The following is a 144,179-nucleotide window of genomic DNA, read 5'->3' on the forward strand; positions in this document are numbered from 1 at the left end:
GTCTCTCTGTCCCACTCTGTGTATTTGTGTGTGTCTCTCCCTCTCTGTGTATTTTTGTGTGTGTCTCTCTCTGTCCCTCTCTGTGTATTTGTGTGTGTCTCTCTCTCTGTCCCTCTCTGTGTATTTGTGTGTGTCTCTCTCTCTGTCCCTCTCTGTGTATTTGTGTGTGTCTCTCCCTCTCTGTGTATTTGTGTGTGTCTCTCTCTGTCTCTCTCTGTGTATTTGTGTGTCTCTCTCTCTGTCCCACTCTGTGTATTTGTGTGTGTCTCTCTCTCTGACCCTCTCTGTGTATTTGTGTGTGTGTCTCTCTCTCTGTCTCTCTCTGTGTATTTGTGTGTGTCTCTCTCTCTGTCCCTCTCTGTGTATTTGTGTGTGTCTCTCTCTCTGACCCTCTCTGTGTATTTGTGTGTGTGTCTCTCTCTCTGTCTCTCTCTGTGTATTTGTGTGTGTGTCTCTCTCTCTGACCCTCTCTGTGTATTTGTGTGTGTGTCTCTCTCTCTGTCTCTCTCTGTGTATTTGTGTGTGTGTCTCTCTCTCTGTCCCTCTCTGTGTATTTGTGTGTGTCTCTCTCTGTCTCTCTCTGTGTATTTGTGTGTGTGTGTCTCTCTCTGTCCCACTCTGTGTATTTGTGTGTGTCTCTCTCTCTGTCCCTCTCTGTGTATTTGTGTGTGTGTCTCTCTCTGTCCCACTCTGTGTATTTGTGTGTGTCTCTCTCTCTGTCTCTCTCTGTGTATTTGTGTGTGTGTCTCTCTCTGTCCCTCTCTGTGTATTTGTGTGGGTCTCTCTCTCTGTCTCTCTCTGTGTATTTGTGTGTGTGTCTCTCTGTCCCTCTCTGTATTTGTGTGTGTGTCTCTCTCTCTGTCCCTCTCTGTGTATTTGTGTGTGTCTCTCTCTGTGTATTTGTGTGTGTGTGTCTCTCTCTGTCCCTCTCTGTGTATTTGTGTGTGTGTCTCTCTCTGTCCCTCTCTGTGTATTTGTGTGTGTGTGTGTCTCTCTCTGTCCCTCTCTGTGTATTTGTGTGTGTGTGTGTCTCTCTCTCTGTCCCTCTCTGTGTATTTGTGTGTGTGTGTGTCTCTCTCTGTCTCTCTCTGTGTATTTGTGTGTGTCTCTCTCTGTCCCTCTCTGTGTATTTGTGTGTGTGTGTCTCTCTCTCTGTCCCTCTCTGTGTATTTGTGTGTGTCTCTCTCTCCCTCTCTGTGTATTTGTGTGTGTGTCTCTCTCTGTCCCTCTCTGTGTATTTGTGCGTGTCTCTCTCTCCCTCTCTGTGTATTTGGTGTGTGTGTCTCTCTCTCTCTCCCTCTCTGTGTATTTGTGTGTGTGTCTCTCTCTCCCTCTCTGTGTATTTGTGTGTGTGTCTCTCTCTGTCCCTCTCTGTGTATTTGTGTGTGTCTTTCTGCCCTCTCTGTGTATTTGTGTGTGTGTCTCTCTGTCCCTCTCTGTGTATTTGTGTGTGTCTCTCTCTCTCTCTGTCCCTCTCTGTGTATTTGTGTGTGTCTCTCTCTCTGTCCCTCTCTGTGTATTTGTGTGTGTCTCTCCCTCTCTGTGTATTTGTGTGTGTCGCTCTCTCTGTCCCTCTCTGTGTATTTGTGTGTCTCTCTCTCTGTGTATTTGTCTGTGTGTCTCTCTCTCTGTCCCTCTCTGTGTATTTGTGTGTGTCTCTCTCTCTGTCCCTCTCTGTGTATTTGTGTGTGTCTCTCTCTCTCTGTCCCTCTCTGTGTATTTGTGTGTGTCTCTCTCTCTGTCCCTCTCTGTGTATTTGTGTGTGTCTCTCTCTCTCTGTCCCTCTCTGTGTATTTGTGTGTGTGTCTCTCTGTCCCACTCTGTGTATTTGTGTGTGTGTCTCTCTCTCGCCCTCTCTGTGTATTTGTGTGTGCCTCTCTCTCTGTCCCTCTCTGTGTATTTGTGTGTGTCTCTCCCTCTCTGTGTATTTGTGTGTGTCTCTCTCTCTGTCCCACTCTGTGTATTTGTGTGTGGGTCTCTCTCTCTGTCCCTCTCTGTGTATTTGTGTGTGTGTCTCTCTCTGTCACTCTCTGTGTATTTGTGTGTGTCTCTCTCTCTCTCTCTCTCTGTGTATTTGTGTGTGGGTCTCTCTCTCTGTCCCTCTCTGTGTATTTGTGTGTGTGTCTCTCTGTCCCACTCTGTGTATTTGTGTGTGTCTCTCTCTCTGTCCCTCTATGTGTATTTGTGTGTGTCTCTCCCTCTGTCCCTCTCTGTGTATTTGTGTGTGTCTCTCTCTCTGACCCTCTCTGTGTATTTGTGTGTGTCTCTCTCTCTGTCCCTCTCTGTGTATTTGTGTGTGTCTCTCTCTCTGACCCTCTCTGTGTATTTGTGTGTGTCCCTCTCTCTGACCCTCTCTGTGTATTTGTGTGTGTGTCTCTCTCTGTCCCACTCTGTGTATTTGTGTGTGTGTCTCTCTCTGTCTCTCTCTGTGTATTTGTGTGTGTGTGTCTCTCTGTCCCTCTCTGTATTTGTGTGTGTGTCTCTCTCTCTGTCCCTCTCTGTGTATTTGTGTGTGTGTGTCTCTCTGTCCCTCTCTGTATTTGTGTGTGTGTCTCTCTCTCTGTCCCTCTCTGTGTATTTGTGTGTGTCTCTCTCTGTCTCTCTCTGTGTATTTGTGTGTGTGTCTCTCTCTGTCCCTCTCTGTATATTTGTGTGTGTCTCTCTCTCTCTCTGTCCCTCTCTGTGTATTTGTGTGTGTGTGTCTCTCTGTCCCTCTCTGTATTTGTGTGTGTGTCTCTCTCTCTGTCCCTCTCTGTGTATTTGTGTGTGTGTGTCTCTCTGTCCCTCTCTGTATTTGTGTGTGTGTCTCTCTCTCTGTCCCTCTCTGTGTATTTGTGTGTCTCTCTCTCTGTCTCTCTCTGTGTATTTGTGTGTGTGTCTCTCTCTGTCCCTCTCTGTGTATTTGTGTGTGTGTGTCTCTCTGTCCCTCTCTGTATTTGTGTGTGTGTCTCTCTCTCTGTCCCTCTCTGTGTATTTGTGTGTGTCTCTCTCTGTGTATTTGTGTGTGTGTGTGTGTCTCTCTCTGTCCCTCTCTGTGTATTTGTGTGTGTGTCTCTCTCTGTCCCTCTCTGTGTATTTGTGTGTGTCTCTCTCTGTGTATTTGTGTGTGTCTCTCTCTGTCCCTCTCTGTGTATTTGTGTGTGTCTCTCTCTGTGTATTTGTGTGTGTGTTTGTGTCTCTCTCTGTCCCTCTCTGTGTATTTGTGTGTGTGTGTCTCTCTCTCTGTCCCTCTCTGTGTATTTGTGTGTGTGTGTGTGTCTCTCTCTCTGTCCCTCTCTGTGTATTTGTGTGTGTGTCTCTCTCTGTCCCTCTCTGTGTATTTGTGCGTGTCTCTCTCTCTCTCTGTCCCTCTCTGTGTATTTGTGCGTGTCTCTCTCTCTCTCTGTCCCTCTCTGTGTATTTGTGTGTGTGTCTCTCTCTCTGTCCCTCTCTGTGTATTTGTGTGTGTGTGTCTCTCTCTCTGACCCTCTCTGTGTATTTGTGTGTGTGTGTCCCTCTCTCTGACCCTCTCTGTGTATTTGTGTGTGTGTCTCTCTCTGACCCTCTCTGTGTATTTGTGTGTGTGTCTCTCTCTGTCTCTCTCTGTGTATTTGTGTGTGTCTCTCTCTCTGTCCCTCTCTGTGTATTTGTGTGTCTCTCTCTCTGTGTATTTGTGTGTGTGTCTCTCTCTCTGTCCCTCTCTGTTTATTTGTGTGTGTGTCTCTCTCTCTGTCCCTCTCTGTGTATTTGTGTGTGTGTCTCTCTCTCTGTCCCTCTCTGTGTATTTGTGTGTGTGTCTCTCTCTGTCCCTCTCTGTGTATTTGTGTGTGTGTCTCTCTGTCCCACTCTGTGTATTTGTGTGTGTCTCTCTCTCTGTCCCTCTCTGTGTATTTGTGTGTGTCTCTCCCTCTTTCCCTCTCTGTGTATTTGTGTGTGTGTCTCTCTCTCTGTCCCTCTCTGTGTATTTGTGTGTGTGTCTCTCTCTGTCCCTCTCTGTGTATTTGTGTGTGTCTCTCTCTCTGTCCCTCTCTGTGTATTTGTGTGTGTCTCTCCCTCTTTCCCTCTCTGTGTATTTGTGTGTGTGTCTCTCTCTCTGTCCCTCTCTGTGTATTTGTGTGTGTGTCTCTCTCTGTCCCTCTCTGTGTATTTGTGTGTGTGTCTCTCTGTCCCACTCTGTGTATTTGTGTGTGTCTCTCTCTCCGTCCCTCTCTGTGTATTTGTGTGTCTCTCTCTCTGTCCCTCTCTGTGTATTTGTGTGTGTCTCTCTCTCTGTCCCTCTCTGTGTATTTGTGTGTGTCTCTCTCTCTGTCCCACTCTGTGTATTTGTGTGTGTCTCTCTCTGTCCCTCTCTGTATATTTGTGTGTGTGTCTCTCTCTGTCCCACTCTGTGTATTTGTGTGTGTGTCTCTCTCTGTCTCTCTCTGTGTATTTGTGTGTGTGTCTCTCTCTGTCCCTCTCTGTGTATTTGTGTGTGTGTGTATCTCTGTCCCTCTCTGTATTTGTGTGTGTGTCTCTCTCTCTGTCCCTCTCTGTGTATTTGTGTGTGTCTCTCTCTGTGTATTTGTGTGTGTGTGTGTGTCTCTCTCTGTCCCTCTCTGTGTATTTGTGTGTGTGTGTGTGTCTCTCTCTCTGTCCCTCTCTGTGTATTTGTGTGTGTCTCTCTCTCTGTCCCTCTCTGTGTATTTGTGTGTGTCTCTCTCTGTGTATTTGTGTGTGTCTCTCTCTGTCCCTCTCTGTGTATTTGTGTGTGTCTCTCTCTGTGTATTTGTGTGTGTGTTTGTGTCTCTCTCTGTCCCTCTCTGTGTATTTGTGTGTGTGTGTCTCTCTCTCTGTCCCTCTCTGTGTATTTGTGTGTGTGTGTGTGTCTCTCTCTCTGTCCCTCTCTGTGTATTTGTGTGTGTGTCTCTCTCTGTCCCTCTCTGTGTATTTGTGCGTGTCTCTCTCTCTCTCTGTCCCTCTCTGTGTATTTGTGCGTGTCTCTCTCTCTCTCTGTCCCTCTCTGTGTATTTGTGCGTGTCTCTCTCTCTCTCTGTCCCTCTCTGTGTATTTGTGTGTGTGTCTCTCTCTCTGTCCCTCTCTGTGTATTTGTGTGTGTGTGTCTCTCTCTCTGACCCTCTCTGTGTATTTGTGTGTGTGTGTCCCTCTCTCTGACCCTCTCTGTGTATTTGTGTGTGTGTCTCTCTCTGTCCCTCTCTGTGTATTTGTGTGTGTCTCTCTCTGTGTATTTGTGTGTGTGTTTGTGTCTCTCTCTGTCCCTCTCTGTGTATTTGTGTGTGTGTGTCTCTCTCTCTGTCCCTCTCTGTGTATTTGTGTGTGTGTGTGTGTCTCTCTCTCTGTCCCTCTCTGTGTATTTGTGTGTGTGTCTCTCTCTGTCCCTCTCTGTGTATTTGTGCGTGTCTCTCTCTCTCTCTGTCCCTCTCTGTGTATTTGTGCGTGTCTCTCTCTCTCTCTGTCCCTCTCTGTGTATTTGTGCGTGTCTCTCTCTCTCTCTGTCCCTCTCTGTGTATTTGTGTGTGTGTCTCTCTCTCTGTCCCTCTCTGTGTATTTGTGTGTGTGTGTCTCTCTCTCTGACCCTCTCTGTGTATTTGTGTGTGTGTGTCCCTCTCTCTGACCCTCTCTGTGTATTTGTGTGTGTGTCTCTCTCTGACCCTCTCTGTGTATTTGTGTGTGTTTCTCCCTCTCTGTGTATTTGTGTATCTATCTCTCTCTCTGTCCCTCTCTCTCTTTATCTCTCTCTATCCTTCTTTCTTCAGGGAATGAAATGTTGACGTAATTTATTATTTATTATTGCTTTGTGGTTTTAAGTATTGATGCCATATGGATGAATTTAACAATTTTAACCACACTTGTTAATAATCTTGATGAATCCCAAAAATAATGTCATAAATTTGCAGAGCAATAACAGTTTTGCTCTCTGCCAGGGAAAATATGACAGCAGTTTACACTAAAAGATTCAAATCAAACCCCTGTTCGGCCAAGACTTCAGAGAGAGTGGAATGCACCCCTGAAAATAGCACCAAGATAGACATCGGGTCGGAGAGGGGTTTCAGGACATCTTCGCCTGTATATTTGTACTCTTTTTTTTTTTGGGCACAAACCGGCCGACTAGGAAGTTATTGCTGAACCTTTATAAAACACTGGTTAGGCCTCAGCTGGAGTATTGTGTTCAATTCTGGGCACCACACTTTAGGAAGGATGTCAAGGCCTTAGAGAGGGTGCAGAAGAGATTTACTAGAATGGTACCAGGGATGAGGGACTTCAGTTACGTGGAGAGACTGGAGAAGCTGGGATTGTTCTCCTTAGAACAGAGAAGGTTAAGGGGAGATTTAATTATGTTCAAACTTATGAAGGCTTTTGATGGAGTAAATAGGGAGAAACTGTTTCCAGTGGCAGGAGGATCAGTAATCAAGAACACAGATTTAAGGTAAGAACATAAGAAATAGGAGCAGGAGTAGGCCACATGGCCCCTCGAGCCTGCTCCGCCATTCAATCAGATCATGGCTGATCTTCGACCTCAACTCCACTTTCCTGCCCGATCCCCATATCCCTTGATTGCCCTCGAGTCCAAAAATTTATCCATCTCAGCCTTGAATATATTTAATGACTCAGCACCCACAGCCCTCTGGGGTAGAGAATTCCAAAAATTCACAACCCTCTGAGTGAAGAAATTCCTCCTCATCTCAGTCTTAAATGGCCACCCCTTACCCTGAGACTATGCCCCCTAGTTCTAGACTCTCCAGCCAGGGGAAACAACCTCTCAGCATCTACCCTGTCAAGTCCCCTCAGAATCTTACATGTTTCAATGAGATCACCTCTCATTCTTCTAAACTCCAGAGTATAGGCCCATTCTACTCAATCTCTCTTCATAGGACAACCCTCTCATCCCAGGAATTAATCTAGTGAACCTTTGTTGCAATGCCTCTAAGGCAAGTATATCCTTCCTTAAATAAGGAGACCAAAACTGTACACAGTACTCCAGGTGAGGTCTCACCAAAGCCCTGTACAATTGTAGTAAGACTTCCTTACTCTTGTATTCCAAACCCCTTGCAATAAAGGCCAACATGCCATTTGCCTTCCTGCATTGCCTGCTGTACATGCATGCTAACTTTCTGTGTTTCTTGTACGAAGATACGCAAGTCTCTCTGAACATCAACATTTAATAGTTTCTCATCATTTAAAAAATATTCTGTTTTTCTATTCTTCCTACCAAAGTGAATAACCTCACATTTCCCCACATTATACTCCATCTGCCCCCTTTTTGCCCACTCATTTAACCTGTCTGTATCCCTTTGCAGACTCTTTGTGTCCTCCTCACAGCTTACTTTCCCACCTAGCTTTGTATCATCAGCAAACTTGGATACATTACACTCGGTCCCTTCATCTAAGTCATTAATAAATAGCTGAGGCCCAAGCACCGATCTTTGTGGTACCCCACTAGTTACAGCCTGCCAACCTGAGAATGACCCGTTTATCCCTACTCTCTGTTTTCTGTCCATTAACCAATCCTCTATCCAGTCTAATATATTACCCCCAATCCCATGAGCCCGATCTTGTGTAACAACCTTTTCTGTGGCATCTTATCGAATGCCTTTTGAAAATCCAAATATACGACATCCATTGGTTCCCCTTTATTTACCCTGCTAGTTACATCCTCAAAAAACTCTCATAGATTTGTCAAACACGATTTCCCTTTCATAAAACCATGTTGACTCTGTCTAATCATATTATGATTTTCTAAGTGCCTTGTTACAATTTCCTCAATAATGGATTCTAGCATTTTCCCAACGACTGATATCAGGTTAACTGGCCTGTAGTTCCCTGTTTTCTCTCTCCCTCCTTTCTTGAATAGCGGGGTTACATTTGCTACCTTCCAATCCACAGGGATTTTGGAAGATCCAAATGCATCCACAATCTCTGCAGCCACCTGTTTTAGAACCCTTGGATGTCGGTCATCAGGTCCAGGGGATTTATCAGCTTTTAGTCCCATTAGTTTCTCCAGTACTTTTTCTCTACTGATATTAATTACTTTAAGTTCCTCACTCTCATTAGCCCCTTGGTTCCCCACTATCTCTGGTATGTTTTTTGTGTCTTCTACTGTTTAACGTCTCTGCCATTTCCTGATTCCCCATTATAATTTCTCCAGTCTCAGGCTCGAAGTGACCAGAGGCAAAAGAGCCAGAGGGGAGATGAGGAAATATTTTTTTTACACAGCGAGTTGTGATGATCTGGAATGCGCTGCCTGAAAGGGCGGTGGAAGCAGATTCAATAGTAACTTTCAAAAGGGATTTGGATAAACACTTGAAGGAAAATATTTGCAGGACTATGGGGAAAGAGCAGGGGGAGTGGGACTAATTGGACAATCTTTCAAAGAGCCGGCACAGACACAATGGGCCAAATGGCCTCCTTCTGTGCTGTATGATTTTACAATTCTCCTAACCCCCCCCCCCCACCCCGCCATTCTGTGGGCACGAAGCAGGTGACATTTCCGGCCAGAAGTGGAGAGAAATGAACAGCCGTAGGTGTCCATGCTTGAAACAGGTCTTCCGCCATTTTCACTTTCAAATAAGGGGCCGAGCACCTGTTTGAGGCACCCACTGCGAGAATGGTTCATCTGGAATCTAATCGAGGGGCTCGGGGGGTTTATATATAGAATAACAGATACCTAGGAGTGAGTTACAGGCTGGAATCTAATCGAGGGGTTCGGGGGGGTTTATATATAGAATAACAGATACCCAGGAGTGAGTTACAGACTGGAATCTAATCGAGGGGTTCGGGTGATTTATATATAGAATAACAGATACCTAGGAGTGAGTTACAGGCTGGAATCTAATCGAGGGGTTCGGGGGGTTTATATATAGAATAACAGATACCCGGGAGTGAGTTACAGACTGGAATCTAATCGAGGGGTTCGAGGGGTTTATATATAGAATAATGGATACCCAGGAGTGAGTTACAGGCTGGAATCTAATCGAGGGGTTCGGGGGGTTTATATATAGAATAACAGATACCTGGGAGTGAGTTACAGGCTGGAATCTAATCGAGGGGTTCGGGGGGTTTATATATAGAATAACAGATACCCGGGAGTGAGTTACAGGCTGGAATCTAATCGAGGGGTTCGGGGGGTTTATATATAGAATAACAGATACCCGGGAGTGAGTTACAGGCTGGAATCTAATCGAGGGGTTCGGGTGGTTTATATATAGAATAACAGATACCTGGGAGTGAGTTACAGGCTGGAATCTAATCGAGGGGTTCGGGGGGGTTTATATATAGAATAACAGATACCTGGGAGTGAGTTACAGGCTGGAGTCTAATCGAGAGGTTCGGGGGGTTTATATATAGAATAACAGATACCCGGGAGTGAGTTACAGGCTGGAGTCTAATCGAGGGGTTCGGGGGGTTTATATATAGAATAACAGATACCTGGGAGTGAGTTACAGACTGGAATCTAATCGAGGGGTTCGGGGGGTTTATAGAATAACAGATACCCGGGAGTGAGTTACAGGCTGGAATCTAATCGAGGGGTTCGGGGGGTTTATATATAGAATAACAGATACCTAGGAGTGAGTTACAGGCTGGAATCTAATCGAGGGGTTCGGGGGGTTTATATATAGAATAACAGATACCCGGGAGTGAGTTACAGGCTGGAATCTAATCAAGGGGTTCGGGGGGTTTATATATAGAATAACAGATACCTGGGAGTGAGTTACAGGCTGGAATCTAATCGAGGGGTTCGGGGGGTTTATATATAGAATAACAGATACCCGGGAGTGAGCTACAGGCTGGAATCTAATCGAGGGGTTCGGGGGGTTTATATATAGAATAACAGATACCCAGGAGTGAGTTACAGGCTGGAATCTAATCGAGGGGTTCGGGGGGTTTATATATAGAATAACAGATACCTGGGAGTGAGTTACAGGCTGGAATCTAATCGAGGGGTTCGGGGGGTTTATATATAGAATAACAGATACCTAGGAGTGAGTTACAGGCTGGAATCTAATCGAGGGGTTCGGGGGGTTTATATATAGAATAACAGATACCTGGGAGTGAGTTACAGACTGGAATCTAATCGAGGGGTTCGGGGGGTTTATAGAATAACAGATACCCGGGAGTGAGTTACAGGCTGGAATCTAATCGAGGGGTTCGGGGGGTTTATATATAGAATAACAGATACCCAGGAGTGAGTTACAGGCTGGAATCTAATCGAGGGGTTCGGGGGGTTTATATATAGAATAACAGATACCCAGGAGTGAGTTACAGGCTGGAATCTAATCGAGGGGTTCGGGGGGTTTATATATAGAATAACAGATACCCGGGAGTGAGTTACAGGCTGGAATCTAAAAGAGGAGTTCGGGGGGTTTATATATAGAATAGCAGATACCCAGGAGTGAGTTACAGACTGGAATCTAATCGAGGGGTTCGGGGGGTTTATATATAGAATAACAGATATCCAGGAGTGAGTTACAGACTGGAATCTAATCGAGGGGTTCGGGGGGTTTATATATAGAATAGCAGATACCCAGGAGTGAGTTACAGGCTGGAATCTAATCGAGGGGTTCGGGGGGTTTATATATAGAATAACAGATAGCCAGGAGTGAGTTACAGGCTGGAATCTAATCGAGGGGTTCGGGGGGTTTATAGAATAACAGATACCTGGGAGTGAGTTACAGGCTGGAATCTAATCGAGGGGTTCGGGGGGTTTATATATAGAATAACAGATACCTGGGAGTGAGTTACAGCCTGGAATCTAATCGAGGGGTTCGGGGGGTTTATATATAGAATAACAAATACCCGGGAGTGAGTTACAGGCTGGAATCTAATCGAGGGGTTCGGATGGTTTATATATAGAATAACAGATACCCGGGAGTGAGTTACAGGCTGGAATCTAATCGAGGGGTTCGGGGGGTTTATATATAGAATAACAGATAACCGGGAGTGAGTTACAGGCTGGAATCTAATCGAGCGGTTCGGATGTTTTATACATAGAATAACAGATACCTGGGAGTGAGTTACAGGCTGGAATCTAATCGAGGGGTCCGTGGGGTTTGTATATGGAATAACAGATACCCGGGAGTGAGTTACAGACTGGAATCTAATCAAGGGGTTCGTGGGGTTTGTATACAGAATAACAGATACCCGGGAGTGAGTTACAGGCTGGAATCTAATCGAGGGGTTCGGGGGGTTTATATATAGAATAACAGATACCCGAGAGTGAGTTACAGACTGGAATCTAATCGAGGGGTTCAGGGGGGTTTATGTATAGAATAACAGATACCCGGGAGTGAGTTACAGGCTGGAATCTAATCGAGGGGTTCGTGGGGTTTATATATAGAATAACAGATACCCGAGAGTGAGTTACAGACTGGAATCTAATCGAGGGGTTCTGGGGGTTTATATATAGAATAACAGATACCCGGGAGTGAGTTACAGACTGGAATCTAATCGAGGGGTTCGGGTGGTTTATATATAGAATAGCAGATACCTGGGAGTGAGTTGCAGACTGGAATCTAATCGAGGGGTTCGGGGGGTTTATATATAGAATAACAGATACCCAGGAGTGTGTTACAGGCTGGAATCTAATCGAGGGGTTCGGGGGGTTTATATATAGAATAACAGATACCCGGGAGTGAGATACAGGCTGGAATCAATTCGAGGGGTTCGGGGAGTTTATATATAGAATAACAGATACCCAGGAGTGAGTTACAGGCTGGAATCTAATCGAGGGGTTCGGGGGGTTTATATATAGAATAACAGATACCTGGGAGTGACTTACAGGCTGGAATCTAATCGAGGGGTTCGGGGGGTTTATATATAGAATAACAGATACCCAGGAGTGAGTTACAGGCTGGAATCTAATCGAGGGGTTCGGGGGGTTTATATATAGAATAACAGATATCCAGGAGTGAGTTACAGGCTGGAATCTAATCGAGGGGTTCGGGGAGTTTATATATAGAATAACAGATACCCAGGAGTGAGTTAGAGGCTGGAATCTAATCGAGGGGTTCGGGGGGTTTATAGAATAACAGATACCTGGGAGTGAGTTCCAGGCTGGAATCTAATCGAGGGGTTCGGGGGGTTTATAGAATAACAGATACCTGGGAGTGAGTTACAGGCTGGAATCAAATCGAGGGGTTCGGGGGGTTTATATATAGAATAACAGATACCTGGGAGTGAGTTACAGGCTGGAATCTAATCGAGGGGTTCGGGGGGTTTATATATAGAATAACAGATACCCGGGAGTGAGTTACAGGCTGGAATCTAATCGAGGGGTTCGGGTGGTTTATATATAGAATAACAGATACCCGGGAGTGAGTTACAGGCTGGAATCTAATCGAGCGGTTCGGATGTTTTATACATAGAATAACAGATACCCAGGAGTGAGTTACAGGCTGGAATCTAATCGAGCCGTTCGGGTGGTTTATTTATAGAATAACAGATACCCGAGAGTGAGTTACAGGCTGGAATCTAATCGAGGGGTTCTGGGGGTTTATATATCGAATAACAGATACCCGGGAGTGAGTTACAGACTGGAATCTAATCGAGGGGTTTGGGGGTTTATATATAGAATAACAGATACCCGGGAGTGAGTTACAGGCTGGAATCTAATCGAGGGGTTCGGGGATTTATATATAGAATAACAGATACCCAGGAGTGAGTTACAGGCTGGAATCTAATCGAGGGGTTCAGGGGGGTTTATATATAGAATAACAGATACCTGGGAGTGAGTTACAGGCTGGAATCTAATCGAGGGGTTCGGGGGTTTATATATAGAATAACAGATAGCCAGGAGTGAGTTACAGGCTGGAATCTAATCGAGGGGTTCGAGGGGTTTATATATAGAATAACAGATACCTGGGAGTGAGTTACAGGCTGGAATCTAATCGAGGGGTTCGGGGGGTTTATATATAGAATAACAGATACCCGGGAGTGAGTTACAGGCTGGAATCTAATCGAGGGGTTCGGATGGTTTATATATAGAATAACAGATACCCGGGAGTGAGTTACAGGCTGGAATCTAATCGAGGGGTTCGGGGGGTTTATATATAGAATAACAGATACCCGGGAGTGAGTTACAGGCTGGAATCTAATCGAGCGGTTCGGATGTTTTATACATAGAATAACAGATACCCAGGAGTGAGTTACAGGCTGGAATCTAATCGAGGGGTTCGTGGGGTTTGTATATAGAATAACAGATACCCGGGAGTGAGTTACAGACTGGAATCTAATCAAGGGGTTCGTGGGGTTTATGTATAGAATAACAAATACCCGGGAGTGAGTTACAGACTGGAATCTAATCGAGGGGTTCCTGGGGTTTATATATAGAATAACAGATACCCGAGAGTGAGTTACAGACTGGAATCTAATCGAGGGGTTCTGGGGGTTTATATATCGAATAACAGATACCCGGGAGTGAGTTACAGACTGGAATCTAATCGAGGGGTTCGTGGGGTTTATATATAGAATAGCAGATACCTGGGAGTGAGATACAGGCTGGAATCTAATCGAGGGGTTCGGATGGTTTATATATAGAATAACAGATACCCGGGAGTGAGTTACAGGCTGGAATCTAATCGAGGGGTTCGGGTGGTTTATATATAGAATAGCAGATACCTGGGAGTGAGTTGCAGACTGGAATCTAATCGAGGGGTTCGGGGGGTTTATATATAGAATAACAGATACCCAGGAGTGAGTTACAGGCTGGAATCTAATCGAGGGGTTCGGGGGGTTTATATATAGAATAACAGATACCCGGGAGTGAGATACAGGCTGGAATCTATTCGAGGGGTTCGGGGAGTTTATATATAGAATAACAGATACCCAGGAGTGAGTTACAGGCTGGAATCTAATCGAGGGGTTCGGGGGGTTTATATATAGAATAACAGATACCTGGGAGTGACTTACAGGCTGGAATCTAATCGAGGGGTTCGGGGGGTTTATATATAGAATAACAGATACCCAGGAGTGAGTTACAGGCTGGAATCTAATCGAGGGGTTCGGGGGGTTTATATATAGAATAACAGATATCCAGGAGTGAGTTACAGGCTGGAATCTAATCGAGGGGTTCGGGGGGTTTATATATAGAATAACAGATACCCGGGAGTGAGTTATAGGCTGGAATCTAATCGAGGGGTTCGAGTGGTTTATATATAGAATAACAGATACCCGGGAGTGAGTTACAGACTGGAATCTAATCGAGGGGTTCGGGGGGTTTATATATAGAATAACGGATACCCGGGAGTGAGTTACAGGCTGGAATCTAATCGAGGGGTTCAGGGGGGTTTATATATAGAATAACAGATACCCAGGAGTGAGTTACAGGCTGGAATCTAATCGAGGGATTCGGGGGGTTTATATATAGAATAACAGATATCCAGGAGTGAGTTACAGGCTGGAATCTGATCGAGGGGTTCAGGGGGTTTATATATAGAATAACAGATACCCAGGAGTGAGTTACAGGCTGGAATCTGATCGAGGGGTTCGGGGGGGTTTATATATAGAATAACAGATACCTGGGAGTGAGTTACAGGCTGGAATCTAATCGAGGGGTTCGGGGGGTTTATATATAGAATAACAGATAGCCAGGAGTGAGTTACAGGCTGGAATCTAATCGAGGGGTTCGGGGGGTTTATAGAATAACAGATACCTGGGAGTGAGTTTCAGGCTGGAATCTAATCGAGGGGTTCGGGGGGTTTATATATAGAATAACAGATACCTGGGAGTGAGTTACAGGCTGGAATCAAATCGAGGGGTTCGGGGGGTTTATATATAGAATAACAGATACCTGGGAGTGAGTTACAGGCTGGAATCTAATCGAGGGGTTCGGGGGGTTTATATATGGAATAACAGATACCCGGGAGTGAGTTACAGGCTGGAATCTAATCGAGGGGTTCGGGTGGTTTATATATAGAATAACAGATACCCGGGAGTGAGTTACAGGCTGGAATCTAATCGAGCGGTTCGGATGTTTTATACATAGAATAACAGATACCCAGGAGTGAGTTGCAGGCTGGAATCTAATCGAGCCGTTCGGGTGGTTTATTTATAGAATAACAGATACCCGAGAGTGAGTTACAGGCTGGAATCTAATCGAGGGGTTCTGGGGGTTTATATATAGAATAACAGATACCCGGGAGTGAGTTACAGACTGGAATCTAATCGAGGGGTTTGGGGGTTTATGTATAGAATAACAGATACCCGGTAGTGAGTTACAGGCTGGAATCTAATCGAGGGGTTCGGGGGGTTTAGATATAGAATAACAGATACCCAGGAGTGAGTTACAGGCTGGAATCTAATCGAGGGGTTCGAGGGGTTTATATATAGAATAACAGATACCCGGGAGTGAGCTGCAGGCTGGAATCTAATCGAGGGGTTCGGGTGGTTTATATATAGAATAGCAGATACCTGGGAGTGAGTTACAGACTGGAATCTAATCGAGGGGTTCGGGGGGTTTATGTGTAGAATAACAGATACCTGGGAGTGAGTTACAGGCTGGAATCTAATCGAGGGGTTCGGGGGGTTTATATATAGAATAACAGATATCCAGGAGTGAGTTACAGGCTGGAATCTAATCGAGGGGTTCGGGGGGTTTATATATAGAATAACAGATACCCAGGAGTGAGTTGCAGGCTGGAATCTCATCGAGGGGTTTGGGGGTTTATATATAGAATAACAGATACCCGGGAGTGAGTTACAGGCTGGAATCTAATCGAGGGGTTCTGGGAGTTTATATATAGAATAACAGATACCCAGGAGTGAGTTACAGGCTGGAATCTAATCAAGGGGTTCGGGGTGTTTATATATAGAATAACAGGTACCCGGGAGTGAGTTAAAGGCTGGAATCTAATCGAGGGGTTCAGGGGGGTTTATATATAGAATAACAGATACCCAGGAGTGAGTTACAGGCTGGAATCTAATCGAGGGGTTCGGGGGGTTTATATATAGAATAACAGATATCCAGGAGTGAGTTGCAGGCTGGAATCTGATCGAGGGGTTCAGGGGGTTTATATATAGAATAACAGATACCCGGGAGTGAGTTACAGGCTGGAATCTAATCGAGGGGTTCGGGGGGGTTTATATATAGAATAACAGATACCTGGGAGTGAGTTCCAGGCTGGAATCTAATCGAGGGGTTCGGGGGGTTTATAGAATAACAGATACCTGGGAGTGAGTTTCAGGCTGGAATCTAATCGAGGGGTTCGGGGGGTTTATATATAGAATAACAGATACCTGGGAGTGAGTTACAGGCTGGAATCAAATCGAGGGGTTCGGGGGGTTTATATATAGAATAACAGATACCTGGGAGTGAGTTACAGGCTGGAATCTAATCGAGGGGTTCGGGGGGTTTATATATAGAATAACAGATACCCGGGAGTGAGTTACAGGCTGGAATCTAATCGAGGGGTTCGGGTGGTTTATATATAGAATAACAGATACCCGGGAGTGAGTTACAGGCTGGAATCTAATCGAGCGGTTCGGATGTTTTATACATAGAATAACAGATACCCAGGAGTGAGTTACAGGCTGGAATCTAATCGAGCCGTTCGGGTGGTTTATTTATAGAATAACAGATACCCGAGAGTGAGTTACAGGCTGGAATCTAATCGAGGGGTTCTGGGGGTTTATATATAGAATAACAGATACCCGGGAGTGAGTTACAGACTGGAATCTAATCGAGGGGTTTGGGGGTTTATATATAGAATAACAGATACCCGGGAGTGAGTTACAGGCTGGAATCTAATCGAGGGGTTCGGGGGGTTTAGATATAGAATAACAGATACCCAGGAGTGAGTTACAGGCTGGAATCTAATCGAGGGGTTCGAGGGGTTTATATATAGAATAACAGATACCCGGGAGTGAGCTACAGGCTGGAATCTAATCGAGGGGTTCGGGTGGTTTATATATAGAATAGCAGATACCTGGGAGTGAGTTACAGACTGGAATCTAATCGAGGGGTTCGGGGGGTTTATGTATAGAATAACAGATACCTGGGAGTGAGTTACAGGCTGGAATCTAATCGAGGGGTTCGGGGGGTTTATATATAGAATAACAGATATCCAGGAGTGAGTTACAGGCTGGAATCTAATCGAGGGGTTCGGGGGGTTTATATATAGAATAACAGATACCCAGGAGTGAGTTACATGCTGGAATCTCATCGAGGGGTTTGGGGGTTTATATATAGAATAACAGATACCCGGGAGTGAGTTACAGGCTGGAATCTAATCGAGGGGTTCTGGGAGTTTATATATAGAATAACAGATACCCAGGAGTGAGTTACAGGCTGGAATCTAATCAAGGGGTTCGGGGTGTTTATATATCGAATAACAGATATCCGGGAGTGAGTTACAGGCTGGAATCTAATCAAGGGGTTCGGGTGGTTTGTGCATCGAATAACAGATACCCGGGAGTGAGATACAGGCTGGAATCTATTCGAGGGGTTCGGGGAGTTTATATATAGAATAACAGATACCCGGGAGTGAGTTACAGGCTGGAATCTAATCGAGGGGTTCGGGGTGTTTATATATAGAATAACAGATATCCGGGAGTGAGTTACAGGCTGGAATCTAATCAAGGGGTTCGGGTGGTTTGTACATAGAATAACAGATACCCGGGAGTGAGCTACAGGCTGGAATCTAATCGAGGGGTTCGGATGTTTCATACATAGAATAACAGATACCTGGGACTGTGTTACAGGCTGGAATCTAATCGAGGGGTTCGGGTGGTTTTTTATAGAATAGCAGATACCTGGGAGTGAGTTACAGACTGGAATCTAATCGAGGGGTTCGGGTGGTTTATATATAGAATAACAGATACCCGGGAGTGAGTTACAGACTGGAATCTAATCGAGGGGTTCGGGGGGTTTATATATAGAATAACAGATACCTGGGAGTGAGTTACAGGCTGGAATCTAATCGAGCCGTTCGGGTGGTTTATTTATAGAATAACAGATACCCGAGAGTGAGTTACAGGCTGGAATCTAATCGAGGGGTTCTGGGGGTTTATGTATAGAATAACAGATACCCGGGAGTGTGTTACAGGCTGGAATCTAATCGAGGGGTTCGGGTGGTTTATATATAGAATAGCAGATACCTGGGAGTGAGTTACAGACTGGAATCTAATCGAGGGGTTCGGGTGGTTTATTTATAGAATAACAGATACCCGAGAGTGAGTTACAGACTGGAATCTAATCGAGCGGTTCGGGTGGTTTTTTGTAGAATAACAGATACCTGGGAGTGACTTACAGGCTGGAATCTAATCGAGGGGTTCGGGTGATTTATATATAGAATAACGGATACCCGGGAGTGAGTTACAGGCTGGAATCTAATCGGGCGGTTTGGGGGGTTTATATATGGAATAACAGATACCCGGGAGTGAGTTACAGGCTGGAATCTAATCGAGGGGATTGGGTGGTTTATATATAGAATAACAGATACCCGGGAGTGAGTTACAGACTGGAACCATCGAGATTTATTTGAAGTTCAGGAGGCTGGCCCATACATGCATGTTCCTCGCTAAAATTGAATTGAGTCAGAGCGAAAAAGAGGTCAATGGGAAAATTAGAGATTAGACAACTCTCAGCTCAGTTTTGCAGAGTCTGCAGATAGTGAGGGACGACCAAGGGAGGTGAGGAGTTTTACAGCTTTGAGGTCTGAGCCGCAGTGAGCGATGGTGCGGCCTTTGACCTGCAGTTACCGTAAAGGACGGGACGCCATCCATTGCACAGTGTCACCCCACGGGGGGGGTAGGAGGGCTCCTTTGTGTACGGTCTGTGCACAATGTTAAGTGAGACCACAAAAAAAAACTCACTGCTTGTTATTTCCCCGTGATGGGTCCAACAGATGCTGAGGAGCGTGACCTACTTCCATGGCAGCAGAGGAAGGGACGTGCAGGGGTGCTGTACTGCAGATGTGACACGGAGAACAGCCCCTGGTGGCTGCTCAGCTCAGCTTGGTGAATGTCCCCCAAAGGCACCATCCATTCTTGGTGTAGAAAAGGCAGGACGTGCGAGAGATCCCATCTGTACTTTCACGGTCAGATGAACTAGTTGAGGCAAAGACTGTCGTGCTTTTTAAGGGCCTTTGTTACGTCCAGGCCCAACTATTCCAATGCTCCCCTGGTCGGCCTCCCATCTTCCACCCTCTGTGAACTTGAGCTCATCCAAAACTCTGCTGCCCGTATCCTAACTCGCACCAAGTCCCGTTCACCCATCACCCCCTGTGCTCGCTGACCTACATTGGCTCCCGGTCCAGCAACACCTCGAATTTTAAACTTCTCACCCTTGTTTTCAAATCCCTCCATGGCCTCGCCCCTCCCTATCTCTGTAACCTCCTCCAGCCCTATAAACCCACTGAGATCTCTGCGCTCCTCCAATTCTGGCCTCTTGCGCATCCCCGATTTTAATCGCTCCACCATTGGCGGCCGTGCCTTCAGCTGCCTAGGCCCGAAGCTCTGGAATCCCCTCCCTAAACCTCTCCGCCTCTCTACCTCTCTCTCTCGTCCTTTAAGACGCTGCTTAAAACCTACCTCTTTGACCAAGCTTTTGGTCACCTGTCCTAATATCTCCATGTGGGGCTCGGTGTCAAATTCTATTTGATAATCGCTCCTGTGAAGCGCCTTGGGATGTTTTTATGACGTTAAAGGCACTATATAAGTGCAAGTTGTTGTTGTACCAGTGACTGTGTAGGGTAAGGTAGCCTGTTAGTTATCGTAAGCAGTGGACTAAGAGCCCAGAGGTTGTGTAGTTAAATGCTGCTATGGCAAGATGTAACATTGAATTCAATGGGGGAGATTTGGAGGTCTCCTACCTGGCTGCTCCCCGATAATCGTGGGGGAATGACTTACCACCCTGTTTCCACCGTCACTATGGTTACCGCAGTTTTTCCCCGGGGCCTAACCCTGGCCACCTGAGTAAGACATCTTTTTAATTCATTTCTCGGAATGTTGACTTCCCAAAGCACGTTACAGCCAATTCAGTACCTTTTGAAGTGTAGTCACCGTTGTAATGTAGGAAACGAGGCAGCCAGTTTGCTCACAGCAAGATCCCGCAAACAGCAGTGAGGTAAATGGCCAGATAATCTGATTGAGGGATAAATATTGGCCCCAGGGAGAACTCCTCTGCTCTCCCACGAAATAGTGCTGTTTATGTCCACCTGATGGGGCAAACGGGGCCTCGGTTTAATGTCTCATCTGAAAGACGGCGCCCCTGACAGTGCAGCACTCCCTCAGTACTGCACCGAAGTGTCAGCCTGGATTATGGGGCTCAAGTTTCTGGAGTGGGACTTGCACCCATGGACCTGCTGCCTTCAGAGGGGCGAATGCTACCACTGAGCCACAGCTGGTCATTTGTTGAGTCCTCTGCCCGAACACATCTCCGCCTATGATAACGGCCCCGCCCCCCCGCACCTTACAGACGAATTTCCTGCAAATTCGCTTGCTCAGATTCTCCCTTCAAATTACGACCAGATTTTCAGGCGCAGCAGGAAACAGTCGTTTCTATTGCAGTATTGTGAGTGTTTTACAAAAATTTATCCTGACTGAGACTTGCTCTACATTTTCTGTTTCTTTGCATTTTTATGGCATCAGTAGAAGTCACGTTAAAAATTGAAAAGCTTCCCCGATTGCAGGTTCTTAAAAATGCTGCATCTAGTGTGCATAAATGATGGTTAAATGAGTTGCAACTTTAATTTTCATACTTAAAGAAGAAATATAAAATGTGAGTTTGATGCTTTCCTCAGGCCCCAATTGTTTACGCTGATTTCCTCCTATTTTACATTCGGGTGAATTCTGATGAGGCCCGCAGGAAATTTGAGAGAATTTGACATTGATGGAATGGCTGCATTTTCAGGTCGAACTTCTGGGTTGCGCCCAAAGAGGAAATTCCAGACCGTTATACCAGTGATCACTGATTTTTAGTAAATTTACTGGGGTTTCTTTTTTTTAATCTCTCTTGTTTTATTTCATTAGAGATTTCAATGTAAAAACCTTTATCTTCTGAATCACTTTTTTTTTTAAATGGGCCGGATTTTGCCGTGAGCAGGGAACGATCTGTGCCAGCCGCTCACTGGGCCTGCACTCGCCCACAGACTCTCGATGGGATTTTGCAGGGCAAGTTGCTGTGAGTTACAGATCCAAACAGGGCATCTGGGACCTGTGTGAACAGGGCAGGCAACTGTGTATCTCCTGAAACGATCAGATTGAAGTATCGTTAATGAGCAGTGCAAGGACTGAACCAGGAAGTGTAAGTTAGAACAGTGAATTCAATATCAAATCAGGTACAGTGAGCGAAATAAAGAGAGGGAAAGAAAGATTGGATTGAGAGAGAGAGAGAGAGAAAAAAGGGACAGAAAGGAAAAGTAAGAAAAAAAATGTTATTTCATTTTTTTTAATGTAAATGTCCAACAATAATTAAAACCTGAAGGCATGAGACTCCACACTAGTTAAAGTTAATTTTCAGTACCAGAGAAAGTGGCAGTAATTAAGAATTACCACGCCGTTAAACGGGTACTTACACTGGAATGGACAAGCCCTAACTTTCTGTGGCAAGTTTAGTCCGTATCTACGATGACAGTACAGGAACTTCACGCCGTTCACTACACTTGAGCGGTGAGCCGGACGGCGAGATGCCGTTTTCCCACAGTTTATGGAGGAGCAGGGCACCTCAGGCAGCAACTCCCACGTTTCCGCATTTAACTGCACACGTGCAGTTGCCGGAAGTTCCTGTCCGATTTGCGCAGGGATGAGGGTGAGCCCTCTCAGCCTCACTGTTACTTTCACAGCAAAATCCGGCCCATTCTAAAAACTTGGAAACTTGTGAGCCTTTTATGTGGTGATTTTGATTTGTTAGTGGAAACTTATGTTTTTTAATGATTGCATAAATGAGCAAACTCGCTAATAGTGCACTAAGATTACCGATTCTATACTTCTGGGTCTTCCGGGAGCGCATATCAAGAAATTGTGCATCCCAGCTGCCCATTAACTTTAATAGATGAAAAACCAAGGGTTGGAAAGGTGAAATTCCCCATGATGCTGTCCGAGAGTGCAGAACACTTACCCTTAAATGCTTTAAGGCAGGAACCACTGACAATAGGCAAAGCAGTGAGGTGGGGATGGAGCCCAAGGTTGCACAAAGGCCTGCAGATCATAGTATCATAGAATCTTACAGTACAGAAGGAGGCCATTTGGCCCATTGTGCCTGTGCCGGCTCTTTGAAAGAGTTGTCCAATCAGTCCCACTCGCCCACTCTTTCCCCATAACACTGCAAATTTTGTCCTTTTCAAGTATTTATCCAATTCCTTTTTGAAAGTTATTATTGAATCTGCTTCCACCGCCCTTTCAGGCAGCGCATTCCAGATCATAACAACTCGCTGCGTAAAAAAATCTCCTCCCCGCCCCCCCCTCCCCCCGGTTCTTTTGTCAATTACCTTAAATCTGTGTCCTCTGGTTACCGACCCTCCTGCCACTGGAAACGGTTTCTCCCTATTTACTCTATCAAAACCCACATAGTTTTGAACACCTCTATTAAATCTCCCCTTAACCTTTTCTGCTCTTGGGAGACCAATCCCAGCTTCTCCAGTCTCTCCACAGAACTGAAGTCCCTCATCCCTGACACCATTCCAGTAAATCTCCTCTGCACCCTCTCTAAGACCTTGACATCCTTCCTAAAGTGTGGTGCCCAGAATTGAACACAATACTCCAGCTGGGTTCTAACCAGTGACTTACATAATCGAGCAAATTGAAATATGGATTCCAAAATGGCCACCGTGGGAGAAAAGCAGTTCTTTAAAATTAATTTGTAAAGCAGATCGTTGAGTCACGGTCTGGAATCAACATTACAAAAAGCTTCGGCTCACAGTGTTGGACTCCTTAAACACTCGACAGATATCGGATATGCACAGCGGTGGTGACTGAACTGTTGTTGAGTTGTGAGGGAGCCTCCGAGCAGGTTTACGGTGGCTGAATTACTTGCAGGAGTGCAACAGCTGCTCCCGACTCTTTTCTTACTGTTTTATTATACCTTTTCCCACCCAAGGGGGAGGCGGGAATGATCGGACTGACTTCTCAACCTGACAGGCTGCGCTCGTGTTTACTTGAGTGCCTGCCTAAATTTACAGCCTCTAGAGTTTGCTGGGGCCCTGTTGGGTTTTGGAATCTCTCGGCCTTTCCTCCTCCAAGCTGCACCCCCCCCCCCCCGACCACCAAACTCCCCCATGTCCTTGTCTGTTTACTTGGCCTCTGAATCGCAGGCCTGACCTCAGGTGAGGAAATCTTGTACAAGCTCCTCTGGGACCCGATGTTTTATTATCATATTTTGAATGAAAGTAAATTCTCAGACTCTGGGGCCTACCATAATGACTGGTAGGAATCCAGCCCAGTAGAAAAACCGAACAGCTCCGCTGAGTGGCTTAAATCTGTGCTGTTCAAGTGACCCCTTTTTTTTTATTATCATTATTTGGGGAAACGTTGGAAGATTGTCAAAAATATTCTTGAACGTTATGGACTTAAAGGCAATCTTGACTTGCTACTGGGGCGTTTTTAAAAATTAATTCTTAGACATGGGTGTCGCTGGCAAGGCCATCATTTATTGCCCATTCCCTAATTGCCCTTGAGAAGGTGGTGGTGAGCCGCCATCTTGAACCGCTGCAGTCCGTGTGGTGAAGGTTCTCCCACAGTGCTGTTAGGAAGGGAGTTCCAGGATTTTGACCCAGCGACGATGAAGGAACGGCGATATATTTCCAAGTCGGGATGGTGTGTGACTTGGAGGGGAACGGGCAGGTGGTGTTGTTCCCATGTGCCTGCTGCCCTTGTCCTTCTAGGTGGTAGAGGTCACGGGTTTGGGAGGTGCTGTCGAAGAAGCCTTGGCGAGTTGCTGCAGTGCGTCCTGTGGTAGGGCCTGTCCATTTCAGTCTAAGTAGCCTTTTAATGATGTGATAAGTGTTAATTACTGCCAGTCAACATCTCTGGCACTGGAAATTAACGATTTACAAGTGTGGACTTTCATTCCTTCAGGTTTTAAATGTTGGTGAACATTTGTTTTTATTACTTCTCCTTTCTGTCCTTTTTTTCTCTCTCTTAATCCAATCTTTCTTTCCCTCTCTTTATTTTATATAGATAGGGGGGAACCAGTGGGTGTGGTGTATTTGGATTTTCAGAAGGCTTTTGATAAGGTCCCACACAAGAGGTTAGTGTGCAAAATTAAAGCACATGGGATTGGGGGGAATATACTGGCATGGATTGAGAATTGGTTGAGGGAACGGAATGTAACATTTCCAAGTTTGCAGATGACACAAAGCCGGGGTGGAATGTGAGCTGTGAGGAGGATGCAAAGAGGCTCCAATGTGATTTAGACAAGTTGGGTGAGTGGGCAAGAACATGGCAGATGCAGTATAATGTGGATAAATGTGAGGTTATTCACTTTGGTTGTAAAAACAGAAAGGCAGATTATTATCTGAATGATGATAGATCAGGAAAAGGGGAGGTGCAACGAGACCTGGGTGTCCTTGTACACCAGTCGCTGAAAGCGAGCATTCAGGTGCAGCAAGCAGTTAGGAAGGCGAATGGTATGTTGGCCTTCATTGCAAGAGGATTTGAGTACAGGAGCAGGGATGTCTTACTGCAGTTGTACAGGGCCTTGGTGAGACCACATCTGGAGTATTGTGTGCAGTTTTGGTCTCCTTATCTGAGGAAGGATGTCCTTGCCTTGGAGGGAGTGCAACGAAGGTTTACCAGACTGATTCCTGGGATGGCAGGACTGACGTATGAGGAGAGATTGGATCGATTAGGCCTATATTCACTAGAGTTTAGAAGAATGAGAGGTGATCTCATCAAAACATATAAAGTTCTAACAGGACTAGACAGACTAGATGCAGGGAGGATGTTCCTGATGGCTGGGGAGTCCAGAACCAGGGGTCACAGTCTCAGGATACGGGGTATGCAATTTAGAACCGAGATGAGGAGAAATTTCTTCACTCAGAGGGTGGTGAGTCTATGGAATTCTCTACCCCAGAGGCCTGTGGAGGCTCAGTCATTGAGTACATTCAAAACAGAGATTGATAGATTTCTAGATATTAAAGGCATCGAGGGATATGGGGATGGTGCAGGAAAATGGTGTTGAGGTAGAAGATCAGCCCCGACCTTGTTGAATGGCGGAGCAGGCTCGAGGGGCCGGATGGCCTACTCCTGCTCCTATTTCTTATGTTCTTATGTTCTAATCTTTAGAAGTGGCAAAGAAAGAGCTCGCAGAGCCCAGAACATTCCGCAGGAAGCAGGAGGCGATTAATTACCGTTTTCTTCTTCGGACTCTGTAACTATCCTCAGTAGTCACATTTTGTCCCTCCTTTGGTTTTGGCTCCAGTTGGTTTCATAGCGTGAAGTAACTGGAAGCTCGTTCATCGCTTCTGGCTTCTGGAATCGTGCAGTCAGATTGGAGCTCCTAGTTTTGTGTTTGTCAGCGTCATGTACCTTGGCACTCTGGGTCCATTCCTTCACCTCTGGGTCTCCCGGGTCTGTAACCCCAACTCAGACGGATGGGTTTCTTCCCATGGGCTGGCTGTGAGGCACAGCCGCAAGATTGAGTTAGGAGTGGTGACAACATAATAGGTGCAAATCCACAACACTGGATTTTTGCCGATTGGTTAAGATTGGCAATAAATTAGTAAGTACACTTAGAAGGGCCACAAGATGAGACAGTCGAGTGAGAGCTTTACTCTGTATCTAACCCGTACTGTACCTGACCCTGGGAGTGTTTGATGGGACAGTGGAGAGGGAGCTTTACTCTGTATCTAACCCGTGCTGTACCTGCTCTGGGAGTGTTTGATGGGACAGTGGAGAGGGAGCTTTACTCTGTATCTAACCCGTGCTGTACCTGCCCTGGGAGTGTTTGATGGGACAGTGTTGAGGGAGCTTTACTCTGTATCTAACCCGCGCTGTACTTGCCCTGGGAGAGTTTGAAGGGACAGTGTAGAGGGAGCTTTACTCTGTATGTAACCCGTGCTGTACCTGCCCTGGGAGTGTTTGATGGGACAGTGTAGAGGGAGCTTTACTCTGTATCTAATCCGTGCTGTACCTGCCCTGGGAGTGTTTGATGGGTCAGTGTAGAGGGAGATTTACTCTGTATCTAACCCGTGCTGTACCTGCCCTAGGAGTGTTTGATGGGACAGTGTAGAGGGAGCTTTACTCTGTATCTAACCCGCGCTGTACCTGACCCTGGGAGTGTTTGATGGGACAGTGTAGAGGGAGCTTTACTCTGTATCTAATCCGTGCTGTACCTGCCCTGGGAGTGTTTGATGGGTCAGTGTAGAGGGAGATTTACTCTGTATGTAATCCGTGCTGTACCTGCCCTGGGAGTGTTTGATGGGACACTGTAGAGGGAGATTTACTCTGTATCCAGACCATGTTTTATGTAGCGGGAATTATTTGAAGCCAACTCTGGTTATATAAAGTAGTTTACTCCATTTCCCAGACCCGACATTTCTTACCTTGAAAGCAAAGACTCAACAATCCAGGAATATGTTAACAGAGGAGAAAGGGAAGGAAACTGTCTTTGTGATAGTGAGAGATAAAACTAGCGTTGTAGAGGGGACGAAGGATATCAAAAAGGTTAAAGAGAAAATTAGGCAAAAGAAGAGAGGTTAATGTTCCAAAAATTGAAGTCATGGTTGAATTCACAAAGCATTCAAACCAAAATTAGAAAGTTCGAAGCATTAACTATGGAGGGATATGATGTAGTAGCTATAATGGAGACATGTCTTGGGTTTGGACTGGGAACTTATTCCTGATTATAACATTTTTTGGAGAGCGAGAGAGGGATAAAGTGAGTTGGGTGGCCTTGTTTGTAAACGATCCTATCACGGAGCTGGCTCAGTGTTGTCAAATTGAAATCTCTAACGAACCACAGATGTTCCTACGTTGACACCATTAATGGTGCATTAATTTTAGTAGAAAACACCTTACACACAACACAGGTGAAGCTGAACAAACATCTCCCACCATTCAGTCACCGAGGGAGTAAAACACTCACAACGATCAAAAAACACTCCCTCACTCTCCTTTCCATTTTACCATTTTACCCACAAATGTTCACATGGTTACGCTGTGTGATTATGAGTATTGAGATCACAAGTCCAAGGACGGAGTCTATTATTCATTTTATATTTACTAATCAGAAATGCAATTCGGCACATCTGGATTCAAAGTTGGCCACATGTGGCTGCGGTATTGGACAACACTGCACTGGAACGTAAGGATGTTCCAGGGATTGTGTTATGATAGATTCCATGTAGAAAGAATTGAACAGTAGGAAGGGAATTAGTACATTTATTAGTGTACATTTTAGGCCACCAATGCGATCTTGCTAGGTGGGAGCATGGATCGCAGAATGGGCCCTATGGTGTTGCAACAACAACTTGCATTTATATAGCGCCTGTAACCTTGTAAAACATCCCCAAGGCGCTTCACAGGAGTGATTATCAAACAAAAATTTGACACTGAGCCACATAAGGAGATATTAGGACAGATGACCAAAAGCTTGGTCAAAGAGATAGGTTTGAAGGAGCGACTTCAAGGAGGAGAGAGAGAGAGAGGTGGAGAGGCCGAGAGGTTTAGGGAGGGAATTCCAGAGCTTAGGGCATCGGCAGCTGAAGGCACGGCCGCCAACGGTGGAGCGATGAAAATCCGGGATCCGCATGAGGCCAGAATTGGAGGAGCGCAGAGATCTTGGAGGACGACTGAGAGTTAGTGATGAAGGAGGATCATAGCGGGAGAAAGAGGAGGCTACGTACTCAGTGTCAGCCTTGGCTCAGTGGGTAGCACTCTCACTCTGAGTCACAAGGTTGTGCGTTTAAATCTCACTCCAGAGACTTGAGTATAAAATCTGGGCTGACACTTCAGTGCAGTACTGAGAGAGTGCTGCACTGTCGGAGGTACCGTCTATTGGATGAGATGTTAAACCAAGGCCCTGTCTGCCCTTTGAGATAGACATATAAGATCCCACAGAATTTTCAAAGAAGAGCAGGGGAGTTCTCCCCAGTGTTCTGGCTAATATTTATCCCTCAGTCAGTTTCTCGGTGTTGGGGAAGCTTTTAGAAACGATAATGTGGGACAAATTAATAGTCACTTGGTTAAGTGTGGATTAATAAAGGAAAGCCAGCACGGATTTGTTAAAGGCAAATCGTGTTTAAGTAATTTGATTGAGTTTTTTGAAGAGGTAACAGAGAGGGTGGATGAGGGTAGTACGGTTGATGTGTATATGGACTTTCAAAAGGCGTTTGATAAAGTGCCGCATAATAGGTTTGTCAGCAAAATTGAAGCCCATGGAAAAAAAGGGGCAGTGGCAGCAGGGATACAAAATTGGCTAAGGGACAGGAAACAGAGAGTAGTGGTGAATGGTTGTTTTTCAGACTGGAGGGAGGTGTACAGTGGTGTTCCCCAGGGGTCGGTGCTGGGACCACTGCTTTTAAGAACATAAGAACATAAGAAATTGGAGCAGGAGTAGGCCAATCGGCCCCTCGAGCCTGCTCCGCCATTCAATAAGATCATGGCTGATCTGATCCCAACCACAAATCTAAAGAACACAAGAAGTAGGAGCAGGACCCGGCCACACAGCCCCTGTGCCCTCTGCGCCACCCACAGGGCATTGACCGATCCGAACTCAGCTTCATGTCCAATTTCCTGCCCGCTCCCCATAACCCCTAATTCCCTTTACTTCTAGAAAACTGTCTATTTCTGTTTTAAATTTATCTAATGATGTAGCTTCCACAGCTTCCTGGGGCAGCAAATTCCACAGACCTACCACCCTCTGAGTGAAGAAGTTTCTCCTCATCTCAGTTTTGAAAGAGCAGCCCCTTATTCTAAGATTATGCCCCCTAGTTCTAGTTTCACCCATCTTTGGGAACATCCTTACTGCATCCACCCGATCAAGCCCCTTCACAATCTTATATGTTTCAATAAGATCGCCTCTCATTCTTCTGAACTCCAATGAGTAGAGTCCCAATCTACTCAACCTCTCCTCATATGTCCGCCCCCTCATCCCCGGGATTAACCGAGTGAACTTTCTTTGTACTGCCTCGAGAGCAAGTATGTCTTTTCTTAAGTATGGAGACCAAAACTGTATGCAGTATTCCAGGTGCGGTCTCACCAATACCTTATATAACTGCAGCAATACCTCCCTGTTTTTCTTGATATATATTAATGACTTGGACTTGGGTGTACAGGGCACAATCTCAAAATTTGCAGATGACACAAAACTTGGAAGGGTAGTAAACAGTGAGGGGGATAGTGATAGACTTCAAGAGGATATGGACAGGCTGGTGGCATGGGCGGACACGTGGCAGATGAAATTTAACGCAGAGAAGTGCAAGGTGATACATTTTGGTAGGAAGAATGAAGAGAGGAATATCAACTAAAGGATACAACTCTAAAAGGGGTTCAGGAACAGAGAGATCTGGGGGTATATGTGCACAAATCATTGAAGGTGGCAGGGCAGGTTGAGAAAGTGGTTAAAAAAGCATACGGGATCCTGGGCTTTATAAATAGAGGCATAGAGTACAAAAGCAAGGAAGTTATGTTGAACCTTTATAAAACACTGGTTCGGTCACAGCTGGAGTATTGTGTCCAGTTCCGGGCACCACACTTTAGGAAAGATGTGAAGGCCTTAGAGAGGGAGGAGAGGAGATGTACTGGAATGATACCAGGGATGAGGGACTTTAGTTATGTGGAGAGACTGGAGAAGCTGGAGTTGTTCGCCATAGAGCAGAGAAGGTTGAGAGGAGATTTGATAGAGGTGTTCAAAATCATGAAGGGGCTAGACAAAGTAAATAAAGAGAAACTGTTCCCATTAGCGGAAGGATCGAGAATCAGAGGACATTGATTTAAGGTGATTTGGCAAAAAAATCAAAGGGAACATGAGGAAAAACCTTCTTACACAGCGAGTGGTTATGATCTGGAATGCACTGCCTGAGGGGGTGGCGGAGGCAGAGTCAATCATGGCTTTCAAAAAGGAATTGAATAAATACTTGAAGGGAAAACATTTGCAGGGCTACAAAGAAAGAGCGGGAAATGGGACTAACGGGATTGATCTTACAAAGAGCCAGCACAGGCTCGATGGGCCGAATGGCCTCCTTCTGTGCTGTAACCATTCTATGATTCTGTGATTGAACCAACATCACTAAATAACAGATTATCTGGCCATTATCTCATCTCTGTTTGTGGGATCTTGCTGTGCGCAAAATGGCTGCCAAGTTTCCCTACATTACAACAGTGACTGCGCTACAAAAAGTTCTTTATTGGCTGTGATGCGCTTTGGGTCGTCCCGAGGTCACTAAAGGCGCTGTATAAATGCAAGTCTTTTCTTTTCAGTGATCACTCAACAAAAAAAAAATCACTTTCCGATAATTAAAATCTGATGGGGAAGAAACTCCGTCATCGCAGTCGGCGATGAATCGGAGTCCCAAAGAGTCTTTGGGTATTACAGCAGCTCGAGCCTGCGAGGAAATCCTCACACTGGTGGGCAGGTGCCTGTAGAGACCCCGAACATGTTTTTCCAATTATTTCCCAGCACATGTACTCAACGCTGAATTATTATGATTGCATTTTCCCAGGAACTGTACAACACACTGCGCGCACACACACACAAAAAAAAAATGAGAAGGGGTTTTATGTATTGGGCGTGCCAGTGACCCTGGGCTGAACTTGGAACAGAAACCTTGCCCGACAGAGCAATCAGAGGCTGGAAAGCTTGATGGGGAATGTTTTCTTTTTTTCCATTTCTGCCGTTGAAGATTCGGAGGAACTGAAGCATGGGTCTCTTTGCATGAGAACAACAACTGGAACTCCTCCAGAGCAAGGCAAGTCCCTGTAGCATTCTCTCCCTCTTTAAATTTGCGAGCGTTTACTGGAATTCTTCAAAAAAAAGAAGGAAGGTTCCTTACTTTTAATTGCTGGGTAGTTCAGTAGATTCTGGATACCAGGGAGAGTCATAAGTTCAGATCCCAGGCTTTCTCTGAGATTCTGTCTCTGTGTCGCCTCTTTGTCTCTGCTATCCACTTGGCTCATTTCGGCAGCACTCTCGACCTCGAGGTCAGAAGGTCATGGGTTCAAAGTCCCACTCCGCGACCTGAGCGCATAAGCTCGGCTGACGCTCCCGGTGCAGTACTGGGCGAGTGCTGTCCTCTGGGTAATGTGTTAAATCAATGTCTTCTCTCCCTGTTCAGGTGGATGGAAAAGAAAGAACTTGCATTTATATAGCGCCTTTCCTGACCTCAGGATGTCACAAAGAACTTTACAGCCAAATAACTACACTGTTGTAATGTGGGAAAGGCAACAGCCAATCTGTGCACAGCAAGATCCCACAAACAGCAGTGTGCTAATGATCAAATCATCTGTTTTTAGTGACGGTGATTAAGGGATAAATATTGACCAGGACACTGGGGAAAACTCCCCAGCTGTTCTTCGAAATAGCACCATGGGATCTTTTACATCTACCTGAGAGAGCAGATGGGATTGCGGTTTAATATTTCAACCGAAGGACGGCCCCTCCGACAGTGCAGCATTGCCTCAGTACTGCACTGGGAGTGTCAGCCTAGATTATGTGCTGAAGTCTCTGCAGTTTTTTTTAATTCATTCATGGGATGTGGGTGTCGCTGGCGAGGCCGGCATTTATTGCCCATCCCTAATTGCCCTTGAGAAGGTGGTGGTGAGCCGCCTTCTTGAACCGCTGCAGTCCGTGTGGTGAAGGTTCTCCCACAGTGCTGTTAGGAAGGGAGTTCCAGGATTTTGACCCAGCGACAATGAAGGAACGGCGATATATTTCCAAGTCGGGATGGTGTGTGACTTGGAGGGGAACGTGCAGGTGGTGTTGTTCCCATGTTCCTGCTGCTCTTGTCCTTCTAGGTGGTAGAGGTCGGGGGTTTGGGAGGTGCTGTCGAAGAAGCCTTGGCGAGTTGCTGCAGTGCATCCTGTGGATGGTACACACTGCAGCCACAGTGCGCCGGTGGTGAAGGGAGTGAATGTTTAGGGTGGTGGATGGGGTGCCAATCTAACGGGCTGCTTTGTCCTGGATGGTATCGAACTTCTTGAGTGTTGTTGGAGCTGCACTCATCCAGGCAAGTGGAGAGTATTCCATCACACTCCTGACTTGTGCCTTGTAGATGGTGGAAAGGCTTTGGGGAGTCAGGAGGTGAGTCACTCGCCGCAGAATACCCAGCCTCTGACCTGCTCTTGTAGCCACAGTATTTATGTGGCTGGTCCAGTTAAGTTTCTGGTCAATGGTGACCCCCAGGATGTTGATGGTGGGGGTGTTGGTGATGGTAATCGAACCCATGACCTTCTGACTCCGAGGTGATAGTGCTACATACTGACCCGTATGTGTTGATGGGACACTCTGCGGCCACGGTGCGCCGGTGGTGGAGGGAGTGGATGTTTAAGCTGTGAGATCACATATGCTTAAAGAAAAAGCAAGAGAGAAAGGGAGAGACCAGACTGTGTGGAAGAGAATTACTCAGGGGATTCTCAAATACTATTTTCCATGCTAGAAATGGACTTGCCAATGGCTGAGGCTCCATCACAACTGCAGAGAAGCTACAACATGGGATTGAATTGTAGCAGGAGTCTGCACCTACAGGAGAGGATTACATTGAATTAGAATCATAGAATCAGAGAATGATACAGCACTGAAGGAGGACATTCGGCCCATCGTGCCTGTGCCGGCTCTTTGGTAGAGCTATCCAATTAGTCCCACTCCCCTGCTCTTTCCCCATAGCCCTGCAGTTTTTTTGCCCTTTGAGTATTTATATAATTCCCTTTTGAAAGTTATTATTGAATCTGCTTCCACCGCCCTTTCAGGCAGTGAATTCCAGATCATCACAACTCACTGCGTAACGATGTTTTTTCCTCATGTTGCATCTCGTTCTTTTGCCGATCACCTTAAATCTGTGTCCTCTGGTTACCGACCCTTCTGCCACTGGAAACAGTTTCTCCTTATTTACTCTATCAAAACCAGTCATGATTTTGAACACCTCTATCAAACCTCCCCTTAACCTTCTCTGCTCTAAGGAGAACAATCCCAGCTTCTCCAGTCTCTCCACATAACTGAAGTCCCTCATCCCTGGTACCATTCTAGTAAATCTCTTCTGCATCCTCTCTAAGGCCTTGACATCCTTCCTAAAGTGTGGTGCCCAGAATTGAACACAATACTCCAGCTGAGGCCTAATTGGTAACGGGGCACTTAGAAAATCATGATATGATTAGGCAGAGTCAACATGGTTTTATGAAAGGGAAATCGTGTTTGACAAATTTATTAGAGTTTTCTGAGGATGTAACAAGCAGGGTAGATAAAGGAGAACCAGTGGGTGTAGTATATTTGGATTTTCGATAAGGTGCCACATAAAAGGTTGTTACGCAAGGTAAGGGCTCATGGGATTGGGAGTAATATATTAGCATGGATAGAGGATTGGTTAAAGGACAGAAAACAGAGAGTAGGAATAAACGGGTCATTTTCAGGTTGGCAGGCTGTAACTAGTGGGATGCCGCAAGGATCAGTGCTTGGGCCTCAGCTATTTACAATCTATATTAATGACTTGAATGAAGGGACCGAGTGTAATGTATCCAAGTTTGCTGACGATATAAAGCTAGGTGGGAAAGTAAGCTGTGCGGAGGATACAAAGAGTCTGCAAAGGGATATAGACAGATTAAGTGAGTGGGCAAGAAGGTGGCAGATGGAGCGTAATGTGATGAAATGTGAGATTATTCACTTTGGTAGGAAGAATAGAAAAACAGAATATTTTTTAAATGGTGAGAAACTATTAAACGTTAGTGTCCAGAGAGACAATTTCAGAAAGACAGGAAGCGAGGAAAAGGTGGAGAGGTAGCTCTGTTAATCAAGGCTGACATGAGTATAATAGAGAGAAATGACCTTAGATCTAAAGACCAAGATGTAGAATCAGTTTGGGTAGAGATAAGAAATAGTAAAGGCAAGAAGTCACTTGTGGGAGTAGTTTATAGGCCCCCTAACAGTGACCACACTATAGCACAGGGTATACAGGAAGAAATAATTGGGGCTTGTGAGAAAGGAACAGCGATCATCATGGGTGATTTTAATCTATATATAGATTGGAAGAATCTGATTGGCAAAGGTAGCCTGGAAGATGAGTTCATAGAGTGCTTTCAGGACAGTTTCTTAGAGCAGCACGTTCTAGAGCCAACCAGAGAGCAGGCTATTCTAGACCTGGTAATGTGTAATGAGACAGGATTAATTAATGACCTCACTGTAAAGGAGCCTCGAGGTAGCAGTGATCACAATATGATTGAATTTCGCATTCAGTTTGAGGGAGAGAAGAGTAAGTCTAAGACTTGTGTTTTAAACTTAAATAAGGGCAATTATGAGGGCATGAAGACAGAGCTGCTAAAGTGAACTGGGAAGTTAGGTTAAGGGATAGGTCAGTAGAGATGCAGTGGAAGACAATTAATGAGATATTTCACAGCACTCAGCAAAGATACATTCCAGTGAGAGAGAAAGACTCGAGGGGAAGGACGTACCATCCATAGCTAACTAAGGAAGTTAAAGATAGTATCAAATTGAAAGAAAAAGCATACAATTCTACAAAGATCAGTGGCAGGTCAGAAGATTGGACAAAATATAAAAAACAGCAAAGAATGACTAAAAGAATAATAAGGAGGGAGAAATTAGAGTACGAGAGAAAGCTAGCTAGAAATATAAAAACAGATAGTAAGAGTTTCTACAGGTATTTAAAAAGGAAAAGAGTAAGTAAAGTAAGCGTTGGTCCTCCAGAGAGTGAGTCTGGGGAATTAATAATGGGGAATAAGGAAATGGCGGATGAACTGAACAGATATTTTGCGTCCGTCTTCACTGTAGAGGATACAAATAACATGCCAGAAATAATTGTGATTCAAGAGGTGAAAGGGAGGGAGGAGCTTAAAACATTTACAATCACCAGGGAAAGGGTTCTGAAAAGATTATTAGAACTAAAAGCTGACAAGTCCCCAGGTCCTGACGGACTTCATCCGAGGGTCTTAAAAGAAGTGGCTGCAGGGATAGTAGATGCATTGGTATTAATTTTCCAAAATTCCCTAGATTCTGGAAGGGTCCCATCAGATTGGAAAATAGTGTATGTAACTCCTCTATTCAAGAAAGGAGGGAGACAGAAAGCAGGAAACTACAGGCCAGTTAGCTTAACATCTGTCATAGGGAAAATGCTAGAATCTATTATTAAGGAGATTATAACAGGGCACTTAGAAAATCTCAATGCAATCAGGCAGAGTCAACACGGCTTTGTGAAAGGGAAATCGTGTTTGACTAATTTATTAGAGTTCTTTGAGGAAGTAACAAGCAACGCGGATAAAGGGGATCCTGTGGATGTTGTGTACTTGGATTTCCAGAAGGCTTTTGACAAGGTGCCACGTCAAAGGCTACTACACAAAATAAGAACTCATGTAGGGGGTAACATATTAGCATGGATAAAGGATTGGTTAACTAACAGGAAACAGAGAGTAGGCATAAATGGGTCATTTTCAGTTCGGCAAGATGTAACGAGTGGAGTGCCACAGGGATCAGTGCTGGGGCCTCAACGATTTACAATCTATATCAATGACTTGGATGAAGGGACTGAATGTATGGTTGCTAAATTTGCTGATGACACAAAGGTAGGTAGGAAAGTAAGTTGTGAAGAGGACATAAGGAGTCTGCAAAGGGATATAGATAGGTTAAGTGAGTGGGCAAAAATTTGGCAGATGGAGTATAATGTGGGAAAATGTGAACTTGTCCACTTTGGCAGGAGGAATAGAAAAGCAGTATATTATTTAAATGGAGAGAGAGTATAGAACTCTGAGGTATGGAGGGATTTGGGTGTCCTAGTACATGAATCACAAAAAGTTAGTATGCAGGTACAGCAAGTGATTAGGAAGGCAAATGGAATGTTGTCATTTATTGCAAGGGGAATGGAATATAGAGTCATAGAGTCATAGAGTTATAAAGGGCATTGGTGAGACCACATCTAGAATACTGTGTGCAGTTTTGGTCTCCTTATTTAAGAAATAATATAATTGCTTTGGAGGCGGTTTCGGAGAAGGTTCACTCGACTGATTCCTGGGATGAGGGGGTTATCTTATGAGGAAAGGTTGGACAATGGGTACGGTAGCATAGTGGTTATGTTACTGGGCTAGTAATCCAGAGGCCTGGACTAAAATCCAGAGTCATGAGTTCAAATCCCGCCACGGCAGCTGGCGAATTTAAATTCAATTAATTAATTAAATTCAATTAAATAAAAAAAATCTGGAATTAAAATACTAGTATCAGTAATAATGGCCATGAAACTATCGGATTGTCGTAAAAACCCATCTGGTTCACTGATGTCCTTTAGGGATGGAAACCTGCCATCCTTACCCGGTCTGGCCGATATGTGACTCCAGACCCACAGCAATGTGGTTGATTCTTAATTGCCCTCTGAAATGGCCTAGCAAGCCACTCAGTTGTAAAATCTCGCTACGAAAAGTCATAATAAGAATAAAACCGGACGGACCACGAGGCACCAGACACGACAACGGCAAAACACCAAGCCCAATAGACCCTGCAAGGTCCTCCTGACTAACATCTGGGGACTTGTGCCAAAATTGGGAGAGCTGTCCCACAAACTAGTCAAGCAACAGCCTGACATAGCCATACTCACAGAATCATATCTTTCAGCCAACGTCCCAGACTCTTCCATCACCATCCCTGGGTATGTCCTGTCCCACCGGAAGGACAGACCCACCAGAGGTGGCGGTACAGTGATATACAGTCAGGAGGGAGTGGCCCTGGGAGTCCTCAACATTGACTCTGGACCCCATGAAATCTCATGGCATCAGGTCAAACATGGGCACGGAAACCTCCTGCTGATGAATCAGTCCTCCTCCATGTTGAGCACCACTTGGAGGAAGCACTGAGGGTATCAAGGGCACAGAATGTACTCTGGGTGGGGGACTTCAATGTCTATCACCAAGAGTGGCTCGGCAGCACCACTACTGGCCGAGTCCTGAAGGACATAGCTGCAAGAGGGGGCCTGCGGCAGATGGTGAGCGAACCAACACGAGGGAAAAACTTACTTGACCTCGTCCTCACCAATCTACCTGTCGCAAATACATCTGTCCATGACAGTATTGGTAAGAGTGACCACCGCACAGTCCTCGTGGAGATGAAGTCCCGTCTTCACACTGAGGACACCATCCAACGTGTTGTGTGGCACTACCACCGTGCTAAATGGGATAGATTCAGAAAGGATCTAGCAGCTCAAAACTGGGCATCCATGAGGCGCTGTGGGCCATCAGCAGCAGCAGAATTGTATTCCAGCACAATCTGTAACCTCATGGCCCGGCATATTCCTCACTCTACCATTACCAACAAGCCAGGGGATCAACACTGGTTCAATGAGGAGTGTAGAAGAGCATAAGAACATAAGAAATTGGAGCAGGAGTAGGCCAATCGGCCCCTCGAGCCTGCTCCGCCATTCAATAAGATCATGGCTGATCTGATCCCAACCACAAATCTAAAGAACACAAGAAGTCGGAGCAGGACCCGGCCACATAGCCCCTGGGCCCTCTCCGCCACCCACAGGGCATTGACCGATCCGAACTCAGCTTCATGTCCAATTTCCTGCCCGCTCCCCATAACCCCTAATTCCCTTTACTTCTAGGAAACTGTCTATTTACTGTTTTAAATTTATCTAATGATGTAGCTTCCACAGCTTCCTGGGGCAGCAAATTCCACAGACCGACCACCCTCTGAGTGAAGAAGTTTCTCCTCATCTCAGTTTTGAAAGAGCAGCCCCTTATTCTAAGATTATGCCCCCTAGTTCTAGTTTCACCCATCTTTGGGAACATCCTTACTGCATCCACCCGATCAAGACCCTTCACAATCTTATATGTTTCAATAAGATCGCCTCTCATTCTTCTGAACTCCAATGAGTAGAGTCCCAATCTACTCAACCTCTCCTCATATGTCCGCCCCCTCATCCCCGGGATTAACCGAGTGAACCTTCTTTGTACTGCCTCGAGAGCAAGTATGTCTTTTCTTAAGTATGGAGACCAAAACTGTATGCAGTATTCCAGGTGCGGTCTCACCAATACCTTATATAACTGCAGCAATACCTCCTTGTTTTTATATTCTATCCCCCTAGCAATAAAAGCCAACATTCCGTTGGCTTTCTTGATCACCTGCTGCACCTGCATACCAACTTTTTGATTTTCTTGCACTAGGACCCCCAGATCCCTTTGTACTGCAGTACTTTCCAGTCTCTCGCCATTAAGAAAATAACTTGCTCTCTGATTTTTCCTGCCAGGAGCAGCACCAGGCGTACCTAAAAATGAGGTGCCAACCTGGTGAAGCTACAACTCAGGACTACATGCATGCTAAACAGCGGAAGCAACATGCTATAGACAGAGCTAAGCGATTCCACAACCAACGGATCAGATCAAAGCTCTGCAGTCCTGCCACATCCAGTCGTGAATGGTGGTGGACAATTAAACAACTAACTGGGAGGAGGAGGCTCTGCAAACATCCCCATTCTCAATGATGGCGGAGTCCAGCACGTGAGTGCAAAAGACAAGGCTGAAGCAGTTTGCAACCATCTTCAGCCAGAAGTGCCGAGTGGATGATCCATCTCAGCCTCCTCCCGATATCCCCACCATCACGGAAGCCAGTCTTCGGCCAATTCGATTCACTCCACGTGATATCAAGAAACGGCTGAGTGCACTGGATACAGCAAAGGCTATGGGCCCCGACAACATCCCAGCTGTAGTGCTGAAGACTTGTGCTCCAGAACTAGCTGCGCCTCCAGCCAAGCTGTTCCAGTACAGCTACAACACTGGCATCTACCCGACAATGTGGAAAATTGCCCAGGTATGTCCTGTCCACAAAAAACAGGACAAATCCAATCCGGCCAATTACCGCCCCATCAGTCTACTCTCAATCATCAGCAAAGTGATGGAAGGTGTCGTCGACAGTGCTATCAAGCGGCACTTACTCACCAATAACCTGCTCACCGATGCTCAGTTTGGGTTCCGCCAGGACCACTCGGCTCCAGACCTCATTACAGCCTTGGTCCAAACATGGACAAAAGAGCTGAATTCCAGAGGTGAGGTGAGAGTGACTGCCCTTGACATCAAGGCAGCATTTGACCGAGTGTGGCACCAAGGAGCCCTCGTAAAATTGAAGTCAATGGGAATCAGGGGGAAAACTCTCCAGTGGCTGGAGTCATACCTAGCACAAAGGAAGATGGTAGTGGTTGTTGGAGGCCAATCATCTCAGCCCCAGGGCATTGCTGCAGGAGTTCCTCAGGGCAGTGTCCTAGGCCCAACCATCTTCAGCTGCTTCATCAATGACCTGCCCTCCATCAAAAAGTCAGAAATGGGGATGTTCGCTGATGACTGCACAGTGTTCAGTTCTATTCGCAGCCCCTCAGATAATGAAGCAGTCCGAGCCCGCATGCAGCAAGACCTGGACAACATCCAGGCTTGGGCTGACAAGTGGCAAGTAACATTCGCGCCAGATAAGTGCCAGGCGATGACCATCTCCAACAAGAGAGAGTCTAACCACCTCCCCTTGACATTCAACGGCATTACCATCGCCGAATCCCCCACCATCAACATCCTGGGGGTCACCATTGACCAGAAACTTAACTGGACCAGCCATATAAATACTGTGGCTACGAAAGCAGGCCAGAGGCTGGGTATTCTGCGGTGAGTGACTCACCTCCTGACTCCCCAAAGCCTTTCCACCATCTACAAGGCACAAGTCAGGAGTGTGATGGAATACAATACTCTCCACTTGCCTGGATGAGTGCAGCTCCAACAACACTCAAGAAGCTCGACACCATCCAAGATAAAGCAGCCCACTTGATTGGCACCCCATCCACCACCCTAAACATTCACTCCCTTCACCACCGGCGCACTGTGGCTGCAGTGTGTACCATCCACAGGATGCACTGCAGCAACTCGCCAAGGCTTCTTCGACAGCACCTCCCAAACCCGCGACCTCTACCACCTAGAAGGACAAGAGCAGCAGGTACATGGGAACAACACCACCTGCACGTTCCCCTCCAAGTCACACACCATCCCGACTTGGAAATATATCGCCGTTCCTTCATTGTCGCTGGGTCAAAATCCTGGAACTCCCTTCCTAACAGCACGGTGGGAGAACCGTCACCACACGGACTGCAGCGGTTCAAGAAGGCGGCTCACCACCACCTTCTCGAGGGCAATTAGGGATGGGCAATAAATGCCGGCCTCGCCAGCGGCGCCCACATCCCGTGAACGAATAAAAAAAAAACAAGTTGGGCCTGTATACACGGGAGTTTAGAAGAATGAGAGGTGATCTTATTGAAACATATAAGATCCTGAGGGGACTTGAAGGGGTAGATTCTGAAGGGATGTTTCCCCTTGTGGGAGAGACTAGAACTAGAGGCCACAGTTGAAAAATAAGGGGTCTCCCATTTAAGACGGAGATGAGGAGAATTTTTTTCTCTCAGAGGGTCGTGAGTCTGTGGAACTCCCTTCCCCAGAGAGCGGTGGAGGCAGGGTCATTGAATATTTTTAAGGCTGAGTTCGATAGATTCCTGATTAACAAGGGAGTCAAAGGTTATCGTAGGTAGACGGGAAAGTAGGGTTGAGGTCACAATCAGATCAGCCATGATCTTATCAAATGGCAGAGCAGGGTCGAGGGGCCGAATGGCCTACTCCTGCTCTTAATTCGTATGTTTGTATGTTCGTTCGTATGTTCGTATGACTTGGATGTCCTGGTACATGAAACTCAAAAAGTTAGCATGCAGGCAATTAGGAAAGCAAATGGTACGTTGGCCTTTATTGCAAGGGGGTTGGAGTACAAGAGTAAAGAAATCTTACTGCAATTGTACAGGGCTTTGGTGAGACCTTACCTGGAGTACTGTGTACAGTTTTGGTCTCCTTATCGAAGGAAGGATATACTTGCCTTAGAGGCGGTGCAATGGAGGTTCACTGGATTAATTCCTGGGATGAGAGGGTTGTCCTATGAGGAGAGTTTGAGTAGAATGGGTCTATACTCTCTGGAGTTTAGAAGAATGAGAGGTGATCTCATTGAAACATCTAAGATTCTGAGGAGGCTTGAGAGGGTAGATGCTGAGAGGTTGTTTCCCCTGGCTGGAGAGTCTAGAACTGGAGGGGACATAGTCACAGGATAAGGGGTCGGCCATTTAAAACTGAGATGAGGAGGAATTTCTTCATTCAGAAGGTTGTGAATCTTTGGACTTCTCTACCCCAGAGGGCTGTGGATGCTCAGTTGTTGAGTATATACAAGACTGAGATCGATAGATTTTTGGACTCTAGGGGAATCAAGGGATATGGGGATTGGGCAGGAAAGTGGAGTTGAGGTTGAAGATCAGCCATGATCTGATTGAATGGTGGAGCAGGCTCGAGGGGCCATATGGCCTACTCCTGCTCCTATTTCTTATGTAAACAGTGTTTTCTAAAGATAGAATTTACAGCACAGAAACATGCCAACTGGTCGATGCCGGTATTTATGCTCCACACGAGCCTCCTCCCACTCTCTTCATCTCACCGTATCAGTATATCCTTCTATTCCTTTCTCCCTCATGTGTTTGTCTAGCTTCCGCTTAAATGTATCTATGCTATTCACCTCAACTACTCCTTGTGGTAGTGAGTTCCACATTCTCACCACTCTCTGAGTGAGGAAGTTTCTCCTGAATTCCCTATTGGATTTATTAGTGACTATCTTATATTTATGGCCCCTAGTTTTGGACTCTCCCATAAGTGGAAACATCTTCTCCACATCAACTCTACCGAACCCTTTCATTATTTAAAGGCCTAGATTTACATAATTAAAGCAACAATAATGAAGAAAATAATAGCACTAAAGAGTGACAAATCCCCAGGACCAGATGGTTTCCATCCCAGAGTTTTAAAGGAAGTAGGTGAGCACATTGCAGATGCCCTAACTATAATCTTTCAAAGTTCTCTAGATTCAGGAACTGTCCCTCTAGATGGGAAAATTGCACATGTCACTCTGCTTTTTAAGAAAGGGGAGAGAGGGAAACCGGGGAATTATAGACCAGTTAGCCTGACATCTGTTGTGGGGAAAATGCTGGTGTCGAAAATTAAGGATAGGGTGACTGAACACCTTGAGAATTTTCAGTTAATCAGAGAGAGCCAGCATGGATTTGTGAAAGGTAGGTCGTGCCTGACAAACCTGATTGAATTTTTTGAAGAGGTGACTAAAGAAGTGGACGGGGCATGTCAATGGATGTTATTTATATGGACATCCAGAAGGCATTTGATAAGGTCTCACATAAGAGACTGTCAGCTAAGATAGAAGCCCATGGAATCGAGGGAAAAGTACGGACTTGGTTAGGAAATTGGCTGAGCGAAAGGCGACAGAGAGTAGGGATAATGGGATAATGGCAGGATGTGACTAGTGGAGTCCCGCAGGGATCTGTCTTGGGGCTTCAATTATTCACAATATTTATTAATGACTTAGATGAAGGCATAGAAAGTCTCATATCTAAGTTTGCCGATGACACAATGATTGGTGGCATTGTAAGCAGTGTAGATGAAAACATAAAATTACAAAGCGATATTGATAGATTAGGTGAATGGGCAAAACAGTGGCAAATGGAATTCAATGTAGACAAATGTGAGGTCATCCACTTTGGATCAAAAAAGGATAGAACAGGGTACTTTCTGAATGGTAAAAAGTTAAAAACAGTGGATGTTCAAAGGGACTTCGGGGTTCAGGTACATAGACCATTGAAGTGTCATGAACAGGTGCAGAAAATAATCAATAAGGCTAATGGAATGCTGGCCTTTATATCTAAAGGATTAGAGTACAAGGGGGCAGAAGTTATGCTGCAGCTATACAAAACCCTGGTTAGACCGCACCTGGAGTACTGTGAGCAGTTCTGGGCACCGCACCTTCGGAAGGACATATTGGCCTTGGAGGGAGTGCAGCATAGGTTTACTAGAATGATACCCGGACTTCAAGGGTTAAGTTACGAGGAGAGATTACACAAATTGGGGTTGTATTCTCTGGAGTTTCGAAGGTTAAGGGGTGATCTGATCGAAGTTTATAAGATATTAAGGGGAACAGATAGGGTGGATAGAGAGAAACTATTTCCGCTGGTTGGGGATTCTAGGAGTAGGGGGCACAGTCTAAAAATTAGAGCCAGACCTTTCAGGAGCGAGATTAGAAAACATTTCTACACACAAAGGGCAGTAGAAGTTTGGAACTCTCTTCCGCAAATGGCAATTGATACTAGCTCAATTGCTAAATTTAAATCTGAGATAGATAGCTTTTTGGCAACCAAAGGTATTAAGGGATATGGGCCAAAGGCAGGTATATGGAGTTAGATCACAGATCAGCCATGATCTTATCAAATGGCGGAGCAGGCATGAGGGGCTGAATGGCCTCCTCCTGTTCCTATGTTCCTATGGTCACCATTCAGCCTTTCATCTTCTGAAGAAAAGAGTCCCAGCCTGTTCAGTCTTTCCTGAAGACTGTGAGGGAGGATGGGATCAGATTTTTTTCGAACAGATCTCTTCCATATTCACCTGGAATGCTGCGGATTATTTTTAAAGAGAATTCAAGTTCAGTTTTTAAAAAATCTGGAGCAGCTGAACTGAGGATGCCCTGTGCGCTGCCTTGTGGACATAAATGAAGGCAGACCCACATCGAATCATGGAATCATAGAATCAAACAGCGCAGGAGGCCATTTGGCCCATCGTGCCTGTGCCGGCTCTTTGAAAGAGCTGTCCAATTCGTCCCACTCCCCAGCTCTTTCCCCATAGCGCTGCAAATTTCTCCTTTTCAAGCATTTATCCAATTCCCTTTTGAGAGTTCCTATTTCATCTGCTTCCACCGCCCTTTCAGGCAGTGCATTCCAGATCATAAACTGGGATCAGTTTCTCCATGTTTCCACCAGGAGATGGCTCTAATCCTTTAAAATAGGTGGTTTAAATACCGTCGCTGACCCTTGTCAATCTGCCCCTTGCCACAGCCCCAAACCCACCCTTATATTTCACATGGTCCGGAGCAAGCTCGGGGGGGGCTGGGTTGGCCTACTCCTTGCAGGGAAGCCTGCCATCTCTTGCAAACGCCGATGGGGCTGTTTCGTGATCTCTCCCATCTGGCGGAAATCGGAACTCCCACTCTCAGTGGAAAGGAGGGGCTTCAGGAACTTCAACACGTTTACTGACCTCTTTTCCCAGTAAACAACTTCAGGCCCTGTCAGCCACTCAGGAAGAAATTTCAGCTGGGAACCCTCAGGGGTTTCCACAAATTCCTTTGAATCAGGCGTTCCATTCAGACCAAGGCCGCCGTTGCCAAGCTCTCCCGCCCCCTCACCATCTCCGAGACCTTCCTGAGTAAATATAGACCACACCACAACATAAATCTACTTCTCCAATGATATTTGTGTTGGCCCGTGCGCGGAGGTCACCCGTTTTCGACTGAGAGAGCATCGTGGGAGGGTAACCAACAGCATACGTTCAACTGATGACCTTGGGCAGCTACTCAAACAGGCCATTATCAACAGCAGATGGAAATAGGGTCAATATTAGATCTCGAACAGCTCCTCTCTATAAACCCATGCCAGCTGTTGGAAGCTCAAGCCCAATTTCCGTCAAGCCTTGTTGGAGGTATTGTGACGACCCTACGCCATCGCTCATGAACACAGGAATGTCCAGGACTGATGAAGGCTATTGGCTTCCATCCGGGCAGCCCCTGTGTCCAGGAAATCTTTCCCTCTGATACCTCAGTGCTTCTCTATCAAATTCATCTCAGGCTTCTTATTCAACTCTCTCCTATCCACAGTTCACTAATGGTTCACTAAGTCCTGCAATAAGAAAAGAACGAAAGTCCTGCATGGGACTGTCGGTGCTACGCTGTCTCCAAATTTGAACGCAAGTTGCTCAAAATTGTCAGTGCTGCTCCTTTTTCTCTAATTAGTTCCTCGGGTGTGGGTGAGGCTGGAAACGCCGCATTTATTGCCCGTCTCCTGTGGCACAGTCTTAAAATTAGAACTAGGCCGTTCAGGAGAGCGATCGGGAAGCACTTTTTCGCCCATAGAGTAGTGGAAATCTGGAACCCTCTCCCCCAAAATGGCTGCGAACGCTGGGGGTCAATTGAAACTTTCATGACTGGAATCGATCGAGTTTTGTTGGGTAAGGTTATCAAGGGATATGGAGCAAAGGCGGGTAAAGATCAGTCATGATTTAATTGAATGGCGGAGCAGGCTCAATGGGCTGAGTGGCCTACTCCTGTTTCTATGTTATCTGGAGAGCCTTCATGAGTACTGATTGTTCTACAATTGCGTTGCTGTCTGGGTCACTTGAGAGGGCATTGAGGGGGCACACGGTGTGAAACTGGAGTCACGAGTAGCGCAGATCAGGTAGAGGAGGCCAGTTCCCTTTCCTGAAGGACATTAGTGAACCAGTTGGGATATTACAACAATCCGGAAGTTTCTCATGGTCGTTGTTCTGGTGCTGACCCTCCAAAATGAGAAATTTATTGAATTCACTTTTATACTTTACCCTGGTGGGTTTTAAACTCATTCGGCTTGGAAATTTCTCAAGAAATAACGGCGATACTAACAGGGCTCGCCGTTATTGCGGGGCAAATGGAAGAGCAGGTTCCGGTGAGCACACACGCGCAGTCAAACGCGGAAAACTGGAACTTGCTCATCCTGGTTCCCTGCTGATCTGACAGCTTCGCGTTAAAGAGATCTCACCGGCTGGAATCAATGGACCAGTGGGAACATGCTCTCCTGTCCAGCTGGAAACCAACCAATCTCGCCAGAAAAAATGGTACGCTGAGTTATATCAGGTCTCAACTAAGTTTTAACGGCATGGCAAGTATTAATAACAGCCCAACAACCTTTCCAGCACTGAAAATTAACTTTTAAAAATGTGACGTCTTGATACGCCCGAATTTTTTAAAAAAAATTTTAATTCAAAAATTTTTAAATGATTAATTTTCTCACTTTTTCTTTCTGTCTCTTTTATCTCAGTCTTTCAATCTTACTCTCGCTCTATTTCACTTTTTCTATCTGATTTTATAGTACATTTACTGATCTTACCTGACACTTCCTGGTTCTTAGTCCGCGCGGTTTGGGAATGAGTTTCACTTCCTGGTTCTCACAGCGTGGTTTGCTTCAAGCTGATAGGTGGAGGGGACGGAGCGAGATCCTTTCCCCGCTCTCACCGCTCGGAGAAGCCCCGGGGAGCGACCGCTCCTCTCCCTGCAGCTCTCAATTTAAGCAAGTTGGCGGCCGGAAGCACGCGAGAGGTTTGCGAGTGAGTTAGTTACTAACGAGCGGCGGGCGACATTCAGTCGCAGCTCAGTGCAATTTCTGACCCATAACCTTCGAGTGCCCGGTCCAATACCGTAACCGTTACTTTACCGTGCCTCTGTACACTTCAGGAAAAATTTGCAGGGCTATGGGGAAAGGCAGTGGAACTCATTGGTTAGCTCTTTCAAAGAGCTGGCACAGGCACGATGGGCCGAATGGCCTCCGTCCCTGCTGTAAGCTTCTATGATTACAGGATAGTTTCTCGCAAACCGTTAGTTCAGTGATTTTAAAACCTTGAAAGGGTTAACACCCGTTTTGTACACTTAAATATAGTTCTGCTGCCAAGCTAGTTTAGGATGAAAGGTTTCTTTTCCGTCGTGCGACAGGTTCAGGTTGGCCTCGGGATGTGGTCCCTCCTCACCGTGTAAGGTTACCTAGAGTCGAAACAAACAGAAACAATGGCTTGCCTGTGCGTGTCTGCTGACCCACCAGCCGGAGCATAAAACAAACACGGTAACTTTGCAAAAATCGCCTCAGCTTAAAGATGTAGGGCAGGGCAACCGACGGCATCGGGCTAGTCCATCGCGCGAGACTGACTCGTGTTTAATCTTGAGAGGCTTTTCCTCCTCTGCGACGGCAGCCACGCGATTCCATGTGAGTTCCCGTGTACGTCAACGTGCTGATTGATTGCGCAGGCCAGGAATAGCGAGGGAAGTGGGATAGATTTTTTGGCTGTTGCCTGTCACGGCCTAGGTGAATAGCAACAGCTGGTCCTGATCGAGGGAGGAAGTTCTTCAGGCCAGGTGTTTGAACACCAAGAGCAGCTGCGCCGAGATACACATCTGGGGTTTAGCATTGCAGGCCCACGCAGTGCAAGAGATAATCCAGGGGTAGAAAGCCTGCTCCAGCACTCCGGGGGGGAGGAGGTGGTAAGAGATTACACGTAAAAAAAGTGCTACATGTAAAGACTACAGGTAAAGAAGATGCAACAGGTAAAGAAGGTGCTACATGTAAAGGAGTTACATGTACAGAAGGAGTGACATGTAAAGATTACATGTAAAGAGGGTGTTATATGTAAAGATTACATGTAAAGAGGGTGTTATGTGTAAAGAAGAATCTACTTGCAAAGATTACATGTAAAGAATATGTTACATGTAAATATTACATATAACTGTGTTACAGGTAAGATTACATGTAAAGAATCTGTTACATGGAAATAAGGTATTACAGGTAAAGATCACACGTAAATATGGTGTTACATGTAAAGATGTTACATGTAAAGGATGTGTTACATGTCAAGAAAGAGCTGCATGCAAAGATTACATGTAAAGAAGGTGTTACATGTAAAGATTACATGTAAAGAAGGTGTTACATGTAAAGATTACATGTAAAGAAGGTGTTACATGTAAAGATTACATGTAAAGAAGGTGTTACATGAAAACATTATATGCAAAGGAAGTGTTACATTTAAATATTACATGTAATGAAAGAGTTACATGCCAAGATTACATGTAAAGAAGGTGTTACATGTAAATGTTGCATATAAGGAAGGTGTTACATGTAAAGATTCCATGCACTGAAGTTGTTACATGTAAAGAAAGAGTTACATGCAAAGATCACAGGTAAAGATTACTTGTAAAGAAGGTGTAAAGATTGCTTTGGCCCAACTATCTTCAGCTGCTTCATTAATGACCTTCCCTCCAGGTCAGATGTGGGGTGATCTGCTGATGATTGCACAGTGTTCAGTTCCATTCGCAACCCCTCAGATAATGAAGCAGTCCGAGCCCGCACGCAGCAAGACCTGGACAACACCCAGGATTGGGCTGATAAGTGGCAAGTAACATTCGCGCCAGACAAGTGCCAGGCGCCCTGCTGCTCCTCCTGCCTCACAGAGGAAAGTTTGAAACTTGCCTGGCAAGGTCTCTCCAGTCGGCTGACCGGGTTACAGCTGCCGGGTCTGCCACTGCAGGCACCTGACTCCTGGGTTCTTATTGATGTCATTGGACCCCGCTTTGCCTTACATGTATGAGGCTTTCCACCGACTCATGTGGGCTCGCCATATGCCTGAAACGTCTGCTAGGTAAAAATTCCAGCCGGGTGGGAACAGATTTCACCCACTCCATTTTTTTTACTCATTCTCAGCGTTCACTGGCATTTATTGCCCAACCCTACTACAGCTGAGTGTCTTGCTAGGTCACTTCAGAGAGTAGTTAAGAGTCAACCACATCGCTGTGGGACTGGCGTCACGTATAGGCCCAGATCGGGTAAGGACGGCAGGGTTTCCTCCCCTAAAGGGACATTAGTGACATTAAAGATGTCCGTCAGCGGCAGTATTGACATAGCTGGGGAGGGAGCACCCGCTTGGTGGGCGGGGGGAGGGGGGCACGGAGGGCGCTGGAGGAACTTGTGACGCTGGTCAGAAGCTGAGGCCAAGTGTCGTCAGCCTCAACCCAGCCAAAGAACCTCTGGGAGGGGCAGAGTCGGCCCATTTAGGAGCAGGCCTCTCTCCTCTGGGCGTCTGATCATCGCGGTGAGCTGACCTCAACAGGTCCCGGGCCCCATTGCCGATGCCGCTAACTCCCCCACCCCCAACCTCCCCCCACTGCGGCTTGAAGCCGGAGGAAATTCGCGGAGGGAATGGCTCGCAATGGAACGCAACCAATGGCTCGCCATGCAACAGCGTCTCGAAAGTAGCAGGGCATTGTGAGGAGCTTCTCAGAGTAAAGGAGAAGAGGGGGCAACAGGGAAACAAGTAAGGGTTGGGAGAAAGCTAAGGGGAGGAGACATAGGAACAGGAGGAGGCCATTCAGCCCCTCGAGCCTGTTCCGCCATTCAATTAGATCACGGCTGATCTGTACCTCAACTCCATTTACCCGCCTTTGCTCCATATCCCTCGATACCCTTACCTAACAAAAATCTATCCATCTCAGTTGAAGAGAGAGGTTCCAAAGGAGGCTTTTGAAGGCAGAGAAGAACAGGGAGAGAGTTTCAGAGAGCCAGGACTGGAGACGTAAGATTTTCTGGTTTGGAAATTTTGTGTCAAGCCAGTCTGGTCTCAAAACCAGCTGATGAGCGACAATCCCAAGTCCATCAAGTCCTCATAATTAATTGCTGTTGTTGCAGCAAGCACATAAAGACTTAAAGAAGCTCAGAGATGAGTGCTGGGTCTATGAAGCCCACTCTGTCAGCCTTCACGCAGTGGGTAGCACTCTCTCACCTCTGAGTCAGAAGGTCGTGGGTTCAAGACCCACTCCAGAGACTTGAGCACATAATCCAGGCCGACACTCCCAATGCACTACTGAGGGAGTGCTGCACTGTCAGAGATGCCGTCCTTTTGGATGAGATGTTAAACCGAGGCTCCGTCTGCCTTCTCAGATGGACGTAAAAGTTCCCACGGCACTATTTCAGGATAAAGCAGCCTGCTTGATTGGCACCCCATCCACCACCCGAAACATTCACTCCCTTCACCACCGGCGCACCGTGGCTGCAGTGTGTACCATCCACAGGATGCACTGCAGCAACTCGCCAAGGCTTCTTCGACAGCACCTCCCAAACCCACGACCTCTGCCACCTAGAAGGACAAGAGCAGCAGGCGTAATGGGAACAACACCACCTGCACGTTCCCCTCCAAGTCACACACCATCCCGACTTGGAAATATATCGCCGTTCCTTCATCGTCGCTGGGTCAAAATCCTGGAACTCCCTTCCTAACAGCACTGTGGGAGAACCTTCACCACACGGACTGCAGCGGTTCAAGAAGGCGGCTCACCACCACCTTCTCAAGGGCAATTAGGGATGGGCAATAAATGCCGGCCTCGCCAGCGACGCCCACATCCCATGAACGAATTTTTAAAAAAGAGCAGGGGAGTTCTCCCTGGTGTCCTGGCCAAATAATTATCTCTCAACCAACAACTTTAAAAAAACAGGTTATCTGCTCATTGTCACGTTGCTGTTTGTGGGACCTTGCTGTGCACAAATTGGCTGCTGCGTTTCCTACATTAGTGACTAGGCTTCAAAAAGTACTTCATTTGCTGTAAAACGCTTCGGGCCGCTCTGAGGTCATGAAAGGCGATGTGTAAACGCAAGTCTCTTTTTCATTCGTGAGGTCGAAGGTCACTCGCTGGTAAATGTGTGACAATAACAGTGTGTACCAAATGTGTGCAAAGAGTCAAAAGGTCTCCGAAAACAAAGAGAAGGGGAGGGGGTGGGGGGAGATTGGAAGAGAAGATCTCTGTGTTAAAACACAATCTCTGAACAGCTCCTCATGGACCAGTGTTACCTTTGGGCTGGTGCCAAGGTTGAAGGATATGGAAAACCAGACTTGGCTGCTGCCATATTTAGCAACAGTCACATGATACCCTTCGCCATTCGATTCCATAAAAGGTTTTTTTTTTCTTGTCGACAGGGGATTCCTACTGATCTTAAATTTGCGCTTCCATTATAGGAAGAGAAAACAGAAAATGCTGGGGATTTTTGCAGTTTGCCAGTAGGCCAGAGACAGTGGGGCCTAACAGAAAGTCCTCAAGTTCTTGGCAGCTTCTGATCCCACAGAGGTTGTCTTTGGCAAGCTGCGTGATGCTAAGAAGGTTATGACTTAGGGTTCGCACACAACAGTGTCTGCACGTCAACTTGGAGAAATCCAACCCTTGCTTTTTTGGGGGGGCTTAGTTGGTTTTATTGGTCCAGGGGGTCTCAGGGATGAATCTCCCCTCACGACATGTCCTTTTCATTCGTACCGCCTTTATACCTTGATATATGGTTGTAAGCGGTTTCGTTGTTGTTCTTGGATTAAACCTGAGAAGATTTGTTCCATTAACGTGTCAGATGGAGCTGGGGGAAAGCACAGTGGTGGGGAGGAGGAGGAGGGAGAGGCTGAACCAGACCGTTCACAACCTCGGCGTCCTTTTTGACCCCGAGATGAGATTCCGACCCCATGTCCGCTCCATCACCGAGACCGCCTACTTCCACCTCTGTAATATTACCCGTCTCCGCCCCTGCCTCCGCTCATCTGTTGCTGAAACCCTCATCCGTGCCTTTGTTACTTCCAGACTCGACTATTCCAATGCTCCCCTGGCCGGTCTCCCATCTTCCACCCTCCGTAAACTTCAGCTCATCCAAAACTCCGCTGCCCGTATCCTAACTCGCACCAACTCCCGTTCACCCATCACAACCTGTGCTCGCTGACCTACATTGGCTCCCGGTCCGGGAACGCCTCGATTTTAAAATTCTCATCCTTGTGTTCAAATCCCTCCATGCCCTCGCCCCCCTCCCTATCTCTGTAACCTCCTCCAGCCCTACAACCCCCCGAGATCTCTGCGCTCCTTCAATTCTGGCCTCTTGCGCATCCCCGATTTTAATGGCTCCACCATTGGCGGCCGTGCCTTCGGCTGCCTAGGTCTTAAGCTCTGGAATTCCCTCCCTAAGCTTCTCTGCCTCGCTCCCTCTCTCTCCTCCTTTAAGATGCTCCTAAAAACCTATCTCTTTGACCAAGCTTTTGGTCACCTGTCCTAATATCTCTTTATGTGGCTCGTTGTCAAATTTTGTTTAATGACACTCCTTGGGACATTTTACTACGTTAAAGGTGCTATATAAATGCAAGTTGTGTTGTTGTTCTGTGGTTCGCTTTTTAAAATTCTTTCTCGGGATGTGGGCATCGCCGGAATTTATTGCCCAGTCCTAGTCGCCCTGAGAAGGTGGTGGTGAGCCTTCTTCTTGAACCTACTGCAGTGTGGCCATAGCTAGGCCACTTCAGAGGGCGGTTAAGAGTCAACCACGTTGGTGTGTGGACTGGAGTCACATATAGGCCCAAACCGGGTAAGGACGGCAGGTTTCCTTCCCTAAAGGACAGTAGCGAGCCAGTTGGGTTTTTACGACAATCCGACAGCTTCAGGGTCACTTTTATTGACACCGGGTTTTTATTTCCAGTTTTTTTTCTCTATTGAATTCAAACTCTCAAACTGCCATGGTGGGATTTGAACTCGTGTTCTCTGGATTATTAGTCCAGACCTCTGGATTAGTACAACCACTTGCATTTATATAGCAGCTTTAACATAGAAAAACGTCCCAAGGCGCTTCACAGGAGTGAAATCAGACAAAATTTGACACCGAGCCACATAAGGAGATATTAGGACAGGTGACCAAAAGCTTGGTCAAATGTTTTAAGGAGCATCTTAAAGGAGGAGAGAGAGGTAGAGAGATTTAGGGAGGGAATTCCAGAGCTTCGAGCCTAGGCAGCTGAAGGCACGGCCGCCAATGGTGGGGCGATTAAAATTGCTAGTCCAGTAACGACAACCACTGCACTAAATTTGTGTGCTAGCTGCAGAACTATTGTAAAAACCCAACTGATTCACTAACGTCCTTTAGGGAGAGAAACCTGCCATCCTTACCCAGTCTGGGTCTATATACGTTTCCCAGCGCGGTTTGTACGAAACCTTCTCCTGGAAGAAAGAAGGGATGAGTTGCTGAAAATTGAATTGATACAATCGGGAGGTGAGGTGGCTGTAAGTGAATCCTGTTTGTCTTTAGCTATGGTTTATGTTCCTTTCTCCGAGCTGGGGTTCCCAAGCCTCCCGCGTTCGGCGGGAGTTTCCCGGAATGGGCGACTGCCTCCCGAGGGAAGCTGCTGGCGACCCGGAAGGAACGGGCCTTCTGCGCGCAGTTGACGTATACGCAGTACGCTGGCTGTCGAGGCTTGCAGCCGATCCGCGCTGTCCAATAACATTTGCAAACGGTGGACAAAGGTCATGTGATCAAACGTCACGTGATTAGGCATCACAGGAACGGTGTCACGTGATTGAATGTCACATGATCAAAACTCCAGGAATACATCAAACCGGAGTTGGCAACCCACTCTGAGCGCACAATATAGTGTTAACATGAACTAACAGAGACCGAATACAGCAGCAGTGAAGAGTCTGGAAAAATGTCTATTTGTGTGCTTGGCGTTACCTTCTTTCCATTTCTCTTTAGACTAAATTGGTTCCATTACAACCCTTGATCACAATCCCCAGCACAGTGTCTGCTTACTCTAACAAGGCTTATTTGGCCAATACCCTTGTCAATGGGAATGAAAATATTGCAGACAATTTTGCTAAAAGGGAACGATTCACTCCCGTCTGGTACTGTACGGCCCATGTGTGTCTCAGTGTCAGCTCCTGTACATGTACAGTACACAGAGGGTGAAAGGGAACGATTCACTCCTGTCTGGTACTGTACGGCCCATGTGTGTCTCAGTGCCAGCTCCTATACACATACAGTACACAGAGGGTGAAAGGGAACGATTCACTCCCGTCTGGTACTGTACGGCCCGTGTGTGTCTCAGTGTCAGCTCCTATACATGTACAGTACACAGAGGGTAAAAGGGGAACGATTCACACCCGTCTGGTACTGTACGGCCCGTGTGTGTCTCAGTGCCAGCTCCTATACACATACAGTACACAGAGGGTGAAAGGGAACGATTCACTCCCGTCTGGTACTGTACGGCCCGTGTGTGTCTCAGTGTCAGCTCCTATACATGTACAGTACACAGAGGGTGAAAGGGAACGATTCACTCCTGTCTGGTACTGTACGGCCCATGTGTGCCTCAATGTCAGCTCCTGTACATGTACAGTACACAGAGGGTGAAAGGGAACGATTCACTCCTGTCTGGTACTGTACGGCCCGTGTGTGTCTCAGTGTCAGCTCCTATACATGTACAGTACACAGAGGGTGAAAGGGAACGATTCACTCCCGTCTGGTACTATACGGCCCGTGTGTGTCTCAGTGCCAGCTCCTGTACACGTACAGTACACAATGGGTAAAAGGGAACGATTCACTCCCGTCTGGTACTGTACGGCCCGTGTGTGTCTCAGTGTCAGCTCCTGTACACGTCCAGTACACAGCAGGTGAAAGGGGACAATTCACTCCTGTCTGATACTGTACGGCCCGTGTGTGTCTCAGTGCCAGCTCTTGTGTATACAGCACATACCGGGTTAAAGGCAATGATTCACTCCTGTCTGTTACTGTACAGCTCGTGTGTGTCTCAGTGCCAGCTTGTGTATACAGCACATACTGGGTTAAAGGGAATGATTCACTCTCGTCTGGTACTGTACGGCCCGTGTGTCAGAAGGTTATGGATTCAAGCGTATAATCCAGCCTGATACTGCAGTGCAGTCCTTTGGAAAGGACATTAAACTGAAGCACCTATCAGGTGGATTTAGATGATCCCATGGCATTACCACCATCACACGAGAGGACACCACCCACCAGGTGCATGGTTCATACTCCTGTGACTCGGCCAACGTTGTCTACCTCATACGTTGCAGGAAAGGATGCCCCAGAGCATGGTACATTGGCGAGACCATGCAGACGCTGCGACAACGGATGAACGGACACCGCGCAACAATCGCCAAACAGGAGGGTTCCCTCCCAGTCGGGGAACACTTCAGCAGTCATGGACATTCATCCACCGACCTTCGGGTAAGCGTACTCCAAGGCGGCCTTCGAGACACACGACAACGCAAAATCGTCGAGCAGAAATTGATAGCCAAGTTCCGCACCCATGAGGACGGCCTCAACCGGGATCTTGGGTTCATGTCACGCTACACGTTACCCCACCAGCGAACAAATGTTATCTGTTTTTAATATAATGGGTCATTTGCTGGCTTTCTCTGCCTTCCGGATGTTTCTGCCTCTCTCTGTTATTTTTTTTTTGTTTTTTTTTTTGTTTTTTTTTCCTGTTTGTTTTTTTGTTGAATGTGTATTCGGGGGTTCTGCAGGTGACACCTCTCTGTCTGAACACGGTGATTGCCTTGGCAACGGGCAGTTGCAGGGGCAGTCTGTAAACACCATGTATTGTTCTGTGATGTATAAATGCGTAGGCTTCAAGGAGCTCCTGAACATTTACCTGACGAAGGAGGAAGCCTCCGAAAGCTTGTGAATTTAAAATAAAATTGCTGGACTATAACTTGGTGTTGTAAAATTGTTTACAATTGTCAACCCCAGTCCATCACCGGCATCTCCACATCATTATTGGAAGCAGAGCAGGGGAGTTCTCCCGGTGTCCTGGGCCAGCATTCCTTGCTCAACCAACACCACGAAATACAGATTAACTGGTCATTCATTCATCGGCTGTTTGTGGGAGCTTGCTGTGTACAAATTGGTTTGCCCACCTAACAACAGTGGCTGTATTTGAAAATAATTCATTGGCTGTGAAGCACTTTCGGATGTCCTGAGGAGGTAAAACCAAGAGAATCGCAGGAGGCCCATGAGAGAATGTCATTGGGTCTATGAGAGAATGTCATTGGGTCTAAGAGGGAAAGGCATTGGGTCTATGAGGGAATGGCATTGGGTCTATGAGGGAAAGGCATTGGGTCTAAGAGGGAAAGGCATTGGGTCTATGAGGGAATGGCATTGGGTCTATGAGGGAATGTCATTGGGTCTAAGAGAGAATGTCATTGGGTCTATGAGGGAAAGGCATTGGGTCTAAGAGGGAATGGCATTGGGTCTATGAGGGAAAGGCATTGGGTCTAAGAGGGAATGGCATTGGGTCTATGAGGGAAAGGCATTGGGTCTATGAGGGAAAGGCATTGGGTCTATGAGGGAAAGGCATTGGGTCTATGAGGGAATGGCATTGGGTCTATGAGGGAAAGGCATTGGGTCTATGAGGGAAAGGCATTGGGTCTATGAGGGAAAGGCATTGGGTCTATGAGGGAAAGGCATTGGGTCTATGAGGGAAAGGCATTGGGTCTATGAGGGAAAGGCATTGGGTCTATGAGGGAAAGGCATTGGGTCTATGAGGGAAAGGCATTGGGTCTATGAGGGAATGGCATTGGGTCTATGAGGGAAAGGCATTGGGTCTATGAGGGAATGGCATTGGGTCTATGAGGGAAAGGCATTGGGTCTATGAGGGAAAGGCATTGGGTCTATGAGGGAAAGGCATTGGGTCTATGAGGGAAAGGCATTGGGTCTATGAGGGAATGGCATTGGGTCTAAGAGGGAAAGGCATTGGGTCTATGAGGGAATGTCATTGGGTCTATGAGAGAATGTCATTGGGTCTAAGAGGGAAAGGCATTGGGTCTATGAGGGAATGTCATTGGGTCTAAGAGGGAAAGGCATTGGGTCTATGAGGGAATGTCATTGGGTCTATGAAGGAATGGCATTGGGTCTATGAGGGAAAGGCATTGGGTCTATGAGGGAAAGGCATTGGGTCTATGAGGGAATAGCATTGGGTCTATGAGGGAATCCCAGGATGAGTCTGAGGGAATCCCAGGATGAGTCTGAGGGAATCCCAGGATGACCCTGAGGGAATCCCAGGGGGTGTCCGAGGGTATTCAGATTTCTGTCGGTCCCTGATCAGATTGTTGAACTGGTCTGTGTTTCTTCCTTGCTCATGACTTTTGTTGCTGCAGATTTTTTTTTTTAATTCTCCCTACAGAGACACATTTTCTTTCTCTTTGGCTCACTGACACTATCTTCCAGAATTTACCACAGATCCCACGGCACGATTTCGAAGAAGAGCAGGGGAGTTCTCCCCGGTGTCCTGGGCCAATATTTTTCCGTCCACCAACTTCACTAAAAAAAACAGATGATCTGTTCACTATCTCATTGCTGTTTGTGGGATCTTGCTGTGCGCAAATTGGCTGCCGCGTTTCCTAAATTGCAACAGTGACTACATTTCAAAAAGTACTTCATTGGCTGTAAAGTGCTTGGGGAGGTTGTGGGGTCGTGAAAGACGCTGTAGAAATGTAACTTCTTTCTCTCCTTTGATATTGGAAGGAATATGGAAGCTATTACAGCAGTGAGAGCGAGCAGAAGGGGAGAGGCGAAAGATCGGAAAAAAAGTCACTGTTTAATTCTCCTCGTTGAATCGTAGAATCATAGAATGGTTACAGCACAGAAGGAGGCCGTTCAGCCCTTCGAGTCTGCGTCGGCTCTCTGCAAAAGCAATCCAGCTAGTCCCACTCCCCCGCTCTTTCCCCATAGCCCTGCAAATTTTTCTCCTTCAGGTACCTATCTAATTCCTTTTTGAAAGCCACAATTAACCCTGCTTCCACCATCCTATCAGGCAGCGCATTCCAGAGCTTCACCACTCGCTGGGTAAAGAAGCTCTTCCTCATGTCGCCTTTGGTTCTTTTGCCAATCACCTTAAACCTGTGACCTCTGGCTCGCGACCCTTCCGCCAGTGAGAACAATTTCTCTTTATTTACTTTGTCTAGACCCTTCATGATATTGAAGAGAGTCAGAGCTTGTGACCAACATCTTCCCTGGGCTGGGTTGGAGAGAGCAAGTCGGGGGGACTTGCTGCCTTCTCACCTCTCGCGGTTAATTAGCGAGGCACTCGGGTGATAATAATTCCCCCTGGAACAGGGGGTCAGCGGGGGTGAGTAAAATGCAGAAGCTGTCAAGCCTTCCAGCAAAGGTTTCTTGCTGTAACAGTCGGGGGCGGGGGGAGTGGGGGGGGGGGTTAGCCACTCTGACAAGGGAAGAGATTAAAATTGATGTTCCCTCCGAAACCCTCGGGAGCAGTTACTAGGAGAGCGATGCCAGGAGCTGCTTGCACGTGAAGTTCACAATCGGGCCAGAGTGCAAAAGGCTGTAGGCTCCCGACAAGGAGGGAGGCGCAGAGCCACCCCTCCTCCCAAACCCTCCCAAACCCACCCCCGGAGCAAAGCAAACACAAGAGGCAGGCGAGCAAAACCATCTCAACTTCGAGCACCTGCAACCAGTTCCCCGATGTCTCGCTGACACAACCCAGTGACTCACACACACACACACACACACACACACAAAGAAACACATTCGGGGTGAAACATAAAACCAGGAAGCAGGTTGGTACCTTCTTCGATTGTGTTCTCGATGTCCCCGGACAAGCCTGCGAGCTGATCAGACCTGTGTCACCCAAGGCTCAGTGGGTAGCACTCTCTCACCTCTGAGTCAAAAGGTCATGGTTTCAAGTCCTCAATCTAGAGAATTGAGCACATAATCCAGGCCGATACTCCCAGTGCAGTACTGAGGGAGTGCTGCACTGTCAGAGGGGCCGCCTTTTGGATGAGACGTCAAACCGAGGCCCCCGTCTGCTCGCTCAGGTGGACAATAAAGGGATAGAAGGTTATGCTGATTGGTTTAGATGAAGAGGGGTGGGAGGAGGCTCATGTGGAGCCTGCATAGACCAACTGGGCCGAATGGCCTGTTTCGCTGCTATAGACTCGATGTAATTCTATGTAATAAAGATCCCACGGCACTCAATTGAAGAAGAGCAGGGGAGTTCTCCCCACTGTCCTGGCCAATGTTTATCCCTCAACCAACATCTAAAATGGATTACGTGGTCATTAACAAGTTGCTGTTTGTGGGATCTTGCTGTGCGCAAATCAGTTGCCACATTTCCTACATTACAACAGCGACGACACTTCAAAAAGCACTTCATTGGCTGTAAATCGCTTTGGGACATCGTGAGGTCGTGAAAGGTGCTATATAAATGCAAGTCAGCCTTCCTTCCTTTTCTTTGACTCCAGAGTCTGGGGTAAAGCTGGTTAAGGGAGGGGAACCTCATCGAGATTATTTAAAATGCTGACTGGGGTAGTTAAGTAAGGGACTGCTATTGCAAATTCAACCAGGAAATTAAGACCAGAGGAAATAAACGCAAAGTAAATTTAGAACTGATCTGAGGCAGAGTTTCTTCATCGTCGCTGGGTCAAAATCCTGGAACTCCCAACCTAACAGCGCTGTGAGAGAACCGTCACCACACGGACTGCAGCGATCCGAGAAGAAGGCGGCTCACCACCACCTTCTCAAGGGCAACTAGGGATGGGCAATAAATGCCGGCCTCGCCAGTGACTCTCGTATCCCCAGAATGGCGTTTTAAAAAAATCCAAGTTCCTATGTTTTTAAACTGGGCTGCCTTTTGTTCCAAGCAATGAAATGTAACACATTACACACACGCACAGGCATAATCATAGAATCATAGAAGGTTACAGCGCAGAAGGAGGCCATTCGGCCCATCATGTCCATGCCGGTCGTAAAGGAGCTATCCAGCTTAACCCCACTTTCCAGCACTTGGTCCGTAGCCCTGTTGGTTACAGCAGTTCAGGTGCACATCCAAGTACTTTTTAAATGAGTTGAGGGTTTCTGCCTCTACCACCCTCTCAGGCAGTGAGTTCCAGACCCCCACCACCCTCTGGGTGAAAACATTTCTCCTCAGTTCCCCTCTAATCCTTCTACCAATTATTTTAAATCTATGCGCCCTGGTTATTGACCTCTCTGCTAAGGGAAATAGGCCCTTCCTATCCACTCTATCTAGGCCCCTTATAATTTTATACACCTCAATTAAATCTCCCCTCAGCCTCCTCTGTTCCAAAGAAAACAACCCCAGCCTATCCAATCTTTCCTCATAGGTAAAATTCTCCAGTCCTGGCAACATCTTCATAAACCTCCTCTGCACCCTCTCCAGTGCAATCACATCTTTCCTGTAATGTGGTGACCAGAACTGTACCCAGTACTCAAGCTGTGGCCTAACCATTGTTTTATACAGTTCTAGCATAACATCCCTGCTCTTATATTCTTTCCTCGGCTAATAAAGGAAAATATCCCGTATGCCTTTTTAACCACCTTATCTACCTGTCCTGCTACCTTCAGGGATCTGTGGACATGCACTCCAAGGTCCCTCACTTCCTCTACACCTCTCACTATCCTTCCATTTATTGTTGTAAACAATTTTACAACACCAAGTTATAGTCCAGCAATTTTATTTTAAATTCACAAGCTTTCGGAGGCTTCCTCCTTCCTCAGGTAAAGAGGAAGGAGGAAGCCTCCGGTAAAGAGGAAGGAGGAAGCCTCCGAAAGCTTGTGAATTTAAAATAAAATTGCTGGACTATAACTTGGTGTTGTAAAATTGTTTACAATTGTCAACCCCAGTCCATCACCGGCATCTCCACATCATGACTTCCATTTATTGTTTACTCCCTTGCATTGTTTGCCCTCCCCAAGTGCATTACCTCACACTTCTCTGGATTGAATTCCATTTGCCACTTTTCTGCCCACCTGACCAATCCATTGATATCTTCCTGCAGTCTACAGCTTTCCTCCTCACTATCAACCACACGGCCAATTTTTGTATCATCTGCAAACTTCTTAATCATGCCTCTTACAATTAGGTCTAAATTATTAATATATACCATAAAAAGCAAGGGACCTAGTACCGAGCCCTGCGGAACCCCACTGGAAACAGCCTTCCAGTCACAAAAACACCCGTCGACCATTACCCTTTGCTTCCTACCACTGAGCCAATTTTTGGATCCAACTTGCCACTTTCTCTTGTACTTTTCTGACCAGTCTGCCATTTGGGACATTGTCAAAAGCCTTGCTAAATAATGTTTGACAAACTGGGACAGCTTTTTAAAGTCACAGGTAACCTGCGGGATGTCCTACCTGATTCTGCCCAAGGCTTCTTCAGCAACACCTCCCAAAACCCCTGCCCTCCACCACCCAGAAGGACAGGGTCAGCAGGTGCGTGCGAACATCATCACCTCCAAGTGCCGCTCCATGTCACACGCCCACCCCCACCCCCCTTGGAAATATATCGCCATTCCTTCATTGTCGCTGGGTCAAAATCCGAGAAGTCCCTACCTAACAGCACTGTGGGAGAATGGAAGATGGGTGTCCAACCAGAAGAGCATTGGAATAGTCGAGTCTGGAGGTAACATAAGCATGGATGAGGGTTTTGGCAGCAGATGGACTGAGGCAGGGGCGGAGACGGGCTATGTTACGGAGGTGGAAGTAGGCGGTCTTGGTGATGGAGAGGATATGGGGTCGGAAGCTCATCTCGGGGTCAGATAGGACGCCGAGATCGCAAACAGGTTGGTTCAGCCTCAGACAGTGGCCAGGGAGAGCGATGGAGTCGGTGGTGAGGGAACGGAGTTTGTGGCGGGGACCAAAGACAATGGTCTTCCCAATATTTAATTGGAGGAAATTTCTGCTCATCCCGTACTGGATGTCGGACAAGCAGTGTGACAAATGAGAGACAGTGGAGGGGGCGAGGGAGGTGGTGGTGAGGTAGAGCTGGGTGTCGTCAGTGTACATGTGGAATCTGACATTGTGTTTTCGGATGATGTCGCTGAGGGGCAGCATGTAGATGGGAAATAGGAGGGGGACAAGGATAGATCCTTGGGGAACTCCAGAGGTTACGGTGCGGGAGCGGGAAGAGAAGCCATTGCAGGAGATTCTCTGGCTACAACTGGATAGATAAGAATGGAACCAGGTGAGCGCAGTCCCACCCAGCTGGACAACGGAGGAGAGGCGATGGAGGAGGATGGTGTGGTCAACATGTCAAAGGCTGGAGACAGGTGGAGGAGGATGAGGAGGGAGAGTTTACCACGGTCACAGTCACAGAGGGTGTCATTTGTGACTTTGATAAGGGCCGTTTCAGTACTGTGGCAGGGGCAGAAACATGATTGGAGGAACTCAAACACGGAGTTACGGGAAAGGTGGGCACGGATTTGGGAGGTGACAAAATGTTCAAGGACTTTGGAGAGGAAAGGGAGGGTGGAGATGGTAGTTCGTAAAGACAGAGGGGTCAACGTGGGTTTTTTGAGGAGGGGGGTGATGACAGCAGATTTGAAAGGGAGGGGGGAACAGTATCCGAGGAGAGGGAACCGTTAACAATATCAGCTAACACGGGGGCCAGGAATTTAGTGGGAATAGGGTCAAGGGAGCAGGAGGTGGGTCTCATGGACAAGATGAACTGGGAGAGGGCATGAGGGGAGGTAGGAGAATCTGTGGTGGGTAAAATTTTGGAGTCTATTATTAAGGAGACAGTAGCGGAACATTTGGATAAACATAATTTAATAGGACAAAGTCAGCATGGCTTTACGAAGGGGAAGTCATGTCTGACAAATTTGCTTGAGTTCTTTGAGGGAAGCAGCAGAGGCAGCTGAACGGATGGTCTCAATCTTAGTGACAAAGAATTCCATGAGCTCCTCGCACTTGTAGGTGAAAGTGGAGGTGGCAGGGGTGAGTGGTTTAAGAAGATGGTTTGCAGTGGAGAAGAGAAGCCGGGGGTTATCTTTGCATTCCAGGATGATCCTGGAATAGTGAGCAGTTTTAGCAGAGGAGAGCAGGACCCGATAGTGCTTTATGTGGTCCAGCCAGATCTGGCGATGAATGGCTAAACAGGTTGTCTGCCATAAACATTCAAGTCTGTGTCCCATGAATTTAAGGGAGTGGGGATGCAGCCTGCACCAGGGAGAATGGCCAGGGTAAGAGAGGATCATAGTATCATAGTAGTAAACTGCACAGAGGGAGGCCATTCAGCCCATTGTGCCTGTGTCAGCTCTTTGGTAGAGCTGTCCAATTAGTCCCACTCCCCCTGCTCTTTCCCCATAGCCCTGCAAATTTTTTCCCTTCAAGTATTTATCTAATTCCCTTTTGAAAGTTATTATTGAATCTACTTCCACTGCCCTTTCAGGCAGTGCATTCCAGATGATAGAAACTCGTTGCATAAAAAAGTGTTTCCTCATGTCGCCTCTGGTTCTTTTGCCAATTACCTTAAATCTGTGTCCTCTGGTTACCGACCCTTCTACCACTGGAAACAATTTCTCCTTATTTACTCTATCAAAACCGTACATGATTTCGAACACTTCTATCAAATTTCCTCTTAATCTTCTCTGTTCTAAGGAGAACAACCGCAGATTTTCCAGTCTTTCCAAGTAACTGAAGTCGCTCATCTCTGGCACCATTCTAGTAAATCTCTTCTGCACCCTCTCTAAGGCCTTGACATCCTTCCTAAAGTGTGGTGCCCAGAATTGAACTCAATACTCCAGCTGAGGCCCAACCAGTGTTTTATAAAGGTTTAGTATAACTTCCTTGCTTTTATACTCTCAGCTTCTATTAATAAAGCTAAAGATCCCATAGGCTTTCTCTCTCTTAGCCAATTTTGTATCCACACTGCCATTGTCCATTTAATCCCATGAGCTTTAATTTTGCTAACAGGTCTATTATGTGGCACTTTATCAAATGCCTTTTGAAAGTCCATATACACAACATCAACCACACTACCCTCATCAACCCTCTCTGTTACTTCATCAAAGAACTCAATCAAGTTAGTCAAACACGATTTTCTTTAACAAATTCGTGATGAATTTCATTTATTAGCCCATACTTTTCCAAGTGCCAATTTATTTTCTCCAGGATTATTGTCTCTAAGTTTCCCCACCACCAACGTTGGGCTGATTGGCCTGTAATTGCTGGGTTTATCCCTCTCCCCTTTTTTGAACAGGGGTGTAACATTTACAATCCTCCAGTCCTCCGGCACCATCCCCATATCTAAGGAGGATTGGAAGATTGTGTCCAGAGCCTCCGTAATTTCCACCCTTACTTCCCTCAGTAACCTCGGATGCATCCCATCTGGACCGGGTGACTTTTCTACTTTGAGTACTGTCAATCTTTTAAGTACCTCCTCTTTATCTATTTTTATCCTATCCAATATCACTACTCCCCCCTCCTTTACTGCTACAATGGCAGCATCCTCTTCTCTAGTGAAGACCGATATGAAATATTCATTTAGTGACCTCAGCCGTGCCCTCTGCCTCCACAAGGCGATCTCCTTTTTTGTCCCTAATCGGTCCCACCCTTCCTTTAAGTACGCTTTTACTATTTATATGTTTGTAAAAGACTTTCCGGTTCCCTTTTATGTTAGCTGCTAATCTATTCTCATACTCTCTCTCTTTGTCCCTCTTATTTCCTGTTTTAGATCTCCTCTGCTCCCCCACATGCTCCACCTGTCCCACTTCATTCCCCAGAACTAGATCCAGCACTGCTTCCTTCCTGGTTGGGCTGGAAACACACTGTTCCAGAAAGTTCTCTTGTACACATTTCAGGAATTCCTCCCCCTCTTTGCCCTTTACACTGTTAATATTTGAGTCTATATTGGGATAATTTAAGTCCCTTGTTATCACTACTCTATAGTTCTTGCATCTTGCTGTAATTTGCCTGTAAATATTCTCCTCTATCTCCTTCCCACTATTTGTTTACCTATAGTATACACCCAGTAATGTAATAGCTCCTCTACTGTTCCTTAATTCTAACCAAATAGAGTAAGGCTTTTACTGGGAACAAGGGCATTAAAGTTAGAGGTGAGGGTGTGATTGAGCAGATTAATAGTTGCATTTAACAGCATTTTCTGGACCTTGCATAACTTTGTAATACTGAGAGGGGAAGGAATCAGAATATTGGAAGCAGACGATATGGCCAAGGCTGACACGCAGCAGAAAGAGGGTGTTTCAGTCACTGAACAGCTGCAGTAACAGTCCTGTGGTCCTCTCTGTACTACCCTGGCCCCATTGGCAACATACAGAGCCTAACTCCCACTGCCGTCACTACTATCGCAGCCTGAATCCCACCACCCGTAGCATTGATGTCTCCCTTCTGACACTAAAACTACACAGTGCATTCCAAACAAGGAGCAATCAGTTTATTCGCCTACTGGCGGTCTGTGTCCTTGCTCTGAGGTTTAATGCCTCAGAGCTTGCCCTTATTGCTAGTGTACGGTGAGTGTTATCTACTCACTGCTCTTTTAATCCCTTTAAGTCCTGTCTGAGTGGGAGCAGAAAGTCAGATGTCAGGATGCTGCTCATCATTTGGGGACACAGTTGACACATACTGCCATCCAGTGGAATGATTGTGGACTAGACTGTTCATCAGTGCAGTGAATGGGGACCATGTTACAGACTGAGACCCAGTGAATGGGGACTGGGTTAGAGACTGAGACCCAGTGAATGGGGACTGGGTTACAGACTGAGACCCAGTGAATGGGGACTGGGTTAGAGACTGAGACCCAGTGAATGGGGACCATGTTACAGACTGAGACCCAGTGAATGGGGACCATGTTACAGACTGAGACCCAGTGAATGGGGACCATGTTACAGACTGAGACCCAGTGAATGGGGACCATGTTACAGACTGAGACCCAGTGAATGGGGACTGGGTTACAGACTGAGACCCGGTGAATGGGGACTGGGTTACAGACTGAGACCCAGTGAATGGGGACCATGTTACAGACTGAGACCCGGTGAATGGGGACTGGGTTACAGACTGAGACCCAGTGAATGGGGACTGGATTACAGACTGAGACCCAGTGAATGGGGACTGGGTTACAGACTGAGACCCAGTGAATGGGGACCATGTTACAGACTGAGACCCGGTGAATGGGGACTGGGTTACAGACTGAGACCCAGTGAATGGGGACTGGGTTACAGACTGAGACCCGGTGAATGGGGACTGGGTTACAGACTGAGACCCAGTGAATGGGGACCATGTTACAGACTGAGACCCGGTGAATGGGGACTGGGTTACAGACTGAGACCCAGTGAATGGGGACCATGTTACAGACTGAGACCCGGTGAATGGGGACTGGGTTACAGACTGAGACCCAGTGAATGGGGACCATGTTACAGACTGAGACCCAGTGAATGGGGACTGGGTTACAGACTGAGACCCAGTGAATGGGGACCATGTTACAGACTGAGACCCAGTGAATGGGGACTGGATTACAGACTGAGACCCAGTGAATGGGGACCATGTTACAGACTGAGACCCGGTGAATGGGGACTGGGTTACAGACTGAGACCCAGTGAATGGGGACCATGTTACAGACTGAGACCCAGTGAATGGGGACTGGGTTACAGACTGAGACCCAGTGAATGGGGACCATGTTACAGACTGAGACCCAGTGAATGGGGACTGGATTACAGACTGAGACCCAGTGAATGGGGACCATGTTACAGACTGAGACCCGGTGAATGGGGACTGGGTTACAGACTGAGACCCAGTGAATGGGGACCATGTTACAGACTGAGACCCGGTGAATGGGGACTGGGTTACAGACTGAGACCCAGTGAATGGGGACTGGGTTACAGACTGAGACCCAGTGAATGGGGACTGGGTTACAGACTGAGACCCGATGAATGGGGACTGGGTTACAGACTGAGACCCAGTGAATGGGGACTGGGTTACAGACTGAGACCCGGTGAATGGGGACTGGATTACAGACTGACACCCAGTGAATGGGGACCATGTTACAGACTGAGACCCGGTGAATGGGGACTGGGTTACAGACTGAGACCCGGTGAATGGGGACTGGATTACAGACTGAGACCCAGTGAATGGGGACTGGGTTACAGACTGAGACCCAGTGAATGGGGACTGGGTTACAGACTGAGACCCGGTGAATGGGGACTGGATTACAGACTGACACCCAGTGAATGGGGACCATGTTACAGACTGAGACCCGGTGAATGGGGACTGGGTTACAGACTGAGACCCGGTGAATGGGGACTGGATTACAGACTGACACCCAGTGAATGGGGACCATGTTACAGACTGAGACCCAGTGAATGGGGACTGGGTTACAGACTGAGACCCAGTGAATGGGGACTGGGTTACAGACTGAGACCCAGTGAATGGGGACTGGGTTACAGACTGAGACCCAGTGAATGGGGACTGGGTTACAGACTGACACCCAGTGAATGGGGATTGGATTACAGACTGAGACCCAGTGAATGGGGACCATGTTACAGACTGAGACCCAGTGAATGGGGACTGGGTTACAGACTGAGACCCAGTGAATGGGGACTGGGTTACAGACTGAGACCCAGTGAATGGGGACTGGGTTACAGACTGAGACCCAGTGAATGGGGACTGGATTACAGACTGAGACCCAGTGAATGGGGACTGGGTTACAGACTGAGACCCAGTGAATGGGGACTGGATTACAGACTGAGACCCAGTGAATGGGGACTGGGTTACAGACTGAGACCCAGTGAATGGGGACTGGGTTACAGACTGAGACCCAGTGAATGGGGACCATGTTACAGACTGACACCCAGTGAATGGGGACTGGGTTACAGACTGAGACCCAGTGAATGGGGACCATGTTACAGACTGAGACCCAGTGAATGGGGACTGGATTACAGACTGAGACCCAGTGAATGGGGACTGGATTACAGACTGAGACCCAGTGAATGGGGACTGGGTTACAGACTGAGACCCAGTGAATGGGGACTGGATTACAGACTGAGACCCAGTGAATGGGGACCATGTTACAGACTGAGACCCAGTGAATGGGGACTGGGTTACAGACTGAGACCCAGTGAATGGGGACTGGGTTACAGACTGAGACCCGGTGAATGGGGACTGGGTTACAGACTGAGACCCAGTGAATGGGGACCATGTTACAGACTGACACCCAGTGAATGGGGACCATGTTACAGACTGAGACCCAGTGAATGGGGACTGGGTTACAGACTGAGACCCAGTGAATGGGGACTGGGTTACAGACTGACACCCAGTGAATGGGGACTGGGTTACAGACTGAGACCCAGTGAATGGGGACTGGGTTACAGATTGACACCCAGTGAATGGGGACTGGGTTACAGACTGAGACCCAGTGAATGGGGACTGGGTTACAGACTGAGACCCAGTGAATGGGGACTGGGTTACAGACTGAGACCCAGTGAATGGGGACTGGATTACAGACTGAGACCCAGTGAATGGGGACTGGATTACAGACTGACACCCAGTGAATGGGGACTGGGTTACAGACTGAGACCCAGTGAATGGGGACTGGGTTACAGACTGAGACCCAGTGAATGGGGACTGGGTTACAGACTGAGACCCAGTGAATGGGGACCATGTTACAGACTGAGACCCAGTGAATGGGGACTGGGTTACAGACTGAGACCCGGTGAATGGGGACTGGGTTACAGACTGAGACCCAGTGAATGGGGACTGGGTTACAGACTGAGACCCAGTGAATGGGGACTGGGTTACAGACTGAGACCCAGTGAATGGGGACTGGGTTACAGACAGTTCCTCAGTGCAGTGAAGGTGCAAGATGTTTTTTGCGGGTTTGGGAGGTGCTGTCGAAGAAGCCTTGGCGAGTTGCTGCAGTGCATCCTGTGGATGGTACACACTGCAGCCATGGTGCGCCGGTGGTGGAGGGAGTGAATGTTTAAGGAAGTGGATGGGGTGCCAATCAAGCGGGCTGCTATGTCCTGGATGGTGTCGAGCTTCTTGAGTGTTGTTGGAGCTGCACTCATCCAGGCAAGTGGAGAGTATTCCATCACACACCTGACTTGTGCCTTGTAGGTGGCGGAAAGTCTTTGGGAGTCAGGAGGTGAGTCACTCACCGCAGAATACCCAGCCTCTGACCTGCTCTTGTAGCCACAGTATTTATGTGGCTGAAGATGAGGGAGGGTGTATGGTAAATCTGCCCTGTTTAAAGTGCAGACTTGCAACTGATGAGTTTAGACCACAGGGACATTGATACTGGAGGGATAGCCACACAGCAAGGATATTAGTACTGCAGGGATATTAGTGCTGGGGGATATTAATACTGGGGTTATTAATACTGGAGGGATAGTAATTCTGGAGGGATAGTAGTACTAGTGGATATTTGTACCGGAGCACTATTAGTACTGGGGATATTAAAACTGGAGAGATATTAGTACTGGGGATATTAGTACCAGAGGAATATTAGTACTTGGGGATATTAAAACTGGGAGCATTAATATTGAGGAATGTTAATACTGGAGGGATATTAGTACTAGAGATATATTAGTACTGGAGGGATATTGGTATTGATGGAATATTAGTACGGGGGATATTAGTGCTGGAGGAATATTAGTATCGGGTGATATTATTACTGGGGGATAGTAGTACTGTGGGATATTAGTACTGGAGAGATGGTGTCACTGGAAGGACATTAGTGCTGGAGGGGTAGTGATACTGGTGAGTAGTGGTACAGGAGGACTATTAGTACTAGAAGAATATTATTGCTAGAGGAATAGTGGTATTGGAGGTAGATTAGTACTGGTAGGATATTAGTACTGGTGGGATATTAGTACTGGTGGGATATTCGTACTGGAGAGATATTAGTGTTGGAAGGACAGTCGTACAGAGGAATAGTTCTAAGTAGGATGGACGTACGGAGGGATAATGGGTAGGTACTCACATTGGTAGGATGTGACTGGTAGTATGGAGAGATAAGTTATACGGAGAGATAGTCCAACGGAGAGATAGTCCTACAGAGGGATCATAGAATCATAGAATGGTTACAGCACAGAAGGAGACCATTCGGCCCATCGAGCTCATGCCAGCTCTTTGTAAGAGCAATCCAGTTAGTCTCATTCCCCTGCTCTTTCCCTGTAACCCGGCAAATTTTTTCCCTTCAAGACAATGGGGAAGTCGTGGACATGTTGAACAATTACTTTGCGTCAGTATTTACAGTAGAAAAAGAGGATAGCATGCCTGAAATCCCAAGAAAACTAATATTGAATCGGGGACAGGGACTCGATAAAATTAACATAAGTAAAGCAACAGTAATGAAGAAAATAATAGCAATAAAGAGTGACAAATCCCCAGGACCAGATGGTTTCCATCCCAGGGTTTTAAAGGAAGTAGGTGAGCACATTGCAGATGCCCTAACTATAATCATTCAAAGTTCTCTAGATTCAGGAACCGTCTCTCTAGATTGAAAAATTGAACATGTCAATCCGCTTTTTGAGAAAGGAGAGAGAGGGAAACCAGGGAATTATAGACCAGTTAGCCTAACATCTGTTGTGGGGAAAATGCTGGAGTCTATAATTAAGGATAGGGTGACTGAACACCTCGAGAATTTTCAGTTAATCAGAGATTTGTGAAAGGTAGGTCGTGCCTGACAAACCTGATTGAATTTTTTGAAGAGGTGACTAAGGTAGTGGACAGGGGAATGTCAATGGATGTTATTTATATGGACTTCCAGAAGGCATTTGATAAGGTCCCACATAAGAGACTGTTAGCAAAGATAGAAGCCCATGGAATCGAGGGAAATTACAGACTTGGTTAGGGAAGTTGGCTGAGCGAAAGGCGACAGAGAGTAGGGATAATGGGTAAGTTCTCACATTGGCAGGATGTGACTAGTGGAGTCCCGCAGGGATCTGTCTTGGGGCCTCAATTATTCACAATATTTATTAACAACTTAGATGAAGGCATAGAAAGTCTCATATCTAAGTTTGCCGATGACACAAAGATTGGTGGCATTGTAAGCAGTATAGAAGAAAACATAAAATTACAAAGCGATATTGATAGATTAGGTGAATGGACAAAACTGTGGCAAATGGAATTCAATGTAGACAAATGTGAGGTCATTCACTTTGGATCAAAAAAGGATAGAACAGGGTACTTTCTAAATGGTAAGAAGTTAAAAACAGTGGATGTCCAAAGAGACTTAGGGGTTCAGGTACATAGATCATTGAAGTGTCATGAACAGGTGCAGAAAATAATCAATAAGGCTAATGGAATGCTGGCCTTTATATCTAGAGGACTGGAGTACAAGGGGGCAGAAATTATGCTGCAGCTATACAAAAGCCTGGTTAGACCGCACTTGGAGTACTGTGAGCAGTTCTGGGCACCGCACCTTCGGAAGGACATATTGGCCTTGGAGGGAGTGCAGCGTAGGTTTACTAGAATGATACCCGGACTTCAAGGGTTAAATTACGAGGAGAGATTACACAAATTGGGGTTGTATTCTCTGGAGTTTCAAAGGTTAAGGGGTGATCTGATCGAAGTTTATAAGATATTAAGGGGAACGGATAGGGTGGATAGAGAGAAACTATTTCCGCTGGTTGGGGATTCTCGGACTAGGGGGCACAGTCTAAAAATTAGAGCCAGACCTTTCAGGACCGAGATTAGAAAACATTTCTACACACAAAGGGTGGTAGAAGTTTGGAACTCTCTTCCGCAAACGGCAATTGATACTAGCTCAATTGCTAAATTTAAATCTGAGATAGATAGCTTTTTGGCAACCAAAGTTATTAAGGGATATGGGCCAAAGGCAGGTATATGGAGTAAGATCACAGATCAGCCATGATCTTATCAAATGGCGGAGCAGGCACGAGGGGCTGAATGGCCTAATCCTGTTCCTATGTTCCTATTTATCCAATTCTTTTTTGAAAGCCACGATTGAATCTGCCTCCACCACCCATTCAGGCAGCACATTCGAGATCATAACTACTCGCTGCATAAAAAAGCTTTTCCTTATGTTGCCTTTGGTTCTCTTGCCGATCACTTAAATCTATGTCCTCTGGTTTTTGGCCCTTCCACCAACAGTTTCCCTTTATTTACTTTATCTAAATCATTCATGATTTTGAACACTTCGGTCAAATCTCCTCTTAACCTTCACTGCTCTAAGAAGAACCAGCTTCTCCAGTCTATCCACGTAACTGAAGTCCCTCATTCTAGTAAATCTCTTCTGCTCCCTCTCTGAGGCCTTCACATCCTTCCTAAAGTGCGGTGCCCAGAACTGGACACAATACTCCAGCTGTGGCCGAACCAGTGTTTTATAAAGGTTCAACAATACTTCCTTGCTTTTCATAGAATCATAGAAGGTTACAGTTCAGAAGGATGCCATTCGGCCCATCGTGTCTGTGCTGGCCAAAAAAAGAGCTATCCAGCTTAATCCCACTTTCCAGCACTTGGTCCATAGCCCTGTAGGTTACAGCACTTCAAGTGCACATCCAGGTATTTTTTAAATGAGTTGAGGGTTTCTGCCTCTACCACCCTTTCAGGCAGAGAGTTCCAGACCCCCGCCACCCTCTGGGTGAAAAAAATTCTCCTCAGCTCCCCTCTAATCCTTCTACCAATTATTTTAAATCTATGCCCCCGGTCACTGACCCATCTGCTAAGGGAAATAGATCCTTCCTATCCACTCTATCTCGGCCCCTCATAATTTTATATACCTCAATTAAATCTCCCCTCAGCCTCCTCTGTTCCAAAGAAAACAACCCCAGCCTATCCAATCTTTTCTCGTAGCTAAAATTCTCCAGCCCTGGCCACATCCTCGTAAATCTCCTCTGTACCCTCTCTAGTGCAATCACATCTTTCCTGTAATGTGGTGACCAGAACTGTACGCAGTACTCAAGCTGTGGCCTAACCAGTGTTTTATACAGTTCCAGCATAACCCCCCTGCTCTTATATTCTATGCCTCGGCTAATAAAGGAAAGTATCCCGTATGCCTTTTTAACCACCTTATCTACCTGTCCTGCTACCTTCAGGGATCTGTGGTCATGCACTCCAAGGTCCCTCTCTTCCTGTACACCTCTCAGTATCCTCCCATTTATTGTGTACTCCCTTGCCTTGTTTGCCCTCTCCAAATGCATTACCTCATACTTCTCCGGATTGAATTCCATTTGCCATTTTTCTGCCCACCTGACCAGTCCATTGATATCTTCCTGCAGTCTACAGCTTTCCTCCTCACTCCACATGGCCAATTTTTGTATCATCCGCAAACTTCATGATCATGCCCCCCACATTCAAGTCCAAATCATTAATATATACCACAAAAAGCAAGGGACCCATTACTGAACCCTGTGGAACCCCACTGGAAACAGCCTTCCAGTCGCAAAAACACCCGTCAACCATTATCCTTTGCTTCCTGCCACTGAGCTAATTTTGGATCCAATTAGCCACTTTCCCTTGGATCCCATGGGCTTTTACTTTTTTGACCAGTCTGCTATTTGGGACCTTGTTAAAAGCCTTGCTAAAATCCATGTAGACTACATCAAACGCATTACCCTCATCGACCCTCCTTGTTACCTCCTCAGAAAATTCAATCAAGTGAGTCAGACACGACCTCCCCTTAACAAATCCTCGCTGACTGTCCTTGATTAACCCGTGCCTTTCTAAATGACGATTTATGCTGTCCCTCAGAATCGATTCCAATAATTTGCCCACCACCAAGGTTAGACTGACTGGCCTGTAATTACTCGGTCTATCTCTTTCTCCCTTTTTAATTAACGGTACAACGTTAGCAGTCCTCCAATCCTCCGGCACCACACCTGTATCCAGAGAGGATTGGAAAATTATAGTCAGAGCCTCCGCTATTTCCTCCCTTGCTTCCCTTAACAGCCTGGGATATATTTCATCCATGCCTGGTGAATTATCTACTTTCAAAGATGTTAAACCCTTTAATATTTCCTCTCTCACTATGTTTAGCCCATCCAATATTTCACACTCCTCCTCCTTAACTACAATGTCCGATTCGTCCCTCTTTTGTGAAGACAGATGCAAAATATTCATTAAGAACCAGACCCACATCTTCCACCTCCACACACAGGTTACCTTTTTGGTCTCTAATAGGCCCTAATCTTTCCTTAGTTATCCTCTTGCTCTTTATGTATTTATAAAACATCTTTGGGTTTTCCTTAATTTTACTTGCCAATATTTTTTCATGCCCTCTCTTTGCTTTCCTAATTTCCTTTTTAATTTCACCCCTGCACTTTCTATACTCCTCTCGGCTTTCTGCAGTATTGAGCTCTCGGTATCTAACGTGAGCTTCCCTTTTTTGCCTTATCTTACCCTGTATGCTTCTTGTCATCCAGGGAGCTCTTGATTTGGCAGTCCCACTCTTCTTCTTTGTGGGGACATGTTTGTTCTGGACCCTCACAATCTCTCCCTTGAATGCCTCCCACAGCTCTGACACTGATTTACCTTCAAGTAATTGTTTCCAGTCCACTTTTGCTAAATCATTTCTCAGCTCAGTAAAGTACTCTGTGCCTCTATTTATAAATCCCAGGATCCTGTATGCTTTTTTAGCCGCTTTCTCAACCAGTCCTACCACCTTCAAAGATTTGTGCAAATATACCCCCAGATCTCTCTGTTCCTGTACCCCTTTTAGAGTTGTGCCCTCTAGTTTATATTGCCTCTCCTCATTCTTCCTACCGAAATGTATCACTTCGCATTTTTCTGCGTTAAATTTCATCTGTCATGTGTCCGCCCATGCCACCAACCTGTCCACATCTTCTTAAAGTCTATCACTATCCTCCTCACTGTTTACTACCCTTCCAAGTTCAGTGTCATCTGCAAATTTTGAAATTGTGCCCTGTACACCCAAGTCCAAGTCATTAATATATATCAAGAAAAGAGGTGGTCCCAGCACTGACCCCTGGGAAACACCATTGTGTACTTTCCTCTAGTCTGAAAAACAACCGTTCACCACTACTCTCTGTTTCCTGTCCCTTAGCCAATTTCGTATCCATGCTGCCACTGCACCTTTTATTCCATGTGCTTCAATTTTGATGACAAGCCTATTATGTGGCACATTATCAAACACTTTTTGAAAGTCCATATACGTCACATCAACCACATTGCCCTCATCGACACTCTCTGTTACCTCATCAATAAACTCTATCAGGTTAGTTAAACCATGATTTGCCTTTAATATATTCGTGCTGGCTTTCCTTTATTAATCCAAACTTGTCCAAGTGACTATTAATTTTGTCCCAGATTATCGTTTCTAAAAGCTTCCCCAAACGTACAGAGGGATAGTCGTACGAAGGGATAGTCGTACGGAGGGATAATCATAAAGAAGGATAGTCATACGGAGGGATAGTCGTACAGGGAGATAGGCATACGGAGGGATAGCCATATGGAGGGCTGTTGCTCCCAGAACATGAGACAGGAACAGGGAGTGAAAGTGGAGTAAGAAGCTGCCTTGACGGCAGGACCCATGAGCTGATGTAATTTGATGCTTGCAGCATTCATGTACTTGAGCTGGAAGATCAGCAACCGGTTCCCACGGCAACATCGCAGATTTACATGTCCACCCCAGGTGCTGCCACTTGACGTTAAGCCATTACCGAGTTAATTCTTCCCCTCTCTCCCCGGACAAATAAAATCTGCCTTTGCTGTTTGGCAAATGCTTCCTCTGCTGGGGAGGGGGAAAAAACACTTTCCAACCTGTCGCCTAACAATATACAGGAATTAAATCTCACTCCTTGGGGATCGATCTGCACTGAGGCAACTGTGTGTGAAAACAGATCCTGTGTTTCTCACAACTCTTTTTACAATTAATTAATGGAACAGAATTGATTAAGTGCAGATGACGGGAAGCAGCTTATACTTGAATTTAGAGCCTCAATGACATTACTTGGAATCTGGCCTCCTGAACCAATAACTTAACTCACGTAGGAAGGCGATTACTTTTGCTTTCTATTTTCCTCGCTTCCTTCTCCCTTGGAGCTTCCTGAAGTAAATGGGCCCAAAAGTGAGTGCTTCCCTGCGAGGGGCCGCAGTCCCTGATCTGGGTCAGTGAATTCAGAAGGCTATTCCACCGCAGATGAAATCGCAATCGTGCCAGCCGACAACCAGACAGTCGCAGCTTCCATTAATGGGGTGAGTGGAGTGAGAATTCTTCCTGCTTCTCGCTTCGCTAGCCCAGGGACACTGAGGGCAGTTGAAAGACCCCCCCCCAATATGGAGTCACTGCCGTGATACGCTCAGTGAGAACATAAATACATAGCAGGCACACTTTAAATGTCCGGGTGCCCTCCCTCGCCATCCCAAGGACCTCTGCCACTGACCTTCATCAATTGTATTCAGGTCTTGGAATAATTTTTGGCCTTCTGGAGTTGCTGGACAAAAAAAGACCAAGATCCATCCAGTTCGCCTTCTACCATCCTGGTAGTTGCATGAAACATCGATAATGGAGTTGTTGACTAATCATAGCAATCAATCTCCATCAATTAGTCTACAACAGACATGAGGTGAGGTCTGGAGAGCTTTGGGAACCATACGTCCAAAGTCACCTGTTCCTCACAAGCCTGTTACACTCACCACCGGTCATGTCTCAAATTACTGTATCCCCTAAATGTTCATTTCTGAACTAAATCTACCTCATCTGCATTTGGATGAATCAATACGAACTCCTTCCACCATCTCCCCAGGGAGCCTGTTCCATAGATTGACCACTCGCTCACTGAAATATTGTTTCCGCAGATTAGTTTTGAGTTTACCCCCCGCTTCGAGCGCAGGCCGTGTCCTCTGTTTCTACTGTTCTGGACAAGGTGAACCAGCCTGTCACGGTCGACATTATCCCGACCCTTTAGAATCCCAAAAACAGCAATCAGATCACCTCTCAGCCTTCGCTTTTCCAGTGAGAAGATGCCCAATTTATGGAATCACTCCTTCATAATCCAATCCCTCCATCAGCTGAGTCTTTCTGGGTGCTCTCTCCTGTATCCTTTCAATAGCTGCACTACCCTTTCTGTACTGCGGTGACCAGAACTCCACATGGTATTCTAAGTGCGGTCGCACCAATGCTTTATAAAGTGGAAGGATTACCTCACTATTTCGGCTCAATATTGACCTAATAATTCACCCGGTGGGATTTCACAGAGGGAGGGCACCAAGAGGGCTGCCGATTTTGGGCCCCAATATATTTTAGATTGGGTTCTGTAGGACTGTTACATAGAATTACATTGCATTGCACAGAAAATTACAGCACAGAGACAGGCCATTCGGCCCAACTGATCTATGCCGGTGTTTATGCTCCTCACGAGCCTCCTCCCTCCCTACTTCATCTCACCCGATCAGCATAGCCTTCCATTCCTTTCTCCCTCATGGTGTTTGTCTAGCTTCTCCTTGAATACATCCATGCTATTTGCCTCAACCACTCCAGTGGTGGTGAGTTCCACATTCTAACCACTTTCTAGGTAAAGAAGTTTCTCCTGAAATCCTTATTGGATTTATTAGTGACTATCTTATATTTAGGCATCTTCTGTAAAACGTAGTAGAAATGTGGAATTCTCTCCCCGAAAAGGCTGTGGATGCTGGGACATATCCAGCACGAGGGGTCACAGTCTCAGGATACGGGGTAGGACATTTAGGACTGAGATGAGGAGAAATTTCTTCACTCAGAGGGTGGTGAACCTGTGGAATTCTCTACCACAGAAGGCTGTGGAGGCCAAGTCACTGAATATATTTAAGAAGGAGCTAGATAGATTTCTAGACACAAAAGGCATCAAGGGGTATGGGGAGAGAGCGGGAATATGGTATTGAGATAGAGGATCAGCCATGATCACATTGAATGGCAGAGCAGGCTCGAAGGGCCGAATGGCCTACTCCTGCTCCTATTTTCTATGTTTCTATGACAACTCGAGCCTTCAAGACTGAGATCGGTAGATTTTTGTTAGGTAAGGGTATCAAGGGATATGGAACAAATGGAGTTGAGGTACAGATCAGCCATGATCTAACTGAATGGCTCGAGGGGCAAGATGGCCTCCTCCTATTCGTAAGCCGACGTGGACACGATGGGCCGAATGGCCCCCTTCTGTGCTATATCTTTTCTATGATTCTATGGTTCTATTCCCATGTCCCTAAAGTAGCCTATCTTTAATGAAACTGCACCAGCAACCCTAAAGCTGTGGGTTCAAATCTCGCCATAGAAAACTCTGAAATTGCCAGTGTCACCCACATCCCAACTCCAAATGTAAAACAAAGGTAAGAAACCTTGGATGTAGATGTAAATTTCCAGTGCTGGTGAAAGGGTGGACGATCTGATATCCTTCAACTGACACACGTACATTTCAGAGTTTTCCAATGCAATATTTCTCACACATTGTGCAGGATATTTAGTGTTCATAATTCCTACACACTTGGGATCCCTGAACTGTTCTTTGGATTATGATCTTACCGGGTGTGTTTCACACTGACTATTTTCAAGATCAACTAAGAGAATTTGGAATGTTACTGAGGAGCTGAGGAAAGAAAGAAAGATAGATGGATGGATGGATGGATGGACAGACAGACGGAAAGACAGACGGAAGGGCAGACGTAAAAGATCCCACAGCACTATTTGAAGAAAAGTAGGGGAGTTCTCCTCAGTGTCCTGGCCCATATTTACCCCTCAACCAACACTTAAAACAGATGATCTGGTCATTATCTCATTGTGGGACCTTACTGTTGGCAGAAATTTGCTGCTGTGTTTCTCTACATTACAACAGTGACTAGGAAGGATGGTTCAGGAGGGAGGGCTTTAGATTCCTGGAGCACTGGGGCCAGTTCTGGGGGAGGTGGGACCTGTACAGGCTGAATGGGTTGCACCTCATCGGAGCTGGGACCAATGTCCGCGTAGGGAGGTTAAGCCACCAACATCAAAGTGATGTGAAGGCAAACTTTTGGCAAGGATTAAGGGAATTAAAATATGGACCAGTAACAAGGTCAGTCCAGCTTTCTCATTGGAAAGGAGAAACAAGGTGCACAAAGGATTGGGAGAGAAAGATAGCACTCGAGTAAGAAATAGTAGGGTATTAGGTGGGATCAGACTAAGAGAGAGTGCAAGAGAGTCTAAGACTGGTTTGCAGTGCATGTGTGTAAACGCACGAAGTGTGGTAAACAAGGTTGGTGAGCTGCAGGCGCAAATAGCCACATGGGAATATGATGCCGTGGCGATAACAGAGACCTGGCTCAAAAAAGGGCAGGATTGGGTACTAAATATTCCTGGTGTTCAGGAAAGATAGGGAAAGAAAGGAGTGTGGAGGTGGGGGTGGCAGTATTGATTAAGGAGAATATTGGAGTACTGGAGAGAGAGGATGTCCTGGAGGGGACAAGGACAGAATCTATTTGATTTGAGTTAAGAAGCAACAGACGTGCCATTACACTACTGGGCGTATTCTTTCGGCCACCAACTAGTGGGAAGAATGTAGAGGAACAAATTTGCAGAGAAATTACAGGGAGGTGCAAAAGCCATCGAGTAGTGATAATGGGAGACTTCAACTATCCTAATCTAGACTGGGATAACAATAATAATATAAGGGGCACAGAGGGGGAGGAATTTTTGAAGTGTGTTGAGGAGAACTTTCTTAACCAGTATGTTTCCAGCCCAACGAGGAAGGAGGCATTGCTCGATTTGGTTCTGGGGAATGAGGCGGGCCAAGTGTCAGTGGGAGAGCATTTAGGGAGCAGCGATCATAGTATCTTAAGGTTTGGAATAGCTATGGAAAAGGACATGGACCACTCTAAATTAAAAATACTCAATTGGAGGAGGGCCAATTTCAATGGGACGAGAACAGATCTGGCCCGGGTAAATTGGAATCAAAGATTGGCAGGCAAAACTGTAATTGAACAATGGGTGGCCTTTAAGGAGGAGATGGTTCGAGTACAGTCCAAGTACATTCCCAAGAGAGGGAAAGGTAGGGCAACTAAAGCTAGAGCTCCCTGGATGACAAAAGAGAGAGAGAGAGAGTAAGATGAAGTGGAAAAAAGGGGCGTATGACAGACGTCAGATTGATAACACAAGTGAGAACCAGACTAAAAATAGAAAGTTCAGAGGGGAAGTGAAAAAGGAAATAAGAGGGGCAAAGAGAGAGTCTGAGAATAGACTGACAACCAACATAAAAGGGAATCCAAAAGTCTTCGAAAGGCACGTAAACAGTAAACGAGTAGTAAGAGGAGGGGTGGGACAGATTAGGGACCAAAAAGGAGATCTACTCATGGAGGCAGAGGGCATGGCCGAGGTAATAAATGAGTACTTTACATCTGTCTTTATCAAGGAAGAAGATGCTGCCAGAGTCTCAGTAAAGGAAGATATAGTTGAGATACTGGATGGGCTAAAAATTGATAAAGAAGAGGTACTAGAAAGGCTGACTGTACTTAAAGTAGATAAGTCACCCAGTCCGGATGGGATGCATCCTAGGTTGCTGAGGGAAGTAAGGATGGAATTTGCAGAGGTACTGGCCATAATCTTCCAAACATCCTTAGATAGGGGGGGAGTGGTGCCAGAGGACTGGAGAATTGCAAATGTTACACCCTTGTTCAAAAAAGGGTGTAAGGATAAACCCAGCAACTATAGGCCATTCAGTTTAACCTGGGGGGTGGGGAAACTTTTAGAAATGATAATCCAGAACAGAATTAGCAGTCACTTGGACAAGTGTGGATTAATTAGGGAAAGCCAGCACGGATTTGTTAAAGGCAAATCGTGTTTAACTATCTTGATAGAGATTTTTGATGAGGTAACAACAAAGAGCAGATGAGAGCAATGCAGTTGATGTGGTGTACATGGACTTTCAAAAGGCAAATGGTATGTTGGCCTTCATTGCAAGAGGATTTGAGTACAGGAGCAAGGATGACTTACTGTAGTTATACAGGGCCTTGGTGGGACCACACCTGGAGTATTGTGTGCAGTTTTGATCTCCTTACCTAAGAAAGGATATACTTGCCATAGAGGGAGTGCAGCGAAGGTTCACCAGACTGATTCCTGGGATGTCACGATTATCGTATGAGGAGAGATTTGGTCGACCCGGCCTGTATTCGTATTTTACACAGCGAGTGGTTATGATCTGGAATGCACAGCCCGAGGGGATGGTGGACGCAGATACAATCATGGCCTTCAAAAAAGAACTGGATAAGTATTTGAAAGGAAAAAATTTGCAGGGCTACGGGGATAGGGCGGGGGAGTGGGACTAGCTGGATTGCTCTTGTATAGAGCCGGCACGGACTCGATGGGCTGAATGGCCTCCTTCCGTGCTGTAACCTTTCTATGATTCTATGACTACACTTTAGAAGTTCTTCACTGGCTGTTGGATGCCCTGAGGCTGTGAAAGGCGCTATATAAATGCAAGTTCTTTCTTTTTCTTTTTAACACTGAAAGACAGGCAATGAGTGCCCTAACAATAGTGATTGAAGGAGAGTCTAAATTATAGAAGGTATTCAGTCCCATGTCTGAGTTTTAATTCAGGTTTCCCTCCCTTTTTAAAGTCATACCCTGGGGACAGGCTCCAGCCCTTTTAAATATCCATGTTTCTCATTAATCAATACCTGTTCCCCGGGACCCTCCGTAAAAGCGTAGCCAGACTCCTGTGGATGGAACAACAACAACAACTTGCATTTATATAGCGCCTTTAACACAGTAAAACGTCCCAAGGCGCTTCACAGGAGCGAAATCGGACAAAATCTGACTCCGAGCCACATACTATTAGGACAGGTGGCCAAAAGCTTGGGAAAAGAGGTAGGTTTTCAGGACCGTCTTAAAGGAGGAGAGAGAGGTAGAGAGGCGGAGAGGTTTAGGGAGGGAATTCCAGAGCTTAGGGCCTCGGCAGCTGAAGGCACGGCCGCCAATGGTGGAGCGATTAAAATCAGGGATGCGCAAGAGGCCAGAATTGGAGGAGCGCAGAGATCTCGGAGGGTTGTCGGGCTGGAGGAGGTCACAGAGATAAGGATTCATGGGATGTCGCAGGCGAGGCCGGCATTTATTGCCCATCCCTAATTGCCCCTTGAGAAGGTGGTGGTGAGCTGCTTTCTTGAACCGCTGCAGTCTGTGTGGCTTTTTTGTAGCAGGATTGTATAACTGAGTGGTTTGCTAGGCTATTTCAGAGGCCAGAACTAGCTGCGCCTCTAGCCAAGCTGTTCCAGTACAGCTACAACACTGGCATCTACCCGACAATGTGGAAAATTGCCCAGGTATGTCCTGTCCACAAAAAGCAGGACAAATCCAATCCGGCCAATTACCGCCCCATCAGTCCACTCTCAATCATCAACAAAGTGATGGAAGGTGTCGTCGACAGTGCTATCAAGCGGCACTTACTCACCAATAACCTGCTCACCGATGCTCAGTTTGGGTTCCACCAGGACCACTCGGCTCCAGACCTCATTACAGCCTTGGTCCAAACATGGACAAAAGAGCTGAATTCCAGAGGTGAGGTGAGAGTGACTGCCCTTGACATCAAGGCAGCATTTGACCGAGTGTGGCACCAAGGACTCCTAGTAAAATTGAAGTCAATGGGAATCAGGGGGAAAACTCTCCAGTGGCTGGAGTCATACCGAGCACAAAGGAAGATGGTAGTGGTTGTTGGAGGCCAATCATCTCAGCCCCAGGGCATTGCTGCAGGAGTTCCTCAGGGCAGTGTCCTAGGCCCAACCATCTTCAGCTGCTTCATCAATGACCTTCCCTCCATCATAAGGTCAGAAATGGGCATGTTCGCTGATGATTGCACAGTGTTCAGTTCCATTCACAACCCCTCAGATAATGAAGCAGTCCGAGCCCGCATGCAGCAAGACCTGGACAACATCCAGGCTTGGGCTCATAAGTGGCAAGTAACATTCGCGCCAGACAAGTGCCAGGCAATGACCATCTCCAACAAGAGAGAGTCTAACCACCTCCCCTTGACATTCAACGGCATTACCATCGCCAAATCCCCCACCATCAACATCCTGGGGGTCACCATTGACCAGAAACTTAACTGGACCAGCCATATAAATACTGTGGCTAAAAGAGCAGGTCAGAGGCTGGGTATTCTGCGGCGAGTGACTCACCTCCTGACTCCCCAAAGCCTTTCCACCATCTACAAGGCACAAGTCAGGAGTGTGATGGAATACTCTCCACTTGCCTGGATGAGTGCAGCTCCAACAACACTCAAGAAGCTCAACACCATCCAGGACAAAGCAGCCCGCTTGATTGGCGCCCCATCCACCACCCTAAACATTCACTCCCTTCACCACTGGCGCACTGTGGCTGCAGTGTGTACCATCCACAGGATGCACTGCAGCAACTCGCCAAGGCTTCTTCGACAGCACCTCCCAAACCCGCAACCTCTACCACCTAGAAGGACAAGAGCAGCAGGAACATGGGAACAACACCACCTGCACGTTCCCCTCCAAATCACACACCATCCCGACATGGAAATATATCGCCGTTCCTTCATCATCGCTGGGTCAAAATCCTGGAACTCCCTTCCTAACAGCACTGTGGGAGAACCGTCACCACACGGACTGCAGCGGTTCAAGAAGGCGGCTCACCACCACCTTCTCAAGGGCAATTAGGGATGGGCAATAAATGCCGGCCTCGCCAGCGACGCCCACATCCCATGAACGAATAAAAAAAATGTTAAGAATCAACCACATTGCTGTGGGTCTGGAGTCACATATCGGCCAGACCGGGTAAGGACGGCAGGTTTCCTTCCCTAAAGGGCATTCATGAACCAGATGGGTTTTTACAACAATCCAGTAGTTTCATGGCCACCATTACTGAACCTAGTATTTTAATTCCAGATTTTATTTAATTAACTGAATTTAAGTTCCCAGCTGCCAGTCGCAGGATTGGAACTCATATCTCCAGATTATCAGTCCAGGCCTCTAGATTACTAGTCTAGTAACATAACGATTATGCTACCGTCCCCAACTAGGTATAACTTGAAAACAAGGACGAGAATTTTAAAATCAAGGCATTCCCGGACCGGGAACCAAGGTAGGTCAGCGAGCACGGGGATAATGGGAGAACAGGACTTGGTGCGAGTTTGGATACGGGCAGCAAAGTTTTGGATGAGCTCAAGGTTACGGAGGGTGGAAGAAGGGGAGGCCGGCCTGGCGAACTTTGGAATCGTCGAGTCTGGAGATAACAAAGGAACAGGTGGAGAATCTGTGAGATAGAAACTGACAGGACTTCACTGAAAAGAAATTCAACTTTTTCTGATTGTCTGTCTCCCGACTTTAATTACATCCACAGACATGTCTTACCTTGAACTCGGAACGCTCATGGCTGGAGAGACAAGCTCTTTGTTCAGTTTCATTGGGTGATCTACCCACTGGCAGAGAGAACAGTTAACCCTTTACTGTCTGGGAGACAGCAACCACTCAGGCACCACAGCAAACAGATTCATGAATGGAGAGAGAGGCACTGAGGGGCACATACTTGGGCACATCATTAATGCGCGTGCAAATCTGGGCGCCAGCTCCTATGTCCAAATGGCCGTTCATTCAAATTGGTTCCCAGTGAGTGAGAGAGTGACAGTCGGCTGTTCGACTGCGGGGGGCATCACGGTTCTGTCCAATTCAGTGCAAAATCTGCTGGAGTTGCGATCTGGCATTCTGCTCTTCCCCCCTCTGTGGCTCTAGCTGAGATGAGTTAACACAGCGCAACCCAGGGGATTGAACTCAGGACTACCTTGGCGTGCGCGGCTCAGTTGGGCCTCTGATGCCTTCCGTGGAACGAGCCCAGGCGCCATTAGTTCTTGGCATGTGGGCGACACCAGCAATGCAGCTCTTGTTGTCCATCTCTAGACGCCCCAAAGGCATTAAGAGTTGCGTGTAGGCCAGGCGATGGATTATGATAATGTAGTGGTTGTGTTACTGGACTCATAATCCAGAGAACGTGAGTACAAATCCAACCAGGGGCAGTTTGAGAATTTGAACTCAGTTTTTTAAAAATCTGGAAATAAAAAGCTGCCATCAGTAAAAGTGACCGTAAAGCTGAAATTGGATTATTGCAAAAACCCAACTGGTTCTCCAATGCCCTTTAGGGAAGGAAACCTGCCGTCCTTACCCGGTCTGGGCCTATATGTAACTCCAGTCCCACACCAACGTGGTTGACTCTTAACTGCCCTCTGGAGTGGCCTGGCAAGTTACTCTAGTTGTATCAAATCACTACAAAGAGTGTAGAATGCAGCGATTCAAAAAGGTCCACCCTCAAAATCCTGGAACTCCCTCCCTAACAGCACTGTGGGAGAACCGTCACCACACGGACTGCAGCGGTTCAAGAAGGCGGCTCACCACCACCTTCTCAAGGGCAATTAGGGATGGGCAATAAATGCCGGCCTCGCCAGCGACGCCCACATCCCGAGAAATACTATTTTTTAAAAGACCAGGTAAGGGTGTTAGGTTCCCTTCCCAGAAGGACGTTAGCAAATAAGTTGGATTCTTACGACAGTCTGGAAGCTTCTATGATGATTTTTCTGGTGCAAGGCCACAATTTCAATTTGATAATTTGCCATGAGTGGGATTTGAACTCACAACCCCGTACCACAACCACTGGGCTACCGCACTCCTAAACGCGGGGTGGACGCGGCAGCCAATTTGCGCACAGCAAGATCCCACAAACAGCAAGTGAGATGAATAACCAGCAAACGATGCTTTTCTTCTTCTTCTGACGTTGGATGAGGGAGAAATGTTGGCCAGGACACCAGGAGGACTTCCTTGAACTTTCACAAGCACCTGAAGAGGGCAGACAGGGCCCGGGTTTAACTGGTCTCCTCCAACAGACAGTGCCCCAATCCCCTCAGTAGCGGCGCTGGAGTCTCGGCATGGAGTATGTAAAGGGGGTGGAATCAAAGGCTAAAACAACGGGAGACAGAAAGATTGGATGTGAGAAAAAATAGGCTGAACAGGCTGGGGCTCTTTTCTCTAGAAAAGAGAAGACTGAGGGGTGACCTGATAGAGGTCTTTAAGATTATGAAAGGGTTTGATTGGGTAGATGTGGAGAAGATGTTTCCACTTGTGGGGGAGACCAGAACTAGAGGCCATAAATATAAGATAGTCACTAATAAATCCAATGGGGAATTCAGGAGAAACTTTGCTACCTCATGGGGTGGTTGAGGTGAATAACATAGATGCATTTAAGGGGAAGCTGGATAAACACATGAGGGAGAAAGGAATAGAAGGACATGCTGATAGGGTGAGATGAAGTAGGGAGGGAGGAGGCTCGAGTGGAGCATAGACCTGTTGGGCCGAATGGCCTGTTTCTGTGCTGTACATTCTATGTAAATCTATACTAAAGCACCAGGGATATATTTGCAGAGTGCGGGCTGCCTGTCTCTGGGGAACTAAAGGTATATCACCTCTGCCTTTATCCTTTAATATGATCAATAATTCGTCCTTTCCGCCACCTCCTCTTATGTTACATCCTAAAGATACCTTAAGAAGCACAGATAAATATCCACAGTCCTTGTTATCTGATGAAATCTGTTCAAACTGCCCTTTCACTGATCCCTTGGAGAAATGGGAGGAAACAGGCAATTGCCAGCTTCTCTGGTTTAATTTCTCTCTCTCCTTTTTTTGTTGCTAATGTGTTTGTAATCCTGCAGCTATGCATTCACAAGGCAGAGCTGGCCTCACGTATACACTCGGGGGAATCAGAGATGGCGAGAGAAGGTTATCTTTCTTCGAATGATTCGAATGAAACAGTGCTTCAGCAAACAGGATGAAAGCTCCCTCTTACAATGAAGTGGAGATGCCGGTGATGGACTGGGGTTGACAATTGTAAACTATTTTACAACACCAAGTTATAGTCCAGCAATTTTATTTTAAATTCACAAGCCTCCAAAAGCTTGTGAATTTAAAATAAAATTGCTGGACTATAACTTGTAAAATAGTTTACAATCTTACAATGAAGCTCAACGTAAGCTCGAGGAACAGCACCTCATCTTTCGTTTAGGCACTTCACAACCTTCTGGACTTAACACTGATTTTTCAGTCAGCGCGTGCTGGTAATAGTTCTGCTGCTGCCATTTACAGCTACTCCTGATCAATCTTCTGTTTCTTAACCTGTCCCATTACCACCTTCCTTGCCTTGCACTATCATCCCTTTTGTCATTTAATCACTCGTGCCCTCCACCCTATCACAGACCGTCCCTTTTGTTCTTTCCTCCCCCCTCCCCCCTTTCCCTGGCTCTGTACTTGCTCAAAAACTTTAACTCTTCTAACATTTTCCAATTCTGACAAAAGGTCTTCGACCTGAAACGTTAACTCTGTTTCTATCTCCACAGATTCTGCCTCACTTGCTGAGCTTCTCCAGCATTTTCTGTTTTTATCTCCTCCTTACACTCTTGACTCTTCCTGCCTTTCAAGGCATCAGTCTGCCCGGTAGTTACTCCCTGCAGTCTCCAGTGAATCTGTCTGTTCGTTGTGTTGTGTTCTGCCCCAGGGCAGGTCCTAACTCAAGTCTCGCACGTAGAGTACAAATGCAAGGAAGTTATGCTAAACCTTTATATATCACTGGTTAGGCCTCAGCTGGAGTATCGTGTCCAATTCTGGGAACCACACTTTCAGAAGGATGTCAAGGCCTTAGAGAGGGTGTAGAGGAGATTTACTAGAATGGTACCAGGGATGAGGGACTTCAGTTATGTGGAGAGACTGGAGAAGCTGGGATTGTTCTCCTTAGAGCAGAGAAGGTTAAGGGGAGATTTAATAGAGGTGTTCAAAATCATGAACAGTTTTGACAGAGTCAATAAGAGAAACTGTTTCCAGTGGCAGAAGGGTCGGTAATCAGAGGACACAGATTTAAGTTAAGAGGCAAAAGAACCAGAGGGGAGATGAGGAAACATTTTTTTACGCAGCGAGTTGTTATGATCTGGAATGCGCTGCCTGAAAGGGTGGTGGAAGCAGATTCAATAATAACTTACAAAAGGGAATTGAATGTATACTAATCACACCCATCGGGCACAATTCCCCCACTCAGCTAAGCATTTAGAGACCATATTCTAGTCTCTACTTGGTGGGATTAGCTGGAGTGGGGTTTGAACCCTTCACTTTCTGCTACAAAGGCAGGAATGCTACCACTAAGCCTAAGGCTCATTCTGTGTGGACAAGAGCTTTCCGCTGGATATCAACCCAGTATCTCAGGTGAATAAGGGAACTGATATACACCTCCAAAGCTTTGATTTTCTGCTTCGTTTGGAAAGCTGAGCTCCTTGTCAGGATCCAGAGGAGAGAGGATTCAAGGAGAATCAGCCAGCACGAACACTGAGATAATCCCATAGGGGGAAGAGTCACCATTGTGCTCCAATGTGTCACTGCAGCTCGATAATCCTCCACTAGCTTCCCTTATCTTGGACTTAACACGTTTTATAAACATTAAATTTTATCTACACAGCATTAAAACTCTAATGCGAAGCGCACCCTTCCTGTCCACAAACCTTACTTCCTGCTGTCACAAGTTTTGTTCACACTTAGGTGCCAACGTTCCCCATTGTAAATTTCTATGTCAACATTTACCAGTCGATATTGTCACATCACCTGTAGTTGCAAGCTCTGGCCACTAAGTGGAATGAGTTTTATATTCATCAGCTGACTATGAGCAACACCACGTGTAACATTCTAAACATATAAATATAAAAAAATGATTAGTGAGCACACCAATAAAAACCATCTGGTCTTTCTAAGTGCTACATTCGAACTTAGAGCTTAAGTATATCTGTGTGGCGGCTTGTGTGGATTGGTCAGGTTTGTTGCCATTCCCCCTCCTTTCCTAAAGGCTCCGTCTTTTATTGGGGTACAACTCCAGAATCTCACGTGACAATGTTATTCTTCAAATCAGCTGCCGCGTTTCCTACATCACAACAGTGACTACACTTCAAAAATACTTCATTGGCTGTAAAGCGCTTTGGGATGTCCTGAGATGAAAAGTGCTATATCAATGCAAGTTCGTTCTTTCTCCCTCCCCCCCTTTCCTTCTTTTCTTTCTGTTTTGTCACAACGACTTGCCAACTGACCAACTGTGCCATCTCCTGGAACCAGACCTGCAGCTGGAGAGCAACACCAGCACAGGGATCGGGGGACGGCCCATTTATTTTGCTGCAAGGGTCCTTCCGAGCAAGGGCAGCGGACTTGGCAAAGAACAGCCAGTTTACCGAAGAACATGGCAGGGCAGGCGAACTCAGCTAACGGAGAACAAGGCCCCGCTTGTAACCACCGGCCACTTTTGGGCGGGCGAGTTTTGGTGTCAGTTCGAAACCCATGCGCGGCAGCAACAGAATGCCACCAGGCATTCAGCTCTGGGCACCGCACCTCAGGAAGGATGTATTGGCCTTGGAGGGGGTGCAGCGCAGATTCACCAGAATGATAATGGGGCTAAAAGGGTATTAAGGGTTACGGAACCAGGGCGGATAGATGGAGTTAAGATACAGATCAGCCATGATCTAATTGAATGGCGGTTAAATGGCCTCCTCCTGTTCCTATGAATCGGTGGATATTTGTGTGGGCCGGAGATGCCCGTTGAGACCGGGTGAGTGGTGGGTAAAGCTCCCACACCGCCCGGCGAGCGTCTCCGTGATCAGGAAGGGGAGTGGAGGGACCAGATTGCAACGGGGAGGCAATTAAAAGGTGCCTTTTTTTTTTGGAGGGGGGCCTCTATATGACGCCCCCCTCCCCACCCCCCCCCCCCCCCCCCGATCCTTTTCCTCGTTGGGTTGGGCCCAGCTGGATACACACTGCTACCCCTCCCCCCCCGCTCGGGTCGGCCAGTTAAAATCACAGTCGGGTCCCGACGACATCATCAGGACCGGTCAGGCACGTGTCAAATAGGACCTCGGCTGGCTTTGGGCAGGTGTCCTTGTTGCCTGAGCAGGGGAGCGGGCCAAAGGTCAGCTTCCAGCGGCACCGGGTGAGGGTAAGAGACCTGGGCGATTTTAACCGTCTGCTCGCCAGCGGAAACCGGGCGGCTAAGGTTAAAATCACCGCCAAAGAGACCGCGAGAGAGAGAGAGAGAGAGAGAGAGAAATCGCAAAAACGCTACATACAATTGGTTGCCTGTTCGTGGAGTGTGTTTCCCACTGTCACTGGGATGAGTAGTGTAGTGGTTAGGTTACTGGACTAGTAATCCAATAGAACGTGAGTTTAAATCCCACCGTGTTCAGTTTGAGTTTCAACTCATCAACAACAACAACAACTTGCATTGATACAACACCTTTAATGATGTAAAACGTCCCAAGGCGCTTCGCAGGAGTGATTATCAAACAAAATTTGACACCGAGCCACGTAAAGAGAGGTGACCAAAAGCTCGGTCAAAGAGGTAGGATTGAACTCAGTTCAAAAGAATCTTTAAATTAAACTCTGGTGTCAGTAAAAGTGATTACGAGGCTGTCGAATTATCGTGAAGACCCAGTAATCTCCTTTAGGGAAGGAAACCTGCCGTCCTTACCCAATTTATGTGACTCCAGTCCCCACACCAACGTGACTGACTCTTAACTGCCCTCTGTGCCACTTAGTCATCTCAAACTTTCTCAAGAGCAACTAGGGACGGGCAATAAATGTCGACCGCCCCACGCATCCCCAGAGTAAACTCACGGATTGGTCATGGTCACAGAGCCCCGGGGCTCCGTCCTTTGTGCGTTCCCGCGAGAAAACTGACACAGTCTCAACATTTGGACGTTCGTTTAATCCCAGTTAACCTCTGGAAAGGTCAACGGGCTCACAGCTGGACTGACTGACGTGAAACGGAGTTTAAATTAGTCTCCCTCCCCCGCTCGATCGGAGACCTCGGGTTAATCAGATCGCTAATACGCCGGGCCCCCTCGGGCAAACCCTCGAGGGTTTTTGCGAGACGCTCGAGTCTCGGCCAGACATGTTGGGCTTCCCGGGGAGCCGGAGCGCGTCGGCAGGCATGTAAAGGTCACCTCTCCGCGGGGAGGGGTGGGCTTTTTTGCTGTGGGGGTCAGGGGCCGGGGGAGGGAGTTAATGCCAGAAGCAGTGAACATTGTGCATCCACCCTGCAGCAATCAGCTTGAACCCTCCGACTCTGTCTGTTAACCTTTCTGACCGTTAGCAAAGAGACAGTTACACGTTAAACCTTTGAAAAGGAATCTCGGCAACAGGATCGTATTTTTAAAGAGGAAGTCTTAACAACAGCATCAACAACTTGTAGGGCTGGAGGAGGTTACAGAGGTAGGGAGGGCCGAGGCTGTGGAGAGATTTGAAAACAAGGAGGAGGATCTTAAAATCGAGGCATTTTCGGACCTGGAGCCAATGTAGGTCAGCGAGCACAGGGGTGATGGGTGAACAGGACTTGGTGCAAGCAGCGGAGTATCCCTCTTATGGAGATCCCTCTGATGGAGATCCCTCTGATGGAGATCCCTCCGATGGAGATCCCTCCGATGGAGTTCCCTCTGATGGAGATCCCTCTGATGGAGATCCCTCTTATGGAGATCCCTCTGATGGAGATCCCTCTTATGGAGATCCCTCTGATGGAGATCCCTCTGATGGAGGCACTCTAAAAATTGGGAACCCTTTGAACACACGGGGCTGGATTTTTGCTCCCGAATTGGCGTCTCATCCCCACTGCAAACACCAACATGGGGTGAAGGAAGCAGGGCCCAGGTAAGATCCTGGAACCGCCATGTTGAAGATGGTGTTAGGCAGGCCGTAGCCGAGGTCAGGGAACAGAGGGAGACGGCTGTGGCTCAGTGGGTAGTACACTCGCTCTGAGTTAGAAGGTTTGCAACCCGAGCATGTAAGCCAGGCTGACACTCCCAGTGCAGTACCGAGGGAGTGCTGCATTGTCGGAGGTGTAGTTTTTTGGATGAGATGCTAAACCAAGGCTCCATCTGCCCTCTCAGCGATCCCACGGTGTTATTTCAAAAAAAAGCAGGGGAGCTCTCCCTGGTCTCCTGGCCAATATTGATCCCTCAACCAACATCACTAAAAGCAGATTATCTGGTCATTATCTCAATGCTGTTTGTGGGATCTTGTTGTGCTCAAATTGGCAGCTGCATTTCCTACATTACAACAGTGAATACACTTCAAAAGTACTTCATTGGCTGTAATTGCACCTTGGGATGCCCTGAGCTCATGAAAAGCATTGTTAAAATGCAAATCTTTCTTTATAATGAAGACCTCCTCTCCCTCCATTTAGGCCCTTCTCTCTCTTACCTTGTAGACCTCCTACAATGCTGCAACTCCCCTGAGCTGAGTGTCTCTGCTGTCCCTTAGCATAGAAACTTAACATCAAGAATTACTTAACTGCAAGGAGCAAACTCTTGGAGTACGGTAGTGTAATGGTTATGGTCTTAGACCAGTAAACTAGAGGTCGTGACTTCAAACCCCACCATGATTTTGAGTGGTGAAATTGAACTCAATAAATTTGGTAATCTGCGGACTGGCAGCTGAGAAAAATTGACCATGAAAGTTATCGGATTGTCACAAACTGGCTCACTAATGTCCTTCAGAAAAGGGATCCTGTCACCCTTACCCAGTCTGGTCTACACGTGACTCCTGTCCCCCAACACTGACCAGTACTGACCCATAGAGTTCCCCCTGTCCCATTACTGGTACTGACCCATCGAGTTCCCCCTGTCCTATTACTGGTACTGACCCATTGAGATCCCCCTGTCCCATCACTGACCAGTACTGACCCATAGCGTTCCCCCTGACCCATCACTGGGTACTGACCCATTGAGTTCCCCCTGTCCCATTACTGGTACTGACCCATAGAGCTCCCCCTGTCACATCACTGACCGGTACTGACCCATAGAGCTCCCCCTGTCCCATCACTGACCGGTACTGACCCGTAGAGCTCCCCCTGTCCCATCACTGACCGGTACTGACCCATAGAGCTCCCCCTGTCCCATCACTGACCAGTACTGACCCATAGAGCTCCCCCTGTCCCATCACTGACCGGTACTGACCCGTAGAGCTCCCCCTGTCCCATCGCTGACCGGTACTGACCCACAGTGTTTCGTTTCCATCACTGACCGTTACGATGTGGTTTGAACCTGACCTTGTGTCGAGAGATTTCTCAGACAAGGCGAGACTCGGGTGAAGGGGTTAAAGGTTTCTGGAAAGATAGAGTGGAGAAGCAATGAGCGGGCTATGGAGATCTCAGCGGGGAACAGCCCTCCCACCAGAGCCCTTCATGGAGCTGTCCCTTTGATTAAATGAGGTCAAGCTTTCAGAAGTAATCCCACTAATGAAATGGAACAGCATTTCCTAAGGATCTCCTTTGAAGGTTTGAGAGCATCGAGGAGCGCGCCGAGATTGTGGCAAAGCTTGGGAAGTGAGTTGGTGGCAGCACTTATCATAGAATCATAGAATGATACAGCACAGGAGGAGGCCATTCGGCCCATCGTGTCTGTGCCGGCTCTTTGAAAGAGCCGTCCAATTAGTCCCATTCCCCTGCTCTTTCCCCATAGCCCTGCAATATTTTTCCCCTTCAAGTATTTATTTAATTCCCTTTTGAAAGTTATTATTGAATCTGCTTCCACCGCCCTTTCAGGCAGCGCATTCCAGATCATCACAACTCGCTGCGTAAACATTTTTCCCTCATGTTGCCTCGGGTTCTTTTGCCAATCACCTTCTGGTTACTGACCCGTCTGCCACTGGAAACAGTTTCTCCTTATTTACTCCACCAAAACCCTTCATGATTTTGAACACCTCTATCAAATCTCCTCTTAACCTTCTCTGTTCCAAGGAGAACAATCCCAGCTCCTCCAGTCTCTCCACATAACTGAAGTCCCTCATCCCTGGTACCATTCTAGTAAATCTCCTCTGCACCCTCTCTAAGGCCTTGACATCCTTCCTAAACTGCGGTGCCCAGAATTGGGCAGAATACTCCAGCTGAGGCCTAACCAGTGTTTTATAAAGGTTTAGCATAACTTCCTTGCTTTTGTACTCTATGCCTCTAGTGATAAAGCCCAGGATCCCATATGCTTTTTTAACAGCTTTCTCAACCTGTCCTGCTACCTTCAATGATTTGTGTACACACACCCCCAGGTCTCTCTGTTCCTGCACCCCCTTTAAAATTGTACCATTTAGTTTATATTGCCTCTCCTCATTCTTCCTACCAAAATGCATCACTTCACACCTCTCTGTTAATTTTCATCTGCCGTGTGTCTGCCCATTTCATCAGTCTGTCTCTGTCCTCCTGAAGTCTGTTACTGTCCTCCTCATTGTTTACTACATTTCTGAGTGATTGAGAAAGAAAACACTGAGGTCCCCTTGGCCCGAGTCATGGCTGGCCGGCTCGATGCCCGGCACCTCTTGCTATAGTAGGAAGTCGTATCTGCCGGAGAGGAGAGAGATAAACATCACACGGGCGCACAGTTTGGTTTAGCAGGTCCACCACAAGACAGCAGTCGGGCAAAAAAAAAAAACGGAGCTGTACACCACCCTTGCGGCAACAACAACAACAACAACAACAACAACAACAGGCATCGTTAACATAGTAAAACATCCCAAGGCTCTTCACAGGAGCGTTATGAGACAAAATTTGACTCCGAGCCAAAGAAGGAGACATTAGGACAGGTGACCAAAAGTTTGGTCAACGGTGTAGGTTTTAAGGAGCATCTTAAAGGAGGAGAGAGAGAGGCGGAGAGGCTTTTGGGAGGGAATTCTAGAGCTCAGGGGCTAAACAGCTGAAGGCACGGCCGCCAATGGAGGGGTGATGGATTGCGGGGATGCCCGAGAGGTCAGAATTGGAGGAGCGCGGAGATCTCGGAGGGTTGTAGGGCTGGAGGAGGTTAAGCCCCTCTGGCTTGGTGCACCCATTCTACAACCCTCACTTAAGGAGCTGGCAGTACAGGAGGGGGAGATCAACCCCTGATATTACTGTGTCAAGTCCCACTCCAAAGACTTGAGCACATAATCCAGATTGACACACCAGTGCAGTACTGAGGGAGTGCTACACTGTTGGAGGTGCTGACTTTCGGATGAGACGTTAAACAGAGGCCCCGTCTGCCCTCTCAAGTGGACATAAAAGATCCCATGACACTATTTTGAAGAAGAGCAGAGGAGTTCGCCCTGGTGTCCTGGCCAATCCCTCCAGCAACATCGCAAAAAAAACAGAAGATCTGGTCATTTATCTCATTGCTGTTTGTGGGATCTTGCTGTGCAAAAATTGGCTGCCACGTTTCCTACATTACAACAGTGACTACACTTCAAAAGCGCTTTGAATGTCCTGAAAGATGTCACATAAATGCAAGTTCTTTTTCTCTCTATTCTTTGACCTGAAGACCTGATCTCACATCTTCACTGCATGTAGTTCTGAGCAAACAAGATAAGTTAGGAGAGGAGATTACATTAGTGATGTTGGTTGAGGGATAGGACATTGAGGAGAACTCCCCTGCTCTTCTTCAAATAGTGGCCGTGGGATCTTTTACGTCCACCTGAGAGGGCGGACTGGGCCTCGGGTCAAAGTCTCATCTGAAAGGCGGCACCTCCGACAGTGCAGCACTCCCTCAGTACTGCACTAGAGCATCAGCCTGGATCATGTGCTCAAGTCTCTGGAGTGGGACTTTGAACCTTCTGACTCAGAGTTGAGAGTGAGGCCACTGAGCCAGTGCTGACTCACTGCTCTACAGTGAGAGCGTGGTAGCTGTGCCATTTTCCGTGCGCATTACGTTGGCGCTATCGGATTCTGGTTGTCCTCCTCCTACGGCCTTCGATTTCCCTGGTCGATCTGTGCAATTCCTCCTCCTCTTCTTCGTCTCCCAGCATTGCGAGACTCGGTACACGGCTGTGTGGACTGAAGTAGTTGAGTTTCCCTTCTGCCAATTCTCCCTGTTGCCTTAAAACATTGGCACAATGTGAGCCAGAAGGCACGGTTCCATAAACACCTTTAATTAGGGTTTAAGAAGTTCTTAACAAGTCCAAAATCCATTAACACAGGATCTATGTGTTACCGTGCAATAAACCAAATTACTCCTGGGAGTAATTTCAAGAGCATGGACAAAAATTCATTAACGCTTCATTAACGCTGAAGCCCCACATTAGTCATGAAGCACTAATGATTCCCCTCTTCCCTCTGCCCCCTTCACTTTTCACTCTTCCCTACACAATAAACCACCCCAATATTGAAATAACCCACTCTTCCTTTTGTTAATCTCCTAGCCAAGACATGCATCACACAGTTTGGTCAAAGTGACGAGCACTGTCCTTGATATTTATAGTATCATAGTAAACTGCTATGATACAGCACAGAAGGGGGCCATTCGGCCCATCGTGCCTGTGCCAGCTCTTTGAAAGAGCTATCCAATTAGTCCCACTCCCTCTGCTCTTTCCCCATAGCCCGGCAAATTTTTCCCCTTCAAGTATTTATCCAATTCCCTTTTGAAAGTTATTATTGAATCTGCTTCCACCGCCCTTTCAGGCAGCTCATTCCAGATCATAACAACTCACTACATTAAAAAATGTTTCCTCATGTCGCCTCTGGTTCTTTTGACGATCACCTTAAATCTGTGTCCTCTGGTTACTGGCACTTCTGCCACTGGAAACAGTTTCTCCTTATTTACTTTATCAAAACCGTTCATGATTTTGAACACCTCTATTGAATCTCCTCTTAACTTTCTCTGTTCTAAGGAGAACAATCCCAGCTTCTCCAGTCTCTCCACATAACTGAAGTCCCTCATTCTAGTAAATCTCCTCTGCACCCTCTCTAAGGCCTTGACATCCTTCCTAAAGTGCGGTGCCCAGAATTGAACACAATACTCCAGCTGAGGCCTAACCAGTGTTTTATAAAGGTTTAGCATAACTTCCTTGCATTTGTACTCTGTGCCTCTATTAATAAAGCCCAGGATCCCATATGCTTTTTTAACAGCCTTCTCAACTTGTCCTGCCATCATCAAAGATTTGTGCACACACACAGCCACTGTTCCTGTACCCCCTTTAAAATTGTACCATTTAGTTTATATTGCCTCTCCTCATTCTTCCTACCAAAATATATCACTTCACACTTCTCTCTATTAAATTTCATCTGCCATGTATCTGCCTTTTTCACCAGTCTGTCTATGTCCTCCTAAACTCTGTTACTATTCTCCACATTGTTTATTACATTTCCGAGTTTCGGATCATCTGCAAACTTTGAAACTATTCGCTCTATGCTTAAGTCCAGATCATTAATATACATCAAAAAGAGCAGTGGTCCTAATACTGACCCCTGGGGAACAGTACTGTACACTTCCCTCTTGTCTGAAAAACAACCATTCACTACAACTCTCTGCTTCTGTCCCTCAGACAATTTTGTATCCACGCTGCTACTGTCCCTTTAATCCCATGGGCTTTAATTTTGCTAACAAGTCCATTATGTGGTACTTTATCAAATGCCTTTTGAAAGTCCATATACACAACATCCCGGCTGCAGTGCTGAAGACTTCTGCTCCAGAACGAGCTGCACCTCTAGCCAAACTGTTCCAGTACAGCTACAACACTGGCATCTACCCGACAATGTGGAAAATTGCCCAGGTATGTCCTGTCCACAAAAGCAGGACAAATCCAATCCGGCCAATTACCGCCCCATCAGCCTACTCTCAATCATCAGCAAAGTGATGGAAGGTGTCGTCGACAGTGCTATCAAGCGGCACTTACTCACCAATAATCTCCTCACCGATGCTCAGTTTGGGTTCCGTCAGGACCACTCGGCTCCAGACCTCATTACAGCCTTGGTCCAAACATGGACAAAAGAGCTGAATTCCAGAGGTGAGGTGAGAGTGACTGCCCTCGACATCAAGGCAGCATTTGACCGAGTGTGGCACCAAGGAGCCCGAGTAAAATTGAAGTCAATGGGAATCAGGGGGAAAACTCTCCAGTGGCTGGAGTAGCGCAAAGGAAGATGGCAGTGGTTGTTGGAGGCCAATCATCTCAGCCCCAGGGCATTGCTGCAGGAGTTCCTCAGGGCAGTGTCCTCGGCCCAACCATCTTCAGCTGCTTCATCAATGACTTTCCCTCCATCATAAGGTCAGAAACGGGGATGTTCGCTGATGATTGCACAGTGTTCAGTTCCATTGGAAACCCCTCAAATAATGAAGCAGTCCATGCCCGCATTCAGCAAGACCTGGACAACATCCAGGCTTGGGCTGATAAGTGGCAAGTAACATTCGTGCCAGACAAGTGCCAGGCAATGACCATCTCCAACAAGAGAGAGTCTAACCACCTCCCCTTGACATTCAACGGCATTACCATCGCCAAATCCCCCACCATCAACATCCTGGGGGTCACCAGTGACCAGAAACTTAACTAGACCAGCCATATAAATACTGTGGCTACAAGAGCAGGTCAGAGGCTGGGTATTCTGCGGCGAGTGACTCACCTCCTGACTCCCCAAAGCCTTTCCACCATCTACAAGGCACAAGTCAGGAGTGTGATGGAATACTCTCCACTTGCCTGGATGAGTGCAGCTCCAACACTCAAGAAGCTCAACACCATCCAGGACAAAGCAGCCCATTTGATTGGCACCCCATCCACCACCCTAAACATTCACTCCCTTCACCACCGGCGCACAGTGGCTGCAGTGTGTACCATCCACAGGATGCACTGCAGCAACTCGCCAAGGCTTCTTCGACAGCACCTCCCAAACCCGCGACCTCTACCACCTAGAAGGACAAGAGCAGCGGGCACATGGGAACAACACCACCTGCACGTTCCCCTCCAAGTCACACACCATCCCGACTTGGAAATATATCGGCCGTTCCTTCATCGTCACTGGGTCAAAATCCTGGAACTCCCTTCCTAACAGCACTGTGGGAGAACCTTCACCACACGGACTGCAGCGGTTCAAGAATGCGGCTCACCACCACCTTCTCAAGGACAATTAGGGATAGGCAATAAATTCTGGCCTCGCCAGCGACGCCCACATCCCATGAACGAATAAAAAAAACCATCAACCGCACTACCCTCATCAACCGTCTCCGTTACTTCATGAAAGTATTCAATCAAACACGATTTTCTTTAACAAATCCGTGCTGACTTTCATTTATTAGCCCATACTTTTCCAAATGCCAATTAATTTTATCCCAGATTATTGTCTCTAAGTTTCCCCACTATGAACGTTAGACTGATTGGCCTGTAATTGCCGGGTTTATCCCTCTCCCCTTTTTTGAACAGGGGTGTGTCATTTACAATCCTCCAGTCCTCCGTCACCGTCCCCATAGCTAAGCAGGATTGGAAGATTGTGGCCAGAGTCTCCGCAATTTCCACCCTTACTTCCCTCAGTAACCTCGGATGCATCTCATCTGGACCGGGTGACTTTTCTACTTTGAGTACTGACAGTCTTTTAAGTACCTCCTCTTTATCTATTTTTATCCTATCCAATATCGCCATTACCTCCTCCTTTACTGCTACAATGGCAGCATCCTCTTCTCTAGTGAAGACCAATGTAAAATATTCATTTAGTGCTTCAGCCATGCCCTCTGCCTCTGCCATATAAACTATTTATGTGTTTATAAAAGAATTTAGGGTTCCCTTTTATGTTAGCCACTAATCTAGTCTCATACTCTCTCTTTGCCTCGCTCATCCCCTTTTGGAGATCTCCTCTGTACTTTCCGTATTCGGCCTGGTTCTCTCCTGTATTTTGAACCTTACATTCGTCATAAGCCTCCTTTTCGTTTCATTTTAATCTCTATATCTTTAGTCATCCAGGGAGCTCCAGCTTTGGATGCCCTTCCTTTCCCCCTCGTAGGGATGTGTCTACCCTGTACCCAAACCATCTCCTCCTTGAAGGCCTCCCATTGTTCAATTACTGTTTTGCCTGTCAATTTTTGATTTCAATCCACCTGGGTAAGATCCCATTTTAACTCACTGAAATCTATCCTCCTCCAGTTGAGTATTTTTATGTTTGATTGTTCCTTGTCCTTTTCCATAACTATTCTAAACCGAATGATATTATGATCACTGTTTCCTAAATGCTCCCCCACTGAAACATGCTCCACCTGCCACACTTCTTTCACCAAAACGAGATCCAGCACTGCTTCCTTCCTGGTTGGGTTGGATACACACTGATCAAGAAAGTTCTCTTGAACACATTTCAGGAATTCCTCCCCCTCTTTGCCCTTTACACTGTTACTATCCCAGTCTATATTGGGATAATTGAAGTCCCCCATTATCACTGCTCTATAGTTCATGCATCTTTCTGTAATTTGCCTGGTATTTTGCTCCTCTATCTTCTTCCCACTATTTGGTGGTCTATAGTATACACCCAGTAGAGTAATATCTCCTCTATTTTTCTTTAATTCTAACCAAATAGATTCTGTCTTTGACCCTCAACTGCATCATCCCTTTCCAGTGCTATAATAGTTTCTTTGATCAATACTGCCACCCCCCTCCTTTCTTTCTTTCCCTATCTTTCCTGAATACCCTGTAGCCAGGAATATTAAATACCCAATCCTCCCCTTCTTTGAGCCAGGTCTCTGTTATTGTCACTATATCATAGTCCCATGTTGCAACTTGAGCCTGCAGCTCATCAACCTTATTTACCAGGCTACGTGCATTTACGCACATGCACTCCAAACTCATCTTAGACTGCCTCGCATTTGTCCCCTGTCTGATCCCTTCTTTTTCTGAACTATTCCTTCCTCTAGTGCTATTTATCCCTCCCAGTCCTCTGTACACCTTGTTTCTCCTTTCTAATGCTTCAACCTGGTGCCCATCCCCCTGCCAAATTAGTTTAAACCCTCCCTCACAGCAGTAGTTAACCTCCCCACGAGGACATTGGTCCCATGCTCTGTTGAGGTGCAAACCCGTCCATCTTGAACAGATCCCTCCTGCCTCAGAACTGGTCCCAATGCCCCAGGAATCTGAACCCCTCCCCCCTGCACCATTGCTCCAGCCACGCATTAACCTGTCTTATCCTATTACTCCTATGCTCACTAGTGCATGGCACTGAGAGTAATCCAGAGATTACTACCTTTGAGGTCCTACTTTTTAATTTCCTCCCGAGCTCCTGATACTCTGACTGCGGGACCTCGACCCTTTTCCCTCCTAGGTCATTGGTTCCCACATGGTCCACGACTTCCGTCTGTTCCCCTTCCCCCCTCAAAATGTTCCGCACCCTCTCAGGGATGTCCTTTACCCTGGCACCAGGGAGGTAACACACCATGCGGGACTCACATCGGCGGTTGCAGAAACCCCTTGACCATTGACTCCCCTATAACAATTTCTACACTTTCTTCCGCCCCCCCCACCACCGTGCAGCCGAGTCTCCCACGGTGCCGTGGATTTGCTCCTGGCTGCACTCCCCGAGGTGTCATCACCCTCACCGGGATTCAACACTGATATCGGCAGTAAGCGTGAGTTAAGGGTATTGTGTAATATTTCAAGGTGAGAGTAAGAATTGACATTCAAACTAAACTCTGGTAATTGATCGGAAATGAGCCCCTCCCTCCCCTCACTTCCCCCCCCCCCCGCAATCTGCATAAACACATCTGATTCCTTTCACTGTTATGTACGCAGTGTCCAACAGAGGGCAGTGCTACATTACCATGTTGGACCCTATGTCGCTTCCAGTTACAATAACAACCTTCTGATGGAGCTGCTCTTCAGGTGCCTGGAGGGATCTCAGACCAGCCCTAACTGCCCTCTGCCTCCAAAGATACGATTAAATCTTAGACAATAAAACTCCACGCCGAATGGTGTTTACAAACTTGACTCCCACCTGGATCAGATCCAGACGCACCTCATCAGACAAGTTTAACTGGCATGTTGGGCGTGGCATTTTGTTTTTTTGTGACATTGAAACCAGACAAGAAAACCAACAACTTGCATTTATATAGCGCCTTTAATGCAGTAACACGTCCCCGAGGTGCTTCACAGGAGCGATTATCAGACAAAATTTGACACCGAGCCACATAAGGGGATATTAGGACAGGTGACCAAAAGCTTGTTCAAAGAGGTAGGTTTTAAGGAGCGTCTTAAAGGAGGAGAGAGAGAGAGGCGTTGGAGGGAATTCCAGAGCTCAGGGCCTAGGCAGCTGAAGGCACGGCCGCCAATGGTGGGGCGAAGGAAATCGGGGATGTGCGAGAGGCCCAGTGTTGGAGAAACAAAGAGTTCTCCGACGGTTACCGGGCTGGAGGAGGTTATAGAAGAAATTGAGAGCAAAACTTTCAAATATGTACGTTTACCCAATCCTATATTTGATTATTTTCTTCCTCTCTTTAAGGTCACTGCACAGATAGTTCAATTAGCAGGCGCAACACCTCTTCCCCAGGGTCAGGATGACAGGGGTTGGGTGAAGGTGGTGGGGGGGTGGTGAAGGTCAGGTATGTAACTCTCAGGCTCCTCACGGTACTGCCCAGTAAGAGGTGGGCACCAGGTCACCTCACGGTTCCTCTTGTGATGGTTGCCCTCCCCCCACCCCCAGCCCTATCCTCTTCATTGTCCTCTTCCCCCCCCCCTACCCCCAACCCCGAAGAGTCTAACGGAGATCGGTAACTCGTCGCTGTAGGGAAATGTTGGTAAAGTCGCATGAACCATTCTCATGAGCTCGATGCCTCAAACAAAGACAGCTCCAGAGGAAATCGGAATATTACACGTTTAGTACATTTTATTTTAATGTATTCATTCAGGATGTGGGCGTCGCTGGCAAGGTCAGCATTTATTGTCCATCCCAGGTTGTCCAATGTTTGACACAACTGAGTACAGAGGGCAGTTAAGATTCTACCATGTTGGCGTCGGACTGGAGTCACATATAGGCCCAGACCAGGAGAGGACGGCTGGCTTCCTTCCCTAAAGGACATTAATGAACCAGTTGGGTTTTTTACGACAGTCCGACTGCTTCATGGTCACTTTTACTGAGACCGTTTTTTTATTTCCAGATTTTTTAAAACTGAGTTCAAATTCTAGAGCTACCGTGTTGGGATTTGAACTCACGGTCTATGGGTTATTAGTCCCGACCTAAAGATTACTCATCCAGTTCCCTACGCTTCCCTATACCAACTATTGTATCCCTCGTTGGCTTATCTCAATGCATAGGTGAGGGAGTGCTGACCAAAACACAGCGCTCTGTAGCTGAAGAAAAATGATAAGGAGCTGCCAATTCTTATCTGCAAAGTTGCAAGGACACAACAATTGGGATATTGGTGTGCAGTCCTTGTATCACTCACCCTACGCTCTCCGTTATCTCTGCGAGCTCCATCTGCGCGAATTCAATTAACGAATTCACACTGTTCCCAAGTCTTTCTCCCTCTCAATAAGGAAAGATCTGTCTTACAGTGGGACTGCCTGTGGAAAAATAAACAAATTAAAAAATGGTTTGGCAGGCCTTTCACGTCAGTTGTTTCTGAACCTCTCTCAGAAATTGGGTTTATTTTCTTTGGAAACGAGGTTAACTTTGAAGGTGGAGGGGTGGGGGCCTGTCCAACTGAAATTGTCAAGTTTCTTCAAGGGAATTTCCAAAAAAATTGATCCTTGCAAGTTCAGTTTGGTGGCAGGTTCAAATCGCAGAGAAACCAGGGTGGGAATGGGGAAGTAGTGTAGCAGTTATGTTATTGGGCTAGTAATCCAGAGGCATTGGGCTAATTAATCCAAAGAGCATGAGTTTAAATCCCATTGTGACAAATTAAGAGTTTAAAAAATCTGGCTATGAAAAGGATGGTATCAGTACCATGTAGCTATCAGATTGTCATACAAACCCAACTGGTTCACTTTCTCCTCCAAACCTCTAGATTACTCATCCAGTAATACCCTTTACAGAAGGAAACCTGCCATCCTTACCGGGTCTGGCCTGGCTTGACCTATATGGAAAGTAAGCCTTACATTTATATCCTGCCTTTCATGATATCCCAAAGCGCTTTATAACCAATGAAGTGCTTTTGAAGTGTAGTCACTGTTCGGAAACATGGCAGCCAATTTGAGCACAGCAATGACCAGTTAATCTGTCTTTAGTGATGTTGGTTGAGGGATAAACATTGGCCCAGGGCACCGGGGAGAACTCCCCTGCTCTTCTTCAAAATAGTGCCGTGGAATCTTCTCCACCCACCTGAGAGGGCGGACGAAGCTTCGGCTTAACATCTCATCTGAAAGACGGCACCGCCGACAGTGCAGCACTCCCTCAGTACTGCACCGGGAGTGTCGGCCTGGATTTATGTGCTAACGTCTCTGGAGTGGAGCTTGAACCCACAATCCTCATGACTCAGTGGTGAGAGTGAGACCCACTGAACCAAGGCTGACACCAGAGTAGTGGATGTTGGAAGAGAATCAAGGCTGAGGCAGCTACATAGAAATGGACGGGACTGAACAAGACCATCGCAATCCATTTGAACAGTCCCAAAGTAAAGTCATGTTGTGTTGATTTTAAAAAGAAGAGAAGGATCAATATGTGGTGAGGAACAGGAAAGAAGGTTAGAAAGAGAGAGAGAGAGAGAGAGAGAGTGATGAATGCCATGTGGAGCATAATGTTTCCTGAGATTATGAGGCGATTGAAATGTTATGTCCAGGAAGAGGATTGGTCAAGGAAGTATAACATAGGAGGTAGGGTTGGCTAAACGTCCTGGATTTTTATTCAGTGTGTCCGCGGGGAGCATAAAGAAACTTTGTCAAACCTTTCCACTGGAGGAACTGGGTTGGGATAAGTCCAAGATACAATCGATTGCACATGTCCTTGTGGAGGGAATGGGCTTGATATACTGAATAGCCTTTTCTATTTTCTATGCTTCCTTATGTTGTTATGCCACAAAGGCCTCAAGAGGAGGTGACTGGGCAGTCGGTACTTAGCCACAAAGCCTAGTTTCCTCAGTATAAGTTTCCATCGAAGGTAGAAGCCAAACCCAGAGTTGGCGTGGTACAACCAGTCATCACGATGTTGCAAGTGGCACGTCATGCCAACTGCAAGTTCACGGAGTCTTATTGCCTCCGCCTACAGAAGGTCTCCTGGCTCTCGGGTAGTCCTTGCAAAAACAGATTCTGTTGTTTGCGGGGCTTTGGGGAAATCTGCAAGGTTAGAAGGACATCTGTTTCACTTTATGATGCTGCGGTGGGTCTAAAGGGGAGCTCGGCGCAGCTGAGAGTTCTCTGCCGATCAGCATTACCGTAACCTGGCTGAGAGTCTTTGCCACAGAGGCATTCAAATTACAACCCATGCCCCCTGTGTGAACACTTCAAAGGCAAGTGTAGAGGAGATGTAGGGGTCGCCAACCCTCCAGGATTGGCCTGGAGTCTCCAGGAACTGAAGATTAATCTCCTGGACACTGCCGCGAGCAAACACCCAGGGTGACAAAACAATCACAGGAGCGTTAAAAAAAAAATGGTGCTTTTTTTTTCATTTACTTTGAACGCTTTTATTTATTAGTTGTAAAAAATATTGGAAGATGAGGACAAAAAGGCTGTTTCACCTACAGTCAAGATTAATCCAATTGGGTAACAAAGAGTCTGCTCCTTTCTCCAGTTGCCCTAGGTCAGTGCTGCGGCCGTCTTTAACAGCTGCAGCAAAACGCCTTCCATTGGAAGGACTTTACCAGTGGGAGCTTTTGATTCAGCAGCAATTTCTTTGCTTTGGATCATTGAGGATATTTTTATGGTTTGGGTACAGTAAGTAACACTTGGCTCAGCGGGTATCACTCTCTCGCCTCTCAGTCAGAAGGTCGTGGGTTCGAGTCCCACTCTGGAGATTTGAGCCCATAATCCAGGCTGACAATCCCAGGGGAGCGCTGCACGGTCGTAGGTGCCGTCTTTTGGATGAGACAGTAAACCAAGGCCCCGTCTGCCCCCTCAGGTGGGTATGATATATCCCATGGCACTATTGGAAGAGCAAGGCCGTTGTCCTGGTCAACATTTATCCCTCAACCAACACCACCAAAAACAGATGATCTGATTATTATCACATTGCTGTTTGTGGGATCTTGCTGTGTGCAAAATTGGCTGCCACGTTTCCTACATTACAATGGTGACTACACTTCAAAAGTGCTTCATTGGCTGTAAAGCGCTTTAGGATGTCCTGAGAACGTGAAAGGCGTTATAAAAATACAAGTCTTTCTTTCGTGGTTCTGGGATTGGACCAGCAACCCAGAGGTCATAAATTCATAATCCCACCAAGGGAAGGGGTGAAGTTGAATTTTGCACATTGAAATTCAAATTAATCTTCCGATTTGTGGACTGGCCACCGGATAGCGTGACCATGAAAGCTTGGGTACAAACCCAACTAGTTCACTAATGTCCTTCAGGGAAGGGTACCGGCCGCCCTGACCTGGCCTGGCCTACAGGTGACTTTAGTCACACTCTATAAGGTTGACTCTTAATACCCTCAGGTCGGCTCGGGATAGGCAATAAATAGTGGCTTGCTTGCTAGTGTTGCCCACATACTAAGAACAAATATAAATTTTAAAAATTGCCTTTTCAATCTCTTACCATTGAAGACAGCTGGGTTGAAATAGGCAACACAATCCTGTGACGAGCAGGGACATCTCTTTGGGAATTGCCCCCATGTCCTCAGGGAGATGGTGGAGAAAGAAGATTCTAATAGCCAGGAAGCAGCTGCAACATCTGCTTCCCACCGTCCAATGGAAGCATAGAATCTTACAGGTGGAGGCCATTCAGCCCATCATGCCTCTTTGAAAGAGATATCCAATTAGTCCCACTCCCTCAGCTCTTTTCCCATAACAAATTTCTCCCTTTCAAGTATTTATCTAATTCCTTTTTGAAAGTTACTATTGAATCTGCTTCCACCGCCCTTTCAGGCAGCGCATTCCAGATCATCACAACTCGCTGTGTAAAAAAACTATCCTCATCTCATCTCTGGTTCTTTTGCCGATTACCTTAAATCTGTGTCCTCTGGTTACCGACCCTCCTGCCACTGGAAACAGTTTCTCCTTATTTTCTCTATCAAAACCCCTCATGATTTTGAACACCTCTATCAAATCTCCCCTTAACCTTCTCTGCTCTAAGGAGAACAACCCCAGCTTCTCCAGTCTCTCCACATAACTGAAGTCCCACATCCCTGGTACCATTCTGGTAAATCTCCTCTGCATCCTCTCCATGGCCTTGACATCAAGTAGCAGCTCACAATCCCCAGGGTCAGTTCAGTTCAGCCAATTGTGTCAAGTCCTTGAGGTCTGGTGCGTGGCCCACTTCCTGTTTCTAAACCCTCTCTTTGACCCTGGGCTTCACTCAGTGATCAGCTGGCCTTCTCTAGCTCTGCGATCGGCCACTCTGCTTCCCAAAAGAAGTGTGCAAGGACGTGCAAAATGGCCCTGCTCCCCCACCACTCAAAGGTCTCCTGGCAAGGTGAAGGGTGCGTATTGCGTGAGTGTGGGTTTGCCATTGCGCCGGTGTAAGAGAGGGCAGAGCGGAGAACATCTCATGGGACGGTGCAGCTGGTAGAGGAGGAAGTCTTCAGGGGGAGGTTGAACCCTCCCCGATCGGTGGGAAAGGGGCAGGGGGGAGAAGTTAAAATGGAGCGTCTCCAATTCCTCGCTCCGTTCCCGCCTGCTCCCCATTTTAACGCCGCTAGACATGGGGCTCATCAGTAAGTGCAAATTGGCGTACACGGGGGCCTTCGATAACATTTGAACCCACTCCCGAGCGGGGAGGAGGGGGCAAGAGGAGGGGTCACCGCGCCCTGCCCCTCCCCATCCCCGCCAGGGGAATCAACCAAGAAACCAGCAAGGCTCTCCACTGTTTAATGAAAGTATTTCCTCACCGGGGCTACGTGCTCTACTGCTCCTCGAGGAAAGTTTAGGTCTCAGCTGGCCCGGGTTCATGCATTCCCCCCCACCACCTCCACTCAAACGCAAAACCCTGGCAACGTTCTGGACCCACCTTGCTGCTGGCAGTCTTCTCTTGGATCTTTGTCCCCATCCCCCACCGGGCAGCCGCCATTCTCCGCCCCAAAGGGGCGAGCAGCTGACCAGCGGCATTTAAAGTGGGCTCCCGGCTTCTCGTAACATGATACGTACACCAGACAACAGGAAGCGGGACGTCCAGCTTTAAGGAACAGTGCCAGTACTTCCATTGTGTTACCCACACCGTCCTGGACTCTGGGCTCCCAGCTCTCGCCCCAAATCACGCGGGATGGGTACTGAGCGGACAGTGGGGAAGTCTACCCTGTGCACCTCCAGCTCCCAAACCCGCGACCTCTACCACCTGGAAGGGCAAGGGCAGAAGGTGCATGGGAACAACACCACCCGCACGTTCCCCTCCAAGTCACATACCATCCCGACTTGGAAATATATCGCCGTTCCTTCATCGTCGCTGGGTCATAATCCTGGAACTCCCTTCCTAACAGCACTGTGGGAGAACCTTCACCCCACGGACTGCAGCAGTTCAAGAAGGCGGCTCACCACCACCTTCTCAAGGGCAATTAGGGATGGGCAATAAATGCCGGCCTCGCCAGCGACGCACACATCCCCAGAACCAATTTTTTTTTAAAAGATGGCGCTTGAATGCGTGAGAAATTGGGAACTGGCGATGAAGAGGACCTTCTTCTGAAGTTGGGTTAAGGCACGTCTTTGAGGTAGAGCCTCACCCAGGCTGTGCGTGGAATATCCCCGATGGGAACACAGCACACCTGCTGCAGAAAGAAAATGCTCCATTTCTCAGCACCAGCCATAATCTCAAAAATTCACTTCTGCCCAATATTATCATTTCTGTTTTGAACAGGCGTTTCACTAAAAGAGCTACACAATGGAAAGAATGTTCCTGATTAGCAGCTGCACGCACACACACACGTCAGTCAAGGACGCCCCATATGTTTTGCAAGAGACAGGCAGCTGCTTGCAGTAATGCAACAATGGTTACTCGGAGCAACTATTTTCTCAGGCGGTCGCCAGTTCGAGATATCACCTGGAGTCTTGAGAAGTTACATAGAATTGCATAGAATTTACAGCACGGAAACAGGCCATTTGGCCCAACAGGCCTATGCTGGTGTTTTTATGCTCCAAACAAGTCTCCTCCCACCTTACTTCATCTCACCCTATCAACTCATCCTGCTAGCCGAGGGTATTATGGGATATGGAGCAGAGGCGGGTAGATGGAGTTAGGATACAGATCAGCCTTGATTTCATTGAATGGCGGAACAGGCTCGAGGGGCTGAATGGCCTATTCCTCTTCCTATTCCTTTCTCCCTCGAGTACTTATCTAGCTTCCCCTTAAATGCATCCATACTAATCGCCTCAACCACTCCTTGTGGTAGTGAGTTCCACATTCTCACCACTCCCTGGGTAAAGAAGTTTCTCCTGAATTCTTTATTGGATTTATTAGTGACCATCTTATATTTATGGCAGAATCCCTTCCCTGAAGGATATCAGGGAACAGCTGGGAATGAGAGGGAGGTCAAATACGTCGGGAGAAGATTTTTACCGAAAGAAAGAAAGACGTGCATTTATATAGCGCCTTTTACGACCTCAGGACGTCCCAAAGTGCTTTACAGCCAATGAAGTACTTCTAAAGTGTAGTCATTGTTGTAATGTAGGAAACGCAGCAGCCAGTTTTCAACAGCAAAGTCCCACAAACAGTAATGTGAAAATGACCAGATAATCTGTTTTTTTTTTGGGATGTTGGTTGAGGGATAAATATTGGCCCCAGGACACCGGGGAGAACTCCCCTGCTCTTCTTCAAAGTGGTGCCATGAAATCTTTTACGTCCAACTGAGAGGACAGACGGGGCCTCGGTTTAACGTCCCATCCGAAAGACAGCACCTCCGACAGTGCAGCACTCCCTCAGTACTGACCCTCCGACAGTGCAGCACTCCCTCAGTACTGCACTGGGAGCGTCAGCCTGGATTTTCAGTAGTCGGACATAAATCCACAACCTTCTCACTCAGAGGCGAGAGAGCTAATCCACTGAGCCACGGCTGATGCTTAGATGGTGAAGATAAGCCTTACAGAATTAGGAAGAAGAGCCAGATGGTGGAATAAGATAAATATTCCTGATCCATTAATAATCATAAGTCAACTCATTACTGAAAGCAAGATTGGCCATAAAAACAGGGTGGGTGAATTTCCGAGGGGATTTCCCTCTAATCCCCCATAACGTCAGCGGAAGAGCCGCGGAGTCCCCCAGAAAAACATTTATTGCCCATCTCTGGTTCCACTGAGGAAGTGGTGGGTGAGATAGTTACATAGAATTGCATAGAATGAACAGCACAGAAACAGGCCATTCGGCCCAACTGGTTCATGCTGGAGTTTACACTCCACACGAGCCTCCTCTCACCTCATCCCATCAGCATGTATATATATTCAGATGGCATTTGGCGGCAACAGACAGGCGCTGAAAATCTTTGGACTTTCTGCCGCCGGCCCTCCGTAACTTCATCGCGAACGTGGCGTAAACACGGTTTCCGTCGTAATTGCGATGGGGCAGCGGCTGAAGGTCTGAGGAAATCCAGAGCCATAGTGAGGGATTGGAGTCACAGGAATAATTGGAATTGCTGGATAAAAGATGGAGTTGTTGGCTAATCATGACAATTAATCTCCATCAATTAGTTTACATGAGGTGAGGAAAACCCCCAGTGGTGGAGAGCTTTGGGAACCATAGGTCCAAACTCACCTGGTCCTCCCGAGCCTGTTACACTAATGGACAGAAAACAGAGAGTAGGGATAAACGGGTCATTCTCAGGTTGGCAGGCTGTAACTAGTGGGGTACCACAAGGATTGGTGCTTGGGCCTCAGCTATTTATTAATGACTTAGATGAAGGGACCGAGTGTAATGTATCCAAGTTTGCTGACGATGCAAAGCTAGGTGGGAAAGAAAGCTGTGAGGAGGACACAAAGAGTCTTCAAAGGGATAGAGACAGGTTGAGTGAGTGGGCAAGAGGTGGCAGATGGAGTATAATGTGGGGAAATGTGAGATTATTCACTTTGGTAGGAAGAATAGAAAAACAGAATATTTTTTAAATGGTGAGAGATTATGAAATGTTGGTGTTCAGAGGGATTTGGGTGTCCTCGTACAAGAAACACAGAAATTTAACATGCAAGTACAGCAAGCAATTAGGAAAGCAAATGGTATGTTGGTCTTTATTGCAAGGGGGTTAGAATACAAGAGTAAGGAAGTCTTGCTACAATTGTACAGGGCTTTGGTGAAACCACACCTGGAGTACTGTGTACAGTTTTGGTCTCCTTATCTAAGGAAGGATATACTTGCCTTAGAGGCGGTGCAACAAAGTTTCACTCGATTGATTCCTGGGATGAGAGGGTTGTCCTGTGAGGAGAGATTGAGTAGAATGGGCCTATACTCTCTGGAGTTTAGAAGAATGAGAGGTGATCTCATTGAAACATATATGATTCTGAGAGGGCTTGACAGGGTAGATGCTGAGAGGCTGTTTCCCCTGGCTGGAGAGTTTGGAACCAGGGGACATAGTTACAGGATAAGGGGTCGGACATTTAGGACTGAGATGAAGAAGAATTTCTTCACTCAGAGGGCTGCGAATCTTTGGAATTCTCTACCCAGATGGCTGAATGCTTATGTGTTGAGTATATTCAAGATTGAGATCGATAGATTTTTGGACTCTCAGTTAATCAAGGGATATGGGGATTGGGCGGGAAAATAGAGTTGGGATTGAAGATCAGCCATGATCTTATTGAATGGCGGAGCAGGCTTGAGGGGTGGTATGGCCTACTCCTGCTGCTATTTCTTATGTGCATATGTTCTTACCACATGTCATGTCTGAATTTAATCATATACTGTATCATAAATTGTAATTTTCATTTGCATTTAAAGGAATCAATTCCAACTGCTCCCACCATCTCCCCAGGGAGCCTGTTCCATAGATTGACCACTCGCTCACTGAAATATTGTTCCCGCAGATTAGTTTTGAATTTACCCCCCCTTCGAGCACAGGCCGTGTCCTCTGTTTCTACTGTTCTAGACAAGGTGAACCCTCCAACCCTCCGAGATCTCTGTGCTCCTCCGATTCTTGCCTCTTGCATACCCCCGATTTTAACTGCTCCACCATTGGTGGCCGTGCCTTCAGCTGCCCAGGCCCTAAGCTCTGGAATTCCCTCCCTAAACCTCTCCGCCTCTCTCTCCTCTTTTAAGACGCTCCTTAAAACCTACCTCTTTGACCAAGCTTTTGGTCACCTGTCCTAATATCTCCTTATGTGGCTTGGTGTCAAATTTTGTCTGATTACGCTCCTGTGAAGCACCTTGGGGACGTTTTACTACGTGAAAGGTGCTATGTAAATGCAAGTTGTTGTTGTTGTCATGTCATAGGGATGAGCTGGCAGGTTCCCTACCATGAAAGACATTAACAGGGAGGTATTGCTGCAGTTATATAAGGTATTGGTGAGACCGCACCTGGAATACTGCATACAGTTTTGGTGTCCATACTTAAGAAAAGACATACTTGCTCTCGAGGCAGTACAAAGAAGGTTCACTCGGTTAATCCCGGGAATGAGGGGGCGGACATATGAGGAGAGGTTGAGTAGATTGGGACTCTACTCATTGGAGTTCAGAAGAACGAGAGGCGATCTTATTGAAACATATAAGATTGTGAAGGGGCTTGATCGGGTGGATGCGGTAAGGATGTTCCCAAAGATGGGTGAAACTAGAACCAGGGGGCATAATCTTAGAATAAGGGGCTGCTCCTTCAAAACTGAGATGAGGAGAAACTTCTTCACTCAGAGGGTAGTAGGTCTGTGGAATTTGCTGCCCCAGGAAGCTGTGGAAGCTACATCATTAAATAAATTTAAAACAGAAATAGACAGTTTCCTAGAAGTAAAGGGAATTAGGGGTTACGGGGAGCGGGCAGGAAATTGGACATGAATTTAAATTTGAGGTTAGGATCAGATCAGCCATGATCTTATTGAATGGCGGAGCAGGCTCGAGGGGCCGATTGGCCTACTCCTGCTCCTATTTCTTATGTTCTTATAACAGCTAGTCCATAAATTACCAGATTTAGTTAATTCAACTTGCCATGGTAGGATTTGAGTTCACGACCTCTTAGTTGCTTGCCCAGTACCGGGTTACCGCGCCGGTAACCCTGAGACGTCAGCTGAGCTTGCTTCGTTCGTCGTTTTCTCTCTCTCTCTCTCCTTTCTCCTTACTTTTTCCAATAAACAACGCAAAGAATTAGTTTGTAACTATTGGAATCGTGTGCCTGATACAACACTTTGAGACTGTTTCGCAGACTATTCATTCCCGATAAGATAGAGCTCAGTTCTCACAGACACCCCAAGGACACACAGACTGTCAACAACAAGGTCTTTTTTTTAATATCGCTCGTTCAAAATTTTTGTACCAAAAAACCCTTGTTCGTTGTTCCACACAAAGATTTTCTCTGAATTTCTGATCTAACTACCCTTAGCACTGGTACAAATCAAAACCATTGCACCAAAAGCCAACCTGTGTTTTAAATTATAACATTTGAAATGTTTTAAGAACTCAAGAAATAGGAGCAGGAGAAGGCCATTCGGCCCCTCGAGCCTGCTCCACCATTTAATAAGATCATGGCTGATCTTCGACCTCAACTCCACTTTCCCGCCCAATCCCCATATCCCTTGATTCCCTTACAGTCCAAAAATCTATCGATCTCAGCCTTGAATATACTCAATGACTCAGCACCCACAGCCCTCTGGGGCAGAGAATTCCAAAGATTCACAACTCTCTGAATGGAGAAATTCCTCCTCATCTCAGTCTTAAATGGCCGACCCCTCATCCTGAGACTATGCCCCTTAGTTTTAGACTCTCCAGCCAGGGGAAACAACCTCTTAAGGGGAACTGATGGTGAGACTGTCTCTTTAAGGGGGACTGATGGTGAGACTCTCTCTTTAAGGGGGACTGATGGTGAGACTCTCTCTTTAAGGGGGACTGATGGTGAGACTCTCTCTTTAAGGGGAACTGATGGTGGGACTCTCTTTAAGGGGAACTGATGGTGGGACTCTCTCTTTAAGGGGAACTGATGGTGGGACTCTCTCTTTAAGGGGAACTGATGGTGGGACTCTCTCTTTAAGGGGAACTGATGGTGAGACTCTCTCTTTAAAGGGAACTGAAGGTGAGACTCTCTCTTTAAGGGGAACTGAAGGTGAGACTCTCTCTATAAGGAGTACTGAAGGTGAGACTCTCTCTATAAGGGGAACTGATGGTGGGACTCTCTCTATAAGGAGTACTGAAGGTGGGACTCTCTCTATAAGGAGTACTGAAGGTGAGACTCTCTCTATAAGGAGTACTGAAGGTGAGACTCTCTCTTTAAGGAGTACTGAAGGTGAGACTCTCTCTATAAGGAGTACTGAAGGTGAGACTCTCTCTATAAGGAGTACTGAATGTGAGACTCTCTCTTTAAGGAGTACTGAAGGTGAGACTCTCTCTATAAGGAGTACTGAAGGTGAGACTCTCTCTATAAGGGGAACTGAAGGTGAGACTCTCTCTTTAAGGAGTACTGAAGGTGAGACTCTCTCTATAAGGAGTACTGAAGGTGAGACTCTCTCTATAAGGAGTACTGAAGGTGAGACTCTCTCTATAAGGAGTACTGAAGGTGAGACTCTCTCTTTAAGGAGTACTGAAGGTGAGACTCTCTCTATAAGGAGTACTGAAGGTGAGACTCTCTCTATAAGGGGAACTGAAGGTGAGACTCTCTCTATAAGGAGTACTGAAGGTGAGACTCTCTCTTTAAAGGGAACTGAAGGTGAGACTCTATAAGGAGTACTGATGGTGAGACTCTCTCTATAAGGGGAACTGAAGGTTAGACTCTCTCTTTAAGGAGTACTGAAGGTGAGACTCTCTCTATAAGGAGTACTGAAGGTGAGACTCTCTCTTTAAAGGGAACTGAAGGTGAGACTCTATAAGGAGTACTGATGGTGAGACTCTCTCTATAAGGGGAACTGAAGGTTAGACTCTCTCTTTAAGGAGTACTGAAGGTGAGACTCTCTCTATAAGGAGTACTGAAGGTGAGACTCTCTCTTTAAAGGGAACTGAAGGTGAGACTCTATAAGGAGTACTGAAGGTGAGACTCTCTCTATAAGGAGTACTGAAGGTGAGACTCTCTCTATAAGGAGTACTGAAGGTGAGACTCTCTCTATAAGGGGAACTGAAGGTGAGACTCTCTCTTTAAAGGGAACTGAAGGTGAGACTCTCTCTATAAGGGGAACTGAAGGTGAGACTCTCTCTTTAAAGGGAACTGAAGGTGAGACTCTCTCTATAAGGGGAACTGAAGGTGAGACTCTCTCTATAAGGAGTACTGAAGGTGAGACTCTCTCTTTAAGGAGTACTGAAGGTGAGACTCTGATGCGATGCTCCTTAGACTGTTGAAAGAAGTCAGGGAGAGTTTAGCCGAGGCTCCGGCCATGATTTGCTGTTTCTCCTTAATCTAATTTCTCTATTTAAGAAGGGAGAAAAGGATAAATTGTGTTACTCCAGACCAGTTAGTTTAAAGTCAGTTGTGGGCAAACTCTTTGAATCCATAAAATTAATGAGCGTTTAGAAATGAACAGACAACCAGCACAGATTTGATAAAGGCAAATCATGTTTGGCAAATCCAATAGTGAAAATGGGACCAATTTAATAAAGAGAATGCAGTCGATGTTGTGTATATGGATTTTCAGAAAGCATTTGATAAGATGTCTCACAAGAGGCTTGTTAGAAAATTTCAGGCATATGATATAAGAGGAAACGTAGCAGCCAGTGATCAATGGACAGGAGTCAAAGAGGGCTAAATTGGGCCGTGTAGCGTCCGTTGTTTCGGCGCTATGCGTCCTCTTGAACATCCAAGGTGGCGTCTTGGCTGCACACGGACATTTCCAGCGTGACATACGCTGGACGCCATCTTGGCATAGATATTAGCGCAAATACCGAACGCCTGTCACCCGAACCTTAACCCTGATGCAGCATGTAAAGTAAGGAGAAAATGGATACAATCAATGTGCAATGCTGATTTATAGTGATAGACACCATTTTGGGACGTAACTCTCTACTCAGCGCACAGTCTTAACCACGACTATCTGAGCGTGTCTCAGAGTGCCTGGGGGACCACCCACCAGTGCTATTTAAAGGGACCATTTTGGATTTGCAGGTTAATTACTGGATTATTGCTTCTGGCTGCTGATGCATTTGTAACTGTGGGAGAAGTTTGGAACGCTCTTCTGCAGACGGCAGTTGATGCTAGCTCAATTGTGAATTTTAAATCTGAGATTGATAGATTCCTGTGAACCAAGGGTATTAAGGGATGTAGGGCTAAGGTATATGGAGTTAGGTCACAGGTCCACCATGATCTCATTGGATGGTGGGACAGGGACGAAGAGCTAAATGCCACGGCCACTTGCTGCCTCCTGATACGCACCACCTTCTCCTGCAAGAAAGCGGGACGTGTGTCTGGGTGATGTGTCAGTCATGGTTGAATAGCTACCAGTGTGTGTGGCCTGTGAGTTGTGGGTGGGCGGCTTGCAACAGTGGTAATGTGTAAGGGTGAGACGAAGCATCTGATTGGAAGAGTTGAGTATTGATGGAAAGAGTTTGTTGGTATGTGGGTGATGGGGGCTGTAGTGTGTGGAGCAGTGGATGCGGCTAGTGGTGCAGTTGGTCGGAGATGCCACTTGACAGTTGACCTCACTCACCTGGACCACTCACGTCAAAGCATTGAACTTCTTCCTGCACTGCATCCATGTTCATGATGCTGTGCGCCTGGCATTGATTTTGTCCCCCGCTGCCTCCCACTGCCTTTTGGTTATATGTCTGGAGGGCCTCGTTCCCCCCTGCCCACCCCCCCCCCCCCACCATGGATATGGGATGTCCCTCCTTCTGTCCACCTCTTGCACCAAGGTCTCTAGTGCATCAGCAGAGAACCTTGGTGCACGCTCTCTCGCAGGCCTGGTACCAACTCAAATCGGCAGATTGGTGAAGTCTGGCATGCAGATTGGAGGATGTGGGATTTAGTAGTGCGCAACCTTTATTCAATATAACATAACTCATCAGTTTGTAAATATAGTGACGGGACCTGCATCTGTGTTTTACGTAATTGATGTTTGATCTCCACTCAGACTCCATGCGGACAGTAGACTGTCATTTTTATCAAATAACAGGTACCAGCTACCTTTAAGAGATTTTTACCAGACACCACCCCCCCACTTTAAGAGATCGGGGCTCCCCCTGCTGGTGGAAAGTGCGAAGTGCATTGAATCCTCGCGTTAATGCTGATTTCCAATGTTGCTTATAGGTAAGTCCTCAGGCCGGTCGAAAGTCTCGTCCTGCCTGCAAAGGGGCCACCAGGCATGGGTTAATAGCAGATCGCGCGACCTACACCTGAAAATAGGCCTCATCCAATTTTTCCCCCCAAACTGTTAGCGTAAGTGGGTGCACCATAAATTAGAGAAGGGTTGGGAATGGCCTACCCCAGAGGTCAGTTCTGGGTTCTCGGAGTATAATAGATGATTTGGAAAAAAAATGGAAAAAGTTACTCAGCAGTTGGTTTGTATGGACTTTCAAAAGGCGTTTGATAAAGTGCCGCACAGTAGGCTTATCATTAAGATTGGGGCCCATGGAATAAAGGGGGCAGTAGCAACATGGATACAGAATTGGCTAAGGGACAGGAAACAGAGAGTAGTGGTGAACGGTTGTTTTTCGGACTGGAGGGAGGTGTACAGTGGTGTTCCCCAGGGGTCAGTACTGGGACCACTGCTTTTCTTGATATTTTTAATGACTTGGACTTGTGTGTACAGGGCACAATTTCAAAATTTGCAGATGAGACAAAACTTGTAAGTGTAGTGAACAGTGAGAAGGATAGTGATAGACTTCAAGAGGATATAGACAGGTTGGTGGCATGGGCGGACACGTGGCAGATTAAATTTAACGCAGAAAAATGTGAAGTGATACATTTCGGTAGGAAGAACAAGGAGAGGCAATATAAACTAGAGGGCACAACTCTAAAAGGGATACAGGAACAGAGAGATCTGGGGGTATATGTGCACAAATCATTGAAGGTGGCAGGGCAGGTTGAGAAAGCAGTTAAAAAAGTATACGGGATCCTGGGCTTTATAAATAGAGGCATAGAGTACAAACGTATGGAAGTCATGATGAAACACTGGTTCGGCCACAACTGCAATATTGTGTCCAGTTCTGGGCACCACACTTTAGGAAAGATGTGAAGGCCTTAGAGAGGGTGCAGAAGAGATTTACTAGAATGATTCCAGGGATGAGGGGCTTTAGTTACGTGGATAGACTGGAGAAGCTGGGGTTGTTCTCCTTGGAACAGAGATGGTTGCGAGGAGATTTGATCGAGGTATTCAAAATCATGAAGACTCTGGACAGAGTGGATAGAGAGAAACTGTTCCCATTGGCGGAAGGGTCAAGAACCAGAGGACATAGATTTAAGGTGATTGACAAAAGAACCAAAGGTGACATGAGGAAAAACTTTTTTACACAGCGAGTGGTTAGGATCTGGAATGCACTGCCCGAGGGGGTGGTGGAGGCAGATTCAATCATGGCCTTCAGAAGGGAACTGGATAATTACTTGAAAAGAAAAAATTTGCAGGGCAACGGGGATAGGGCGGGGGAGTGGGACTAGCTGGATTGCTCTTGCATAGAGCCGGCACGAGCTCGATGGGCCAAATGGCCTCCTTCCGTGCTGTAACCTTTCTATGATTCTAGGTCAGGCAACATCTGTCGAGAAACAACAGATTTTTGTTGGGTAGGAGTATCAAGGGAAATGGAGCAAAGACGAGTAAATGCGGTTGAGATACAGATCAGCCATGATCTAATTGAGTGGCTGAACAGGCTCGAGGGGCTGAATGGCCTCCTCCTGTTCCAGTGTTTCTATGAATCAGAAGTCATCTAGTTGATTGGGGAAGTGTCTTATACCTGGACCATCGACTGACTGACTCTGTTTCTCCACTGATTCTGCCTGACCTGCCGAGTATTTCCAAATGTTACTGTTTGTTTTTTTCAGATTCCTAGCAATTGCAGCTTTTTGCTTTTTGTTTACAGATGGGTTTAGGGAGCACCATCGTCAAATTTGCTGATGACGCAAAAGCGCACTGCCTGAAAGGGCGTTGGAAGCAGATTGAATAGTAACGTTCAAAAGGGAATTGGATAAATACTTGAAAAGGAAAAATTTTCAGGACTATGGAGAAAGAGCGGGGCAAGTGAGACTAATTGGATAGCTCTACCAAAGAGCCGGCACAGGCACAATGGGCCGAATGGCCTCCTTATGTGCAGTATCATTCTATAATTTTATGTAGGTTTGGCAAATACCAAGGAGGATTGTAATAGACTCCAGGAAGACGCAGACTGGTTAATGGATCGGGCAGACAGGTGGTAAATGCAGTTTAAATGGATAAATGTCACGTGAGTGGGAAGAAAAAACAAACACTGGGAATATATACTCAATGGAAAGACCCTGAAGGGTGTGGAATAACAGAAAGGCAGACCTAAAGCTTCAAATACATAATTCCTTGAAAGTGCGAGTGTCGGTAGATAAAGCCTGAGAAAGGCCAACAGCATTTTTGGTTTCATACGTAGGGGCACAGAGTACACGAGTAAGGAAGAAAGGATCAATTTGTACAAATCAGTGGTTAGGCCATGGTTAGAGTACAGTGTGCAACAACAACAACTTGCATTTATATAGCGCCTTTAATGTAATAAAACGTCCCAAGGTGCTCCACAGGAGCGATTATCAAACAAAATCTGACTCCGAGCCACATAAGGAGATATTAGGACAGGTGACCAAAAGCTTGGTCAAAGAGGTAGGTTTTAGGGAACGACTTAAAAGAAGAGAGAGAGAGGCAGAGAGGTTTAGGGAGGGGGTTCCAGAACTTGGGGCCCAGACAGCTGAAGGCACAGCTACATAAGTAGATATTAGGACCGTGTGCAGGGCTTTGATGGAGAGAATAAGGAAAGACTATTTCTTTTGGTTAGGGAGTCAGTGTTCAGAGGTCAGCATTCTGAAACTGTCTCTCAGAGTGAGGAGAACATTTAGGAGAAATGCCTGTACTCAGAAGATTGACGAAGCATGGAATGTTTTGCTACAAGGAATGGTTGACGCAGAGACCATTGCATCTGTACAGAGAAAATCTGAGATTACAATTACAAAGAGTTACAAAAGATGTACAACACAGAAACAGGCCATTCGGTCCAACAGGTCCATGCTGGTGTTTATGCTCCACATGATCCTCCTCCCAAACTTCTTCATCTCACCCTATCAACATATCCTTCTATTCCTTTCTCCCTCATGTGTTTATCTAGCTTCCTGTTAAATGTATCTATGCTATTCGCCTCAACTACTCCTTGTGGTAGCGAGCTCCACATTCTATCCACTCTCTGGGTAAAGAAGTTTCTCCTGAATTTATGGATTTTAACTGGATTTATTAGTGACTATCTTATATTTAAGGCACCCAAGTGAAAACATTTTCTCTAAGCTTACCCTATCAAACACTTTCATAATCTTAAAGACAGATCTTAATCTTAAATCTGGTCACCCCTCAGTCTTCTCTTTTCTAGAGAAAAGAGCCTCAGCCTATTCAATCTTTCCTGATAGGTATAACCTTTCATTTCTGGTATCGTCCTAGTAAATCTTTTTTGCACCTTCTCCAGTGTCTCTATATCCTTTTCATAGTGTGGAGACCAGAACTGTTCGCAGTACTCCAAGTGTGGTCTAACCAAGGTTCTGTACAAGTTCAGCATGACTTCTCTGCTTTTCAGTTCTATCCCTCTAGAAATGAACCCCATTTGCTTTTTTTTTAATGGTCTTATTAGCCTGCGTCGCTACTTTTAGTGATTTGTACACCTAACTCCCTCTGCCCCGTTTTGACTTTTATTTTCCAGGCAGTATGTGGCCTCCTTATTCTTCATACCAAAATGTAACACCTCACACTTATCTATATTGAAATTCATTTGCCAATTACACGCCCATTCTGCAAGTTTATTAATGGCTTCCTGTATTTTGTTGCTGTTCTCCTCACTATTAACTACACCCGAATTTTTGGTGTCGTCTGCAAATTTTGAAATTGTACTTCCGATTCCCGAGTCCAAATCATTCATGTAAATTGTGAACAACAGTGGTCCCAGCACCGATCCCTGTGGAACACCACTTCCCACCTTTTGCCAGTCTGAGTAGCTACCCTTAGCCCCTACTCTCTGTTTTCGGTTTTGTAGCCAGCTTGGTATCCATTCTGCTACTTGTCCCTTGGCTGCACATGCTCTGACCTTAGTCATGAGTCTACAATGCGGTACCTTATCGAAGACCTTTTGAAAATCCAAATATATTACATCTACCGTAATATATCTATTACATGGAGATGTATTAAACAGAGATGTATTTGAAGCAGAGGTAGATTCAGCTATAGGGAGAAAGCAGGGTAGTGGGATTAGTTTTGAATTGTTCTAGCAAGGAACCAGCACAAACACGATGGTCTCCTCATTTTCTGTAAACTTCTATGGTTCTTTAATTCGCTCTTAAAATGATACAGATGGTGTGACTCTCACTGATGGTGAGTGTCTCCTTAAATGGTACTAATGGTGAGACTTCCTTTTAATTTTGACAGGCAGAATGGAAAAGGAGGGGGGTGTAGCCCTGATAATAAAGGATGACATAAGGACAGTGGTGAGAAAGGATCTTGGCTCGGAAGGTCAGGAAGTAGAATCAGTCTGGGTGGAGATAAAAAATAACAAGGGGCAGAAAACACTGGTGGGAGTAGTTTATAGGCCCCCGAACAGTAGCTATACCGTTGGACAGAGTATAAATCAAGAAATAATAGGAGCTTGTAACAAAGGTAATGCAATAATCGTGAGGACCTTAATCTTCATGTAGACTTGACAAATCAAATTGACAAAGTTAGTTTGGACGACGAGTTCATGGAATGCATTCGAGACAGTTTCCTAGAACAATACATTGTGGAACCAATCAGGGAACAGGTTATTTTAGATCTTGTCTTGTGCAATGAGACAGGGTTAGTTAGTAAACTCACAGTAAAGGATCCTCCAAGGAAGAGTGATCATAATATGATAGAATTTCACATTGAGTTTGAAAGTGATGTACTTAATTCAGAAACTAGAGTCTTAAACTTAAATAAAGCCAATTACATAGGTATGAGGGGAGAGTTGGCTAAGGTAGCTTGGGAAATTAAATTAAAATTAGACAGTAGATAAGCAATGGCAAACATTTAAAAAAATATTTCATAATCTTCAATGAATATACATTCTATTGAGAAATAAAACCTCCAGGGAAAAGTGATCCATCTGTGGCTAACTAAAGAAGATAAGGATAGTATTAAATTAAAGAAGAGGCTTATAATGTTGCCAAGAAGAGTAGTAAGCCCGAGGATTGGGAGAGTTTTAGAAACCAACAAAGGATGACCAAAAAAATTGATCAAGAGGGCGAAAATAGAAAATGAGAGTAAACTAGCAAGGAATATAAAAACAGATTGTAAGAGTTTCTACAAGTACGTAAAAAGGAAGAGATTAGCGAAAGTAAACGTGGGTCCCTGAAAGGCTGAGAATCATGCGGATTCAATAAGGAATCAGGAATTATAATGGGGAATCAGGAAATGGCAGAGCCATTAAGCAAATATTTTGTATCTGTCTCCACTATAGAAGAAACAAAAAACATACCAGAAATAGTGGGGAACACTGTGCAATCATCAGCGAACATCCCCATTTCTGACCTTATGATGGAGGGAAGGTCATTGATGAAGCAGCTGAAGATGGTTGGGCCTAGGACACTGCCCTGAGGAACTCCTGCAGCAATGCCCTGGGGCTGAGATGATTGGCCTCCAACAACCACTACCATCTTCCTTTGTGCTAGGTATGACTCCAGCCACTGGAGAGTTTTCCCCCTGATTCCCATTGACTTCAATTTTACTAGAGCTCCTTGGTGCCACACTCGGTCAAATGCTGCCTTGATGTCAAGGGCAGTCACCCTCACCTCACCAAGATCATGGCTGATTAATATTAGTAAAGAAAAAGTACTGGAGAAACTAATGGAACTAAAAGCCAATAAATCCCCTGGACCTGATGGGCTACATCCAAGGGTTCTAAAATTGGTGGCTGCAGAGATAGTGGATGCATTGGTTGTGATCTTCCAAAATTCCCTAGATTCTAGAACAGTCCCAGTAGATTGGAAGGTAGCAAATGTAACCCCGCTATTCAAGGAAGGAGGGAGAGAGAATTCAGGGAACTACAGGCCAGTTAGCCTGACATCAGAAGTAGGGAAAATGCTAGAATCCATTATTAAGGACGTAGTAACAGGGCACTTAGAAAATCATAATATGATTAGGCAGAGCCAACACGGTTTTATGAAAGGGAAATCGTGTTTGACAAATCTACTGGAGCTTTTGAAGATGTAACTAGCAGGGTAAATAAAGGGGAACCAGTGGATGTCGTATATTTGGATTTTCAAAAGGTATTTGATAGGCTGCCACATAAAAGGTTGTTACACAAGATAAGGGCTCATGGGATTGGGGGCAATATATTAGCATGGATTGAGGGTTGGTTAATGGACAGAAAACTGAGAGTAAAATAAACAGGTCATTCTCAGGTTGGCAGGCTGTAACTAGTGGGGTGCCGCAAGAATCAGTGCTTGGGCCTCAGCTAGTTACAATCTATATTAATGACTTGGATGAAGGGACCGAGTGTAATGTATCCAACTTTGCTAATGATACAAAGCTAGGTGGGAAAATAAGCTGTGAGGAGGACACAAAGAGTCTGCAAAGGGATATAGACAGGTTAAATGAGTGGGTAAGAAGGGGGCAGATGGAATATAAGTGGGGAAATGTGAGGTTATTCACTTGGTAGGAAGAATAGAAAAACAGAATATTTTTTAAATGGTGAGGAACTATTAAATGTTGATGTTCAGAGGGATTTGGGTGTCCTTGTACACGAAACACAGAAAGTTAACAGGCAGGTACAGCAAGCAATTAGGAAAGCAAATGATATGTTGGCCTTTATTGCAAGGGGGTTGGAGTACAAGAGTAAAGAAGTCTTGCTACAATTGTACAGGGCTTTGGTGAGACCTCACCTGGAGTACTGTGTACAGTTTTGGTCTCCTTATCTAAGGAAGGATATACTTGCCTTGGAGGCGGTGCAACAAAGGTTCACCCGAGACCCTGCGGGAAAAGGAGATGGTGGATCCTGTCGGTTGGTTCCCCGAGCAGACTGTCAATGTCATTTGGCAGAACGCCTCATCGCCAGAGCTTTCAAACAAGCACCAAGACCTAGCTTGGCTGGTGGTGAGAAGGGCCCTTCCCGTCAGATCCTTCATGTACTCCCGGACTCTCAGCGCCACCGCGCGCTGTCCCAGAGGAGGCTGCGGTGGAGACGAGACCGTCACCCATCTCCTTATGGAATGTGCCTTTGCAAAGAAGGTCTGGAGAGAGATGCAGTGGTATCTGTCCAGGTTCGTCCCGAGCAGTTCCGTAACACAGGTTTCTGTGCTCTACGGGCTGTTCCCGGGGACGCACACAGAGACGGACATCAGCTGCTGCTGGAAGACCATCAACTCGGTGAAAGACGTCCTTTGGTCTGCCCGAAACTTGCTGGTCTTCCAGCACAAGGAGCTGTCCTCGACCGAGTGTTGCAGACTGGCACATTCCAAGGTCCAGGACTACGTGCTGAGGGACGCACTGAGGATGGGTGCGGCCGCCGCAAAGGCCCTGTGGGGAAAGGCAACCGTTTAGAGCCTTCCCGCCATTGTAAACCGAGGGGCTGCAATCAGGGAAAAACCCCCTCGGGCAGAAAGTAAAATTCAAATTGCTGTAATGTACCTGTAATGAATCTGAAATGAATCTGTAAGCAATAATCTGTGTTGAGTCTGATGCAACGAGACACCCCAGAGTGTCATGAACTGTACTTATGTCCAATGTGTTCATTGTACTGCACTTGAGGTAACCTGCAAATTGTATAATCTGTATTGTGTATGTTTGGAAAGTGATATGACAACTGTATTGTATGTACTGCTGCAAATTTTATGAATAAAGTATATTTTTTGAAAAAAAAACAAAGGTTCACTAGATTAATTCCTGGGATGAGAGGGTTGTCCTGTGAGGAGAGATTGAGTAGAATGGGCCGATACTGTCTGCAGTTTAGAAGAATGAGAGGTGATCTCATTGAAACATATAAGATTCTTAGAGGGCTTGACAGGTTGATGCGGAGAGGCTGTTTCCCCTGGCTGGACAGTCTAGAACTCGGGGGGCATAATCTCAGAATAAGGGATGAGACGATTTAGGACTGAGATGAGGAGGAATATTTTCGCTCAGAGGATGATGAATCTTTGGAATTCTCTACCCCAGAGGGCTGTGGAGGCTCAGTCGTGGAGTATATTCAAGGCTGAGATCGATAGATTTTTGGACTCTATGGGAATCAAGGGATATGGGGATTGGGCGGGAAAGTGGAGTTGAGGTCAAAGATCAGCCCTGATCTAGTTGAATGGCGGAGCAGGCTCGAGGGGCTGAATGGCCTACTCCTGCTCCTATTTCTTATGTTCTTATGTTAATAGCGTGACTCCCTCTTCAAGATGAGTAAAAGAAAGAAAGACATGCATTTATGTCAAAAGCAAAATACTGCGGATGTTGGAAATCTTAAACGAAAACAGAAAATACTGGAAATACTCAGCGGGTCAGGCAGCATCTGTGGAGAGAGAAACTGAGGCCGATGACAGAGAGGTCAGTGTGGGAGTGGGACAGAGAATTAAAATGGCGAGCGACCGGAAGCTCAGGGTCACGCTTGCGACTGAACGGAGGTGTTCAGCAAAGCGATCAGGCAATCTGAGGAGACCGCATCGCGAGCAGTGGTTCAGTGGGTAGCACTCTCGTCTCTGAGTCAGAAGGCCCTGCTCTAGTGACTAGAGCATAAAATCTAGGCCGATACTTCAGTGCTGTACTGAGGGAGTGCTGCACTGTTGGAGGTGCCGTCTTTTGGATGAGACTTTAGACCGAGACCCAGTCTGCCCTCTCAGGTGGACGTAAAAGATCCCATGGCACTGTTTTGAAGAAGAGCAGTGAAGTTCTCCTCAGTGTCCTGGACAATATTTATCCTTCAATTAACACCTAAAAAACAGATTATCTGGTCATTATCACATTGCTGTTTGTGGGATCTTGCTGTGCGCAAATTGGCTGCTGCGTTTCCTACATTACAACAGTGACTACACTTCAAAAAGTACTTCATTGGCTGTAAAACGCTCTGGGACGTCCTGAGGTCATGAAAGGCGTGATATAAATGCAAGATTTTCTTTCTTTCAGTGAATACAGTATAGTAAATTGAAAGAAGTATCAAGTGAACTGCTGTTTCACCTGGAAGGAGTGTTCGAGGCCCTGGACAGTGGGAAGGGAGGAGGTGAAAGGGCAGGTGTTGTATCTGCTGCGCTCGCACGGGAAGGTGCCGTGGAGAGGAGAGCAGGTGTTGGGGGTGATGGAAAAGTGGACCAGGGTGTCACAGAGGGAACGGTCCCTTCGGAATGCTGAAAGGGGAGGAGGGGGGAAAATGTGTTTGGAGGTGGGATCGCACTGGAGGTGGTGGAAATGGTGGAGGATGATATGTTGAATGTGGAGGCTGGTGGGGTGGAAGGTGAGGACAAGGGGGACCCTATCATGGTTCTGGGAGGGAGGGGAAGAGATGAGGGCAGAAGTGCGGGAAATGGAACGGACACGGTCGAGGGTCCTGTCAACCACAGTGGAGGGGAATCCTCGGTTGAGGAAAAAGGAAGACATTCATATAGTGCCTTTCATGATCTCAGGACACCCTAAAGCACTTTACAGCTAATGTATTTTTGAAATGTAGTCACTGTTTAATCATAGTATCATAGTAGGTACAGCACAGGAGGAGGCCATTCAGCCCATCGTGCCTGTGCCAACTCTTTGAAGGAGCTATCCAATTAACCCCATTCCCCAGCTTTTTTCCCATAGCCCAGGAAACGCAGCAGCTAATCTGTGAACAGCAAGGTCCTACAAACAGCAATGAAATAAATGACCAGATCATATGCTTTAGGTATTTTTTGAGGGATAAATATTGGCCGGGACATCAGGAGAACTCCCTTGCTCTTCCTTGAATGGTGCCTTGAGGTCTTTTACATCCAACTGAGAGGGCATGCAGGACCTCGGCTTAATGTCTCATCCAAAAGGTGGCACCTCTGACAGTGCAGCACTCCCTCCGTACTGCACTGGGAGTGTCAGCCTGGAGTATGTGCTCAAGTCTCTGGAGTGCAGCTTTGAACCCATGACCGTCTAACTCAGAGACAAGAGTGCCATCGACTGAGCCACGGCTGATGGTACGAGTCCAGTGCGTTGTGTGTTCTCTAATCTATCATTAACTATACGAACATGACCACCAGTCTTCCAGAAGGCGGATCGCATGATCTGCACAGCTTGAACTGCCAACGATGAGGCATCACTTTCAATTCTGTTTACATTTCACAACAGAGCCAAACCATAAGCTGGAGTGCCCCAGGGGATTTTATACTTGATCAGAGGAAGTCGTACGAGTTTGAGTCTTTTATGAGAGGCAGGGAGAAAAAAGAAATGCCCTTTCTGAAAGGGACAATCATCGTTAAGAGTTATTAAGAAAAGAAATACCCATGGGAGTCAGACAAGGGGATACAGGTTCAAACTGGCAAAGGGCAAATTTAGGTCTGATGTCAGTGATTTCTTTTCACACAAAGAGCGATCAACAAACAGATGCAAAAACCTTGGCTTCTGTGATAGGGGAACTGTCGGTTTTTCAGAGGATAGGAGGTCGGATGGGCTGAACGGTCTCCTTTGTCCATATTTATCTTGCAGTCTTGTGAATAGGTCAGTTGGCCAACCAAGTCCATGAATACAGAAAGTATTGAAAAAGGGCATAAGAGGGGCTAGAAGAGAGAATAGATTAGAGGCTAACATAAAAGGGAATCCAAAAGTCTTTTATCAACATATAAATAGTAGTCAAAGCTGGGGGGGGTGGCAATTAGGGACAAAAGACGAGATCTCCTTGCGGAGGCAGAGGGCACGGCTGAGGCACTAAATGAATATTTCACATCGGTCTTCACTAGAGAAGACGATGCTGCCATTGTAGCAGTAAAGAAGGAGGGAGTAGTGATATTGGGTAGGATAAAAATAGATAAAGAGGAGGTACTTAAAAGATTGACAGTACTCAAAGTAGAAAAGTCACCCGGTCCAGATGAGATGCATCCGAGGTTACTGAGGGAAGTAAGGGTGGAAATTGCGGAGACTCTGGCCACAATCTTCCAATCCTCCTTAGATATAGGGATGGTGATGGAGGACTGGAGGATTGTAAATGTTACACCCCTGTTCAAAAAAGGGGAGAGGGATAAACCCGGCAATTACAGGCCAGTCAGCCTGACATCGGTGGTGGGGAAACTTAGAGACAATAAACCAGGACAAAATAAATTAGCACTTGGAAAAGTATGGACTAATAAATTAAATTCAGCATAGATTTCTTAAAGGAAAATCGTGTTTCATTAACTTGATTGAGTTCTTTGGTGAAGTAACGGAAAGGGTTTATGAGGGTAGTGCGGTTGATGTTGTGAATATGGACTTTCAAAAAGGGGTTTGATAAAATACCACATAATAGACTCGTTAAAAGAATTAAAGTCCATGGGATTAAAGGGACAGTGGCAGTGTGGATACAAAATTGGATAGGGGACAGAAAGCAGAGAGTAGTGGTGATCGTTGTTTTTCAGACTGGAGGGAAGTTTACAGTGGTGTTCCCCAGGGGTCAGTATCAGGACCACTGCTCTTTTTGACATATATTAATAACCTGACTCCTGTATACAGGAGATAATTTTAAAGTTTGCAGGTGACACGAAACTCAGAAATGTAGTAAACAATGAGGAGAATAGTAACAGACTTCAGGAGGACACAGACAGACTGATGAAATGGGCAGACACATGGCAGATGAAATTTAATGCAGAGACGTGTGAAGTGATTCATTTTGGCAGGAAGAATGAGGAGAGGCAATATAAACCAAATGGTACAATTTTAAAGGGGGTGCAGGAACAGAGAGACCTGGGGGGGGGGGGTGTACACAAATCATTGAAGGTGGCAGGACAAGTTGAGAAGGCTGTTAAAAAACCATATGGGATCCTGGGCTTTATTAATAGAGGCACAGAGTACAAAAGCAAAGGAAGTTATGCTAAACCTTTATATGGAGATGCCGGTGATGGACTGGGGTTGACAAATGTAAGGAATCTTACAACACCAGGTTATAGTCCAACTGTTTTATTTGAAAATCACAAGCTTTCGGAGGCTTTCTCCTTCGTCAGGTGGCCTGACGAAGGAGAAAGCCTCCAAAAGCTTGTGATTTTCAAATAAAACAGTTGGACTATAACCTGGTGTTGTAAGATTCCTTACATTTGTAAACCTTTATAAAACACTGGAGTATTGTGCTCAATTCTGGACACCACACTTTAGGAAGGATGTCAAGGCCTTAGAGAGGGTGCAGAAGAGATTTACTAGAATGGTACCAGGGATGAGGGACTTCAGTTATGTGGAGAGACTGGAGAATCTGGGATTGTTCTCCTTAGAGCAGAGAAGGTTTAAGGGGAGATTTGATAGAGGTGTTCAAAATCATGAAGGGTTTTGACAGAGTAAATAAGGAGAAACTGTTTCCAGTGGCGGAAGGGTCAGATCTATGGAGACAGATTTAAGGTAATTGGCAAAAGAACCAGAGGTGACATGAGGAAACATTTTTTTACGCAGCGAGCTGCCTGAAAGGGCGGTGGAAGCAGATTCAATAATAACTTTCAAAAGGGAATTGGATAAATACTTAAAACAGCCACAATATACCGGGGGAGATGGCCAACTAAAGATGTACCCCTTGGGTGTCAGAAAGAAATCACCTTTCACAATGTCATTACGTCCCAAAAAACTTCACAGCCAATGAAGTACTTTTGAAGTGTAGTTACTGTTGTAATGTAGGGAATGTGGCAGCCAAATTGCGCTCAGTAAGCTCCCACAAACAACAATGTGACAATAATCAGATAATCTGTTTTTGTTGGTGTTGGTTGAGGGATAAATTTTGACCAGGACAACCCCCCTGCTCTTCTAATAGTGTCATGGGATATATTACACCCACCCGATGGAGCCTTCGTTTACTGTCTCACCCAAAAGGTAGCACCTCCGACAGTGCAGCACTCCCTCGGTTCTGCCATAACCTGTCAGCTTAGATTATGGGTTTCAAGTCTCTTGAGTGGCATTTGAACCCACAGCCCTCAGACTCAGAGGTGAGAGTGCAACCACTGAAGATTACAAAGAATTCAAAGAATGAACAGCACAGAAAAGGCCATTCGGCCCAACAGGTCCATGCCGGTGTTTCTGCTCCACATGAGCCTCCTCCCTCCCTACTTCACCAAACCCTATCAGCATATCCTTCTATTCCTTTATCCAGCTTCCCCTTAAATGCATCTGTGCTGTTCACCTCAACGACTCCTTATGGTAGCGAGTTCCACATTCTTACCACTTGCTTAAGAAGGCATACGGGATACTTTCCTTTATTAGCCGAGACATAGAGTATAGAAACATAGAAACATAGAAAATAGGAGCAGGAGTAGGCCATTCGGCCCTTCGAGCCTGCTCTGACATTCAATATAATCATGGCTGATCCTCTATCTCAATACCATATTCCCGCTCTCTCCCCATACCCCTTGATGCCTTTTGTGTCTAGAAATCTATCCAGCTCCTTCTTAAATGTATTCAGTGACTTGGCCTCCACAGCCTTCTGTGGTAGAGAATTCCACAGGTTCATCACCCTGAGTGAAAACATTTCTGCTCATCTCAGTCCTAAATGTCCTACCCCGTATCCTGAGACTGTGACCCCTCGTTCTGGACCCCCCCAGCCAGGGGAAACATCCTCCCTGCATCCAGTCTGTCTAGCCCTGTCAGAATTTTATACGTTTCAATGAGATCCCCTCTCATTCTTCTAAACTCGAGTGAATACAGGCCGAGTCGACCCAATCTCTCCTCATACGACAGTCCTACCATCCCAGGAATCAGTCTGGTGAACCTTCGCTGCACTCTCTCTATGGCAAGTATATTCTTTCTTAGATAAAGAGACCAAAACTGCACACAATACTCCAGGTGTGGTCTCACCAAGGCCCTGTAAACTGCAATAAGTTATCCTTGCTCCTGTACTCAAATCCTCTTGCAATGAAGGCCAACATACCATTTGCCTTCCTAACAGCTTGCTGCACCTGCATGTTTGCTTTCAGTGACTGGTGTACAAGGACACCCAGGTCCCTTTGTACATCAACATTTCCCAATCTATCACCATTTAAATAATACTCTGCCTTTCTGTTTTTCCTTCCGAAGTGGATAACTTCACATTTATCCACATTATACTGCATCTGCCATGTATTTGCCCACTCACTCAACTTGTCTAAATCGCCTTGAAGCTCTTTGCATCCTCCTCACAACTCACGATCCCACCTAGATTTGTGTTGTCAGCAAACTTGGAAATATTATATTTGGTTCCCTCATCCAAATCATTGATATATATTGTGAATAGCTGGGGCCCAAGCACTGATCCCTGCGGTACCCCACTAGTCACTGCCTGCCACCCCAAAAAAGACCCATTTATTCCTACTCTCTGTTTCCTGTCTGTTAACCAATTTTCAATCCATGCCAGTATATTACCCCCAATCCCATTTGCTTTAATTTTGCACACTAACCTCTTATGTGGGACTTTATCAAAGGCCTTCTGAAAATCCAAATAAACCACATCCACTGGTTCTCCCTTATCTATTCTACCAGTTACATCCTCAAAAAACTCCAGTAGGTTTGTCAAACACGATTTCCCTTTCATAAATCCATGTTGACTTTGTCTAATCCCATTGGTATTTTCTAAGTGTCTTGTTATCACATCCTTTATAATAGACTCTAGCATTTTCCCTACTACTCATGTTAGGCTAACTGGTCTGTAGTTCCCTGTTTTCTCCCTCCTTTTTTAAATAGTGGGGTTACATTTGCCACCCTCCAATCTGCAGGAATTGTTCCATAATCTATAGGATTTTGAAAGATGACAACCAATGCATCCATTATTTCCATGGTTACCTCTTTTAGTACTCTGGGATGCAGATTATCAGGCCCTGGGGATTTATTGTCTTTCAGTCCCATTAATTTCTCCAGCACTATTTTTTTACGAATACTAATTTGCTTTAATTCCTCCTTCTCACTAGTCCCTTGGTTCCCTAGCATTTCTGGGAAGTTATTTGTGTCCTCTTCCATGAAGACAGAACCAAAGTATTTGTTTAATTGCTCTGCCATTTCCTTGTTCCCCATTATAAATTCTCCCGTTTCTGACTGTAAGGGGCCTACATTTGTCTTCACTAATCTTTTTCTTTTTACATACTTGTAGAAGCTTTTACAGTCCACTTTTATGCTCCTTCGAAGTTTACTCTCATACTCTATTTTTTCCCCCCTTAATCAATCTCTTGGTCCTTTTTTGCTGAATTCTAAACTGCTCCCAATCCTCAGGCTTGCTACTTTTTCTGGCAACTTTATATGACTCCTCTTTGGCTCTAATACTATCCTTAATTTCTTTTGTTAGCCATTGTTGGGCCGCATTTTCTTTTGTGTTTATGCACCAGAGAGGAATGTATAATTGTTGCAATTCATGCATTCATTCCTTAAATGTTAGCCATTGCCTATCCACCATCATGCCTTTAATGAAGCTTCCCAATCTATCATAGCCAACTCACTCCTCATACCTTCGTAGTTTCCTTTATTTAGATTTAGGACCCTAGTTTCGGATTGGACTACTTCACTTTCCATCTTAATGAAGAATTCTATCACGTTATGGTCACTCTTCTTTAAAGGACCCAGCACAACAAGATTATTAATTAACCCCTTCTCATTGCATAAGACGGTAGTGGTTGTTGGTGGCCAATCATCTCAGCCCCAGGGCATTGCTGCAGGAGTTCCTCAGGGCAGTGTCCTAGGCCCAACCATCTTCACCTGCTTCATCAATGACCTTCCCTCCATCATAAGGTCAGAAATGGGCATGTTCGCTGATGATTGCACAGTGTTCAGTTCCATTCGCAACCCGTCAAATAATGAAGCAGTCCGAGCCTGCATGCAGCAAGACCTGGACAACAGCCAGGCTTGGGCTCATAAGTGGCAAGTAACATTCGCGGCAGATAAGTGCCAGGCAATGACCATCTCCAACAAGAGAGTGTCTAGCCACCTCCCCTTGACATTCAACGGCATTACCATTGCTGAATCCCCCACCATCAACATCCTGGGGGTCACCATTGACCAGAAACTTAACTGGACCAGCCATATAAATACTGTGGCTACAAGAGCAGGTCACAGGCTGGGTATTCTGTGGTGAGTGACTCACCTCCTGACTCCCCAAAGCCTTTCCACCATCTACAAGGCACAAGTCAGGAGTGTGATGGAATACTCTCCACTTGCTTGGATGAGTGCAGCTCCAACAACACTCAAGAAGCTCGACACCATCCAGGACAAAGCAGCCCGCTTGATTGGCACCCCATCCACCACCCTAAACATTCACTCCCTTCACCACCGGCGCACAGTGGCTGCAGTGTGTACCATCCACAGGATGCACTGCAGCAACTCGCCAAGGCTTCTTCGACAGCACCTCCCAAACCCGCGACCTCTACCACCTAGAAGGACAAGAGCAGCAGGTACATGGGAACAACACCACCTGCACGTTCCCCTCTAAGTCACACACCATCCCGACTTGGAAATATATCGCCGTTTCTTCATCATCGCTGGGTCAAAATCCTGGAACTCCCTTCCTAACAGCACTGTGGGAGAACCTTCACCACACGGACTGCAGCGGTTCAAGAAGGCGGCTCACCACCACCTTCTCAAGGGCAATTAGGGATGGGCAATAAATGCCGGCCTCGCCAGCGACGCCCACATCCCATGAACGAATAAAACAAAAATCTAGGATAGCCTGTTCCCTCATTGGCTCCTCAATGTACTGGTCTAAAAAACCATCTCGCGCACAGTCCAGGAATTCATCCTCCACAGTATTATTGCTAATTTGGTTTGGCCTGTCTACATGTAGATTAAAGTCACCCATAATTACTGTAGTACCCTTGTTAATTGTATCTCTAATTTCCTGTTTGATGCCGTCCCCTGCATTACCACTGCTGTTTGGAGGCCCATAGACAACTCCCACCAGTGTTTTCTGCCCCTTTGGTGCTTCTTAACTCCACCCAGACTGATTCTACATCTTGATTTTCTGAGCCAATATCCTTTCTCACTGTTGCTCTGATTTCATCCTTTACTAACAAAGCCAACCCACCTCCTTTTGCTTTTTACCTCTCCTTCCTAAATATTGAATACCCTTGGATATTCAGCTCCCAGCCTTGGTCACCCTGCAGCCATGTCTCCGTATCTGTTTACATCTATTTGCGCTGTTAATTCGCCGACCTTATTAAAAGCTGTGGATGTTGGGTCATAGAATCATAGAAATATAAGGCCCATCGAGCTATCCAATGAGACCCACTCCCCCTCCTCTTTCCCCAGAGCCCAGCAAATTTCTCCCCCTTCAAGTATTTATCCAATTCCCTTTTGAAAGTTATTATTGAATCTGCTTCCACCGCCCTTTCAGGCAGTGAATTCCAGATCATCACAACTCACTGCATAAAAAAAAAATGTTTCCTCATGTCGCCTCTGGCTCTTTTGCCGATCACCTTAAATCCGTGTCTTCTGGTTACCGACCCTTCTGCCACTGGAAACAGTTTCTCCTTATTTACTCTATCAAAACCGTTCATGATTTTAAACACCTCCATTAAATCTCCCCTTATCCTTCTCTGCTCTAAGGAGAACAATCCCAGCTTCTCCAGTCTCTCCACATAACTGAAGTCCCTCATCCCTGGCACCATTCTAGTAAATCTCCTCTGCACCCTCTCTAAGGCTTTGACATCCTTCCTAAAGTGTGGTGCCCAGAATTGAACACAATACTCCAGCTGAGGTCTAACCAGTGTTTTATAAAGGTTTAGCATAACTTCCTTGTTTTTTTACTCTGTGCCTCTATTAATAAAGCCCAGGATCCCATATGCTTTTTTAACAGCCTTCTCAACTTGTCCTGCCACCTTCAAAGATTTGTGTATTTACACCCCCAGGTCTCTCTGTTCCTGCACCCCCTTTAAAATTGTACCATTTAGTTTATATTGCCTTTCACCATTCTTCCTACCAAAATATATCACTTCACACTTCTCTGTGTTAAATTTCATCTGCCATGTGTCTGCCCAATTCATCAGTCTGTCTCTGTCCTCCTGAAGTCTGTTACTATCCTCCTCATTGTTTACTACATTTCTGAGTTTCACGTCATCTGCAATCTTTGAAATGATGCCCTGTATACACAAGTCCAAGTCATTAATATATATCAAAAAGAGCAGTGGTCCTGATACTGACCCCTGGAAAACACCACTGTAAACTTCCCTCCAGTCTGAAAATCAACTGTTCACCACTACTCTCTGCTTTTTGTCCCTTAACCAATTTTGTATCCACGCTGCCACTGTCCGTTTAATCCCATGGGCTTTAATTTTGCTGACAAGTCTAGTATGTGATACTTTATCAAATGCCTTTTGAAAGTCCATATACACAACATCAACCGCACTACCCTCATCAACTCTTTCCAATGCACTTCATCAAAGAACGCAATCAAGTCAGTCAAACACGATTTGTCTTTAACATATCCGTGCTGACTTTCATTTATTAATCCTTATTCTTGCAAGTGCCAATTCATTTTGTCCCGCATTCTTTTCTCAAAAAGTTTCCCCACCACCGACGTTAGACTGACTGGCCTGTAATTGCTGGGTTTATCCCTCTTTCCTTTTTAGAACAGGGGTGTAACAATCTGGCACCATCCCCATATCTAAGGATGATTGGAAGATTGTGGCCAGAGCCTCCGCAATTTCCACCTTTACTTCCCTCAGTAACCTCGGATGCATCCCATCCGGACCGGGTGACTTTTCGACTTCTACTGGGTAAATTGCAATTCGGAAGACTGAGATTGACAGATTTTTATTGGGTAAGGGCATCAAGAGATAGGGATCAAAGTCGGATAAATGGAGTTGAGATACAGATCAGCCAAGATCTAACTGAATGGAGGAACAGGCTCGAGGGGCTGAGTCTCCTGTTCCTCTGTTGCTATATTCCTATGTTCCTGCACTCTTTCACCTCTTTACGCTGTACCTCCCGACCCCTTCCTCCATTCTGCCTTTGATGCAGAGTCTTCGGCTACCTGGCTCTGTGAAATTCTCTTCCTGAAACCCTCTATGTTTCTACATTAGGCCGCCCCTTTGACTATGCTTTTGACCACATTACTGAGCTCCCCTCTGTCTTCCCGGTCAAGTCCCCTCCCCACCGTGGCCCCCTCTGTGTAAAGTACCTTGGGACGTTACATGACGTGAAAAAGCGCGATAAAAGTACAAGCGTTGTTGGTCTTGCTATCCCTACGGAAACTGTCAGCTGTTGCCACGGCGGATCAGATGACTGTGGGACTTGGCCACCGAGGGCCGATGGTTCCGGGTGGGAGGGGAGTGGATCCCATCTGCTCTTGACTTGATTCTGCTTTTTTCAGGACTTTCTCATATTAGTCAGTGTGCGGAGAATCTTCAGAAAGGAAATGTGACTCATTTAATGTACACAAGTTGCATTCACTGGCTGACTCAAGGAACAAAGATGGATGTTCTGGACTTCTCCTCTGACAGTCAGGAATTTCCCTGGCGTTTTGAAATTTAAAATAATCTATTTCAGGAGAAATCGGAGTGTTCGTTTAATAAAAATCTGATCTGCAGGGGAAAATATAATAATTTATATTCAGGTTGTAAACTGTCATTCAGAAACCATTGGAATCACCCCAAGAATATGAAAATTGTCATGTGTTTTTAAACTGTCTGCTCTCAACCGAGACCTGTTTAGTCTCATTAACCCTTGGTTGGCTCGATTGGTGAAAAGAAGGACCTGCATTTAGACAGAGCCTTTCATGACCTCTGGTCGTCCCAAAGCACTTTACAAAGCCAATAAAGAACTTTTGAAGTGTCGTCACCGTTGTAATGCAGGAAACGCGGCAACCAATGCACAGCAAGATCCCACAAACAGCATTGTGATAATGACCAGATAATCAGTTGTTTCAATGATGTTGGTTGAGGGATGAATATTGGCCAGGCGAACTTATTTTACGCAGCGAGTTGTGATGATCTGGAATGCGCTGCCTGAAAGGGCGGTGGAAGCAGATTCAATAATAACTTTCAAAAGGGAATCGGATAAATACTTGAAAAGGAAAAATTTGCAGGCCTATGGGGAAAGAGCAGGGGGAGTGGGACTAATTGGACAGCTCTTTCAAGGGGCACGAGGGGCCGAATGGTCTCCTTCTGTGCTGTAAGATTCTAAGATACTACGATAACTCCAAAATACTCGATTCGGTCGCCAGCTCAGTCAAAAAAAAATAATTGGTTAATAATTCAACGCTGTGCTATTGCTGTCCTCCAGACACCCTGGGCTTGTAAACAGCCCACAGCAAATGCAAGCAATTCAGCTGTGGTCTTAATCACCCTTTTAAATGGGAGATTGGCTTCATCTGGTATACATCCTGCACCACTGAGTCACCGGGATGGAAAGGGGGGAGTTCTGCGACTCTGCGTCAAAAATAACAGAGAGAAAAGTTAAAATAACAACAAAGTCAAAATCCTCATAAAGTTGAAATAAAGGTGTCAGACGCGCAAGGAAAGATGAAACTCCTTACGGTTCGGAGGAGAAGATGCCGGCTCGAAGCGTATAAATGCAAAGCCTTTCTTTCTTTCTCAGAGGGAGCACTAGACGGGGAGGAGCAGCGGGAGAGACCACCACAAGTACGGTCAAAAAGATGGGCTAGGACGAGTCTTTCAAAGGCAGGGAGAGAAGCAGCAGAGTGGAGGGATTCAGAGAGTGGGGTGGAGATGTGATGTCGGTGGCCATGTTAACTGAATGCCATGGACCCTGCAAGCAGTGAATGTGGTGGGACTAATGTCACCCCCCCATTGATCTGGGAGACGGTGAGGAGGGGGGACCTAACCATTCTGATCCACAAAGCTAGTCAGTTTCAGCACTTCTGTGTATGAGACAAAATATCCTGAGCTGGCGACCTTCTGATTGACCTTTGTTCTAGTTCTGGTTTTGGGACAGGACACCGGCCGTGTCACTCACCCCTATTTTGATATGTGCCCGTCTCCGCCCCTGCCTCAGCTCATCTGCTGCTGAAACCCCCATCCGTGCCTTTGTTACCTCTAGACTCGACTGTTCCGATGCTCCCCTGGCCGGCCTCCCACCTTCCACCTTCAGTAAACTTGAGCTCATCCAAAACTCTGCTGCCTGTACCCTAACTCGCACCAAGTCCCGTTCTCCCATCAGCCTTTGCTCGCTGACCTACATTGGCTCCCGGTCCAGCAACGCCTCGATTTTAAAATCCTCATCTTTGTTCTCAAATCCCTCCATGTCCTCGCCCCCTTCCTATCTCTGTAACCTCCTCCAGCCCTACAACCCTCCGAGATCTCTGCACTCCTCCAATTCTGGCCTCTTGCATACCCCCGATTTTAATCGCTCCACCATTGGCTGCCATGCCTTCAGCTGCCTAGGCTCGAAGCTCTGGAATTCCCTCCCTAAACCTCTCCACCTCTCTCTCCTCCTTTAAGACACTCCTTAAAACCTACCTCTTTGACCAAGCTTTTGGTCACCTGTCTTAATGTCTCCATATGGGGCTCAGTTTCAAATTTTGTCAGATAAGCTCTCCTGTGAAGCATCTTGAGGATGTTTTACTACGTTAAAGACGCTATATAAATGCAAGTTGTTGTTGCCGTTGTTGAGTGCGATTCTCTGTGGGGCTGCTGGCTTCACTGAATCTCACTGAGGCTCGATGATAGATGAGAGCTGGTCCACTGTATAGGCTCTCTGTGTTTTGTTGACTGTGACAAAGGTGTTTCATCTGATCGCAGATCCGTCGCTCCACATTTTTGAGGGTCTTCGATGCTTGTTTATACTTAGGAGAACAGCCCACAGAGGAAGCAGCACATGTCTGTGTTGGCTGCATATCTCCTGTTGGCTGCACGTCTGCTGTTGGCTGCACATCTGCTGTTAGCTGTACATCTCCTGTTGGCTCTTTGGCTCCCCACATACACCTTATATATACAGAGGATACGGCCTCTCCAAGTATATCTTGCTAATACAGAGGATATGGCCTCTGCAAGTATATCTTACTAATACAGAGGATATGGCCTCTGCAAGTATATCTTACTAATACAGAGGATATGGCCTCTGCAAGTATATCTTACTAATACAGAGGATATGGCCTCTGCAAGTATATCTTACTAATACAGAGGATATGGCCTCTGCAAGTATATCTTACTAATACAGAGGATATGGCCTCTGCAAGTATATCTCGCACATACAGATGATATGCCTCCCATGTATATCTTGTATAACTATGTTGAGGATATGGCTGAGGGCTGTGAGTTGTACACATTTTGGTATCACACCGGCGTAGTTTAATGTGCTGTACTGGAAGAGCAGTGCACAATGCAGTCCAGGGATCCCTCGCTTTTTAATTGAGCAATCTATTAATTGGGATTGAAAAGAGCTTTCTCTGCTGTTTCGATTGCTTGATTTGTATAACTGCACAACTCACATTTGTTTCAAGCAAAAAGATGACTTTGAATTAACTGAAGTGGAGATGTGTGTGATATATTGTTCTGAGATTTCTGAGATATTGTTCCAAAGTAGAGTGTCTGATAGGAATTGGAAATGGCTGAAAGTACTTTACACAATACGGAGCAGCAGCTCGGGCAGCCATTGTGAAACAACAACATCCCATAAACAACAACGAGGTGACCGATCAGACGATCTGTGTTTTTGGAATGATGGCTCAGACAGGAGTCAAGTAATGCGCTGGGGTCTTTCCTTTGTCATAATTCATTCTCGGGATGTGGGCGTCGCTGGCGAGGCCGGCATTTATTGCCCATCCCTAGTTGCCCCTTGAGAAGGTGGTGGTGAGCCGCCTTCTTGAACCGCTGCAGTCCGTGTGGTGACGGTTCTCCCACAGTGCTGTTAGGAAGGGAGTTCCAGGATTTTGACCCGGTGATGATGAAGGAACGGCGATATATTTCCAAGTCGGGATGGTGTGTGACTTGGAGGGGAACGTGCAGGTGGTGTTGTTCCCATGTGCCTGCTGCCCTTGTCCTTCTAGGTGGTAGAGGTCGCAGGTTTGCGAGCCCACCTAAACCATCAGGAGAGGCAAACAGGGCCTTGGTTTAGCATCTTTTCTGAAAGACAGCACATCAGACAATGCTGCACTTCTTCAGTGGGGCATTTGGAGTGTCAGTTTGGGTTGTGAGTTCAAACCTTAGTGTGGGGCCCAACCCACAGCCTTCTGAGATAGAGATGACATGCTACTGGCTTGAGTCTAGTTGGCGTTTAAAGACAAGGAGGAAGAAGAGTTTACTTGGAATTTAAAGAAAGAAAGACTTGCATTTATATGGCGCCTTTCACGACCTCATGACATCCCAAAGCGCTTTACAACCAATGAAGTACTTTTGAAGCGTAGTCACTGTTGTAATGTAGGAAACGCGGCAGCCAATTTGTGCACAGCAAGATCCCACAAACAGCAATGAAATAAATGACCAGATAATCTGTTCTTAGTGATGTTGGTTGAGGAACAAATATTGTCCCAGGACACCGGGGAGAACTCTCCTGCTCTTCTTCAAATTAGTGGCCGTGGGATCTTTTACGTTCACCTGAGAGGGCAGGCGGGGCCTCGGTTTAAGGTCTAGATGGAATTAGAGAGGAAAGCCCCACGGGAGCAATGACCAGCGTGGTGTCCGACACGTGGACTGCACCCGTTGCTAAGGTACATCTCACTGAGGCACTTTGCTCCAGTGCTGCGAGAGACGTGTCGCCCTGGTTCATTTTCAGCCCCACTCCTCCTGCCCGCACCGCTCAGGAAAAGTGGCGGGACACCTCGGTGCTGGCCGCGGCGGGAAGAGACGAAACCCACGGCACAGGAGATCCTGGGCCGCGAGTGGTCCCGAGGCAAACGCTGATCCTCCCAGCCTTCATTAACCGGACCACCCTCAACTTGCCCAGAACATAGGAAATATGCTTCAGCTATTTTTATAGTGATTCTTACACATCGCAGGAACCCCGGCAGGAAGTGAGTATGACCCACCGCCCACAGACATGAAACTTGACACATCTTAGAGAGAGTGGTGAGAATTTTTTTTAAGCATGGTCCCCAAAGTCCGGTTCACAGTTCGGTTGCAATGTACTTAAGGTACAGCGTCTGAGTTCAGGAAACAATGATTTATTAATAGCTGGTTAACTTGCTCCAGCTGGTGGAGACTGAGGCTGCTTTATACTGAACACTGCGTTTATACAGCGGGCTGCGAATGAAGAGAAAATGGTGTTGTGTGCTGGACCATGTGTGTGTGCGTGTACATGTATGTGTATGTGTGTGTGTGTGTATCTGTGTGCTGGACCATGTGTGTGTGCGTGTACATGTATGTGTATGTGTGTGTGTGTATTTGTGTGCTGGACCATGTGTGTGTGCGTGTACATGTATGTGTCCATTTGTGTGTATGTGGGTAAGTGTCTGTGTACGACTGTGTGTGTATGTGTACATATCTGTGTGTGTGTACGTGTGCCTGTGTGTGTATGTGTCTGTGTGTGTATCTGTGTGCTGGACCATGTGTGTGCATGTACATGTGTGTGTATGTGTGTGTGTATCTGTGTCTGTGTGTGTGTGTCTGTGTGCGTGTGTCTGTGTGTGTGTGTCTGTGTGTGTGTGTCCGTGTGTCTCTGTGTGTATACATGTGTGTGTAGGCGTGTCTGTGTGTGTGTGCCTGTGTGTACATGTCTGTGTGCGTGTGCATGTGTGTGTACGTGTCTGTGTGCGCGTGTGTGTAGGTATGTCTGTGTGTGTCCGGGTGTGTCCGTGTGTCTGTGTGTGTCTGTGTGTGTGTAGGTGTGTCTGAGTGTTTGTGTGTGTGTGTGTTGGTGTGTCTGTGTGTATGTGTATGTGTGTTTGTGTGTGTGTAGGTGTGTCTATGTGTCTGTGTGTTTGTGTGTGTAGGTGTGTCTATGTGTGTGTGTTTGTAGGTGTGTGTAGGTGTGTCTATGTGTGTGTGTGTTTGTGTGTTGGTGTGTCTATGTGTATGTGTCTGTGTGTTTGTGTGTGTGTAGGTGTGTCTATGTGTGTGTGTGTATGTGTGTCTATGTGTGTGTGTGTTTGTGTGTTGGTGTGTCTATGTGTATGTGTCTGTGTGTTTGTGTGTGTGTAGGTGTGTCTATGTGTGTGTGTGTGTGTGTGTCTATGTGTGTGTGTGTAGGTGTGTCTATGTGTCTGTGTGTTTGTGTGTTGGTGTGTCTATGTGTATGTGTCTGTGTGTTTGTGTGTGTGTGTGTAGGTGTGTCTATGTGTGTGTGTGTGTGTAGGTGTGTCTATGTGTGTGTGTGTGTAGGTGTGTCTATGTGTCTATGTGTGTTTGTGTGTGTGTAGGTGTGTCTATGTGTCTGTGTGTTTGTAGGTGTGTGTAGGTGTGTCTATGTGTCTGTGTGTGTGTTTGTGTGTTGGTGTGTCTATGTGTATGTGTCTGTGTGTTTGTGTGTGTGTAGGTGTGTCTATGTGTGTTTGTGTGTGTGTAGGTGTGTCTATGTGTGTGTGTGTGTGTGTCTATGTGTGTGTGTGTGTGTAGGTGTGTCTATGTGTCTGTGTGTTTGTAGGTGTGTGTAGGTGTGTCTATGTGTCTGTGTGTTTGTGTGTTGGTGTGTCTATGTGTATGTGTCTGTGTGTTTGTGTGTGTGTGTGTGTAGGTGTGTCTATGTGTGTGTGTGTGTGTAGGTGTGTCTATGTGTGTGTGTGTGTAGGTGTGTCTATGTGTCTATGTGTGTTTGTGTGTGTGTAGGTGTGTCTATGTGTCTGTGTGTTTGTAGGTGTGTGTAGGTGTGTCTATGTGTCTGTGTGTGTGTTTGTGTGTTGGTGTGTCTATGTGTATGTGTCTGTGTGTTTGTGTGTGTGTAGGTGTGTCTATGTGTGTTTGTGTGTGTGTAGGTGTGTCTATGTGTCTGTGTGTAGGTGTGTTTATGTGTCTGTGTGTTTGTGTGTGTGTCTATGTGTCTGTGTGTTTGTGTGTGTGTCTATGTGTCTGTGTGTTTGTGTGTGTGTAGGTGTGTCTATGTGTCTGTGTGTTTGTGTGTGTGTAGGTGTGTCTATGTGTGTGTGTGTGTGTGTGTCTATGTGTGTGTGTGTGTGTAGGTGTGTCTATGTGTCTGTGTGTTTGTAGGTGTGTGTAGGTGTGTCTATGTGTCTGTGTGTTTGTGTGTTGGTGTGTCTATGTGTATGTGTCTGTGTGTTTGTGTGTGTGTGTGTAGGTGTGTCTATGTGTGTGTGTGTGTGTGTAGGTGTGTCTATGTGTGTGTGTGTGTAGGTGTGTCTATGTGTCTATGTGTGTTTGTGTGTGTGTAGGTGTGTCTATGTGTCTGTGTGTTTGTAGGTGTGTGTAGGTGTGTCTATGTGTCTGTGTGTGTGTTTGTGTGTTGGTGTGTCTATGTGTATGTGTCTGTGTGTTTGTGTGTGTGTAGGTGTGTCTATGTGTGTTTGTGTGTGTGTAGGTGTGTCTATGTGTCTGTGTGTAGGTGTGTCTATGTGTCTGTGTGTTTGTGTAGGTGTGTCTATGTGTCTGTGTGTTTGTGTGTGTGTAGGTGTGTCTATGTGTCTGTGTGTTTGTGTGTGTGTAGGTGTGTCTATGTGTCTGTGTGTAGGTGTGTCTATGTGTCTGTGTGTTTGTGTGTGTGTCTATGTGTCTGTGTGTTTGTGTGTGTGTCTATGTGTCTGTGTGTTTGTGTGTGTGTAGGTGTGTCTATGTGTCTGTGTGTTTGTGTGTGTGTAGGTGTGTCCATGTGTCTGTGTGTAGGTGTGTCTATGTGTCTGTGTGTTTGTGTGTGTGTCTATGTGTCTGTGTGTTTGTGTGTGTGTCTATGTGTCTGTGTGTTTGTGTGTGTGTAGGTGTGTCTATGTGTCTGTGTGTTTGTGTGTGTGTAGGTGTGTCTATGTGTCTGTGTGTAGGTGTGTCTATGTGTCTGTGTGTTTGTGTGTGTGTCTATGTGTCTGTGTGTTTGTGTGTGTGTCTATGTGTCTGTGTGTTTGTGTGTGTGTCTATGTGTCTGTGTGTTTGTGTGTGTGTCTATGTGTCTGTGTGTTTGTGTGTGTGTCTGTGTGATTGGCAGAGTTAAGATCATATTTCAGGCCCCCCCCTGAGCTGCATGCCTCAGTACCGTAGTGTGGGGCACATTTGTGCATTGAGTGTTGGGAGAACCCACCATCACTGTCTGTGAGGGGGGGGGCAGGTGCATGTGCGCAAGATAGACCAAAACTGACCTCATTTTAAGACCATTACCACAAGAAGGGATAGGGGAGGAATTGTTTTTTTTACGAGAAGCAGTGGTGGAAACAGAATCTCGACCTCACCCGGCTCAACAATAGCTTTTAAAACAAAAGTGGAGAAACTTTTCAAAAAGAAAAAATTTAAGAGGCAACGGAGATAGGACAGGAGGGTGGAACTAAATGGAGAGCTCATAAACAGAACCGGCACAGAAGCGACGGGCCAAATGGCCTCCTTCTGTGCTGTATGATTCTATGATTCTGAACCACATCTCTCCAACCTGTCCCCCAATTCCTGGTGACAACATTGGCTTTATGTCCATCCACTCCCAGCACCACCGATGCACAGTGGCTGCAGTGTGTACCATCTAAGGTGATTGGCAAAAGAACCAGAGGTGACATGAAAAAAACTTACGCAGCAATCTGGAACGCGCTGCCTGAAAGGGCGGTGGAAGCAGATTCAATAATAACTTTCAAAAGGGAACTGGATAAATACTTGAAGGGGAAAAATTGCAGGGCTACGGGGAAAGAGCAGGGGGAGTGGGACTCATTGGACAGCTCTTTCAGATAGCCGGCACAGGCACGATGGGCTGAATGGCCTCTTTCTGTGCTGTATCATTCTATGATTCTATGATCCACAGG

At 46.4% G+C, this 144,179-nt stretch overlaps 1 long non-coding RNA gene across 1 annotated transcript; it reads right to left on the reverse strand.

Moving 5' to 3' along the window:
• Window positions 1–30,233: 30,233 nt before the first annotated feature.
• On the reverse strand, window positions 30,234–112,278 carry LOC137322653 (uncharacterized). The gene is made up of 3 exons (XR_010963207.1): window positions 112,157–112,278; window positions 102,422–102,535; window positions 30,234–31,173 (listed from the first exon to the last, which is right to left on the reverse strand). It is a non-coding gene; the product is annotated as an uncharacterized lncRNA (long non-coding RNA).
• Between the last annotated feature and the right edge of the window lie 31,901 nt (window positions 112,279–144,179).

This window comes from Heptranchias perlo, chromosome 1 (genome assembly GCF_035084215.1).
Source record: "Heptranchias perlo isolate sHepPer1 chromosome 1, sHepPer1.hap1, whole genome shotgun sequence".
In the NCBI taxonomy this organism is placed as follows: Eukaryota; Metazoa; Chordata; class Chondrichthyes; order Hexanchiformes; family Hexanchidae; genus Heptranchias; species Heptranchias perlo.